Genomic DNA, 144,179 nt, shown 5'->3' on the forward strand with positions numbered 1-144,179 from the left:
ATGATGGTGCTTGAATCAGCACTGTTCACAAGGAAGGGTTCATTGATGGCTCAAGGACACTTTTCCAAACACCGCATACCACCATCTTTCATGATTTGTATAGCGTCACATACTTGACATTGCTATTCCTCAAAAATAATATGTCATACTTTCATCTCTGTTTTGGGTTTTTTTTTGCCCATTTTCCCCTATACCTTGAATGCCAATCCTCCTTTCTCCTGGCAAATCAAAAGTTTATATAGTATTTCCAGAGATAAATGAACAATTTCCATAAAAGCTATGTCTTTTGTGACTAGAATTCCCTAAATCCTAAAGCTAACATGATAATAAAATATTGATAACCCAGGTATTTTGTATTCCCCACTCTCCCAAGAACATCTCCAATAGTTAGTCTGCCCAGGTTAACGGGAAACTCTCAAGAATACAATTCTTAAGATACAAAAGCAAACATTCCCATTGAAGAGGAAAAAAGGAAGAGGGCTGTCTAAAATGACTGATGTTGGTGCACACAGAATGAACCAATCAATTTAGATTTCTTTAAGATATATACAGAAGAAGGAAGTAACAGGAAGATTGCAGTGATATTTGATAGTAATGTATGAATTATGTGAGGAATGCTAAATATCAGAATGAGCTGAAGCTAGAATGGATAGTAAGGGAATCCCAAGGGTTTTATATGTTTGTATGTTTGTTTGTTTTTAGTTTAATTGTGGGGGAGGGGTAGGAAGGCCAAATTAAAGATAGAAAAAAGTTTTCAATATGGATGAAACAGTGGTAATTAACAACAGAGGGAATGCAGGGCTGCTCCATTCCTGTTTTCTCTTTCAAAGGGAGACTAGAATGGACAGAACAAAACTGACCAAGAGGTAGCTGTTATTCAAAATAGGTAAGCAAATAGTAAAAGTGTATTTTCCTGTCCTTGATGAATTTAAGTCACCTAGCAAATTTGAACTGTGCCCTTGGATAATAAACTGGCAGCTGATTGTTGAAGAACATACATATTTATTCTAAAGATTGTGGGATATGAAGAGTACCATGGGATTATAAAAGGGCAAATGTTGAAATTAAGGGCAAAAGGAGGGGAGGAATAGAATGGAATCTGTAAACTATAGGCTGGTGAACTTTTCTTAGAATTCTGACAAAATTCTAAAGAACATTATTTAAGCTGACATCTAGAAAAGTAAGTGTTGAATGTGAAAATAGGCCATGTCTTTATGAGGACCAGTTCATGCCAGAAAAAAATATATATTATTTCCATTTTTGACAGTGTTACTAAAGTGTTGGATGTTATAGATATGATTGATTTAGATTTTAGCAAAGATAGAGAAAAATGGGCTGATAGCTACATGAATTAAATAGATTTAGGATGATTGGAGAATGGCTGGATTGAAAGAATAATCATAATGATTGAGAGTCATTGAGACAGAAGTTCTCTCTTACATTCCAAGCATCTGTACTTAGCCCTGGGTTGTTTAATATATCAGTGACTTCAGCATAAATTGCATGATCAAGAAATTTGCACATGTCTCAAAATTAGGATAGCTTCAATATTTCTATTTATTTTTTATAATATGATTGGATTTATTTTCAATAGAATTATGGTCTACTGTCAATGAAATATAGGGAAAGCAACATGATAAAGTTAAAAGAACATTATATTTACTCAAAGTGACAAAATGAATCTGTTTTGCTACTTAGTATTCACGTAATCTGAGGCAATTCACATAGTTTTTATGGGCCTCAGATTTTTCATCTGTAATGAAGGGATCAGACTAGATGCCTTTTAAGATCACTTTTAGTTAAAATCTATAACACTAATAATTTATTCACAGATCCAAAGTCACATGTAATTTTACTTATAAATGACAAATGTCTATGAGTATGTATGTATATGCCTAATATATAGAGACTTGTTTTAGGTGAGAAGAATGTGACTGTGCTCTGCTTTAAGAGCACTTACTCCCTCATGGTATTTCATGGTTCATGGTATTTGTAGCTTCATCAAAATGGGAACTCATTCAAACACCTAACTATGTCTTTGTAACCCTGGCAATTCTTGTCCCTGGAGTTCTATAAAGGAGGATAACCCTGAAACAAAACATCATTGAGGAAAGAGAGAAAAAAATCTAAAATTTTTTTCATGAAGTATTTTACTCACAAAATTGAAAGAACAAATATTGCAGATACAATGCATGATCAATTTAAACAAAAAGAACAACAACAAAACTCAATGGCATGCTTTGTTTCCTTTTTGCTTAAATGTGTTAGGATGTTTTAAGGAAATTAATATTGTTTGCAAAAGCCAAAATCTGGCAAATGAAATAAAATCAGCTCACTCCAACAGTAAAGCAAAACTCTCAGAATCAACTAACATCATTAAAGCAATGTTTGAATTAATCCACAGATACAAAGGCAGAAGAAGTTGATATCACCTGAGGATATATTTACTTGCACATAGGATGGGGAAAATATGCTAGCCCTAGCAATTTTTTTGTAAATATTTTTAAATGTTGCTTTAACCTTCTCTTTTCAACTTATTTTTTTTTTATTTTCTGAAGGAGATTGCAAAATATAACTATATCTTTTATTAATTAGGTAACAATTTCAGAAAGGGTAAATTACCTAGGGATTATTTACAGTGATTAATGATGCATTTTTAAACTATTTGTTTGATATTTATAGTGAACTACATAATGGTAATGGATACTAAAGAGAAAATAGAAAATGAACAGAAATAAGGACATTAAATTCTCTAAGTGATGAACAAGATGTTTTATTGGAATTAAATTCTTATACAAGATCTTCCCCCATAATTCATCAAATTCAATTAATGTTTTATTTTAAAACCAGCATGACAGTAATGAACCATTCTAAAGGATTGTGCAATCATTTTGATTATTAACTAATGCACTTAGAGTGATTTGGTTAACTCGTATACTTTGAAGGGTTCCTGCATTATTAATAAATGATAATCTAAATTCATTCTGTTGCTTCATTTTATCAGTATTGTAACTACAACTAATTATGCAGTAGTAAAAATCAAGATAATAACAGAAAACCTATTGTAGAGTACTTAACTGAATTTAGGAAATAAATCCTTTTTACTTTTTTTTTCCTTTTCCTTGTTAGAGATTTTACCAAAAAAAAAAATAGTCTTAGGGAGCAACGACAATTCCTTGAGGTACATTCTAGAATTTGCTCACCCAACCCCAAAAATGTCCTCACAAAACATATTTAACTATCACTGACAAAGATTAGAAACTAATTGCACTTAGGAGCTTCAAATTAACTGTTAAGCCTTAGGCTAAGTATTATAGGCAAACTTGTTAACTTAATTTTGTCCAAAGATAATGAGAAAGTATATAACTCTCCTCATCACTTTAGCAGAGCTAGACCATTAACTGTTGAACACTGGGGCTCTATGTACATATTCAGAAAAAAATGCAGAATTTTCCCAATGGTAAATTTCAGGTGAAGTAATACTATCTACCTTTTGTGGCCTAGATACAGTTATCTCTAAATTGTGACGGTTGGACTAGATAGCCTCCCATGTCTCCATGTGTATGAAATAGGCTGGTACAACCAGGAATTTATTAGTTCTTATATTACATAAAAAATGAATTACCTGCCAAATTACATGGTTAGTTCAATAGAAGGATATATTAGACATTTTCTCTAGTCTATTACAAATAAGATTTATTAAAGACCTTTGTAAAATGTGTAGTTAATAAGTTGCTCTAAGTTTAATGAATAGCTTTCCTGTCTATGTGTCCCACCCTATTTGCTTAAGGTAAGCTAGGTTGAGGTAGAAAACTTTAAAAAAATAATTTCTTAGATAATTTAAAGCAAAAGTAAATGTTTATAAAAGGTGAAAATGCTGTCATGAATTTTCGAAAATATTCTAGTTGATAATACTTGGACCCTTAAATTTGAAGCATGTCCTTTGAGAAAATTAAGGTTTTTTTAGGAAAATTAAAGAGTTTTTTAAAATTATTTATGGTTGTAGTGTTTAATTGCTAATATTAATGACTAATTTCCTTTAGTCAAAATTTATTCTCTAAATTATAATGTGCTTTTATCTATAGTAAGATATAAGAAAATTAAGGGAATGATAAAAGCACCTCATGGTTGAGACCTCAGGGTCTCTCAGGGTTTAGGGCAGGGGGGAGGGGCAAATCACACATTTGGAAAGTGCTTAACACAGTGTCTGGTACATGGTAGGCAATATATAAATGTCAACTATTGTTTATTTAAATGTAATTACTCTATATTATTTTTATTAGGATTAATGTACAATACCACATTGTTAAATTTGTAAATGTATTCAAATGCATGGATGTTATTTGACTGACCAACCCCCCCATGCAAAAACTCCCCACAAAGTTGCATTATGATCCAGAATATTATTTATGTTATATAGTCTGACTTTTAAAAAATTCTTATATTTTCATTACTGAATCAGAAATCCCATTCACTTACAAAATTGGTTGATAAAGGAAGTGTTAAAATGCTAACTTCTTATTTGAGTATATTTTCCTAAAGTAATCTGTGAAGTTCCTTGGGACTTGCTAGTTGGGCAAGATTATAAGATCTTGAAACTCTGTTGACCGTTTATTGTGAAATTCTGAAATTACTGAAGTTTGAGAAACTAAAACTAACTCCCAGCCAAAAACAGGAAGCTCATTCCTTGTTAAAAGTACACCTGAAAGAGTGTATGCATGAGAAAGTAGCTAGTTTGTTTATAGTAACAAGGAAGAGAGTTTTATCTGATTTGGCTATCATATGTTATGAAAGTGTCACTTAATAAATCTTATGTATTAAAGCTGCATTTTTGAGTCAACCTAGATCTTATATTCAAAGATTTTAATCTTTTCTTAGACTGATTGGAGGTTTACAATAGTCAGTATCTTTCTAGTATTAGGTTTCAATGTAAGATAATGGAAATAACCTTGTTGGTGTTCATTGTTGATTATTGTTGGAACATAAGAGAAATAATAACAACTTAGCCCTAAGTTGTGATTAGTGAAATGTCTCTAGTTAATGTGAAATCTCATGGGATTGTAATTTGATATTGTTGTCTGAATTTGATTTCAGATATGGTCATTTGAGATGTCATTAAGTCAATAGTCAAGGGAAACGCCAAGTGCTGCTGAAAGAGACTGAAATCAAAAGATTATTGTAGGTGGATATCTGTCCCAGCAAAAAGTTAATGGGATAACCTTACAAAGGTGAAAGTAAGATCTTCTTGACTCAGTTGCACATTGTGATGTTTTTCTTTTGGACAGGACATTAAGTTTTAGCCTCACTTAATACCCTATGATTATACTGGAGAACTTACCTATTGTCTGTAAACTACAGCTCTTATCTGTAAGCAAACAAAGCTAGGGATTTATTTCCCTCTGTTATAACTATGTCTTTCATTTTCCCTTTTGTAGCAATTTTTTATAATCAAAGCAAGTGAACAATAAAAGCTTCACAAGAGTATATCTATTACTTAATAGATTAACATGAAAGATCATAATTGAAGGCATATGAAGTTAGGTTTCTCATTCTTTCAGAGTTACGTGAGGATAATATCCTCCTAAGGGAAGAATTAGACAAGGAACATGAGAAAAGTTGGCAAGTATTAGGAAAAGTTTCCCAAGAGGTTTTCAAGTTTCCCAAGAAAGTTTTATAATTAAAGAGAGTAATCAATTTTGAAGAAAAAAAAAGGCAAAAGGATCAACCTTTTTTTTTCTAAGAATTGGGCAAAATATTTCTAATTGAGATGCACAGGCTTTGAGTATGTTATAATAAGTTCTCAAAATTAGATTAACAATTTTACATAAGAACTTGTCATGTGAATGATAGATTCCTAATTTGATGATTCTTCTTATAGCCCCATTTGGGAAAATGTAGTAAATTGTAAGATTTTTAGCAAAAGCAAGTGACTGGGAACCCGAGAACCATATCTACTACAAGAAGCTTCCGTGAGAACAAGATCTACTCCAGGACATTCAAGAGAAGATAATTCTAGAGACCAGATACTACATGGGACACCTGAGACTCAAGAGGCTGATTAAATGGATATTGAGAATGGGATATTAAGATGAAGAATAACTTAATGTAAAGTAATGGTCATTATCATATACTTTTTTTTGAAGAGGGAATTTTTTTGAAACTGTAATTTTTGCTTTACCTTTAAAGATTTTGATGGGATGATACAGGGTGCATTAGATATTGATAATTTTTACTATGCTTTGATTTATATCTTAAATGACTGCTTAGGTAAGTGATCCATTGAACAGGTATGCCTCCTCAAAGGATCAACTGGAGGGATTGTGATATTAAAATGTGATAAAGTATTATTTCATTTAGGCTTAATCAGGTTGCCATTCTCCCTCATTATGTGATTTTAAATTCTTTGAGCATTCACCTTTAGTTCCCTATTTCTCTCTTGTAAGTCACCTATCACCAAGTTTTAGAAGAAACTTACTTAAGATGAAGGTCAAATGTATTCCCTGAAGCATTGATGTCAGATATTTCAGAAAATATAAGTTGTTGCTACTGCTGCAGGCTGTGCAAAATCTCTATTCTCTGATTCTAGCCAACCTGATGATGCCCATGTTGCTACAGATTGTGCCACTTTCCTTTCTTTTTTTTTCTCTTTCAAGGTTTTTCCTTAATGGCTATAAAAGAACTTCCTTGATTTTGAGGGGCTGTGGTCCTTTGTTACTGCTGGTTCTTGGACCCTATTTGTTGGAAATTACTAGTTTTGCTAATAAATTGACCATGCTTAGAACTTTGTTGCCTCAGTTTCTCTCATTGGTAGAGTTGAATTATGACAGGGAATCATAGCTTACCTATGTTCTCTTCTGTCAAAAACTTTTCTGATCTTTCCTTTCCTTCCATCAAAAGTAATTTCTTCCACTTATGTAATCGCCAAACAAATTACCTTTCATAAGGGGCTTACATTTTTCTCAATACATAGTTGGGAGGTGGAGCTTTAAACAAATTCTAGAGCAGCAGAACCAACAAAAAGACAGAGAGAAACAAATTTCAAGCCCAAGATAACCTGGATGGTTGACTGGAAAGGTCAATTGCACCAGGCTAGGAGAGAAACACAGTTCAGTTTGATCACACAGGCAAAAAGCAAGGCTTCAGGGAATTGAAGCAGGCTTCAGGGGACTGAATCATGGGCAGCTGTGGCAGTTTCCAGACTTCTCAACCCACAAATGCCAAAGACAACTTAGAAAGTCAGTAGGAAAAATCTGTGACCCTGGTGAGAGAGGAGTTCAGTCCAGCCACAATCCTGGAACACCTTGGGGTGGCAGCAGCTTCAAGAGCTCTTAGCCTATAAATGGATGGGGGATCAAGCCTCTGATCAGACAGATATTGCAAGAGTCACTTTGCCAGTGCTGAGGCAGGATTCTCTTGCTTTGCCCATGCTTGGATCTGGGTCACAGTTTTGGGTGGTGGTCCTGGGGCAAGGAAGAGAACAGGCATAGTAGAGCTTGTGCTGGCAATGAAAAGTGAATCCTCCTCACAATTCCAAGGCAGAAAAGAGTGCTTGTGGTCATTCCTAGACCAGATCCCAGGTCAGGAAAGGAATAAACTCCTCACCCTTCATCATAGCACCTTGGAACAACTAAAAATTTGCAGGTCCCTAGAAGTATATCTGAAAACAGCTGCACAAAAACCCCAAGCTTGGGACAGCACATTCTCCATGCAGGAAGCAGAACTCTACCATAACAAAGAGTGTAAAACTCAGGTAATTGTGTGAGATCATGAGCAAGCTGCACAAAAAATGTCAGGCAATAAAATCTTACTTTGGTGATAAAGAAAATCAAAACATACAACCAGAAGAAGACAACAAAGACAAAGCTCCTACATCCAAAGCTTCCCAGAAAAATAGGAATCAGTCCCAGTCATGGAAGAGCTCAAAAAAGGATTTTGAGAAGCAAGTACAAGAAGTAGAGGAAAAACTGGGAATAGAAATGAGAGTGATACAAGAAAATCATGAAAAACAAGTGAGCAGCTTGCCAAAGGAGATTCAAAAAAACACTAAAGAAAATACCACCTTAAAAAATAGCCTAACCCAAATGCCAAAAGAAGTCTAAGAAGTCAATGAGGAGAAGAATGCCTTAAAAAGCAGAATTGGTCAAATGGAAAAAAGTCAAAAAACTCACTGGAGAAAATATTTCCTTAAAAATTAGAATGGAGCAAATGGAAGCTAATAACTTTTTGAGAAATCAAGACATTGTAAAACAAAACCAAAAGAATGAAATAAAAACCAATGTGAAATATCTCATTGGAAAAACAACTGACTTGGAAAATAGATCCAGGGAAATAATTTAAAAATTATTGGACTATCTGAAAGCCATGATTAAAAAAAGAGTCTAGACATCGCCTTTCAAGAATTGTCAAGGAAAACTGCCCTGATATTCTAGAACCACAGGGTAAAGTATAAATGTATCACCTCCTGAAAGACATCCCCAAACAAAAACTCCTACAAATTTTATAGCCATGTTCCAGAGTTCCCAGGTCAAGGAGAAAATATTACAATCAGGGAGAAAGAAACAATTTAAGTACTGTGGAGACAAAATCAGGATAACACAAGATTAACACTTTCTACAATAAATCACCAAAGGGCTTGGAATATGATATTCTGGATGTCAAAAGAGATGGGATTACAATCAAGAATCACCTATTCAGCTAAACTGAGTATAATCCTTTAGGGGATAAAATGAATATTTAGTGAAATAGAGGACTTTCAGGCATTCTTCATGAAAAGATCAGAGCTGAATAGAAAATTAGTCTTTTAAATACAAGACTCAAGAGAAACACTAAAAGGTAAACAGGAAAAAGAAAATATAAGGGACTTATTAAAGTTGAACTGTTTACATTCCTACATGGAAAGATGATATTTATAACTCATGAGATATTTGTCATTATTAGGGGAGTTGGAAGGGAAAAATTATATGGATAGATCGATAGATAGATAGATAGATAGATAGATAGATAGATAGATAGATAGATAGATGGATGGATGGATGGATGGATAGATAGATAGATAGATAGATAGATAGATAGATAGATAGATAGATAGATAGATAGATAGATAGATAGATAAGTAGATAGAGGGTGCAGGGTGAGTTGAAGATGAAGGGGTAATATCTAAAAAATAAAATTAAAGGGTGAGAGAGGATTATACTGGGAGAAGGAGAAAGGGAGAGGTAGAATTAGATAAATTGTCTCACACAAAACAGACAAGAAAAAGCTTTTACATTGGAGGGAAAGTGGGGGAAGGTGAGAGGGAATGAGTGAATCTTATTCTCATCGGATTTGCCTTATGGAGGGAGTAACATACACACTCAATTGGGTATGGAAATCTATCTAACCCTACAGGAAAATAGGGGGCAAGGGGATAAGAAAGTAGGGAGATGATAGAAGGGAAGGCAGATTGGGGGAGGGGGTAATCAGAAGCAAACACTTCTGAGGAGGGACAGAGTTAAAAGAGAGAATAGAATAAAAAAGGGGCAGGATAGGATGAAGGGGAATGTAGTTAGTTTTTCACAACATGACTACTATGGAAGTGTTTTGCATGACTACACATGTATAACCTGTATTGAGTTGCTTGCCTTCTCAGTGAGGGTGGATGGGGAGGGAGGAAGGGAGAAAATTTTGAACCCAAAATTTTTTGTTTTGTTTTGTTTTATTTTTAGGCAATTGGAATTAAGTGACTTGCTCAGGGTCACACAGCTAGTAAGTGTCAACAGTTTGGTCTGAGGCCAGATTAGAACTCAGGTCCTCATGACTTCAGGGTCAGAGATCTATCCACTGTGCCACCTAGCTGCCCCCTGGAACCTAAAGTTTTAAAAAACAAGTGTTAAAAAATTGTTTTCACATGCAACTGGGAAATTAGATATACAGGCAATGGGGCATAGAAATCTATCCTGCTCTACAGAAAAACAGAAGGAAAAGGGGATAACAGAAGAAGGGTGGGGGTGATAGAAGAGAGGGCAGATCAGAGGAAGGGATATTTAGAATGCACACCATGTTGGGGTGAGAGGAGGGGTGAGATGGGGAGAAAATTCAGAACTCAAAATCTTCTGGAAGTAAATGTTGAAAACTGAAAATAAATAAACAATAAAAAAAAACACATAGTTGGACCATCAGTGATGTTGCTACTCTGTCCAAGAGTACATATCCTATCCCATATAGGTCTTCTTATTTCGTCCAATTCTTGTCCATGTCTTTCTATCAATTCTCTATAACAGATCAACCCAATGAACTGAAGGATTTCATATGTTTCTTTTAATATTTTATGGGTAATCAAACATCACTAGTGCTCTCTATATTATCGCTTATTCCAACTGGTTCCTTGGAAATAGAAAAAGAAACGAAGGATAACAAAGACAATGTGCAGCAGGGACGTACTGGGACATAGTGTGCAGAAAAGAGCAGGCCTAGAGAAAGCAGTGAGATAACAAGACTGTAAGACATGAATGATCCTGACATGACAGAGGCATGAGTTGCCCTCCTCTGTATGCCTTGGCCACATATATTTCCTTCCATTCATGTTTGCTAGGTGTGTTCACTCTTTTTACCAGTGGTGGGTGTATTTGCAGAAGGGTGCAGCCTAAGTTTAAAAGAAAAACATTGAATCGCTATATTTTCTACTGCATGATCTAAATTCCTTTGTTTTGAACTATTTTCTGTATTTGACTAGTGAGAAGGAACTTATACCTCCCAAAGCAGCCCAGTTCACACATATGCCCTTACATACACAATCTGAATAGTATAAATTGTCTGTTAGTCTCTCTATCTACCTAAAGAAAGTTAGTCTAAATTTACTTCTTTGTGACCTCAACTCTTTCAATTGTCCTCTAGATTCTAATAGAAAAAATATAATCCATTGGGCATAAGACAGTCCTGATGTTTGAAAAAAATTAAATTGTGCCCCCTTGAAACTTCTTCTCCCTAAACTAAATATAAAATACATCAAATATTGCTCATATAGCATGAAAGATTTGCTCCGTTCTGGGTACCATTGCTTGGTTACTCCCTACTTTATCAATGGACCTTCTATCTGATAAAACTAAAACTTATCACAATACTACAGATATGGCCCTGATTAGGGCATAGTTTAGCAGCAATATTATGTTGCTCTTAAGGTAGTTGTTTTTTTTTTTCTTGGAGGCCATTTTATACTCCCAACTTACACTGAGTTCCCTCTCTCCTACAATAACCAGATACTTTTCATAGAAACTGGTCTCTAGCTATGCCTCTCTCATCTTATTCTATTGAAGTTTATTTTTTCTTACATTTTTCATTTATCTCCTTTAAATCCCATCTTATTCTTTTTAGCCCAATGTTCTATTCCGTTGTGATCTTTGCAGAAACTGACTTTGCCATCCAGCTTGTTTGCCACTTTTACTAAATCTGCATTTGCTATGATTCTGATGAATATGCCCTCTCTGTCTTTAATATTATTTTATTAAATAGTACACGACCAAGCACAGATCCCTATGGCATGTCACTGGAAACTTCCAAGTAGATGTCAACACATTAATTATGCTTTGGGGATCAGATTTTTAAATCATTTCTAAAAAAATATGTGTGTGCATGTGTTCTAATCCTAAATTGATCCCTGTTCTTTTGTCAAGAGATTTTGTTTTAAAATACAAGGTTTTTTGACCAGTTAGTGTATTTTTGTCATTTTTCTTGGCAATTTCCCAACAGCCTCAATGTGTTCCATTTATATAAAGATTATAAGACAAATCCCCTGAGACTGAGAACAGTTTTAGAATCACATGATACATTTATTACTGAAATATTGACTTTGCTTCTCATGGACTGATATTATATGTCTTGAAGAATACTTAAATAGAACAAAGTAGTAGTTCTCAAACTTTTTGGTTTTAAGACAGCTTACACACTTAAAAATATCATTGAGGACTCCCCAGCAAGAATTGGTTCATACAGGTTGTATTTCTCTCTCTTTCTCTGTCTCTGTCTCTCTCTCTCTCTAAGCAATTTGGGTTAAGTGACTTGCTCAGGATCACATGGCTAGTAAGTGTCAGGTGTCTGGTCTGAGGCTGGATTTGAACTCATGTCCTCCTGACTCCAGGCCCAGCACTTTATCCACTGTGCCACCTAGGTGCCCCTTACAGGTTATATTTATTGATATTTACCATATTATAAGTTAAAATATCTCAAGGTATTATTATTCTCATGAAAACAGTTTTGACTTTTGAGTACACCCTGAAAGCTTCTTTGGAAACAGAAAGGGTCCTCAGACCACATTTTGAAGAACATTGGTATGGAGTAGTCAAACATATTATAAGCTAGATATGAAAATAAAATATGTTAGTTCTAGCCTAGGTCAGACAATATTGATTTAACCTTGACCAAGGCCCTTAGTGTCTCTTGGACTAAGTTTTTTTTCATCTTTAAAATGAAATGGTTGAACTGGTTTATCTCCAAGGTATCACCCAGTACTAAAATTCTATTATCCTATCATCAATTGTATCAGCTTTTTTTTTTAATTCAGGGAAATAAAAACATCTAGGGAATGGAAGGTTTTGCTTTATTCATCATTTTGAATTCACTTCAGCCTCTTAGTTTGTATTTTCTGATATACATAAAATTCAACTAGTAGAAGCCAGAATATGATATTTAGCACATATGTGTTGTGCCATCTTAATCTTCACCTTTTTGTTTTGTTTTGTTTTTGTTTTTGTTTGAGGGTGAGATACTAAGAATTGGGGAGAATTCATTTTGATTGTTTAAATACAACTTTAAAGTCAATAACAATATGAAATCGTCTTTACTATGACTCTCTACAACCATTGGTTGCATTTATTTGGACAGAATGAAAAATGAATCCCAGTCTGGTAGTTTATACACACCCCCACACCCACACGCACACCCACACACACCACACCCACACACTCATACACACACATATACATATGTACACACATACATATCTATATATACATACGTGTGTGTGTGTGTGTGTGTGTGTGTGTGTGTGTGTGTGTGAAGAATCAATTCTATTTCAAGAGCATGACCAAAGGCAGGGGGTGGGAAGCTCAATACAACAAAGGACTTGATCTGACCTCTGTTTTAGTTAAAGCTCTGTCATCAGTTCACCTTGGAAAAAGAACAAGATAAAACAGAAGGAAACAACAAATAAGGACTTTTGTATGGAACATAAATATTAATTTAATTGTCTTATCTCTTTACTGTTTAGAAGGTACAGTTTTCTTCAAACAATTTAGTTGTTTTCAGCTTGACGTGCTGATAATCAAATAAGGTTGACATTCACAAATATGAACACACACAAGCTCAGTGGATGACTGACAGTTCAAAAGAGATGATAATTCTTCACGGCTTGCAATATCATAGAGACAGGGGTGACTTTCCTCAGTGAATCCCAAATATTATAAAAAATTTACTAATAGTTAAACTCAAGAGGATAAAGACTGTCTTTCATCAATGAAACTTTTTTCTTTCATGCAAAAGCCTGTTTTTTTTTTTAGAAGAGAGGAAAATAAAAACTTGGTGGCAAAAATGTGTCTTGGTAAAATCTTCCAAATCTATTTGGAACAGTACAGTGAAGCAGTGATGAATCATCAAACTTTGTACCTACTGGTATGTTAACATATTATGGTAAATATGAAAGCAAAAGTATATGAACTCTCATTCTGAAGTAAGATAATACTAATTTAAATAATTGAGAACTTTTCTGGGAAATAAAAAGATACAGAACAGAACTAGGAACCCCCCCCCAAAAAAAAGGATGATCTATAAATGATACTAGATGATACTAAAGTCCCTGGGGTTCTTTTTCCAGAGGCCAAGGGACTTTGGCAAAGTAATACTGAGATAAAGGAAAGTTCCCCCAACTCCCTTGTACAACAGATATGGTGCTGAGCCTGGAATCAGAAAGACCTAAGTTCAAATATGGGCTCAGATATTTACTAGCTTTGTGACCCTAGGCAAGGCACTTAAACATCTGTTTGCCTCAATTTTCTATAACTGTAAAATGGAGACAACAGTAGCACCTACCTCTCAGAATTGTGAGAATCAAGTGAGATAATATTTGTAAAGCATTTCATACAGTGTGGCAAATAGGAGGTACTATATTAATCAAGAAACATTTATTAAGTGCATACTATGTGCTGGAAACTTTGCTAAGTACTGCAGATACAAATAGGTACAAAAGACAGTCCCTGTTCTCAAGGAGCTTACAGTTTAATAGGGGAGACAACCTGCAAACAAATATATACAAAGCAAGATATATATATGTGTGTGTGTGTGTGTGTGTGTGTGTGTGTATATATACATATATATGTGTGTGTGTGTGTGTATATATACATACATATATATTTATATTTATATATATATATATATTATATATATATATATATATATATATATATATATATATATATATATATATATATGATAAATAGGAAATAATAGAAAGAACACACTGAAATTAAGAGGGATTGGGGAAGACTTCCTGAAGAAGATGGGATTCATCTTGGACTTAAAGTCAGGGAGGTCAGTAGTCAGAGCAGAGGAGGGAGAGCATTCTAAGCACAGAGTACAATCAGAGAAAATGGACAGAGCAAAGAGATAGAGTTTGTTATTTGTGGAATAGCAAGGAAACCAGTGTCATTAGATTGAAGAGTAGTACTTAACAGAGAATAGAGTTTAAGAAGAGTGGAATAGGGGTGGGGAGGGGAATTGCATATGAAGGGCTTTGAATCCCAAGCAGAGCATTTTCTATTTCATTGTGGAGGCAATAGGGAGCCACTGGAATTTAATGTGTAGGGGAGCCATGATTGGATCTGTGCTTGAGGAAAATCACTTTGGTGTCTGAATGGAGTATGATTGGAATAGGAATAGTCTTGAGGCAGGCAGACCCATCAAGAGGCTATTGTATTAATGAAGCTGCGAGGGGATGAGGGTCTGCAATACAGTGGTGGCAGTGTCAGAAGAGAAAAGGGGATGTATTCAAGAGACATTACAATGATGAAATTGATAGGCTTTGGCAACAGCTTGGAATGTGGGGATGCGGGGGGCGGTGCGGTGAAACATACTGAGGAATCCAGAATGATTGTGAAGTTACAAGCCTGAAGGCCTTGGAGGATGTTGTTGAACTTTATAGTAATATGGAAGGTAGGAATGAGGGAATGGTTTAGGAGGAAAGAAAATTAGTTCTGTTTTAGATAGATTGAGTTTAATTTCTGCTGGAATCCAGTTGGAGAGTATAGAGATAGCAATCAAATCCATGCAAGCTAAGATCATTAAGTGAAGTAATAGAAGAAGCAGGCTCAGGATTTGAGGACATGATCTGGAAAATAATTTAGTAAAGGAGAAAGAGAGAGAGAGAGAGAGAGAGAGAGAGAGAGAGAGAGAGAGAGAGAGAGAAGAGAGAGAGAGAGAGAGAGAGGAGGGGGAGTGGTCAGATAGGCAGGGGGGAACAAGAGAGAGTGGTGTCTCAAAACCTAGACAGAAGAGAATGATCAATAATGTCAAAAGTTGCAGTGAGGTCAAAGAGAATGAAGACTGATTAAAGGTGATTAGATTTTGCAAGTAATATATTATTCATAACTTTGGAGAGAGCAGTTTTGGTGGAACGATAAATTCAGAAGCCAAATTATAAGGGCTTAAGAAGAAACAGGGAGGAAAGAAAGTTGAAACACCACCCGTAGTTGGACTTTTTTGATTTCAGCTACAAGGAGCAAAACAGATAAAGGATAACAGCAGTGATGGAAGGATAAAGTGAAGGTTTTGTTATGATAGGGGAAATATGGGCATGTTTGTAGGCAGTAGAGAATGAATCAGTAGACGGAGAGATTGAAAACAAGCAAAAAATAAAGTGAGGGTAACAGAGGGGGCAATCTATTAGAGGAGATGGAATAGAAGGGGACTGACTGAACAAGTAGAAAGGTTAACTTTGGTAAGGAGCAAGGTCACTTCAACATGTGAGACAGAGGGCAAGGAGAAGACAGGGCAGAATGCATTTCAGTGATAGGAGAAGAGGAGATTACAGGGAGTTCATGGCAAAAAGCCTCATTTTTTTTCCTGAAAAATATGAGGCAAGGTTCTCAGCTGAGAAAGGAGGGATTAGGGGGAGTCATGGGAGGTTTGGGGAGGGAAAAAAGGGTTTGGAATAGCCACCCACTTTGGTGAGCAGAATAATGAGTTGATAGTGGCAGCATAGTCATATTGCCTAGAGGCAGTGAGGGCTCAGTTGAGGTTGTATAACATAAATTTTAGTGGACCCAGTTAGAACAGTTACATGATTTTTCACATCTTTGTTCAGTATCACATATATAAATATTAGCTGTTGTTGTTTATTGTTAATTACTTCAATTGATATAATCATAGAAAGCAAAGAAAAAAATAATAGTGGCAATGTGATATCAACAATGTTTTAAAACCTTTCATCTTTCTGCAACATGTGGACACCTTTTTTGGAATTGATGGAATCAAACATAGAAGAACAAATATATTGGTCAAGTCCATAGAGACTTTCCATTATTAAACCCTAAGGAGTTTAAGAAAGATAGTATAAACTACCAGTGGAGGAGGAACCTGTCCACTAAGGGGAAATTATAAGGTGGGGGAGGTAGATTTCTCCCTGCTTCTCTGTGGACTAGGTCATATTGAAAGGATGGGCAGGGTTGGAGCCCTTTGTAGAGGACATCCTTTCAAGAGATGGGGAGAAAGGGATTGTATCTGCCCTCTCACCCTACCACATCAGTGATGGCATTTAGCAAAGATTTGACCCCAGAAAAGCATCCTGACTGAATAGTTGAGTCAGTTTGAGAGAGTGGCACTCAGGAATGCTTCGTGGACAAGACTCATGAAGAGGGGTGGGGATTTCTCTCTCCTTCCTCTTTCATTGACTACAGCTTCTAGAAGGCAATGGATATTGACCATGGCATCTAGAAATGACTTGCCCACAGAAAGACACCCAGTCTAACAGTTTGAGAGTTCATTTAGTCCAGTTGGTTTGAGGCCCAGCTGAGCAATGAAATATACATACACTCCAAAAAAAAAAACACAGCTATATAAAAACAGTCACTGAAGAAGGAAACAGTTTTGAGAAATGAAACTCCTCTTAAATCAGAAGAGATCCAGTTATATGGAGAAAAGCAGTCTCTGAGACCTGTTCTAAGCAGAAGAGCACAGATGTTTCCTCCAAGAGGAACCACATGAGGACTGTAAGATGAGCAGAAAGGGCCTCCAGAACCTGCAGTAGCAGGAGATGTGTGTTTTGCCTTTGCAACTTGTGCCCTATACATTAGCCTCATAATCATGTATGCTAAATTTGAGCTCATTCTCTGTATAGACAATGTGTATTTTTCTGGGAGAAGGTGTTACAGTTATAATGTTTTTATGATATGACCATAATAAATGTATTTTATAAAAGATAATTATACATACTGTCTGACTCTTAACTGATAATTATATTGATGGAAATTTAAGAGGTTATAATGTTACAGAATTTACCCCATAGGCTGACCCTGGAACCTGAGACTCTTGGCCCTATGGGAACTCAGTGTGGAAGCTTGTTACTGAGAGGTGGAGATGTAACCCAAAGACAATATTAAACTGACATTCAATGAAAGATGGATCTCCTTCACCTATTACTTTAGAAGAGGTGAAAGAGGTAGTATATAGGCTGAAGAGAAAGTTTAGGAATTAGACTGCAACAGTTAAGCTATTGGTTCAGGCTATTCACATCACAGAACCTGTGATTTGCATAGGGCCCCACTTTTACCTGAACCTGATACCTTTTAAGGACAGCAGGAGCAGACCTTGGCCTTTCTTATCAAAGGTGAAGTAGCTAATAAAATGCAGCAAAGGTTGAATAGGTTACCTCTGGAAGGAGTAGATACCTGTCATAGGTTACTACATTCTAATGTACTACCAGAAATTTACACCTACTCATTTCCTATATTTCTTGTCCATTACCTGTGATTGCAGCATGGGCATGACTTTATTAGCTACATAGAAACATAGTTTTCTCTTTGGATCTTCTTCTTGACAATCACTATGGCAGAGTTCTCTGATTTCCAAAGACAAAAGTGAGCTCCTACTCTCACTGCACCATGCTTATATACCTGCTATGCTCTTATCATACTTGCCAACTCCCACCACTTTACAGTGAAAGATATGAGACAGCTGATGTTCAGTTTGATATCTTGTCCCTGGAGAAGTCAAGATCAATAAAAGCTGCACAATACCTGGGAACCACAAAAATGCAGGAGAGAAAAAGGGAAACTACATCTAAGGGAACAAATGGAACTAGATACTAAAATATGAGCCCAGTTAAATGGAGATAAATAAGATACTCCAGAGATTGATAAACGAAACAGTAAGAACTCGAATGGAGTCTACTAGTCAGTACACTAAGTGAGTTAGGAGTACATCAAGTTCAGTCAGTTTAAGATGAAGAATATGTGTTGCTTTATAATATTGTAGACTTCCCCTGTAGCTTCCTTTTCTCTTTGGGGCATAATTCTCATGTCCTCTTCAGTCCTAGGGTTATAGGAATAATTAATGATTTTCGCTCAGTGGAATACACACATACACATATACATACACACTTCATGATATGTTAGCTTATTTGTGAAAAGAGGTAAGAATTAAAAACATCTGGATAAAATGAACAATTTTAACTCCTTACACTAGGACAATAGACTATAGTAAGGGTGAAAGAAGGAAAATAAACTCAGAATCTGAAAAATGTTAAAGAGTCTAGGAGATAAAAATTACATATTAAGGATATAGCTAACTCTACATATGACTCAGCTTAATAGTTTTAATTGGCCTGACCAGTCAAAGCAACTCCCAAATGTAGCTTAATTGATTCATATACATAAGCAGCAAGAGTATTAAAACATCACTTGGTTTCTGAAGATTTTATGATTTTATAGATAAACAAAAATATGACTCTTTGGTCTTTATAATTTAGATATGTCTTTGCAGCAATTATCATCCAGTAAGTATTAGGATTTTTTTAAAGTGGGAAACGGTAAAAAATGATTATTTTAATATGAATTTTGAAAGTAATATTATGACAGAATCCTATCTTGTATATATTTGCAGTTAGATTTAAATATTTTTCAGAAACAGTGATTTTAATGAAAAATGTCACCTTGGAGGTAAAAAAATAAACATTAATCCCCGGGGAGTTAAGCAGATGTTGTACTTAATCCAAATTTATGTGAGACACAAAATGCCACATAGATGTTGATGAAACAGCTGGACTACATATAGATTCATCTGTGTCATTTTGATTATCAAAGAATAGAATAGGATCACAGTTGACTGTTTGGTGGTGGCATGTGTGGGGAGTGCTTGTGCATCAAGGAAACCCACATGGAGGGAATACACAGAGAATGTGTATAGCCAGAGAACTCTTATGATTGGGATGTACTAGGAACCCATGTGAACGTAGCACACACATGGATTGGACAATTCACACCTCTGGTGTGGCAGATTTATTAGTATCGTCTGGTTATGGCTGACACTTCTCTGATGTCTGATATTTTCTTCTTGTCTTCTCTGCTCTCTACTGGATGCATTGTCTCTGTTGGGAATGTCCTGTCTCCTGACTATGTTTTCTTTTTTCTGCTCTATTCTAGGAATGTTGTTTGCTTGTTTGTTCATTTCTCTACAGGTCTCACAGTCACAGAAGTTCTGGGCTGCAGCTCTCAAGGTACACTGGCTGAGCTTTGGACTTCCATCTGAGAAGATGGCCTCTAGTCACTAGACAACCTCTCTCTGTCAAGAGTGGTATGATAACTCTTTTAGTCAACAGTCAATGTGATAATCTACCTATAGGTTAAATCTACCTAAGGCAGCCAAGCAAAAGCCAGCCAATGTGCCCCATATGTTATGATTAATGAAGCCTAATCATTTTTGGCTGTCTTTGATGTTGAGTTAAATCCTGTGGTTCCAGATAACTATCTAACTTATAATTATAGAATTGTTTTTATAATTCCTATTCAAGCCCTAATGAGTACCTTGAAGCCTAGTGCCCATTTAGGATAGTCTGTCTCTTTACTTCCCTTCCCCAAACTGACATGAGCTACAATGGAGATTGGTGCTATGGAACCCATCTTCTTTTTACATCATCCTTGATTGATTTGTAAATTTAGTAATAATAAAACCTAAGTAAAGAAACAAGTCATTTGCTCATCACCTTCCTTATCTACTTTTCTGCCTTTTAAATACATATCTACCAGTAATAACGTGAATTAAAACTGAATTTGGACTGTAGTCTGGCCAGAGTAAACCCTTAACATGTCCCTACATCTTTCTGTGTCAAACCATAAAGGAGATGCAAAGTTCTAAAAGTAAAAGGACTTTTAATTAAAGAAGACTAGGAAGGAAAACAAGGATAGAATCAAATAGTAAACATTCTCTACACTTATGCACAAAATGGCTGGTCTCTCCCCTGCCTCTAAGGGTATAACAACCAATCTTCCCTTTAATTAATGGTTTTCCTCCCATGGCTGTAGGACAGAATCATTTCAAACTCACAGTTATGTCAATAAAGCATAGAACTTCACATCATTTGCCTTCTTAGTTTCTTTTCCTCTATTCTCAATTGAGTGTATTAGTGAGTGGATAATTCCAAGGAACTGGACAAATGCTGATGGACTCCTGCCGTGGTCTGGGAATCATCATGCCATATCAGGTCATGTCACAGACCTCCTGTGTAGGATGTGGTAGCTTTAGCAGCATTACTGCTGGCTTCTCTCAATCGTTTTTCTGCTCTCTTTCCATATGGCTTCAATCTTGCTCTTCTAAATCCAAACTCCCCCTTTGTAATAGCCGATTTGTATAGCTTCTCTACTTCTTCCAACTCCTCCTGGATGGTTCTCTCTCCAAACAACTATTATTTCTTTCCAAGTCCACACCAGCTACTTATTTCTCAAGTCCATGTGGCTGCTATCTCCTTACCTGTCTAAATACATTTTATATGATACCCTGCCATCAAGGCAAGGTATCCAGGGAGGCTCATCTTCCCAGAATTTCCTTCAGTGAGCAGTATTTCTGCATATGACTGGATTATAGAACAGCCAAAGTGCCTACACTTTGTGCTGTACTGGAAAAGCATAGGGAATGGATGTCATGAAATCATCAAACCAATATTGTTGTCTGGACTGTATGACTAGCTATGTGACCTTTCACCTCTTTGCAATTCAATTTCTCATCTTTTGAGTTAGTCCAGAAGAAACTTTTAAGCTTACTTATAGCTCTAAAATTCTATGACTCATGGAAGGAGTATTTATATTTGTGCGTGTAATATTTTGTTGCATTTTATATTAGATATACTACATATTATATTATACTGTGTCATATCATATATTACGCTATACTCTCATATCATATCATATTGTATTGTATTATATTGTATTAGTATGGATGTGTATGTGTTATACTCCCTCCCCGAGTCATAGAACTGAAAGTAAACTTAAAGAATCTCTAGACTAAGTGACTAACTCAAAATATGAGAAAATTAAACTGCAGAAAGGTGAATACATCAGTGAATCATTCCTTGATGTCACTGTCAGAGACAAAGAACTCACATGAATGAAGGAAGCACCTCAGCTCTACCATCTCTACTTGTTATTCTTTGCCTAATTTAAGCTCAAGGTCAGATGGCCTCCAGGTGTCCCTGCTTGCCTCAGGGAGAAGTGATTCCTTCCTCCTTGAATCTCTTAGGCCCCTCTATTTGCCTCCATTTTATGTGCTTAATCATTGTATATATCTTGTGTGTTTATAGTAATTTGCATGTGGTCTCCCCCTTTAGAACCAAAGTTCCATGAGATTATGTTTTTCTTTGTATCCCAGGGGCTTAGCAGAATGCCTGGCAAATAGTAAAGACTTAATGAATATTTTCTCATTGACACTGATAAATCATTTCTAATTTTTATTATATTTATTTGAATATATATCCCATTCTTCTATTAGACTGTCAAGTCTTTCATGGCAAGGAGACACTGTCATTTTTCATCTTTGTATGCCCAACCCATAGGGAGTATAGTCCCTTACAAATAATAGACAGTTTATAAATGTTTGTTAAATTGAATTGGTTAAACCCCAGGGTAAATAGTTTCCCCATTTCATCAAAGTTTATATTGATATTCAAATAAGCTTAGTCTCTTTCCTCAGTTTCAGTCATATGTCTGAAGCTACTTATTAAATGTGTCAAACTGGATATCCTATAAGCATTTATAAATCAACCTCAACATAATCAAAATAGCTGATTATCTTTTCTCCAAATATTCCCTTCTTATGAACTTCTCTTTTCCATCTAGGGCACCAGCATCCTTCCAATTTAACTGAGTCAACAACCAAAACATTATATCCTTGACTGCTCACTCTCATTCATCCCACGTCTAATCAGTTGCAAATTCTTGTTGTTTCTACTGTCATTCTATCTCTTATATATGTTCCCATTATTTCTACTCACACAGCTACCAGCTTAGTTCAGGCCCTAATTTCCTCTTGCATGGATTATTGCAGTACCCTGTAAATTGGTCTCTTTGCCTCAGGCCTTGTCCTACTCCAATCAATCCTCTGCACTACTGATTTTCCTAAAGGTCTGATCTGGTCAGACTCTATTCAGTAAACTCAAAATGGTCCCTGTCCCCTTTAGGATAAAATATAAATGCCTCTATTTTTTTTTTTGGTATTGAAAGCGTGTCACAAACTATCATTAAATTGCCTTCCTAATCTTATTCTATAGGTTACTCTCTTTCTTGCACTGTGTGGTCTAGTTATAATGAGCTTGCTATTCCTCACACATAACCTTTCATCTTTGCATCTTCGCTTTTGCATTGCTGCCCCACTACCCATCCCTGAAATTCACTCCCTTCTCTCTTTTATCTCTTTGAATTCCTTGTTCCCCCCAAACTGCTGACGTGCCACTTTTTACATAAAGTCTTTCCCCACCTTCCAACTGTTAGTGCAACTCCTCAAATTAACTTATATTTATTTTACATAGTTTATATATACTTTTACTATGTGTATAAATACATAAAATAGATATCACAAATGAAATGCAACTAAATCTATATAATACTTATAAATATTTATTTATAGTTATATATGACATGAGACTAGACATGTATTTTTAGATGTAATATATATTCATTCTATATAGATGTTACTATCCACTCCATCTATCATCTATCAATCACATATCTTAAGTTATCTTCCCTATCCTGTATCTCTGATAGAATGTTAGTCTCTTGAGGAAGATTGCTTCATTTCTTTTTTATCTTTGTATTCCCAGCACCTCTTAGAGTACCTGATGTACAACAGGTGCCTGCTGTTGTTGTTAAGTCATTTTCAGTAATAGTCACCTCTGTGAGACCCAATTTGTGGTTTTCTTAGCAAAGATACTGCAGTGGTTTTCCATTTCCTTTTCCAGTTCATTTTTACAGGTGAGGAAACTGAGGCAAACAGAGTTAAGTGGCTAGCCCAGGGTCACACAGCTAGTAAATGCCTAAGGCTGGATTTGAGTTCAGGTCTTCCTGATTCCAGGCCCTGCACTCTACCCACTGTGACACTTAGCTGCCCAATACTTCCAGTTGATTCACTTTTTTGATTACTAAATAATGAATTGAACTTTATTAAATAAGTAAATTAATAATTTATCGTATAAGCAACAGAATTATCTACTAAATACCTTGATGTTTACGCAGTTCTAGGCACAATGAACTCTCTGATAAAAAAGATTGGGTTCTTATCCTCCAGGTATTTATGTTAAAGTTGAGAAAATATTGCATATACATGAAAATATAACATATAGACGTGTATAAATAGATAATACATAAACATTAAGAGAGTTCCATTCTCCAGGGAAGAAGGAGAAGAAAACTGAAAGAATCCTTCTTTCTATTTCATAAATATACTTGCTAATAAATTTTGTTTAATGTTTCACTTATTCTGGTTTTGTTCCTGTAACAAAAAACACTAGGGAATTTTCATCAAGTATTAAGCTCTGACAGCTGGTATTTTTTAACAACTCATCTTCTATTCTAAGATTGCCTATTACAGAACTCAGTACAGTTTTCAGTGATTCGAAGAGACTTTTTTACTTTTCATCTTCTGATATTGACAATATGACAAGATTGTGATAAAGGTTTCACCTTACCTAAGGGGGAAAAAGCTTATTCTGCCCTGCAGTTGTTGGGCTGCATTCATGTAGTTAGCATTCCTTCAGGCATAAAGCATCCTTGCCCTGTGATTGGAGAAACACTAGTATTCTGCACGGAGAATGCTCTTGTGGGCAGGGATAATGGGTAAAGACACACAGAGCTTTAGTGGCAGTGAAGCATGGCAAGCAACTTTCTTCCCCCTTGTGATTATTTGATCCATGTGAAACAATGGGGTTTATCAAATGTAAAAGCCACGCTGAGGTTTGGCTGAGAACATTCTTTATTCATTGTAGAATTAAGAGCAATGGATGCATCTATTAAAGTGAATTTCAAATGTACTCTTTGAGGTAAATTAATGACTTTCCTCATGTTCTCACATAAAGAAGCATGGAGATTTTAAGAACCTTATCTATGCTAGCAAGTGGGGTATAAAATGTAGAATGCCCAGTTGGGAGTTAGAAGAACGAAGGTTCAAATATTGCTTGTGATACTTATTAGCAGGGTGGCCCCTGGACAGCTCACTTAACTTATAAGTATGTAAGTATGTCAGGTAACTTCCAAGAATCCACAAAGTGTTTATATATATATATATATATATATTTGTGTGTGTATGTATGTATGTGTATGTATGTGTATGTATGTATATATGTATATGTATGTATATATGTATATGTATATATATGTGTATATAGATATATATAGATATATAGATATAGGTATATCTATATATCTATATATATAGTGTGTATGTGCGTGTTTGTGCATGTGTGTGCGTGTGTGTGCATGTGTGTGCATGTGTGTGCTGAGTTCACATATCAGGAGTTTCCTCTGCTAAGGAAATCTCAGATCTTTAGCTTCTTCATACACTTATGAAAGAAAGAAGAAAACAGTAGTATAAATCCTTCATAATAATGTTAGTTTCCATAGATCATTCCTGACTTTGAAATATACTCATACTCATTCTCATGCTCATTCTCATGCTTATTAACAGGTCTTGTGTAAGTTTCCTAGAAAATTATTTACAAGTATGGAGGAAGGAATTCTGTGAATTAGAGCTGGAAATTAGTTATCATGAGCCACGTGTGAAATATTTAGAATATTTTTTTATTTCATACTAAAAAAAGCTCAACAACAGCTGATATTTAAATTTGCATAACAATACTAGCTTACATTAATCTATAGTTTCAAGGCTTCCAAAACACTTGATATATATCATTTGAGGATTGTTTCCTCCCAATCACCATATGGAATAAGTTCTAAAGATATTATATTCTCCATTTTATAGATGAGTGTATTCAGGCCCATGGTACTAAAGTGATATGCCTGGGGTCCTACAGCTCAAAGGAGGTAGTTGCATGATTCAAATTAATATCCTCCAACTCCCAGTAGAGTATTCATATCACTATACCATGTTGACATGTTTTACATCATAATCTTAGAGTAAATTTTACATTATTTCTTATGGTTCTGCTTGCTATATTTTCTCTCATTAGCAGGCATTTGAAAATTATTCCAACAATGAGTATCTTGATCACTGCCTTTCCCAGCAACTACCTAGAGTTTAATTGAATGCCTACTGAGATAGCTGGCAGAGGTAACCATTATAGTGCTCATAATGATGAAAACTATAAAGAATCTTTCCCCGGTCCTACCCTGGGGCAGCTAGGTGATACAGTGAATAGAGTGTCAGGTCTTGAGTCAGGAAGACAACTTCCTGAGTTCAAATCTGGCCTCAGATACTTAACATGTTTGTCTCAGTTTCTTCATCTGTAAAATGAACTATAGAAGGAAATGACAAACTACTTCAGTATCTTTGCCAAGAAAACACCAAACAGGGTCACAAAGAGTCAGACATACTGAAAACTAATTGAACAACAACAATAACCCCCCAACTAAGTTACAACTGTTAGGTGTCATTGGTTAATGTAGGCAGAAGCAGAAACTATATCTAAGAAATTATCTCTAGATTACCTTACCAGTCATGTCTAATGCCACCAATCATGCTATAGTCTTCTCAGGTTAATATGATTCTTTTTCCTATTTCAGGAACTCAGTTGTCACAGCTACTTGTATGTTTATCAAACAAGTGTGGACCTGAATCTAGGTCTGTATGCACCCAACCCTTTCTTTTTATAAATACAACCTTTTGTGCATCAACACTCTGTTGTTTGTGGCTGTGGATTGACACCTAAAGACCGTTCAGGGATAAGGGGAGTAGATAGACAGACAGACAGACAGACAGACAGATAGATAGACAGATCATAAGCATTTTTACAGTGTCTTGAAGTCTTCAAAACAATTTTTCATAGACTTAATATTTGATCCTTACAGCAACCCTGTGAGGTTGCTGTTGTTGTCATCATCCCCATTTCACACATGAGAAAATTGAAAGTCAGAGAAGTTATGTTTTGCTCATGGAAAGCCAAGGAAACAAAGCAACTTGAGTAGGCAAGGCCAAAAGTGTGGGAAAAAAAAGAAGAGAGTCAGCAGGATAAAAAGCCTTTATTTTCCTTTTCTTGGTTCCAAACAACTTGTACAGTCAATATTTTTTCTGTATCTTATATGTTTACTTTAAAAATTCAATCAAATGTATGATTAGGAAATTATAGTTTAGAGAATTATAATTAATCAATTTGCATTTATTAGACACCTACTAAATGCTAGGCACTAGAAATACAAAAAGAAAAATTAAGTAATAGCAAATGGCTGGTAGGAAAATGAAAACTGTAAATGAAATTAATTATATTAAATGATTTAATCAACAAAACATGGCAATTCAAGAACAGAAAATAATAATCGAACATACTAGTTCTCAATCATGTTTTAGGGTATAACCTATGTTCTCTCAATTGTATCTCTTTTTTGCATGAGTGAAACCTACCTATTTTTTACTCACTGCAGTGATGCTCAAGTATTGTTATTACAGGTAAGATGGAAACATGGCATTCAACATTAATTAAATCTACCAATCCGCAAATGCTCGCAGGGACTTGTGTGACACATGAAAAGGAAAGTGCAGATGTAAAATTGACGAGCAAGTGCCGACATGACTATATATCTCTGACATTTTTATATTCTTAATCAACCAAGCAAAAAAAAAAACTGTTATACATTCATCACAGTAAAATACTGTCAGCAGTCTTTTGATGAACATGTTAAAGAAAGTATGAGATTTGGAATCAGAAGAATATTCCGATTCTTTATCTTCATCCTTTCATGATCCTGAGACACTTCACAATCAAATCAAAAATCCCTTCACCAGAGAATTGAGGTTCCCTAATATAATAAATGGACTTAACTAGGTAATTTCTAAAGTCCTTTCCACAACTAAATCTGTGAAATCTGTGAAACCGGCACAGAATATTCTGCTTAAATGCACATTCAAATTTCTGTGTAGCTAAGAGAGCTGACCACAGTGCGATTTCTCCATCCAAATTTAAAAAAAAAAAAGATATTTAAATTAAAAAATGCAGGCTTATAGTGAGCATTTAAAAAATAAATTTCTGGCATATTTTTTGGTTTCGAAAAAATATGGAGTTCTGCTATATTTATTTTAGCATACATTTTTCAAAATTCTTTAGATAAATGGATAAACATTTTAATTCTTCTTATTCTGTGTAAAAACAAACAAACAAACAAACAAAAACACTGGCCTGGTTAAGAGTCTGCTAGTACTTTCCTAGAGGAAAAAAGAGTGACTTTACAAAACGATCCTTAAAACAACAACATATGAAGGTAATCCCAGATGCCACAGCCACAGAGTTAGAGTTCAAATGCAACCTAAAGCCCATTTTACCAAACACATTTTGCAAATGAAGAAACAAACTCTAAATAGTTCCATGACTAGACCAAGATCACACAGGTAGTAAGTGGCAGAGTTGGGATTGGGTACTAAGCCTTCCCATTCTAGCACTATTTCCACTGTACTTACTCAAATGTAACCAGATGTGATAAATAAATCCTCAGACTGCAATACAGCTTGTTCTACTCCAGTTTAATTTGGGGTACAATTTGCCATTTGTACTATCTGCTCTTGATATACAAATTGATCAGCAAAATCCAGTTTTTGTTTTTGCCTTGCGGTGTTGTTATTGTTGTTTTAACCTAATTGAATGGTATGTAGCAATGGAAAGACATTCTCCGTCCATTTTGTTTTATTTTTCTTGTGTGGATGGTCAGGCCAAATGTTTTGAGTGGATAATAGCTCTCTTTCAGGAGGCTTTGTAAGTCAGAGCTGTGGTGAAACTAGCACAATGGCCTCCCAAATCAGGGAAATCTGAGGACTCTATCATCCACGAAGATTCCTTATTTAACCTGGATCTGGTATTGTATCTCTTCCACCACAGTGATGTCACCTTTTGTGAGTAGCTAGATGGCACCATAGACAGAGTGCTGATCCTAAAATTAGGAAATCCTCAAGTCAAACCCAGACTCAGACACTTAATAGCTGTGACTCTGAGCAAGTCATTTAATTGCTCTCTGCCTCAATTTTCAACTGTAAAATAAAGATAATAATAGCACCTACTTTCCAGGGTTGTTGTGAGGATTAAATAATCAAATGCCTTTAGAACAATGTCTGGCACATAATAAGCACTTAGTAAATTCTTCTTGGTATTTATGATCAGAGAATTAATGCACAAGACTGTCACTTTAACGTAGTATTGAATGACTTTGACATAAGAATGGGAGACATTTTGAGATATGATTTTGTTCTATATAACTTTTTATTTAAAAAAGGCCATAACTAACCTGGGGTCTTTATTCTCTAAATTCAGTCAGTTTTGTGATGTTAAGATAATATGTATGTGTGTGTCCATGTGTGCAGGTGTGCATGTATATGTGTACACATATACATGTGGGTATATACCCATATAGACACATGTAGACATGCACACACACACATCCATACACACAGAGTGAGAGAGTCCATTATTGTACGGCACTTATAAAATTCTGCTATTTCTCTTCTAATACTCTCATCTACTAAGCCTTCATTTCACATGTAGATGGTTATAGATGAAAAATAAATGTATTGGTTGGTATTTTTAAATGCTGTCTCAGTTGAATTTTAGAGGGTTATTAATAAGATATAGTTTCCCATTTTAACCTTCTTCTCTTTGATATATTTTGTGAATTATTTCTGCAATACCCTAAAATTGCTACCTCTAGCATAAAGTTCTCCTATGTACACTAGTTCTAATCAGGTTACTTTTCAGGTCCTTGTTCTATAGATTTCATACTGAACAACTTATTGTTTAACCTGAAACCCAGAGAAAGTGTCCCTATGGGTGTAGGGTGAATTGATTATCCTTTTGAACAATAGAGGAAAATAAGGCACATAGATAAAAACAGTCAGTGACTAGTAAATACGGGCTCTAACTCTCAAAGAATTCTATCAATCTCTGTGTTTAGTCTTATTTGATCTAGCCAAGATTTGGCACATGTGCAAGGGATTCCAGATCCTCTTATTCTAACTGTATATAACTGCACTTCCATCAAGATTGTGAACCAACATAGGGTAAAGCCATGATTGGATAGTCTCCCTTCAAGGAGCTGCTAAACGTGTATGGCTTAATTTTCACAGGACAGACAAAAATTAGGATGCAGAAAATGCCAATGGAGTACATGTGTATTAAATATGCAAACAGATAAAAAATTAAATTTTCTTTCCTTTTTGTATGAATGACTGTCCATGTGAGTTATATACTATTCAATACACATTGCTGTTAACGTAAGTTAGCTTTAAAGTGAATGAGGTAATGCTTTTGTACCTTCTGTGCCTACTAAAGAGACTATTCTGAAGTCAATATTACCTAACTGCCTCAACTCGTTGCTGATAGGAATAGCAGACTCAAATTAGGAATACTGACCCAAAACAGTTTATACTTGGCAACACAAGAGAGTCAAACTTATTAGCAGCTGTCAGTATCAAATGACTTTATACCTAATCTACTTCTTTTATCTCATTTTACTTAGGGTCAAATATTGACATACTAATTATTATCATCTTTTTCTTAGAAATTCTTTGGATGATTAAAGATAGACAATATTTGATAAGTAACTTATCTATGTTTGGGTTTAAAATAACATGTAAAGTACTTTGAAACCTTAAAATGCTATATGAATGCTAGTTATCATCATCTTTTTATTCATTTGAAGAAGAAACACATTACTAAACTATAAGTGCATGTATTTTTTTTTTGCTTTATAAATAGAACATATAACAGAAAAAAAATTGTTAAAGGATACAGATTATGGGCAGGCCTATAAAGGCACTTCAGATGCCCTTGCTAAGTCAGACTGAAAGGTTTTCTCTGGGGAGTGAAACAATGGAGAAACTCCAGAAAATGACAATGGCAGATGGAAATAATTCAGTTCATAAAGTGAGTGTAGCAAGGAGACAGAAGAAAGATGCATGATGAACCACTACCTTTGGGAAACAATGAGAAAACATAATAGATGAGTGTAGAGCAACAGATGAAATCAGATCCAGAAAAGAAATCCCCAGTGAGATTATAAGATGGAACAATTTCCACTTATCAAAGGATATTATGTTGATGGAAACACAGTGTTGAAGTGGCAAGAAACTTGCATACTGGCTTTTGAACACTCATTATTCTAAGTGAACATAAAATAGCAGAGAATTATGATTTTTGTGATTTTTTGGAACAATTTGTACTTTTATGTCTTTTTGTTTTCTGAATAACACAATTCATCTAAACAGTGAGTTTTTTAATGAATCATGAGATAAAAAGTGACATGTACATACTATCAATATTAAATGGAGTGACTTGTAACCAATCTCCCTGAGATGTCTGTGTACCACTATTTTGAAGGCAGGAAATGGAAATCAAGGAAAGCAAATATGCTTTAATTTTCCGTAGAAATTTGCAAATCAAATACTAGATAATGCAGTGGATAGAATGTTGGGGTATATTCTGCATTATCTAAGTTCAAATCATCCCTCAGAAAATGGTGATATAAAATATGTTAAGTTCAGTTTTCTCATCTGAAAAAAATGACAGGTTGGACTTGATGTCCTCAGAATTCCCTTCTAGTTTTAAATGTCTAATTCCTCAACAATATACTGGCCTTTACCACTTCTTATGTGCTTGTTTCTTCATGGTTTGTCTCAATTATTGCCATTTTCATTTGAAAGAACAATATTTAGACAACTACAGTTTTGAAACTTAACTAGTAATAATCCCAATTTGTGATGAAATCTATTTGTGAAGACGCAAGGACTAAGATTTGTCTTGTTTTGGTTTTCGGCAATTGGGGTTAAGTGACTTGCCCATGGTCACACAGCTAGCAAGTGCCAAGTGTTTGGTCTGAGACCAGATTGGAACTCAGGCCAAGGACTCATATTTGAAAGTCCAATGTTCTTCCTTCCACAACCATCCAGTCAGGTCACTTGACTTCTGTTTGAACACTTCCATCACTGGTTAGTTCACAACTTAATAAAACAGAGTTTTAGAATTCTATTTGATAAATACTTTTTTTTTAACTTGAAGAAAGTCTGCCCCTCTTCCTCTTTTATAATGCCAATTCATTGATCTTAGTTCTAACTTTTTGGAATTATACAGAAAAATTCTAGTTCACACAATATTCCTTTGAGAAATTGATGGCACCTATCAAATTCAGTACCTTCAGGGCATATGTTCCTCACATGTAGTCTAAAATAGAATTCATTATTGTTGTTGCTGTTGTTGCTTTAGAATAGCCATATAACATACTGTTAGTTCATGGTAAACTTATTAGTTAACTCAAGATTAATGATAATAATAACACAGCATTTATATAGTGCTATGTGACAGACACTGTGCTAAGTGCTTTAAAAATAGTTCGTCATTTGATCATCACCACAACCCTATGTTATAGTAAAGGAAAGTGAGGCAAACAGAGGCAAAGTGACTTGCCCCAAACCATGCAACTAGGAAGTGTCTAAGGCTAGACTTGAACTCAGATCTTCCTGCCTACAGGTTCACTGCTCTATCCACTATACCACCTAGGAGCCTATTTCTTTCTCATAAATTTTTCATAAGCTAGGCTTCCACTGTCCCTGAGGCAGAGGTTCATTTGAATAATACATGCATTAAATGTCTATTATATCTAAAGCCTGGTGCTAGTTTCTGGTGATAAAATGGTGAAAATGAACTAGACTGTTCCTCATGAAGTTTGTATTCTACTAGAAAGACATAAAATATATATAGATAAGTAAACACAAAGCATGTACAAAGTAATACAGATTGTCCCAAAGGTCTCTGTGAAATTTTAAGCTATTATAGCTTTAGAAACCCTGTATAAAAGGAATTTCAAAAAGAGAGACAACTAATTAGGGAAATAAAGAAAGGCACTGCTTTGGAGCTGATGCCTGAGCTGACTTAAGCTAGGGATTCTATGAGGTAGCAGTTAGAACAGAGCTCATTCCAGACATTTAAAAAGGCATAAAGATCAGTGCTAAATTACTGTGTGAAAGGAAAAGATGGTAGGCCATTCTGACTAGAACACAGAGCAAGAAATGAGAAACTGACTGTCCCTTCTTGACTTGAGTATCTGAACCATCTTCCTACAGACACATCCCAGAATTCATCCCAGTCAAGTCAAAAGTATCTCAAACTATTGTTGAGTCCATTGAGGTGATATAACAGCTTCATTCTGGAATTCAGTGCGTTAGCTAAAATATGAGCTGGACATCTTCTGCAAATGTGATTAAGTATGGTAAATTAATGAATAATAAATCAATAAACATTTATTAAGCACCCAGTATGTGACAGGCATTAATCCAAGCATTGAGGATACAAAAAGAAGCAAAAGACTGCCCCTGAAATTAAGGATCTAGTAATCTAGTGGAAAGACTTGAACGGCTTCCTTTAAGTGATAGAAAACATTTTGAACCCAATAAAAAGCTACAGCTAGAGATGTTCCCCCTTTCTGATATAAATCTATTCATAAATCCTTATTGGACACATTTGTTCAACGAATTCCTTCCAAATCCGCATAATTTACTATGGTCTAGACTGCTATCTTTTGCCCACAAAGATACAAGAATAGTCTGCACGACTTCACGAAATACCTAGTTGCACTCAATATACACTAGTTCTATGATCCTCCTCTGTTGTATGACAGTGGTCATGAAAATTAGTGAGGTTGTGGAAAACATACTGGAATTTGCGTCTGAAGATATGAGTTGAAATCCAAGTTCTGACATCAGCTACACAATTTTAGGTAACACATTCACCTTTACCGAGCCTCATTGTCATAATCTGTAAAATGGGGGAAAACACATGAAGAACATACCTTATATTTATTTTTCCTTATATATGTTTAAAAAAAGAAAAAAAAAAGCTTGGTAATTATCTATCTGTATCTATAATCTATGCTCTTGGTAACTCCATCCAAGTAAGAAATTGGTTTGGCACGGCCAGTCACGGAATGTCAGAACCAAAACTTGAACTCAGATGTCCTGACTCATTCTGATGAAATGGAAAGCATGTTGCATTTGGTATCAGAGGGCATGGATTAAAACCCACACCCTGATATTTGCTGCTTATCTGACATTGGACAATTCATTAAACCTCTTTGGGGCTCAATTTCTTTGTCTAAAAATGGTTGAGGTAAAGAGATAACCACTAAATACCCTTCTCACTATTTTGAACAAATTCTCTATCAGCAATATCACAGTTTCTCATTTTTATTCACAATGATGTTCTAAGCATAGTATTTCTTTATTTTCTTAAGGTATTTGAAAATTCTCTCATATTATTCAGCTTCCTTAGTCAACCCATGCTGGTTTGTAGTGCTTACCATTTTCATTTATAAATGTTTTAAAAGTTTAGTAAGAGATAAAATTTTTCCAATAATCACTGTCAAGCTTTTTAATTTCTGGAATTTTTATTTTGGAAAATAGGATAAAATTGCCCATCCCTGGTCTTCTGGAACCTCCTAAGTCTCAGAAGAAATGATGAATATCATTTATGTTTAGACAAATCTAGTTACTTTATTGCATCCTTAGTTGTAGAGTAGCCTACTTTTCTCTTTTAATATTGCTTGATTCATTTTAATTTTGTGGAAGGGAGAATTAATAACCAAACAAAACCTCAAAAGACCATATCAGTGTATTTTTTTTTATTTTAAATGTAAAATTTGCACAATCAAATAAGTTAGTTAAAACTCAAATTCCATAGTTTTAAATAATCTTAAATTATCAAAATGAATTCATATGTTATATCTGATTGCAACCAAAATCTATTCTTTTCTTGATTGCCTAGTATTCCTCAGAATTGTCCAGAGAGAAAGATTAGCTCCCTCCATTGCATTAACATTTCCCACTCAAGACTGATTGCAACATTATGCAAAGTAGACCTCAGTGGAAATTGTTTCTAGGCTGTGGGAACACTAAATAATATGTCCCAAAATCTATCCAGATGGGTAAAACATCCTTTGAAATGCCAAATGCATGCTTGTCAATGCTCTTTTAATACAAATTTAGAGATTTGATGAGCTATATTATAATTTAAATTATAGATTGTTCAGGGGGTTCTTGATCTGCAATCCTAATTATAGTACAGTCAACTCTTGATTATCCATTATAAAGGGAGACAGAAATAACATGTATAATTGATATCCACAGATCATTCCAAACTTCCAATTAAAACAATGATTTTTTTATTCCTTTCCTACAATTTTTTTAAGAAATGATTTGGAATTCATCATAGTTTCCCTCTCTTGACCATTCTAGGATAGAAATGTTGATAAGCATGAAAATAAAACAAAAACATTACTAAGGATTTTTTTCAAAGTTTGAATAACTGAGGCATTTGATAAGGAGTTCCTGAAGAAAATAAAGTACCTATTATTTACCTTAGGTACCAAAATAAAAGGAAAAACAGAAAATATTGAATGCTTTATTATTCCAATCTGAATTTCTTCATATGTATATTTGCAAACATATAAGTAAACAGAAACATGTTTTACATATATATATATATATATATATATATATATATATACATACATACATATACAGTACATGCAAATATAGCTTGGAGATGGTCCCTCTGTTTCCCTGTAACTCTCTCTGTTTTTCTCTCTCTTTATTTTACAGGAATATAAGTAGAAAGCATTTCAAATGTGAGTCAAAACAACAAGAAGCAGAAGAAAGAGAATGAAGCAAATGAGATCAGGGAAGCAGAACTATCATTAAAGTGTGCATAATCTTTGTCCCAGTAATACCACTAATAGGCCTATATGCCAAGAAGGTAAAGAAAAGGACACATGTATACAAGTATTTTGGGGTTTTTTTTTGGGGGGGGAGCAGTACTTTTTGTAATAGAAAGGAACTGGAAATTAATGAAATGTCCATCAACTGGGAAATGAAGAAACAAATTATGAGATATGAATGTAGTAGTATATTACCTTTACCTTGGAATTGTCATTGGTGACCATACTTGGGATTTTCTTGGCAAGGATACTGAAGCAGTTTACCATTTCCTTCTCCAGCCCATTTTACAGATGAGCAACTGAGGCAACAGGATGTTAAGTGACTTGCCCAGGGTCACACAGCTAGTAAGTATCTGAGGCTGGATTTGAACTCATGAAGATAAATCTTCTACTGCATCACCTAGCTGCCTCCAAAGTAAACCTACATAATCTGATGCAGAATAAAGTAAGCAGAACTTGAGGAACAATTTATGCGATAAGAAAAACATAACAAATAAAAATACCTTTGAAGACTTGAGAACTCTAATCAATGTAATAATAGATTATGACTCTAGAAAACTAATAATGAATTTACTGCTTGACAGGGAGGTGATGTAAAGAAGATATAGAATAAGAAATATATTGTCATAAAAAGTCAATTTAGAAATTTGTTTTACTTGCCTAGTTGTTAAAAGGACTATGTGTTTCTTTTTCATTTTCTCTTGGGGTAGGAAAGGGAAAAAAGTGGGGTATGGAAAAGGTAGCAAAAAAGAAGATGGAAAGATAAAAGATGTCATCAAGGTATTCTTTTTTTTTAATTTAGAGAAGGAAACAAAAGGAACTATAGGAAAAAGCAAAAAGAAACATGAAAGCTTTGAATGCAATAGGTTGTACTTATATATTTAAAACAACAAGCTGTATGAATCTTCTTTTACTATTCTAATATGTGTATGGAAAGACTAATTTTATTTGGTATTTATTAAATTTAGGATACCAATAATTTTGAAAGGTTAAAAATGAAAAAATGTATGACTGGAAGAAATACACACATATGCACACACACAAACATATATACATATATATACATATACACACACACACACACATATATATATGTATATATATACATATATACATATATATGTATATATATATATATATATATATATATAATATCACATAAGGTTCACTAATTTAGGAATGTAAAAATTGACTACATTTCCTCCAAGGAGAGAGTCCAAGCTTAATACTACGTGATTAAGGACAATTGTCTGGAAAAGGCCAGATTCAAAAACTCCTGGAAAGGTCCCGCACTTCAAAGACCTGTACAGCTATAACATATTGTCTTCTGACTCAACTATTCACTTTTCTTAATGCTACTCATGCTGCCAGGAAGCAATAACAAGCATACACTGACTCTATGACTACTTACTTACACAGAACATTATGTCACTATGCTCCCACTGATACCAATATATAGAAAGACACTCTATATGGGGATTTGGATAAATCCATCACATCTGTGCCAACACATGGCAAGCTAATTAGTATATATGACAGCAATGGTAACAAAATATGGGCAAGGATAAACACATAGCAACTGTAATAATTTCAAGGCAACTCTTTATTTTTAAGCTGAATGTTTCAGAAGGGGAAAAAAACTATGCAAAAAAAAATTTGGTTTATAAAACCTTTCAGATAGCCCATTTTCAAGGGCCTATAAGAAGGTAATATTCCTTGGGAAGTAGCTAAAATAATGGCAAACCTTATTGTCATATTTATCATCTGCACTTTTGTTAATGACACCTATTGCAAAGGATTGAGATGAAAATAAAATTATTCTTTAGAATGAAGAAATACTATTTTCTGACATTTTTATACTAGTCTTATTTAGAATATTGAGGCTTTCAGATATTAAGCTTTGGCTTGTGCATGACAGGTGCTATTTTCAGATCATGATGAAGATATTCCTTACCCCAAGCAACAAGGGAAAGGTATGAGTGATACAGCAAAGAACTAGGAAAGATATCTGGAGAGGGTTCCATGAAATAGACAAGTAGCCATCAAAAGAAGAGGTATCAGAATAAGGTAAAGTTGACTCACTAGGCCACAAAAGAGGTTAGGAAAGAGCAAACCTAAGGAGCTAAGAGAGATCTGGAGTCAATAATGGAGAGAACAGACAAGGAAAGTACAGATATAAGAATATAGTGATAGTGGAGGCATATAAGAATGTTATTTAGCACAAATATCAGGGGTCAGAATAACTGAGTAACTCCATAATTCATTGATATATCACATTAAGGCTTACAAATACTGGGCTCACAAAATATCTGGGAAATTGTTAGTACAGAAATCATACCCATTTAAACGATAAGAAAACTAAACCTCATATAATGGAACTCACTGGCACAATATCATAAGTCATCAATAGAGTTAACAGGCAGTCACCAAGAGGTCATAAATTTAGAATTAAAAGAGGACCCAAGGGCCATCTAGTTTAAATCCTTCATTCTATAGATGAAGTAAATGATGTAATAACTAACTTGCTTAACATCACAAGTGTGATGGATATAAAAGTCAGCATTTGAAATTCATCTTGTTTGTTCCAAATTTAATATTCTTTCCATTGCAACCCCTGGTTCACATCAAGTAGTCTGCTATAAACAATTTGAGCCAGAAACTAGGCAGAGAATGAAGGTAACACAGATCCGAGTAACAGACCCAAGAAAGAATGAAATTGTTCTACAAACAATTGGTTTTTAAGGCAGGAATTTCTGTTTCCTCTCCAGGACCAGAAATAATATTGAAATATTGAAAGACCTAATACCTTTAGAGAAGATACACAGTCAAGGAAGAATACATAGTCAGAAAAAGGTCCTGAAAGAGAAAATATCTAGGTACTTAATAATTCATATTTGCCCTTACAGGCAGAACATTGGGTTTGGAGGCAGGAAGAGCTGAATTCAAATCTTACCTTAGATGCCTACTAACTCTGTAATCTAAGAAAGTCACTGAATTTCTTCATCTGTAAAATGAATGGTTTGGACATAATGGCCTCTAAAGTCTAAAGCTATGATTTTATTCCATCAGAAGGGGGTGACAAAGGAAAGTCATACTCCAGTTTGCTTCGGTTAAAAGTAGGTGATTTTGTCTTACTTTCCCACCATCTATTTAGCCTTACAGGTACAGTGAATGAAGGTTGAAGAAAGGACAGGCAAAGTAGTCTGACTCCTTTGTAGTCCCCAAACATATTAATGAAGGGATGAAAAAAGGATTCATTAAACACTCTCAGTGTGCCAAGCAAGTGCTAAATGCTAGGGATACAAATAGAAAAGTTCTCTCTGCCCTTACACTATTGTAGAGAGAAAACACATGAGGAAAAGAAAAGGTCAGAAAGGGATATTTCGATTCAGAAAATTACTGGAATATTGAGTGGCACTATCTAGGAATAGATTGACACACTTCTTTCCAGAATCAATGTCAAAGCTTGTTTAAGTATAATCACAGAATTGGAAAGAGAAATGGGAGAATAGGCAGGGTCTATGCACAGTGTAGAAAGGCAGATTGTGAAGAAGGTATGAGTAAAGTGAAGTTTGGATGGTGGCATTCTTAGGCATAGTGGGTGACAGAGAAAACTACCAATTAGCCTAGCAGGTCTCAAGTCAAGAGTTCTAGCCCCAGAAGAGTCAAATTTGCCAACTGGGCCTGGGCCTAGTGGCAGCTAATGAGAAGGCCCGGGAGTAAAAATGAAACACCATTTTAACAGTAACCTGGACCAACAAAAAAGCCTTCTTTTACCTGGCCTATGATAGGATGAATTGGTGGCACTGCTATATACCAAACATTGGACAGTCATATTTCTTGTTTTTCTTTGCAGTTGTGGTAAAGCTCCCTTGACAATAAGATAAGCTCCTTAATCCTAGGACGTTTTTATTAGATAAGGTAAAAATTAATGATGTCTTCTTTGCCCTTGCTGCCTATAAAAGACACTTTTAGTTGGGAAATGGGCATTATTTACTGTTTAGCTTCTTCTTCTTCTTCTTTTTTTTTTTAATTATGCACAGTCCAGCCTCAGAGATCTTAAAAGCCATGGGCAATGCTCATCAATGGAACTGGTGGGCCTGCCCTTAATATTTATTTCTTCTTTGTCTTTAATCCATGGCCCACTTTAAAAAATATATTCTTTCAGCAATTCATGGATTTATCAATTATTGTAAACTCTGAATAAAAAGAGCTTATTTCAATTTTAATGAACACATTAAAAAAGAATCTAGAATAAAGAACAAAACACTAGTGACAATCATAAGACCTACCATCATTTCTCACAGCGATTTTTTCCCCTTCTCTCTATGACATCTCATGGTAGTTGCACACAAAAAGCAGAATTAACTAGCTTGACTTTTTCTTTTCCTTTTTCTTTTCTTTCCTCTGTGACTGCCAGCTAAAACCTTGGAAAATAATTTGACAGGTTCTGCTGAGATGTTTACTTAAAGCTTGCAATTTAACTTTAAAATGAAATCACTGAGTGAGATTCCACTTTGAATCAGACCTATAGTTCTAAATTGAGATACCTATGATTCATTCTGATTTAAGGAGCTGCCAATGTGAGCAATAGTGCATGGAATGATCTAAACATTTAATTAAATAGTCCATATTCTACAAATGGCAGCTTTGAGTTCCTACTCAGCCATTCTTTCTATTTTGCTATGTGAAAATCCCAAGGTTTTCTCCAATTTAAGGTGAAAAAAATTTTTAGAGGGATGAGGAATACTTTGTGGCAAATATAACCAAGGAACATCCAATAAGTCAGTTGGGATGAATAGTTAGACCTCATTACCTCTTGCTTGCATAATTCTAGTGGCTTCTTAAATGGCAACCTTTCTTCTAGTTTCTCTCCTCTCTAGGCCAAACTAATCCTCTTAATAAGCAGGTCAAGTTAGGCCCCTTCTCTGCTCAAAAATCTTCCAACTGACTACATCTTTATTAGCCTGACATCTGAAACCTTACATAATCTAGTCCCACCTATTTCTCCAGACATTTCATTTTCTCACCTTCATTCATTCTTCATGGCTTTCATAATGAGATATTAGCTTTTCTTGAAAGCTGACATGCCTTCCCTTCACTTTATGTATTTTTGCAGTAAGGGTTTTTGTGGATTTTTTGGTCTTTTTTTTTTTTGGTTTTGGGTTTTTTTTGGGGGGGGTGGTTTTTTTTTTCATGCTTTGAATCTTTTCCCAATGTCCATGTGATGAACCCTGGTAGAATATATCAGAATGCAAGCTCTTTGAGGTCAGAGGTTCTTTTGTTTTTTGAGTCCCAGTAAGGGGTAGCATGTTGTGAGTGAGAAGCAACATGTTGCAATGTGCAGAAAGTTGATATTATTCTCAGAAATGCTTAGCTTCAGATTCTGCTTCTGGTGCATACTGAACATGTGATCATATGTAAATCATTGAACTTCTTAATATCCTAGGCTAAAGCTATAAAATGCAGTAGACATGCAGTTAGTGAAGGGAGTTATCAAACCTAGAGATCTTTCTGCTAATTAAATCAATTCTGGTCTAACAGAAAAAAAGGAAAAAAAAAACCTTACCACATTAAGGGGCTTAATTAACCTACCCAGTATCTTGAACATAGTAGATGCTTAACAAATATTTATTGAAATAAAATCTGGAACTGATGAATTCAACAAAATAAAGCACAGAAAAAGAAGAAAAGAAAGTCCCCAGACAGAATCTTGGTACATACTCACAATTAGGGGATGAGATGTAAACAATAATCCCAATTTCAAAAAATTGCCAAAAAAATTGTCAGGATCCCCATGCCAAGACCACCCCTCTCTTTTTATTCCTCTCTTTTTTATTAGTAGGAGACACTCTGTTTTCCAGAGCTAAGATCCAGCAAGCAAGCTGTGTCCTGAGCTTGGCATAACAACAATCCTTTGCACCTACCCTCTGGATGATCTCAGCCACAAAAAAATCCCAGAATTGTTTCACACCAGCATCAGGTGGTCCCTGAGCTTGAACAAGCACCTGTAGTACCCATGTTCTGGTCATAAAGTCCTGCTATGAATCAAATTTGTCTCTTTGTTGCTTTTACCCCTTCACTGTCGGAGCTACAGCTGTGTACCCATTGGTATAAGTTTTCAGATTTGTCCTCATTAAAGTGGGTTTTCTACTAGGGGAGGCAGGACATATACATCTAGTTTCCCCCATCCAAAAGAAGAAAGAAAACTTTATGCTTATAACCGTTGTTAGCTCTTTGGTTTTATTTTATTTTTAGAGTTAATTGTGTGTTTTGATAACCTGTGTGAGCTTTCTGTTGGTTTTTATTTTATTTTATTTTAGAGTTAATAGCAGTTGCCAAACTTCTGTGGCTCTTTGGCCATTTGGTCAGGGTTGACTGAATCTTCCTAATGTACAAGTAGTGACTTACCAAATTGGTTTAGCACAATATATAGCATGTAAATATTTGTCTTGTTTTAAAGTTTTAAAGCATTTTACAGACATTGTCTTTATGAATCCCTGCAACAGTCCTATGAGGGTTTTATTTTATTATAATTATTTTAGTTTTATCACTATTTTATTAATTTAGCATTATTATGATGTTTTTACATATGAGAAGATCAGAAGAATAGGTAGGGTATGTGGTTTCCCTAGGGTAACACAACTGGTAAGTGCTAGAGACAGGATTTGAATCTAGGGTTTACCTGACTCAAAGTTCAACACCACGCACTAAGACAAATTATCCCTCAGTAAATGAATGGATGGATAAATGATTGAATGAATGTCACATTATTTTTCATTTCTTGGTATTGCCAGCCCTGAGAACAGTGCCTTGTATGTAGTTGGTGCTTAATAAATATTTAGTGAATTGAATTGAATTAGCAAAAGGAAAACATTTATTATTTTATTATAAAGTCTTCCTCTAGAAGGTTTTGGATAATTAAGCTATATTTTTAGTACGGTACTTAGCTGCCAAGGAAAGGATATTTCTGAACTACAAAGTAAATGGTCCCAAAGACACAACTGTGTTTTACATCTCTCAGAGGCTTCAGAATGAAACAATTGGAACACTTTGATGAGATTTACATGGATTGAGAACAGTTGGAATGGAGAGTAGGGTACATTTACAACACATGTTTTAGAGGATACTGGGAAATGGCTAAGCTCTCAGATTCACACCCACTTCCTAGTGAAGACAAGAGAGGCATGTTGAAAGCAAGGGGGAAAGTCATCTTATTTGGAAAGCATAGCTAGTTGTTTCAAATGCCATGAAGGGCAAATTTTACATGATCAACAAAATTAACTAAAAGTGCAAACTGAATTGTTTTTAAGTGATAAAATTATTCACCTAAGTTGATGGATTTAATATCTTGGCTCCTCACTTCTTATTTATTTTGTTAAGGTATTGCTCTTCTGCCATGGAAATTCCATCCCTAAATTACTTCCTATAAACTCGAAAGAAAATGGTATGAGGAAAACCATAGGGGGCAGAGTCAAGGCGGCTGAGTAAAAGCAGTGACTTTCTCGAGCTCTCCCTCAAACCCCTCCAAACACCTATTAAAAATGGCTGTAAACAAATTCTAAAACAGCAGAACCCACAAAAAGACAAAGTGAAACAAATTTCCAGCCGAAGACAACCTGGATGGTTGATCAGAAAGGTTTATCTTGCCGGGCTGAGAGAGGAGTGCAGTTTGGCATGGCCACGCAGGCTGAGACAAACCTGGAGCAGGCCTCAGAGGACTTAATCACGGGCAGCTGTGGCTGTTTCCAGACTTCTCAACTCATGAACACCAAAGACAACTTAGAAGGTCAGTGGAGAAAGTCTGTTTCTGCGGTGAGAGAAAGAAGCATGAGGTACCAGTCCCATACCCCAAGCTCGGCCCCAGGGTGGTGGCTGCCTCCTGAGCTTCAGGACCACAGACTGAAGTGGAATCAAGTGGCTGATCAGAAGGGGACGGCAGGAATCTCTCTGATGGTTCAGGATTCTTTTGCTTTGCCCTTGCTTGGATCTGGGTCACAGTTCTGGGTGGCAGTCCTAGGCAAAGAGGAGCGCTGAGATGGTGGAACTTGTAGTGGCTGTGCAGAGAAAACCCTCTTCACAGTTCCAAGGCAGATAAGAGTTGTTGTGGTCACTCAGAGCAGAGCACAAGCCAGGAAAGGAGTAAATACCTAGCCCTTGATCACAACACCCTGGAAGAACTGAAAATTTACAGGTCCCTAGAAGCATCTCTGAAAATAGCTGCACAAAACCCCTGAAGCTTGGTACAGTACATTCTCCACACTGGAAACAGACCCATACCTTAACAAAGAGTTTATAACTCAAATAATTGGCTGGGATGATGAGCAAGCAATGCAAAAATAGTCAGGCTATATTATCTTACTTTGGTGACAAAGAAGATCAAAACATACAACCGGAAGAAGACAACAAAATTAAAGCTCCTACATCCTCCAAGCCTCCAAGAAAAATATAAATTGGTCCCAGGCCATGGAAGAGCTCAAAAATTTTTTAAGAAGCAAGTAAGAGAAGGAAAGGAAAAACTGAGGGTGATGCTAAAGGAGACCCAAAAAATTATTGAAGAAAATAACATCTTAAAAAATAGCCTAACTCAAAAGGCAAAGAGGTCCAAAAAGCCAGTGAGGAGAAGAATTCCCTAAAAGGCAGAATTGGCCAAATGGAAAAGGTAATCCAAAAGCTTACTGAAGAAAATACTTCCTTAAAAATTAGAATACAGCAATTGGAAGATAGTGACTTAATGAGAAATCAAGGTACTTACTGTAAAACTAATCCAAAAGAATGAAAAAATTGAAGAGAATGTGAAGTATCTCATTGGAAAAACAATTGACCTGGAAAATAGATCCAGGAGATAGAACTTAAAAATTATTGGACTATCTGAAAGCCATCATCAAAAAAAAGAGCCTAGACATCATCTTTCAAGAAATTATCAAGGAAAACCGCCCTGATATTTTAGAAAACAGAGGGCAAAATAGAAATTGAAAGAATCCACTGATCGCCTCCTGAAAGAGATCCAGGGAAGACTGTAGCCAAATTCCAGAATTCCCAGGTCAAGGAGAAAATATTACAGGCATCCAGAAAGAAACAATTCAAGTATCATAGAAATACAATCAGGATAACACAAGATTTAGCACATTCTACATTAAGGGACTGGAGGGCATGGAGTATGATATTCCAGAAGGCAAAGGAGATAGGATTACAACCAAGAATCACCTACCCAGCAAAACTGAGTATAATCCTTCAGGGGAAAAAATGGTCATTCAATGAAATAGGGGACTTTCAAGCATTCCTGATGAAAAGACCAGAGCTGAATAGAAAATTTGACTTTCAAATACAAGACTCAAGTGAAACATAGAAGCAGTAAATAAGAAAGAGAAATCATAAGAGACTTATTAAGGCTGAACTGTTTACATTCCTGCATGGAAAGGTGATATTTGTAACTCATGAGACCTTTGTCAGTATTAGGGTAGTTGGAGGGAAAAAAAATTGTATGTATGGATAGATAGATAGATAGATAGATAGATAGATAGATAGATAGATAGATTACATAGATAGAGGGCACAAGGTGAGTTGAGGGATGATATATGGAAAATAAAATTAATGGGTGAGAGAGGATTATACTGGGAGAAGGAGAAATGGAGAAGTAGAATGCGGTAAATTATCTCACATGAAACAGACAAGAAAAGCGTTTTACAGTGGAGGGGAAATGGGGGAAGGTAAGAGGGAATGAGTGAATCTTGTTCTCACAGTATTTGGCTTAAGTAGGGAATAACATACACAGTGGGGTATGGAAATTTATCTTACCCTACCAGAAACTAAGGGGGAAAGGGCAAGAGAGTAGGGGTTGATAGAGGAGAGGGCAGTTGGGGGAGAGGATAATCAGAAGTAAACAATTCTGAGGAGGGACAGGGTCAAAAGAGAGAATAGAATAAATGAGGGATAGGATAGGATGAAGAGAAATACACTTAGTTTTTCACAATATGATTACTATGGAAGTGTTTGTATAACTACACATCTATAACTTGCATTGAGATGCCTTCTCAATGAGGGTGGGTGGGGAAGGAGGAAGGGAGAAAATTTGTAACTCAAAGTTTTAAAAATATATGTTAAAATTTTTTAAAAAAATTTTAAAAAAGAAAATGATATTAGGATTATCTACCTATACTAGAACAGAAAGAGAGCATTTCATGAATCCTATTAGTTAGAGATACAAAAAATAACATTTAGGCAGAATGAAATTGTGTATAGAAATTGTGCTTAGCTTATTTTTTAAAAAGGATCTGGATTCTGATTCTGCCTCTGATAGTTAATAGCCATGTGACCATTGACAAGGTACTTAATCACTAAGTGTTTCACAAATTTAAGAATTTATGTCTAAATTCAGAGAGAGATTGTATTCTCTTTTTTAAGCTGCTCAACTAAAATTTTCTCATTAGACAGAATAAATTTCCTACCATGTTGAAACTAGAGCTCTAGGACATTAGCGGTCACATCCTAACCTCTTGATGTTACAGAAGGGGAAACTAAGGCTCAGAGAAATTCAATAATTTGCCCAAAGTCATGTTGGTATTTAATGGAAGAGTGAAAGACTTGGAACCCAGTTTGGATTCATAAGTTCAAGTATTCTCATATACTATGACATACTGGGAATGGTGAGGATCTATGGTGTGGCAGAAAGAACTCTGGATTAGGAATTACGAGAACTTAGTTTGAGTTCCAGCTCAGTAACTAAATATAAGCATGATCTTCAACATGACACTTCATCTCTATGGTCCTTAAAAGGATCCATGAACAGACAGGAGTTTTAGTGGGAGCTGTTCTTCTTGTTAGCGAAGGTAAAGTCTAATACTGGTAGTCAAGAAATACTCAAAGGGAAATTTAACTAAGGTCTCCTCTCCAGGATATTTCTCCTAGAGAAAGAAAGTGACAAAAACAATTTCCAGAATGGTTGGATGAGTTTGCAACTCCACCAACAGTACATTGGTGAACCTCTTTTTCCACATCCCTTTCAGCATTTTCTGCCATGTTATTTTCCTTTTTGATCATTTTCCTTTTCTGTCATGTTAGCCAATCTGATAGTTGTGAGGTGGTATCTCAAAATTGTTTCAATTTGAAATTTTCTAATCAATAGTGATTTAGAGGATTTTTTCATATGACTATGAATAGCTTTGATTTCTAGTGAAAACTGACTGTTCATATCCTTTGACAACTTGTCAATTGGGGAATGGCTCTTTTATAAATTTGGTTCTATATATGAGAAATAAGACCTTTATCAGAAACTTGTCATAAAAAATTCAGTTTCTTAGCAGGAAATTCTTGGCAAATAAATGTTTGTGCTTTTCTTTAAGACTTCCCTCTGTTCCCTGCCCCCACCCCAAAAGTGACCAACTTTCTGATATGGATCTTCTATTAACTCACCTACTCTGGTTCATGAAAATTAGACACACAATCTATGACCAGACCTATCTTGTAAAGCTTTCCTCTTGGTAAGTCCTGCCCTTGGTTTCCTTTTGTATAGCCTTTGGAAATGCAGGATTATTTTTATACCATATACAGGCATCATTGTAGGATTTACTGCCACTAAAGAAGACAACAGGAGAAGGCAAATAGGATTCAACAGCATGCAATGACTTCAAAAGAGGACAAGAATCTTTCCCCATGTGGATAGAATTTCAGAGGGTTATCCTAAGAGAAGACAAGCCAAAGATCTGTCCCTTCTGAACAATAATTCAGATGAAGGATTAGGGATGTATCCGTACAGACAAAAGAGCTTAATGAGGGGAATGTTGAGGGGGTACATTATGTTCTAATTAGAGTTTTGAAGGGTACTGATAATTGAACCAAAAAGTTCAATATATGTCAATTATCTAGAAAGATTCCAATTGGCCTATTTTTCCTATGCTGAATGAAAGGATAAGATTAGATGATCTCTACTATCCATGATATCTCTAAAACATACTATTTTGTGTTTAAAAATAGATTAACAGACATCTTTTTTGTCAAGATATCTGTGACTAACCCTAGACTGATTTTAGTTAACCATCCCATAATATGTTCTGCCTCCAAATAAATAATGTCATCAATTTTAAAATTTCTCAAATCCTGAATTAAATGATCATAACTAAATACTAGTTAACACACAAAAGATTTCCTTTTCTAAAATAAAATTTTTATGTTATTTTGTCTTCACATAAAAAAATGAACACTCGTTTTTATAATGTTTGAGTTACAAATTCCTTCCCTTCCCTCTCCCTCCTTGAGAAGGTCAAGTATTTGGCTATACATTATACATGTATAGTCGTTAAAAACATATAAGCTTATTAGCCATGTTGCGAAAGAGAACACAGAATTAAAAAAGAAAAATTAAAGAAAAATAAAGTAAAAACAGTATGCTTCAATCTTCTTTTAGACTCAATCAATTCTTTCAATGGAGGTGGGTAGCTTTTTTCATCATAAGCCCTTTAGCATTGTCTTGTATCATTGTATTGCTGAGAATAGCTAAGTCATTCCCAATTGATGATTGCACAGTATTGCTGTTACTGAGAACATGAGATTTAGACCTTTCTTCTATGCTAATAGGTGACAGGAAAATTAATTTTAACATTATTAATATCAAATGTAATATTATCTTCTCTGTCAAAAGACCATCTTAACAGTAAGAAAAACACCCCCCCAGAGAATCCTGGGAATGTCATTGAATTCCTGCTCTTACTCTCAACTAAATTAGACTAGATCCAGGCTGGGACTCTAAGCTCAGTTTATCTTGTAAAGAAAAACTAACTTGAGCTAGCCGTGGTTACTAAAAGTGATTGACCTTTCATTAAGGTTTGGGGCAAGCTGGATCATGAAGGGTAAAAACAAGTAGAATGAAGTGGGTTTTCTTACTCAAATTGCCAAAGATGGCTGGAACCTCATTAACAGGCCTTACTCCTCATATGATCCACTTCTCTTTTTTCCTTCTGAATGTATAAAAATCTTCCTGTAAGTTTACTACTGGACATCAATATACTCAGACACATGGGTGCCACAGGTCTGTGACCTTCTTTATCTTGATTAAAGACTCCTTTTCTTTTCTTTTAAAATTAATTTTGAGTTTGATTTATTTCAAACTGGATATAGGTAATGCAATAGGTACATCCAGAATTAGGAAGTTTACTTTTTTTTTTTCAATCCTTTGTAGCATACCCAGTACCGAGTACTAAGACCATAGCAAACAACAAATACTGAGGCAGGTTGGTGATTGTAAAAATATTTTTTATGAAGTTCCTTCCCCAGTGGTAGTTTCTAATCATGTAAAAGTATCTCTTAGGGGAGAAGTAGAAGTTGAAAACAACAGTTTTCTTCAAAGGTAATTTAAATGCTTTTCATGTGCTCTCAAAAATTTATGAATAGATTTTCTTTTTCTGTCATCAAATAATTTTGACTGTAGTAAGAAAAGCAGTGGAGTACAGTAGATAAGAGTGCTGGTAGCCTCAAAGTCCAGAAAACTTGGGTTTCGTTTTTGCTTCTGACATACATGTGACAATGGACAAGCCAGTCAGTACCCACCAGCATCCCCAATCAATTGTCCAAGACAGTAGTAGTTTACAGAGAAGTTGCTAATAAGCATGAGGGTTTCCAGGAAATTGCTGTTGAGTCATTTCAGTCATGCGTGATTCTTCACAACCCCATTTGGGGTTTTCTCAGCAAAGATACTGGAGTGGTTTGACATTTCCTTCTCTAGCTCATTTTACAGATGAGGAACAGAGGCAAACAAGGTTAAGTGATTTGGCCAAGGTCTCACGGCTAATAAGTTTCTGGGGCCAAATTTGAACTTAGGAAGATGAGTCTTCCTGACTCCATGCCCAGCACTCTACTGTTCCTCCTTGCTGCCCCTCCCTCTAACAGTGGTCACAAGTTTTGCTTCCCCCTTTCTCTTCCCAGCTACAACCCCCCCCCCAAAAAAAAAAGTGCTGTGATTACTTTTGTAAAACAAAGTATCTAGCTCTGGGAAGAGTGATCATATACTAAATAATACGCTTTGTAATTTCAGCTGTGGAAGAGGGCAATGGGTAGGGGAGAAACCTTAAAGAAAATTCCTCATTTGTGTGCAGAAAGTTGCCAGCTAGTGGGATGCCCTAATACTTCTTTGCTTTATATAGGTTTGTGAGAATGTGGCTAAAATGTTTTCCAGTGATACTATTCTATATTAAATTGCCATAGTTATTTGTTTACATCTGGGTGTGTATTGCCTGTCACTACAAAGCTTGAAGATATAGCAACAGAACAATTCGTACTGCCATAGAGGACAATTAATTATCAGTCCAGCAAAACGTTACAGAAGTGTTAAATGGTTCTATTGCTACTTCCTGGGTAAAATCTCAGCCTCAGAAAGTTTCTCACAGGAGAGGAGAGGGTACCTTGGTTTGTCTGGGAGCAACCATTCAATCATCACTTGAATTGAATTGTGGGGGATTTAAACAACTGTGACTTTTCTTTATAATTGTATTTGAAAGATAATTTACATGTATAGACACAGCTTCAGCCTGGGCTCTTGGTTAGAATAAACAAAACCCATTTCTTATTAGAAAGATTAATTGCTAACAGCATAATCACTAAGAAGATATGAGACGGAATATGGAATATAACAGTATTAACTTAATAAATAGAAATGCATAGCTAGCTTGTCAGGGAAGGGGTCAGCAGAAGCCTTTCATGCATTATTAATTGGTATGTAAAGTAGCAAGGGAGACATTTTCTTTCCTTTTGATTATCTTTGGCCTTTTTAATGAAAGGAGCACAATCAGGATCATTACCTGCTAAATTAAGTTAAGAAAAATCCAAAGGAAAAAACCACAGTGGGCAAGTTAAACAGTGCTATGACCCATCTTTTTAAAATGTAAGCTTTGTGTTGTACCTTACCTTGAAGCTTGTTAATGGAGAGCAAAGATCAATTCTGGTCCTTACTCTTTTTCTTCCCTGTGCAATTTCCAGAATGCACTCTACCTGTGCTGTCTGTAATCTGTAGGGCATACACTGACCCTATGTATGTATCTGGTGCCATAAATACAATCTGACAGCTAAAGAATATAAGTTAAGAATAATTGTATTTTCCCTTTATATTTAATTACTCACAGACTATCCTAGCTGATACTGAATGGTACCCTAATACCTCAGAGTATTAGGTGGGATAAAAACACCCAAAATTGTAATATAAAGCTTGTTTGAATAAATTCAGGTATTAACTCCATAGATCTACTCAAAAGTAATTGTGGGGGAGAGGAGGGAAGGATAGAGAAAACAGGTAAAAAACCATTTTTGATAGAGCAAATTTATTTCTGAATGTTTCTTATCTACTAAAGGAACTTTGGTGATCACTTAATGAGTTATCAGTGAGGTCCTATATAAAGGATTTTGTCAGGTTCTAAATATTATTCTTTTAAGAGACTCAGATTTTTAGAAGCTATAACTTTGACCCACTATTTCTCAAGCCCTTGATAAGAAACAAATGGGATGGATGTTCATTGTAGAATCCTCACTCTACACAAAATCATTTTAAAAAATGAGGTACAATATAAAGTTCATCTGATAAAGAACCCTTTCAAAGACAAACAGTCAAAAGGAAGATACATGTCAAATAAGTAGTGGATTCAACTATACAAGGCAGTGTTTGATTAACCCACACTGACAGACTGAGAAAGAAATAAAAACCCTCTCAAAGTCATAAAAAATGATATTTTCAGGCTAGTTAATTGAAAAGAATTTCCATATATATGTGTGTGTGTATGTGTGTGCATGTGTATATGTACATGCATATATATATACATATATATACATATATACATATATATGTGTATATATATATATATGTATATATATATATGTATATATATATATGTATATATATATATATAATATATATATATATATATATATAATATGTATAGTTTTCTTAACCAAAAAGCCATGCCATGTGGTTAAGTAGTTGTTTTATTACCCCATAATCAACTCTGAGCAATTCTAGTCATTACTGATTTCCTAGGCCTCTGCAATTGCACATCTATAAACAGAAGAATCTGATTCAACTTTTTCAAATGGGAAGATGAAATCTTCGTTTTGGCCTTAGAGAGTTTCATGAGAAATCTTCACCTACCCCAGTTAAGTCTTGGGACAGAGAATCACACATAGAACAGAACAGATACAAATGAAGGAAATGCTAGTGTCTCCATGCTAATATTTCTGAAGCTTAATCTAAGTTGGCAAACCCTCTGATCATTCTGGATGATCTAACCAGATTCCAGTTTGGCACAGCTACATAGGTATCTCCTGGGAAAGCAACCTGTATAAATCGGAAGCTTCTGTTAATAACAGCCAGCATTTCCTATCACCAACTATGTGCCAGGCGTTGGGGTTAAATTCTTTAAAAACATCTCATTTCATCCTTATAACAGCCCTAGTAATGAGGTACTATATTATACTAATTTTATAATTGAGCAACCTGAAGTAAGCAGGTATTTGGTGACTTTCCCAAGTTTAGGCTCAAAACTAGATATTTTAGAGTGTCCCTGAATCAGTATAACTAAGAATATTTGAAAAGCACCGTATCATGCATGCATTTGGTTTCTATGGGACATTTATAAAATGAACTACAAAAAAAGAGTCAGATTGTGGACATACACCTTAGAAATGATGTTCACAGGATCATAAATGTAGAGCTAAATGGGATCTTAGAGGACAAACAGTCTAACTCTCTTAATTTACAGATGAGAAAACTAAAGCAGAGAGAGGTTGAATGGCTTGTCCATGGTCACACAGCAAGTATCTGAGGCAGAATTTCTACCCAGGTCTCTGCTTGTTCCAAGTCTTGTGCCCTATCCATTAAGTTAATACTGGTTCTTATGGATCATAAGATATATTCTATGTGCCACTTTATAACCACAAATATTTGTAAAGACAAAAAAAAAGATTTGCTTTTCTTGCTTCTCCCCTTCCCTCAATTAAAAAAAAAATGGTAAAAACTTTAATAGCACTATTTGGCAAATGCAAATACAAGAGGAAAAAGACAGTTTGTCAAATACATAACTTTGGCACACAAATAAGTATAAAAACATGGCACAAGCAGGCAAAATATTCCTCTGCAGAATTTCACAAACAACATATGTTAACTAACCGGATCTAAATTCATGCCATTTCTTCACACCCACCACGTTTCCATTTTCAAGCTACTCGTGAACCCTTGGCCTATCTTGGTTCTCACTTCAGGTCATCATCTGCTTCCATTACTATTAAAGAATTTGAATAATAGCCTCTACCTAACTGTATTAAAAATCTGTCTTTGTGCATAGTGATGAAAGGACTATTATCTAGCCTTTATTATTTTTTTGTATGTGGGTTTAGTATTTTATTTTCACCAGTTACAAGTAAAAACAATTTTTAACATTTATTTTTAAATTTTTGAGTTCCAAATTCTCTCCCTTCCTCCTGCTTACCCTCCCTTATTGAAAAGGCAATTAATTCGATATGGGTTATACATGTGTAATCATGTAAAATATTCCCATAATAGTCTGTGATGAAAGAAAACAGACAAAAAAAAAAGAAAACCCTCAAGAAAAACAGAGAGAGAAGAAAAAAGGTGTGATTCAATCTGTATTCAGACATCATCAGTTCTTTTTTTGGGTATGGGTAGCATTTTTCATCATAAGACCTTCAGAGTGGATCATTGTATTGCTGAGAAGAGTTATGTCATTCACAGCTGATAATCTTACAATATTGCTGTTGCTTTGTATACAGTACAACTCACTTAGCATCAGCTCATGGCAGTTTTTCTGAGTTTTTCTGAGATCATGTTGCTCATCATTTCTTATAGCACAATGGAATTCCATTATAATCACATACCACAATTTGTTTAGCCATTCCTCAATTGATGGGCTTCCCCTCAGTTTCCAATTCTTTGCTACCAGAAAAGAGCTGCTATAAAAATTTTTTTAATACAGGTTCTTTTCCTTTTGTTTTTAATGTCCTTTGGAATACAATACCACTGGTATTGCTAAGTCAAAGGGTATACATGGTTTAATAGATTTTTCAGCATAGTTACAAGTTGCTCTAAGGAATGGTTCATGGGGGGCGGAGCCAAGATGGCAGTGTGAAAGCAGTGACTTGCTTGAGCTCTCCCTGAACCCCTCCAAATACCCATAAAAAATGGCTCTAAACAAATTCTAAAATATCAGAACCCACAAAAAGACAGAGTAAAACAAATTTCCAGCCCAAGACAGTCTGGATGGTTGATCAGAAAGGCATATTACACTGGGAGGGGAGAAGAGCTCAGTTTGGCATGGGTACACAGGCCACAGTGAACCTGGAACAGGCCTCAGAGGAATGACTCACAGGCAGGTGGGGCAGTTTCCAGACTCCTCAGTCCACTAATGCCTAAGACAACTTAGAAGGTCAGTGGGAAAAGTCTGTTTCTATGGTGCTTAGAGAGGAGCTAGGTCAGAGCCAGCTCAGAGCACAGAACGCAGAGAGCAGACGCAGGGGTGGTGGCTGCATTCTGAGCTTCTGGCCCACAGACTGAGGGGGAATCCAGTGGCTAATCAGAGGGGGACTGCAGCGATCTCTTTGCTGGTGCTCAGACAGGAATCTCTTGCTTTGGCCCTGCTTGGATCTGGGTCAGAGTTCTAGGTGGCGGTCCTGGGGTGAGGAGGAGTGCTAGTATGGTAGAACTTGTAGTGGTGATGGAGAGGAAACCCTCCTCACAATTCCAAGAGAGAAAAGACTGCTTGTGGCCAGTCACCCAAAGACCAGAGCACAGGCCAGGAAAAGAGTAAACACCTCGACCCTTATCATACCGCCTTGGAAGAACCGAAAATTTACAGGTCCCTAGAAGGATCTCTGAAAAAAGCTGTACAAACCCCTGAAGCTTGGACAGTACATTCTCCACACTGGAAGCAGACTCTTACCTTAAGAAAGAGTTTAAAACTCAAGTAGTTGTCTGGGATCATGAGCAAACATTGCAAAAAGAGTCAGACTATATTATCTTACTTTGGTGACAAAGAAGATGAAAACATACAACCAGAGGAAGACAATAAAGTCAAAGCTCCCACATCCAAAGCCTCCAAGAAAAATATGAATCCATTCCAGGCCTTGGAAGAGCTCAAAAGGGATTTTGAGAAGCAAGTAAGAAAGTAGAGGAAAAACTGGGAAGAGAAATGAAGTGATGCAAGAAAATCATGAAAAACAAGTCAACAGCTTGCTAAAGGAGACCCAAAAAATACTGAAGAAAATAACACCTTAAAAAATAGCCTAACCCAAATGGCAAAAGAGGTACAAAAAGCCAATGAGGAGAAGAAATGCCCTAAAAAGCAAAATTGGCCAAATGGAAAAGGAAGTCCAAAAGCTTACTGAAGAAAATACTTCCTTAAAAATTAGAATAGAGCAATTGGAAGATAGTGAGTTTATGAGTAATCAAGGCACTGTAAAAGAAATTCAAAAGAATGAAAAAATAAAAGACCATGTGAAATATCTCATTGGAAAAACAACTGACCTGGAAAATAGATCCAGGAGAGAGAATTTAAAAATTATTGGACTATCTGAAAGCCATGATCAAAAAAAGAGCCTAGACATCATCTTTCAAGAAATTATCAAGGAAAACTGCCCTGATATTTTAGAACCAGAGGGGCAAAATAGAAATTGAAAGAATCCACCGATCTCCTCCTGAAAGAGATCCCAAAGGAAAACTCCTAGGAATATTGTAGCCAAATTCCAGAGTTCCCAGGTCAAGGAGAAAATATTACAAGCTGCCAGAAAGAAACAATTCAAGTATGTGGAAACACAATCAGGATAACACAAGATTTAGCAGCTTCTACATTAAAGGCCACAGGCATGGAATATAATATTCTGGAGGCAAAGGAGATAGGATTACAACCAAGAATCACCTACCCAGCCAAACTGAGTATAATCCTTCAGGGGAAAAAATGGTAACTTAGTGAAATAGAGGACTTTCAAGCATTCTTGATGAAAAGACCAGAGCTGAATAGAAAATTTGACTTTCAAACACAAGACTCAAGTGGAACATGAAGAGGTAAACAGGAAAGAAAATCATAAGAGACTTATTAAGGCTGAACTGTTTACATTCCTGCATGGAAAGTGATATTTATAACTCATGAGACCTTTGCCAGTATTAGGGTAGTGGGAGGGGAAAAAATTATATTTATGTGTGGATAGATAGATAGATAAATAGAGGGCACAGGGTGATTTGAAGATGAAGGGGTGATATCTGGAGAATAAAATTAAGGGATGAGAGAGGATTATACTAGGAGAAGGAGAAAGGGAGAGCTAGAATGGGGTACATTATCTCGCACAATACAGGAAAGAAAAGGTTCTTACAGTGAAGGGGAAACAGGGAAGGTGAGAGGAAATGAGGGAATTTTATTCACATAGAATTTGGCTTAAGGAGGGAATAACATACACACTCAATTGGGTTTGGAAATCTGTCTTACCCTACAGGAAAATAGGGGAGGAAGGGAACAAGAGAGCAGGGGGATGATAGAGAGAGGGCAGATTGGGAAAGGGGTAATCAGAAGGAAGCATTTCTGAGGAGGGACAGGGTCAAAAGAAAGAATAGAATAGATGGGGGCAGGATAGGATTAAGGGAAATAGAGTTAGTTTTTCACAACATGTCTACTATGGAAGTGTTTTGCATAACTGCACATGTATGACCTGTATTGAGTTGCTTGCCTTTTCAGTGAGGGTGGTTGGGGTGGGAGGAAGGGAGAACGTTTGGAACCCAGAGTTTTAGAAACACATATTTAAAAAAAATGTTTCCACATGCGGGTGGGAAATAAGAAATACAGGAAATGAGGTACAGAAATCTTTCCTGCCCTACAGGAAAATAGAAGGGGAAGGGAATAAGAGAAGGGAGGGGGGAGAGATAGAAGGGGGGGCAGACTAGGGGAAGGGGTATTCAGAATGCATGCCATCTTGGGGTGGGGGAGGGGCAAGATGAGGTGAAAATATGGAATTCAAAATCTTGTGGAAGTAAATGTTGAAAACTAAAAATAAATAAATTTATATTAAAAAAATTAAAAATAAATAAATCCATGATTGCTATAAACACATAAAAAAATGGTTCAAAATCCCACCAACAGTGCACTAACCCCTCCAATATTTGTCATTTTCCTTTCCTGTCCTATTAGCCGATCTAATAGGTATGAGGTAGTACCTCAGAATTTTTTTAATTTGCATTTCTCCAATCAGTAGTTGCAGCATTTTTTTTTCATATGGCTAAAGTACCTTTGATAACTTCTGAAAACTGATCATATCTTTGATCATTTATCAATTGAGGAATGACTTTTTTTTTTATAAATTTGATGCAGTTCTCTATATGTTTGAGAAATGCAGGGTAAGGTAGACTAGCCATTCCAGATGTTAAATTGTATTATAAAGTAGTAGTCCTCAAAACTGCATGGTACTGGCTAAGAAATAGAGTGGTAGATCAGTGGGATGGGTTAAGTTTGCAAGACACAGTAGCCAATGACTATAGTAATCTACTAAAGACCACAGCTTCTGGGATAAGAACTCACTCTTTGACAAAAACTGCTGGAAAACTGGGAAAGAGCATGGCAGAAACTAGGCATAGACCAAAATCTCACACCATATACCAAAATAAAGTCAAAATGAGTTCATGATTTAGATATAAAGGCTGATACTGTAATCAAACTGGTATAGCAAGGAATAGTTTACCTATCAGAGTTACAGAGAACAGAAAAATTCATGACCAAACAGGAGATAGAGAACATTAAGAAATGCAGAATGGATAACTTTGATTACATTAAATTGAAAAGTTTTTGCACAAAGTCAATGCAACCAAGATTACAAGACAAGTAGAAAATTGGGAAAGAACTTTTACTAACAGTATCTCTGATAAGGGCCTCATTCCTAAAATATATAGAGAATTAAGTCAAATTTATGAGAATATAAGTCATTCCTGAATTGATAATGGTCAAAGGATATGAGCAGGCAGTTCTCAGATGAAGAAATGAAAGCCATCTATAGTCATATGAAAAAAAAAATGCTCTAAATCACTATTGATTACAGAAATGCAAATCAAAAAACTCTGAGGTACCACATCACACCTATCAATTTGGCCAACATGACATAATAGCAAATGATAAATGTTGGAGAAGATGTGGGAAAATTTGAACACTAATGCGTTGTTGGTGAAGTAGTGAACTGATTCTACCATTTTGGAGAGCAATTTGGAACTATGCCCACAGGGCTATAAAAATGTGCATACATTTGACCCAACAATAGCATTTCTAGGGCTATATCCCAAAGAGATCAAACAAATGTGAAAAGGACTCACACGTACAAAAACATTCATAGCAACTCTTTTTGTGGTGGCAAAGAATTGTAAGTTGAGAGGATGCCCATCAATTGGGGAATGGCTGAGCAAGTTGTGGTATATGAATGTAATGGAATACTATTGTGGTATAAGAAATAATGACCAGGCTGACTTCAAAAAAACCTGGAAAGACTTATATGAACTGATGCTGAGTGAAGTGAGCAGAACCAAGAGAATATTGTACACAACAACAGCCATGTTGTAAGATGAATAACATTGATAGACTTAGCCCTTCTCAGCAACGCAATCATCTAAGACATCTCCAAAGGTCTCATGATTAATATGTTATGCACATCCAAAGAAAGAACTACGGAGTTTGAATGCAAATCAAAGCATACTATTTGTTATATTTTTTCTTCTGTTTTGTTTTGTTTCTTCTTTCTTGTGGTCCCTCCTATTAGTTCTAATTCTTTCTTACAACATCACTAATGTGAAAATGTTTAATAGGATCCGTATATGTAGAGCCTATATAAGATTGCATGCATCTTGGGGAGGGAGAGGAAGAAAAATTGGAAACTCAAAAGCTTATGGTAGTGATTGTTGATAAATCAAAACAAATAAATAAATTTGACACAGTTCTCTATATGTTTGAGAAATGAGGTCTTTATCAGAGACACTTGCTTCAAAAGTCTTTTCCAAGTTACCATTGCTACCTGTATTTCCCTCAGCCTTACCCCCACATTTATTCTATTCTCTCTCCTTTCATCCTGTCCCTCCTCAAAAATGTTTTGCTTCTGACTACCCTCTCTCCCAATCTGCCCTCCTTTCTATCACTCCCTCTTCCCTTATCCCCTTCCCCTCCTACTTTGCTGGATGGTAAAATGAGTTTCTATACACAATTGAGTGAGCATGTTATTACATCTTTGAGCCAATTTTAACAAGAGTGAGGTTCACTCACTCCACCTCATCTACTCCCTCTTACACCCCATAGTAAAAATGTTTTCATGCCACTTGTATGTGACATAATTTACCCCACTCTACCTCTCCCTTTCCCTTTCTCCTAGAACATTCCTCTCTCACCCCTTAATTTTATTGTTTTAGATATCATCCTTTCATATTCAATTCACACCTGTACCCTCTGTCTATATATACACTGCTTCTAACTGCCATAATAATGAGAAAGGTCTTATGAGTTACAAGTATCTTCTTCCCACGCAGGAATGTAAAGAGTTTAATCTTATTAAGTACCTTATGATTTCCCTTTCCTATTTACCTTTTTATGCTTCTCTTGAGTCTTGTCTGAAAAACAAATTTTCTATTCAGCTCTAGTCTTTTCATAAAGAATACTTGAAAGGCCCCTATTTCATTGGATATCCATTTTTTCCCCATGAAGAATTACACTCAGTTTTGCTGGGTAGGTGATTTTTGGTTGCAATCCTAATTCTTTTGTCCTCCAGAATATCATATTCCAAGCCCTCAGATTCTTTAAGGTAGAAGCTGATAAATCTTGTGTTATCTTGACTCTGGCTCCATGATAACTGAATTATTTCTTTCTGTCTGCTTGCAATATTTCCACCTTGACCTGGGAGTTCTGGATTTTGACTACAATATTCTGGGTAATTTTCATTTTGGGATCTCTTTCAGGAGGCAATTGGTGGATTGTTTCAATTTCTATTTTACTTTCTGTTTCTACAATATCAAAGAAGTTTTCCTTGATAATTTCTTCTTTTTTCAATTTTTTTTAGTTTTCAATATTTAATTCCACAAGATTTTGAGTTACAAATTTTCTCCTTACCCTCCCTTCCCCCACCCTATGACAGCCTGCATTCTGATTCCCCCTTTACCCAATGTGTTCTCTCTTTTATTACAGCACCCCCCATCCCCTTCCCCTTCTATTTTCCTGTAGGGTAAGATAGATTTCAGTACCTCTTTGTCTGTGTATCTTATTTCCCACTTGCATACAGAAACACTTTCTAACATTCATTTCTAAAACTTTGAGATCCAAATTCTCTCCCCTTCTCTCTCCCCACCCACCCTCATTGAGAAGGCAAGCAATTTGACATGGCTATACATGTGCAGTTATACAAAATACTTCCATAATAATCATGTTGTGAAAGACTAGCTATATTTCCCTCCATCCTATCTTGGCCCCCATTTACTCTATTCTTTCCTTTGTTCCTGTCCCTCTGCAAAAGAGTTTGCTTCTGATTATCCCCTCCCCCAATCTGTCCTCCTTTCTATCACCCCTCCCTCTCTTATCCCCTTCCCCCCTGCTTCCTTGTAGGTTAAGATAAATTTTCATACCCAACTGGATGTATATTTTATTCCCTCCTTAAGTCAAATCTGATGAGAGTAAAGTTTAGTCATTCCTTCTCCCCTCCCCCCTTTTCCCCTTCAGTGTAAAAGTTTTTTCTTACCTCTTTTATGTGAGATGATTTACCCCATTCTATCTCTCCCTTTCTCTTTCTCCCAGGACATTCCTCTTTCACCCCACAATTTTATTTTTTGGATATCATCCCTTCATATTCAACTCACCTTGTGACTTCTTTCTATATGTATATACATATATATTCCCTCCAACTACCCTAATACCGAGAAAGGTCTCATGAGTTACAAATATCATCTTTCCATGTAAGAATGTAAACAGCTCAACTTTAATATGTCCCTTATTATTTCTCTTTCCTATTTACCTCTTCATGCATCTCTTGAGTCTTGTAATTCAAAGTCAGTTTTTCCATTTAGCTCTGGCTTCTCAAGAACTCATTAAATTCCTTTACATTATTGAATATCAATTTTTTCCCCTCACTGATTACACTCAGTTTTGCTGGGTAGGTGATTCTTGGTTGTAATCCTAGCACCAGAATATCATATTCCAAGCCCTCCAATCCCTTAATGTAGAAGCTGCTAAATCCTGTTTGATAATGATTGTGTTTTCATCATACTTGAATTGTTTCTTTATGGGTGCTTGCAATATTTTCTCCTTCATCTGGGAACTCTGGAATTTGGCTACAATATTCCTAGGAGTCTTCCTTTGGGGATCTCTTTAAAGAGGTGATCAGTGGATTCTTTCCATTTCTATTTCACTCTCTGGGTCAAGAATATCAGGGCAGTTTTCCCTGATATTTCTTGAAAGATGATTTCTAGGTTCTTTTTTTTTTTTATCATGGCTTTCAGGTAGTCCAACAATTATTAAATGATCTCTCCCGGATCTATTTTCCAGGTAAGTTGTTTCTCCACTGAAATATTTCACATTGTCTTCTTTTTTTTTAAATTCTTTTGTTTTGTTTTATAATGTCTTGATTATTTTAAAATTTTATTAATTTATTTTGATTTATCAACAATCACTTCCATATGCTTTTGAGTTGAAAATTTCCCCCCCCTCTTCCCCCCCACCTTCCCCAAGACGGTGCACAATCTGATATAGGCTTTACATTTACATACCCATTGAATATATTTTCACATTAGTGAAGTTGTAAGTAATAATTAAAACGAATAGAAGGAACCATCAGAAAGACTAAACAAAACTCAACAGAAGGTAAAAATAAGTGACAGCAATTTGACTTCCATAGTTCTTTCTTTGGATGTGGACAGCATTTTCCATCCCGAGGCCTCTGGAGATGTCTTAGATCCTCGTAATGCTGAGAAGGGTTCAGTTTAACAATCTTAGTCATTGCATAACGTGGCTGTTATTGTGTACAAAGTCCTCTTGGTTCTGCTCACTTCACTCAGCATCAGACCATATAAGTCTTTCCAGGTTTTTCTGAAGTCAGCCTGTTCATCATTTCTTATAGCACAATAGTATTCCATTACATTCATATACCACAACTTGCTCAGCCATTCCCCAATTGATGGGCATCCTCTCAATTTCCAATTCTTTGCCACCACAAAAAGAGCTGCTATGAATATTTTTGTACATGTGGGTCCTTTTCCCATTTGTTTGATCTCTTTGGGATATAGCCCTAGAAGTGCTATTGCTGGATCAAAGGGTATGCACATTTTTGTAGCCCTTTGGGCATAGTTCCAAATTGTTCTCCAAAATGGTTGGATCATTTCACAACTCCACCAACAATGTATTAGTGTTCCAATTTTCCCACATCTTCTCCAACATTTATCATTTTCCTGTTTTGTCATGTTGGCCAATCTGATAGGTGTGATGTGGTACCTCAGAGTTGTTTTGATTTGCATTTCTCTAATCAATAATGATTTAGAGCATTTTTTCATATGACTATAGATGGCTTTAATTTCTTCATCTGAGAACTGTCTGTTCATATCCTTTGACCATTTATCAATTGGGGAATGGCTTGTGTTCTTATAAATTTGTCTTAATTCTCTATATATTTTAGAAATGAGGCCTTTATCAGAGAGACTGGTTGTAAAAATTCTTTCCCAATTTTCTACCTTCCTTCTAATCTTAGTTGCATTGGCTTTGTTTGTGCAAAAACTTTTCAATTTAATGTAATCAAAATTATCCATTTTGCTTTTCATAATGTTCTCTATCTCCTGTTTGGTCATGAATTCTTCTGTTCTCCATAGATCTGATAGGTAAACTATTCCTTGTTCTCCCAGTTACTTATGGTATCAGCCTTTATATCTAAGTCATGAACCCATTTTGACTTTATTTTGGTATATGGTGTGAGATTTGGGTCTATGCCTAGTTTCTGCCATACTCTTTTCCAGTTTTCCCAGCAGTTTTTTTCAAAGAGTGGGTTCTTATCCCAGAAGCTGGGGTCTTTGGGTTTATCAAATAATAGATTACTATAGTCATTGACTACTGTGTCTTGCATATTTAACCTATTCCACTGATCCACCTCCCTATTTCTTAGCCAGTACCAAGCAGTTTTGATGATTGCTGCTTTATAATACAATTTAAGATCTGGAATTGCTAGGCCACCTTCCCCTGCATTTCTTTTCATTAGTTCCTTTGATATTCTGGACCTTTTGTTTTTCCAAATGAATCTTGTTATTATTTTTTCTAACTCTATAAAATAATTTTTGGTAGTTTGATTGGTATGGCACTGAATAAGTAAATTAGCTTAGGTAGGATTGTCATTTTTATTATATTAGCTCGGCCTACCCATGAGCAACTGATGTTTTTCCAATTATTTAGATCTGATTTTATTTGTGTGAAAAGTGTTTTGTAATTGTGTTCATAGAGTTCCTGGGTTTGTTTTGGGAGGTAGACTCCTAAATATTTTATAATGTCTACAGTAAGTTTAAATGGGATTTCTCTTTCTATCTCTTGCTGTTGGGCTTTGTTGGTAATATAAAGAAATGCTGATGATTTATGTGGGTTTATTTTATAGCCTGCAACTTTGCTAAAGTTGTTTATTATTTCAAGTAGTTTTTTACTTGATTCTCTAGGATTCTCTAAGTATATCATCATGTCATCTGCAAAGAGTGATAGCTTTGTTTCTTCTTTGCCTATTCTAATGCCTTCAATTTCTTTTTCTTCTCTTATTGCTAAAGCTAATTTCCAGTACAATATTGAATAACAGTGGTGATAATGGACATCCTTGTTTCACCCCCGATCTTATTGGAAATGCTTCTAGCCTCCCATTACATATACTGCTTGCTGAAGGTTTTAGATATATGCTATTTATTATTTTAAGGAAGACTCCATTTATACCTATGCTTTCTAGTGTTTTTAATAGGAATGGGTGTTGTATTTTATCAAAAGCTTTTTCTGCATCTATTGAGATGATCATGTGGTTTCTGTTGGTTTTGTTTTGATATGCTCAATGATGCTGATAGTTTTCCTAATATTGAACCAACCCTGCATTCCTGGTATAAATCCTACCTGGGTCATAGTGTATTATTCTTGTGATAAGTTGCTGCAATCTATTTGCTAGTATTTTGTTTAAAATTTTTGCATCTATATTCATTAGAGAAATTGGTCTACAATTTTTTCTCTCTTTTGACTCTTCCTGTTTAGGTATCACACCATATTTGTATCATAAAAAGAATTTGGTAAGACTCCTTCTTCACCTATTTTCCCAAATAGTCTATATAGTATTGGAATTAATTGTTCTTTAAATGTTTGATAGAATTCACATGTAAATCCATCTGGCCCTGGAGATTTTTTCCTAGGAGTTCATCAATGGCTTGTTCAATTTCTTTTTCTGAGATGGGGTTATTTAAATATTTTACTTCCTCTTTGGTTAATCTGGGCAATTTATATTTTTGTAAATATGTATCCATTTCACTAAGATTGTCAAATTTGTTGGCATATAGTTGGGCAAAATAATTCCTAATTATTGTTTTAATTTCCTCTTCCTTGGTGGTAGCTTCGCCCTTTTCATTCTTGATACTAGTAATTTGGTTTTCTTCTTTCTTTTTTTAATTAAATTAACCAAAGGCTTATCTATTTTATTGGTTTTTTCAAAACCAGCTCTTAGTTTTTTTTATTAGTTCAATAGTTTTCTTAATTTCAATTTTATTAATTTTTCCTTTGGTTTTCAATATTTCTAATTTGGTGTTTAGTTGAGGATTTTTAATTTGTTCTTTTTCTAGTTTTTTTAGTTGTATGCCCAATTCATTAATCTCCTCTTTTTCTATTTTATTTATGTAAGCATTTAGAGATATAAAACTTCCCCTAAGAACTGCTTTCACTGCATCCCATAGGTTTTGGTATGTTGTCTCATTATTGTCATTCTCTTGAATGAAATTATTGATTGTTTCTATGATTTGTTTGACCCAATCATTTTTTAGGATTAGATTATTTAGTTTCCAATTATTTTTTAGTCTATCTTTCCATGGCCCTTTATTACATATAATTTTTATTGCATCATGATCTGAAAAGGATGCATTTAATATTTCTGCCTTTCTGCATTGGATTGTGAGGTTTTTATGCCCTAGTACATGGTCAATTTTTGTGTATGTGCCATGCTGCGAGAAAAAGTATATTCCTTTCTATCCCCATTCAGTTTTCTCCAGAGGTCTATCATACCTAACTTTTCTAATGTTCTATTCACCTCCTTAACTTTTTCTTGTTTATTTTGTGGTTAGACTTATCTAGTTCAGAGAGGGGGAGGTTCAGGTCCCTCACTAGTATAGTTTTGCTTTCTATTTCTTCCTGTAACTCCCCGAACTTCTCCTGTATGAATTTGGATGCTATACCATTTGGTGCATATATGTTTAGTAATGATATTACTTCATTGTCTATGTTGCCTTTTAGCAATGTGTAGTTTCCTTCCTTATATCTTTTGATTAGATCGATTTTTGCTTTTTCTTTGTCTGAGATCAGAATTGCTACCTCTGCTTTTTTTACTTCAGCTGAGGCATAATATATCCTGCTCCATCCTTTTACCTTTACCTTGTATGTGTCACTCTTTTTCAAATGTGTTTCCTGTAAACAACATATCGTAGGATTGTGATTTTTAGTCCATTCTGCAATCTGTTTCTTGATTTACCATAAAGTCTCTAGCTTCCATTTGCTCTATTTTAATTTTTAAGGAAGTATTTTCTCCAGTGAGCTTTTGGACTTCCTTTTCCATCTGGCCAATTGTGCTTTAAAGACATTCTTCTCCACATTGGCTTTCAGGACTTCGTTTGCCATTTCAGTTAGGCTATTTTTTTAAGGTGTTATTTTCTTCAGTATTTTTTGGGGGGGGTCTCCTTTAGCAAGCTGTTGACTTGTTCTTCATGATTTTCTGGCATCACTGTCATTTCTCTTCCCAGTTTTTCCTCTATTTCTCTTACTTGCTTCCCAAAATCCTTTTTGAGCTCTGCCATAGCCTGGGACTGATTCATATTTTTCTTGAAGAAAGCACTTTGGATGTAGGAGTTTTGACTTTGTTGTCTTCTTCTGGTTGTATGTTTTGATCTTCTTTGTCAGCAAAGAAAAATTCAATGGTGTGACTTTTTTGTGCAGTTTTCTCGTGTTCCCAGCCAATTACTTGAGTTTAAACTCTTTGTTAAGGTAGGGGTCTATTTCCCATGTGGAGAATATACTGTCCCAAGCTTCCGGGTTTTGTGCAGCCGTTTTCGGAGATACTTCTAAGGACTTGTAAATTTTCAGTTCTTTCAAAGTAGTATGATCAAAGGTGAGGTGTTTACTACTTTCCTGGACTGTTCTCTTACCTATGAGAGACCACAAGTACTCTTTTCTGCCATGGAACTGTGAGGAGGATTCTCTCTCCACCTCTGTCATAAGCTCCACCATGCCAGCACTCCTCCTCACCCCAGCATCATCACCTACAACTGCGACTCAGATCCAAGCACAGGCAAAGAAAGAGAATCCTGCCTCAGCATCAGGAAAGACATCACTGCAATCCCCCTCTGATCAGCTGCTCAATCCCTGCTATGTATGTGGGCTGAGAACTCTGGAAGCAATCGCTACCACCGTGGCTGCCAAGCTAAGGCCATCATGCTAGGACTAGGGCTGGACTGTGCTCCTCTCTCACCCAGGTCCAACAGACCTTTCCCATTGACCTTCCAAGTTGTCTTTGGCATTTGTGGGTTGAGAAGTCTGAACAACTCCACAGCTCCCCTTTATTCAGTCTCCTGAGGCCTACTCTGGCTTTGTTAGGCCCTGGTTTTTGCTAGCATGCCCACATTGAATTGCATTCCTCTCCCAGTCTGGCACAATAGACCTTTCACATTGACCATCCAGGTTGTCTTGGGGTGGATATTTGTTTCATTCTGACTTTTTCTGGGTTCTGCTGCTATAGAATTTGTTTAGAGTCATTTTCACAAGTATTTGGAGGGGTTTGGGGGACAGCTCAAGCAAGTACCTGCTTTTACTCCACTATCTTGGTTCCACTACCTCAGATTTATCTCCTTGATAATTTCTTGAAAGATGTCTAGGATCTTCTTCTTCTTCTTCTTCTTCTTCTTCTTCTTCTTCTTCTTCTTCTCTTCTTCAATCATGGCTTTCAGGTAGTTCAATAATTTTCAAATTATCTCTCCTGGATTTCTTTTCCAGGTCTGCTGTTTTTTTGATGAAATATTTCACCTTGTCCTCTATATTTTCATTATTTTGGTTTTGTTGTTTTGTTTCTTGATTTCTCATAAAGCCATTAGCTTCCATTTGCTCCATTCTAATTTTTAAGAGATTTTTTTTTTTTCAGTGAGCTTTTGGACCTCCTTTTTGAGTTAGTCAATTCCACTCTTTAAGGTGTTCTTTTCTTCAGTGAATCTCTGTGCCTGTTTTTCTATTTGGATAATTCTGGTTTTTAAAGTATTCTTCTTCTCATTGGCTTTTTGAACTTCTTTCATCATTTGGCCTAGTATGTTTTTTAAGGTGTTATTTTCTTCAGTAATTTTTTGTGTCTCCTTTACCAAGATGTTGACTCATTTTTCATGATTTTCTTGCAACATTCATTTTTCTTCCTAATTTTTCCTTTACCTCTCTTACTTTATTTTCCGGGGGGGGGGGGGAATGAGCTATTCCATGGCCTGAGACCAATTCATATTTTTCTTAGAAGCTTTGGATGTAGGAGCTTTGACTTTCTTATTTTCTGAGTGTGTGTTTTGATATTCTTTGTCACCATAGTAACTTTCTATGGTCAGAATTTTTTTACTGTTATTTGCGCATTTTCCCCAGCCTATTATTATTTTACTTTTAACTCTTTGTTAAAAAAGGGCTTGGCCTCCAGGGTAGAAGGTGGGCTGTTCCAAGCTTTAAGGGTTTTGTACAGCTGTTTTCAGGGATACTTCCAGGGACCTGTAAGTTTTCCATTCTTCCAAAGTGGTATGATCTAAGGAGAGGTGTTTACTACTCTCCTGGCCTGTGCTCTGCTCTGTGAATGATCAAAAGCACTCTTTTTTTTCTTAGAACTGGGAAGAGGGTTCCCAATTCCCACCGTTGCCACAAGCTTTCCTTTTCCAGTGCTCCTCCTTGCCCTGGAACTGTCACCCAAGACTGGACTTGGATTCAAGTATGGTCAAAGCAACAGAGTTCTTCCTCAGTACTAGCAAAGAGATCCTTCTCCTTCTGATCTGCTGTATGCTCCTCTTACTGTCTGTGGGCTGAAAACTCCAGAAGCAGCTGCTGCTTCTGCTAATTCAGGGGCTCCCAAGTCCTGCTTCTGTTTTTCTGTGGCCCAGACTGTGCTGACGTGGCCTGTACTGGAATGAATTATACTCTCACTAAGGTGTGACAGATTTTTCCTTTTGGCTTTCTAAATTGTCTGTGTATGTAAAATTATTTGACTCCATCTTTTTTGTGGGTTCTGCTTCTCTAGAATTTGTTTAGAGCCATTATTTAATGGTATTTGGAGGGGTTTGGGGGAGAGCTTAGATGAGTTCCTGCCTTTACTCTGCCATGTTGACTCCATCCTTTAATATCTTTTCAGCCAAACTTGAGAACATGGTGAACAGTTATTGGTGTCATTTTTGACAGCCATGCACACAGTAGGCAGACAAGTTAATGAAGGAATAATTTTTTTCATCAGTACCAAGTTACTTTATTGGGGTGTAAATGGTGGTAGTTTTTTTGGTACAGATTATGAACAGGTCAGATAACCAAAATATGAATGCCCTGAAAGACAGTAGGAATCACTCCCACAGTTCCCAAGTAAGGGGGAAGCCAGGTATGGTTTAGCTCTCCTTGTCACTGTCTCCAAAGATGTGGTTATGAAAAAGATATTCTGCCATGCCAGAGTTGGGACCCCCCATTTTGCCCAGATTGGTTACATGATCACACAGTTTTTGATAGACTTTACCCGTTTGTCCAGGTAGTGGGCTTTGATGAAATTACATGAATGGGGTTGTTCTTGTCAATTGTCATCTTGTGCAATTCCAGTAAGGACTTACTGAAATTTTTTTTTCTAAGTGCAGAGCACACTCCATTGCATTCAGCCCACTCTCCCAGTCTTGTCTATCTGGTTTCTTGATGTCTTGCAGTAAGATCTGGTGGCCTCATTGGTTTTGGAGTTTCATCAGCTTCTCAGCATGATCGTTCTCCTTGTGGGATTGGTGTAGGAAATACTTGGCAAAGTTCTTCAATGCCACATCATCTCAGTGGAAGTAGTAAGATATGGACAGGTAGTCATAGAATGCATAGAGCTCCAGGTTGATCTGCCAGTTGATAGTGGCCTCTGAGTCCTGGTGGTAGTTCTGTCACACCTGAGAAGGGGACAATGTTATCATTGTGGTGGAAATGGTGGAGGCAGCAATGAGGAGGAGGAGGGGGAGGAGGCAGGAGAAGGCCAGAGGAGGTGGCTGCCCAGCAACTGAGGCTGAGGCTGGGGCAGCGATGCCTGATCGAATGGAAGGAGGAAAGAATTGTTGGTTAGTAGAGGTGAAGGTGAGAGGCAGCTAAGGGTGGCTCTGGCCTGGAATCGAGCAGTGGGTTCCGTTCAAGCACTGTTGCAGTAGGAAACAGCAGCAACTCCTCTTCCTCGTGCTTCTGGTCAATGAAGAAATGAATTAATGCATATACGTGCAAGTGATGTTCTGTGCTTTATTTGTAAAATAAATGTAACCATTTTGGCAGGAATTTATCTACATTACATTATTTTATAAAAGAATGGTAAATATATTGACTCTCTGCAAGGCATTTTTAGGTTGTACTTTGAAAGAGAAATGTTACATTGAACTAGTTCCCCATCTTTTCTTAAAAAAACAATTTTATAAACACCTGCATGATGGTAGTTGAATTATTAGTGTCTGATGACTGAGAAAATACAGGAGGCCAAAAAGGTACTTTGGATTCAGTTGCCTTTCAAATAAATTTGTATTTTTACTGATCTGCTAGGTGGTATAGGAGATAGAGCACTGGTTCTGGAGTCAGAAAGACCTGAATAGAAATCCTACCTCATATACTAACTAGTTGTATGACCTTGGGAAAGTAATTTAACTTCTCTTTGCCTCATTATCACATCTATAACATGGGGATAATAATAGCACCTAGCTTTCAGGGTTGTTGTGAGAATCAAGAGATGATATGTGTAAAGTACTTAGTACAGTGCCTGGCACATAGTAGGTATAATATAAATACTTATTCTCTTGCCTCTTTCCCATCAATTAACCAAGAAACTTTTATTAAGGACATCCTATTTATAAAACCTTGTCTTGGGCATTGGAGGGGAAAAAAAAGTGAATCACTTATTTACTTCAAAGAGCTTACATTATATGGGGAGTCAAGATTAAGTCATAAATCATACAAAAATGAGCAATTCCTAAACTATATAAACATATACACACACATACATACACATATACATATTCAACATGTATACATACACATATATACACACATACACACGGTTTTTCTCAAGCAGGCAATAGGTTTCTCATAGATCACCCACTGGCTCAAAAAGTCTCTGCCCCACAAATAAAACATCTTCAAGAGGCAATGGCTTTTGAACTATTTGACATAAATGTTGACAGTAATGACATTAGTGATTCATCACTGTTGTAGTGGTAGCGACAAATTTGCAGTTCATCTACATTCTTTTGTACAGTTTCTTTTTCCAAGCCCAGTGCCTAGCACTTAACAAGTATTTAATAAATAATTATTTATTTAGTAGTCAACAACCCTCTAAATCCCACCTCTCTCTTTTCATCTAGTGGAGGCTTCAAATCTAATCTACCTTTCCATTTTGAATCAGCCTACAACACCGTAGAGAAACTTAACAGGCAAACGATCCATGCTCCATTTCAGAACTAATGCTTTAATTGCATTATTTTCAGCATGTCCAAACTAATTTCTTTCATATAAAGGGTTAAGATGTGTTTTCCTTCATTTTTTAATCCTCCCTACCCTGCTACCTACCATGATTTCTAGACATCCAAAATCATATTTAAGAAGTCTTTCAAGGCAGTAACAAATTGCTGAGGAAATCACTTCCATCCATTAAACAAAACAAACAAAAACTCCTAAACCTAATTAACTATCTCTGATTTTACTTCATTAAAATAATGCAGGATACATAATTGCTGAAAGCCTAGAAAACAAATTGAGTTTTAGGTTTAGTTCTGTCCTATTCAAAACTTTAATATATTACAAAATGGATTATTCAACCTTTAATTAGAACAGAAATTCAAATACCTTGCCTTAATATAGAGTGAAAATCAGGCCTTAATAAGGTTTAGTCAGTTAAGATTTTTTAACTTTGAATTTTTTCTTCATGATGCTTTTGATGTCCCTTTTACAAAACTTACTCAGGTACCTTTTAACTTCCTGATAGGATGTTTAACTCATCTCAGTGACTAATGGCAGTGGCTCTGAATGCTACTCAGTCACACTCCAAAATGTTATCCCTGAAACAAGGGTATGCATCTTTTATTTATGCATTATGAATATGGCTTTTGTTTTTCAGAAATTCAAAAGAATATGTCATTTTGTGCCTTTTGATTCACATTTGGAAGGGAAAATCTTTCCTACGTTACATTTTCACAAAGATTGATTCTTTTTACTGAAAATCTGTTGTTTTGCCAAAGATTTTCCCCCCACAGGTCCATTAAATAGTCCATTAAATGGCAATAATTCATATGCATTTCAGCTAGGAATTAAATCTGCCAGATGGTTTATAGCACAGTTGACTTCAGCCATTTAGAATGTTATTCATAAACATTTGTCATCCTAAATCTTGTCATGAATCTCTTTCATGCAAACCTTATTATTTGCAAGGAATCTGTTATTTACATGGTCCTAATTCTATTCCAGATATTCTACCCTTCCATAATCTCACCATTAGCATTCCCTAAATATTCTTCCAGGACAAAGTCAAAGGTTATTATAAAAATAATACTACACAAGCCTTAATCTAATTTTGTTTCACATTTAGTAGAATAATTAACCCTAGCTTGAAGAAAACAGATTTAAGCGGTCTGAATTTGATTTTCATAAAGTATAATTCTAGACTTCAATAAAAAGAGAGGTGTATAACTAATATCAACCCCTTTAGGAGAAGATGTCATTAAGTCAGAGGCATTTATTTACATGTGAAACATCTAATGATAATATCCTCTGAACCAGTTAATTATAATCACAGAACGTGATTTTGCTCTGAGGTAGGGAAACAGGCAGAGCCTTATTACCTAAATTCTGATTCTGCACTGACACATACACTAAGTATTATAAATGAAGACCCTGTTTTAGAGATATTGATAGCATACCTGTTAGGAAACGATACTTGTTCAAGTAAGAAATAAAACACATTAATTTACACTGCAAGAGAGATGAAGCCAAGATAGTGGAGTAAAGTCAGGTACTCACCTGAACTCTCCTAAATTCCCATCCAAACAACTTTAAAGTAATGCTTCAGAATGAATTCTGGAGTAGCAGAACTGATAAAAGGTCAGAGTAAAAATTTTTCAGCCCAAGACAACTTAGAAGATTGTAAGGAAAGGACTGTCTCATCAAGGTGAGAGTGGAGTACAGTGCAAGCAGGTTGTGCCCCAGCAAGCCAGCAATATGCCTTGGGGCCAACTGAATCAGCAGCCACTGTCAGCCCCCAGATGATAAGGGGAACAAGTTAGTTGTCAGAATGAGATTGCAGGGGATCCTTTGCTGGTACTGGGTGCAAGACTTTGCCCATATGCGGGTCTGGATCACAGTCCCAGGGCGAGGAGGAGCACTAGCACACTAGACCATGTGATGTCAGGGGAACAGGGATCTCGGGCACAATCTCAGGCCAGAAAGCAGTCCACATCGTTGCTCATAAACCAGAGCACAAGCCAGGAGAACAGGGAATACAGCTCTCCTTAGAAAAAACCACATTGAAAGAACTGAAACTTTATAGTCCCCCAGAATTTCCCCTCAAAACAGCAGTATGAAAGACCTGAAGTTTCAGAAAATGCCCCCTCCATTCTAGGAGCAGAACCCAACATTAACATAAAGTTAAATGTCAAGAAGTAGGCTGAGCAAATAAGCTTACCAAAGTTACTATGGTGACCGGGAAGACTAAAAAACAAACTCAAAACACAATGAAGTCAAAATAGCTACATCCAAAGCCTCAAAGGAAAATGTGAACTTGTCTCAGGCTCCAAAATAATTCTTGAAGAACTCAAAAAGAATTTTGAAGATCAAATAAGAGAAGGAAATGAAAAATTTGGAAAAGAAATGAGAGTGATGCAGGAAAATCATGAAAGAAGATTCAACAGCTTGGTAAAGGAGGCAGAAAAATACTGAAAAAAAATTATACAATTAAAAAAAAAAGAATCGGCCAAATGGAAAAAAAAAGGCATGAAAAGCCGATGACGATAATGCCTTAAAAAGCAGAATTGGCCAAAGATGTACAAAAATTCACTGAAGGGAAGAACTCCTTAAAAAGCAGAATTCACCTAATGTAAAAGAAGTTACAAAGGCTCACTGAAGAAAATAATTCCTTAAAAATTAGAATTGGGGACATGGAAGCTGATTGCTCCATGAGACATCAAGAAACAACAAAACAAAATCAAAAGAATGAAAAAAATAGAAGAAAATGTGAAGTAACTCATTGGAAAAACAAATGACATGGAAAATGGATCTAGGAGAGATAATTTAAAAATTATTGGACAACCTGAAAGCTATAACAACAAAAAAAACCTAGACATCATATTTCAAGAATTTATTAAATAAAACTGCCCTGATATTCTAGAGCCAGAGGGTAAAATAGAAATGGAAAGAATCCACTGATCCTCTCCTGGAAAAAGATCTCAAAATAAAAACTCCCAGGGATATTATCACCAAATCCCAGAGTCCCCAGGTCAAGGAGAAAGTACTGCAAACAGCCAGGAAGAAATGATTCCAATATTGTGGATTCACTGGGAAGACATCACAAGCTTTTGCAGCTTCTACATTAAAGGATTAAGGGATTTAGAATATGGTATTCTGGAAAGGCAAAGGAGCTAGGCTTACAAACAAGAATCACCTACCTGGTGAAACAGAGTATAATCCTTCCAGGGGAACGGAGGAATGGACATTTAATGACACAGCAAAATTTCAAGCATTCTTCATAAAAAAACCAGAGCTGAATAGAAATTGGACTCTCAAAAACAAGACTCAAGAGAAGCATAAAAAAGCAAACAGGGAAGAGAAATCATAAGGAATTCAATAAGGTTAAACTGTTTACATTCATATATTGGGAAATGATATATGCAAATCTTAAAATCTTTATCATGATTAGAGAAGTTAGAAGGAGTTCTTTATTTTCAAGAAGGATCAATGACATCATGGGAGATGTCTTGACTTGCATGTGAATTTGATTTAAGTGAAAGAAAGTTGCATAAAGTCATTAGCCTTACTTTCTCTTCCTGAGTCACTGAAATCCAATGTCAGGAAAAAGTCAAGATGACTGGTGATGGCCCAGGATGCAGCAGTTGACTTTGGTGTCTTCAAATACTGATCAAGCTCTAAACAGTGCCTGCATTAGAAACCTTCATGACAGTTGAAACAAACTGTTTTCATCTGCCCATTATTCCAGGAAAAGTCTTCACATACTTTGAGTAGACATCCAACTAACTCACAAACAGGTCTGAGGCCTGTCAGTTGCCCTCAACTTGGTTTAGTCTACCAAGATGGTTAACCATGGTGTGGCTAATGTACATGCTATATCCTCTTGGAGCCATACGTAAGAGTTGGGTAAATCAGATGGACACTAAAGTTGCATGGGCAGCCCTAAGAGGGCTCAGCAAGCATTTACATCAGAGGTGCTTGTCTTCCCTGAACACCTCATGAACACCAGTTTAGAAGGAGTATACATAGAAGGTTTGGGTGGGAGTTAACTATGATGGGATGATATCTAAAAAAAAATAAATTAAGAGATTATAAAAAAAAAGGATGGACTGGGAGAACAGGGAAGGGAGAGGTAGAATGGGGTAAATTATTTCACAACAATGAAGCATGAAAGAGTTTTTCAGGTTGAGGGGGAAATTTTTTTGGGGGGTAGATAATGTTTTAACATTACTTTCATTGGAATTGGCTAAAAGAGGAAATAGCATACATATTCAGTTGGATATAGAAATCTATCTTACTAGACAGGGATATAGGAGGGGAAGGCAATATGAGAAAGGAGACTGAGGAAATTGAAGGAAGATCAAGGGAGGTGGTAGTCAGAAGCAAAACAATTTTGAAATGGGACAAGGTAAAAGAGGGGGGGGAGAAGAGGAAAATAGGATAGAGGGAAACATACAGTTAGTAATCACAATTGTGAAAAAAAATTGCACTGTTTCTCTGAGAAATGCCTCATTTCTCGGATATATAGAGAATTGAGTCAAATTTATAAGACTACAAGTCATTACACAAGTGATAAATGTTTAAAGGATATAAATAATCAATTTTCAGAAGAAGAAATCAAAGTTACCTATAGTCATATAAAAATGTGCTAAATCACTACTAATTAGATAAGTGCAAATTAAAACAACCCTGAGATATCACCTCATACCTATCAGATTGGCTAATATGAGGGAAATGATTAATGTTGGAAGGGATGTGGGAAAATTGGGACACTAAAGCACTATAGGCAGAGTTGTGAATTGATCCAACCATTCTGGTGAGCAATTTGGAGCTATACCCAAAGGGCTATAAAACTGTACATACTTTTTGATCCAGCAATACCATTACCAGATCTGTAACCCAAATAGACAAAAACAAAATATAAAAAAATGAAAAAAAGGATATCTTTTTGTGGTGACAAAGAGTTGGAAATTGAGAAGATGTCTATCAATTGGGGAATGACGAAACAAGTTGTAGTATATGACTGTGTTGGAATGCTACTTTGCTATACAAAGTAATGAGCAGGATGCTTTCAGAAAAACCTGAAAAGGTTTATATGAACTGATACAAAAGGAAGTGAGCAAACCCAGGAAACCACTGTACACAGTGATAGCAATCAATATAGATCAACTGTGAATGACTTAGCTATTCTCAGCAATGATCCAAGACAGTTCAGAAGGATTCATAATGAAAAATGCTGTCCACATCCAGAGTAAGAACTGATGGAGTCTAAATGAAGATTGAAGCGTTTTGTTTTGTTTTGTTTTTGTAACTCTCTTTTTTTCTTATCTGTCTTTTCTTTTACAACATGACTAATATGGAAATGTTTTGCATGACTGCACATGTCTAGCCTGTAAAGGTACTGGAAGGAGGGAAAGAATTTGGAATTCAAAAATTTTTAAAGTTTAAATTATTTTATATGTAATTAGAAAAATAAGATATTAATTTACAATGTGAATCTATAGTTTCATTGATCTTCAGCATAATTCTTCTTTTCTTAATTTTGGTACATGGAAATGTCATATTGTCAACATGACAATCCTTGTAAAAATGGAATTTAACTTAGTTCAACAAATGCTTTTACAGCACTTACCATGGGATAGACAGTATGGAAGGCACTGAAAAATGAAGTAAAAAATAAAGCAAGCTTGCCCTAAAAGAGTTTATATTTAGAGGTGGGAAATAGCATGTATACAATTAAGTAAATAATAAGTATGTACAAAGTAATAAAAAGTAATTTCAAAATATAGAGAATTCAGGTAATTAGAAGGATCAACAAAGACCTCTTGTAGGAAGTATCTATCACTTATACTCTGGTTTCAAGGAAGTAAGATATTTTATGAGGTGGATATTTATGAGGTGTAGGGAAGGAGAGTGCATTCCCAGATTGGGAATTCTCAAAGGCATAACATGAAGATAAAATGACATGTGAAAGGAACTTCTAGGAGTTAGTTTGGCTGGAATGGAGAACGACTCATGTAAGACATTGACTAAAATAACTTATAAAATAAAATAGTCTATATTGACAAAAAATTTTAATAGTTGTATTTTTTTTTTAACTTGGAGGAGGTTAGGAGAGCAGTGGTGATTGTTTGAACTCAGGATTTCATTTTTGTGATAGACTTACAATGTGGAAGTCAATCACTCTCCTGACTTAGATTGACAGGTGAAGAAGTCAAGTGACCTTTCAATAGTCACACAGGGGAGACGTTTCAGAGAGAGAACTTTAACTCAGGTGTTTCTGGCTCAAATGCTGTTCTTCTATCTACTCCCTCTTCCCCATTTCTTTCTCTTTTCCTTTTCCTTCCCCCTCTTTTCCCCTTTCCTCCTCTTTCTCCTTCTTCACCTTTTCCTTCTTGTTTCTTTAACATGATCTCTCTTTTTTATTAAATACAATTTTCCCAATTGCATGTAACATTTTTAAACATGTTTTTGGTTTTAGTTTTGAGTTCCAAATTCTCTTTCTCTCTCACTCCCATCCTACTTCTGATATTGTAAGCAATTTGATACAAGTTATACATGAGCAATCATGCAAAACATAGTTCCATATTAGTCATGTTGTGAAAGAAATATAACAAAAACAAAAACAAAAACAAAACAGAAAAAATAAGGTGGAAAAAAGTATGATTTTGATCTGCATTCAGATTCCATCAGTTCCTTCTCCGGAGGTGAATAGTATTTTTCATTATGATTGCTTTGGAATTGTTTTGGATCACTGTATTGCTGAGAATAGCTAAATCATTAACAGTTGATTATCATACTATGTTGTTGTTACTGTGTACAATGCTCTCATTTTGCTCACTTCGTTTTGCATCAGTTCGTATAATTCTTTCTAGGTTTTTCTGAAAGCATCCTGCTTATTATTTCTTATGAATAATAGTATTCCATCACAATCATCTACAACAACTTCTTCAGCCACTCCCCCGCTGCTGGGTATCCCTAAATTTCCAATTTTTTGCCACCACAAAAAAGCTGCTATAAATATTTTCTGTACAAGTAGGTCCTTCTCTTTTTTTCTTTCTCTTTTTCATTTCTTAGGGATATAGACTTAGGGGTAGCATTGCTGGATCAAAGGGTATACACAGTTTTATAGACCTTTTTTTAAAAGTATGACTATAGATAGCTTTGATTTCTTCTTCTGAAAACTGGCTGTTCATATCCTTTTATTATTTATCAGTTGAGGAATGATTTACATTTTTTTGTAAATTTTAATCATTCTCTACATATTTGAGAAATAATACCTTCATCAGAGAAACCTGGTGTAAAAAAAATCCCCAGATTACTGCTTTCCCTCTAATCTTGGCCGCCTTGCTTTTGTTTGTACAAAAACTTTTTTTTTCAATTTAATATAATCAAAATTGCCCATTTTACATCTAGTAATGCTTTTAATCTCTTGTTTAGTCTTAAAGTCTAATCTGATCCATAGATCTGACAGGTAAACTACTCCATGCTCCCCTAACATACCCATGGTATCATGCCTTATTTCTAAATCATGTACCCATTTTGACCTTATCTCAGTGTGTGATGCTGGTCAATGACTGGCTTCTTCCAGTTTTCCAAGCACTTTTTTTTCAAACAGTAAGTTCTTGTACCAAAATGTTGGGTTTTTTAGTTTATCAAATGCTAGATTGGTATGGTCATTTATTACTGTCTATTGTATATTTCATCTCTTCCACCGTTCTATCACTCTACTTCTTAGCTAATACAGGATTGTTTTGAAGATTATCACTTTAAAACACAGTTCAAGAACTGGTACAGCTAGACCACCTTCCTTCACCTTTTTTTTCTTAATTCCCTTTATCTTTTTAATCTCCTGTTCTTCAAGATGAAGATTTTTTTTTTTTTTTGCTTTTAGGCAATTGGGGTTAAGTGACTTGCCCAGGTTCACACAGCTAGTAAGTGTCAAGTGTTTGGTCTGAGGCCGGATTTGAACTCAGGTCCTCCTGACTTCAGGGCCGGTGCTCTATACACTGCGCCACCTAGCTGCCCCTGAGATGAAGATTTTGTTACTTTTTCTAGCTCTATAAAATAATTTTTTGGTAGTTTGACTGGCATAGAACTAAAAAAAAGTGAATTAAGTTAGGTAGACATAATTTAAACCCATGAGCAATTAATATTTTTTTCCAGTTGTTTAGATCTGACTTTATTTGTGTGAAGCATGTTTTGTAATTGTTTCCATATGGTTCCACATGATTTTCTTGCATCACTCTCATTTGTTTTCCCAATTTTTCCTTCTACTTCTCTTATTTGATTTTTAAAACCTTTTTTGAACTCTTCTAGAAGTTTTTGTTCATTTGTTTTTAGGTCTGACATCAAGTCACATTTTTTTTTTCCTTTGAGGCTTCACATATAGCTTTTTTACATTGCTGTCCTCTTCTAAGTTTGTGTTTTGATCTTTCATGTCACCATAGTACTTTTCTATTATTAGGTTCCTTTTGTTGTTTGCTCATATATTCTGCTCTGTTCCTGGGGTAATTGAGCCTCTGTCCCAAGCTTTAGGTTTTTCATGCTGCTGTTTTTAGAGCTAATTCTGGGGACCTGTAAATTTCTGACCTGGAACTGTGACCAGGATCTCCATTCTCCTGTGGCCACATGTTCTTATGTGCTAGTACTCCTCCTCACCATGGGATTATGACCCAGGTCTGTGAACTGGATCCCTACTTGGGCAATGCAACAGAGTTCTGCACTCAGTGCGAGCAAAGTGTCCCATCTTTTTCTGACCAGTTTTCTTGCCCACTTACTTTCTATGGGCTGAGTACAGGAATTGATGCAGCTAATCCAGTTGCCCCCAAGAGTACAATGGCTTCCACACTGCTTCTTAAAAGATGTGATAGGGGCAGCTAGGTGGTGCAGTGGATACAGCATTGGCCTTGAAGTCAGGAGTACTTGAGTTCAAATGTGGCCTCAGACCAAACATTTAACACGTACTAGCTGTATGACCCCACTGGGCAAGTCATTTAACCCCAATTGCCCCCCCAAAAAAAGAGATATGATGTATTCAAATACTTATTTTTCAGGATCCATATTCATATATCTGTTTCTTAGCTTTGTAAAATGCAATCTAGGAACATTTTGGGGTTGGTGGAACAAGCAAGGGGGTCTAAGAACTATGATTTCATCAGTGTAGGGAAATCCCAAGATGAAAACTCCTTAAATTTATTCATATCAGCAACTAATCTGTAAAAGCACTTTAGGGTATTCTCGAGGACATTGTGGTTGTACAACTTGCTGGTAGTCACATAGGTAAGAAGTATCAGAGGAAGCCCTTAAATCAAGGTCTTCCTAGAACCAAGGTCTGCCTTTTATTCACTATAAAATACTATCTTTCAGATACATTCTTGAGGAATACCAACTACTGATTCTCTCTGTGTGATTTCTAAATGTGAAACTAATCAGAACAGTTGGAATGTAGAATACTAAATGCAATAACTTAGAGCTTTACTTTTTATAGGATTCACCTATTAAATATAATTAAATTCAAAAGAATTCACTGTATTTTGGCTCAAAAGATCTGCTCTTGATGCTCCTAAACCTTTCCTAAAAGAGAAAGTCATACTCCAAAAGATAAATCAATCAACCAACCAAATTCAGGAGACAAATCCATGCAAAGTAAGGGAAGGGATCAGGTGAAAAAGGATGATGGAACTATATTTAATGCCATGTTGTGTAGATCTTCTTTTCTTCTGAAGTTATATTTTATTGGGGAGTTGGGAGAGGGAAGAGGGTAGGGTAGGTTTGTAAATGATTTCACAAATTCTTTGTATCTGTGGGTTGTTTTTATTTGTTTGTTTGTTTTTGCCTGGGAGAAGGAGATCAAGTAGTCATCTACATCTTGGAATCAGAACACTCTATCATATAATCTATCACTTTTCAAATTTTCTCATTATATACCTCTTTATGCCACCTCCCTCTCCTCTTTGTCTATATAACACCATTTCATTCCCCTCCCCACTTCCCCCAACACATAGTAACCTTTCTACTGAGATTATTTTATTCACCTTTTTTTGGAAAAGCATCAATGGTCAATGTAACTAGCAGCTGATAAAATAATAATGACAGAATCCAAACAGAATGTCAATAAATTGTTCACCTTTATAATTACTTGGATTCCTGTGGGAATAAATATGAAAATAACTGAGATAAATCCCACCATTTCCCCTAATACTGTGGTAATGAAAAAATTGTGTTAGCAAATCTTGACATTTTATTTCATTGGGAAGGTCTGGAATTAGTTTAACATAGTATTAAAACCAGTAATCTGATCAGCATCACTATTGTTTGCTACTATGAAATAATAATCCATTAATACACATACATTGATTTACAACTTTTGTTACTTTACATGGGTTTCAGTGTAACCACGTCAGGGATTTTTTACTCATATGACAGAACCACTGAAAACAAACACTATCACAGACTTTCAGATCAGGAAGGGGGCTCAGGATTCACCTATTATAACCTATACCTTAAGAGGATGATGAAGATGATGAAGATAATGATGATGATGATGATGATGATGACAACAATTTTTTATATTGTGCCTACTATATGGCAGGCACAATACTAAACATTTAACAAATATTATTTATTTAATTAATGATCATAGGAGGTAGATGCAATATTCTAATTTTACAGATGAGGAAATAGAGACAAATAAGTAAGTTGATTGAGCCATATTGCTAATAACTGTCTAAGGTCGTATTTGAATTCATGTCTTCCAAACTCTAAGTCCCCTGTGCCAACTGGATGCCACCACTATACCATATCTGAAAACACATAATTTAGTTTGTACTTGAAGACCTCAGATAAGGTAGAAGATACTACCTTCCGAGGTAGTCCATTTTACTTTTTGATAACTTCAATTGTTAGTGTGCTTTTCCTAACATTTAGTCTAAATTTGATCCTTTACAACTTCCACCCATTACTTCTGGTCTTACCCTCTGGAATTATGCAGATTAAGTAAAATCTGCCTTTCACATTTAATTGCTTAAAACACATTTAAATTCTGAAACCTAGCTACATAAATCTTCACTTCTCATAATAAGCTAAATATAATCAATTCCTTCAAATAATTCTCATACGAATTAATCAATAAACATATTAAGTACCCACGTCATGCAGGGCACTGTGCTAAGCCCTGGGAATATTAAAAAAAGGCAAAATACAGTCTCTGAGCTCAAAGGACTTACAATCTAATGGAGGAAAACAATATGCAAGCAAATATATACAAAACAATACTTCTCTCTCTCTCTCTCTCTCTCTCTCTCTCTGTATATACATATGTGTATATATATACATATATATACATATACACACATATACATACACATATGCACACATATGTGAATATGTATGCATATGTGTATATATGCATATACATACACACACATATGATTAATTAACAGAAGGAGGGACAGAGTGGTTGGGGAAGGCTTCCTGTAACAGACAGGATTTTAGTTGAGCCTTAAAGGAAGGAAAAGAAGTTAGTAGGCAGATTTTAGGAGGGAGAGCACTCTAGGAATGGGAGATAGCCAGAGAAAATGTCTAGTATTCTCATATGATAACATAAACAAGTTTCTTCACTATCCTAGTTGTTCTAACATGGACCGTTTCTTATATATTGATATCTTTTTTCAACTGCCATGTCTCAAACATACTTCAGGTGTAGTCAGTTCAGGGTAAAGCACAGAGGAAATGTCATATTCTTAGTAGTTAAATTTCTCTTAATGCAGCCCAAGATATGAATTATGTTTTATGCCTTTGCTTTATCTTGTCTATTCTTTCCTTCCTTCCTTCCTTTTTTCTTTCTTTCTTTCTTTCTTTCTTTCTTTCTTTCTTTCTTTCTTTCTTTCTTTCTTCTTACTTTCTTTCTTTCTTTCTTTCTTTCTTTCTTTCTTTCTTTCTTTCTTTCTTTTTCTGTTTCCTCATCTGTTCATTCATTTATTTATCTGTCTGTCTATCTATCAATCTATCTATCTATTTTTGGTCTCTAGTCTACTCTCCCTATCTTTTCTTCCTATCCTGTAAATTTTATTTAATGTTCATTAAATTAAAATTTAAAAATAAATGGACAAAATAAATCTAGGTAATCATTTTTTTTCACTACTAATATGATTTCCTCCTGATCTACTAGTTTAGTAACCCTTCAAAAAGCAAATAAGGTTAGTCAACCAGTCATTCACTAAATATTTATTATATACTATGTTCCAGGCACTGTGTTAAGAGTTATGGATATGGTTGGGTGGGGCCAAGATGGCTGAGTAAAAGCAGTGACTTGCTTGAGCTCTCCCCCAAACCCCTACAGATAGCTGTAAAAAATGGCTCTAAACAAATTCTAAAGCAGCAGAACCCACAAATTCTAAAGCAGAATGAAACAAATTTCCAGCCCAAGACAACCTGGATGGTTGATCAGAAAGGTATATTGCACCAGGCGAAGAGAGGAACATAGTTCAACGTGGGACCACGGGCCTCAGTGAACCAGGAGTAGAGCTCAGAGGACTGAATTGTGGGCAGCTGTAGCATGTTGTAGACTTCTCAACCCACGAACACCAAAGACAACTTAGAAGGCAAGTAGGAAAAGTCTGTGTCAATGGTTAGAGAGAAGCAGGATGGGGTCCCAGCCCCAGTCCCTGCACATGGCCCTGGGGCAGCAGCTACTTCCTGAGCTTCTGGCCCACAGACTGAGGGGGATTCTAGTAGCTGATCAGAGGTGGATTGATGGGATCTCTTTGCTGGTGCAGGACTCTCTTGCTTTGGCCGTGCTTGGATCTGGGTCACAGTTCTGGGTGGTGGTCCTGGGGTGAGGAGGAGAGCTTGCATGGTGGAGCTTGTATTGGATGGGGAGAGAGAATCTTCCTCACAGTTCCAAGACAGAAAAGAGTGCTTGTAGTCACTCACAGACCAACGCACAGGCCAAGAAAGGAGTAAACACCTCACCCTTGATCATACTACCTTGGAAGAACTGAAAATTTACAGGTCGCTAGAATTATCTCGGAAAACAGCTGTACAAACCCCTGAAGCTTGGGACACTACAATCTCTACACTGGAAGAAGACCTGTACCTTAACAAAGAGTTTATTAACTCAAGTAATTGGCTGGGATCATGGCCAAATCTCTCAAAAAGAATCAGATCATAGAATCTTTTTTTTTGGTAACAAAGATCAAAAGATGTAACCAGAAGAAGACAACAAAGTCAAAGCTCCTACAGCCAAAGCCTCCAAGAAAAATATGAATGAGTCCCAGGACTTGGAAGAGCTCAATAGAATTTTGAGAAGCAAGTAAAAGAAGTAGAGGAAAAACTGAGAAATGAGAGTGATGCAAGAAAATCATGAAAAACAAGTCAACAGTTTGCTAAAGGAGACCCAAAAAATAAACACTGAAGAAAATAACACCTTCAAATATAGCCCAACCCAAATGGCAAAAAAAGATCCAAAAAGCCAATGAGGAGAAGAATGCTCTAAAAATCAAAATTGGCCAAATGGAAAAGGAAGTCCAAAAACTTACTGAAGAAAATACTTCCTTAAAAAATTAGAATAGAGCAATTGGAAGCTAGTGACTTTATGAGAAATCAAGACACTGTAAAACAAATGCAAAAGAATGAAAAATTAGAAAACAATCTGAAATATCTCATTGGAAAAACAACTGGAAAATAGGTCCAGGAGAGAGAATTTAAAAATTATTGGACTATCTGAAAGCCATGATCAAAAAAAAGAGCCTAGACATCATCTTTCAAGAAATTATCAAGGAAAACTGCCCTGATATTTTAGAACCAGGGGGCAAAATAGAAATTGAAAGAATCTACTCATCACCTCCTGAAAGAGATCCCCAAAGGAAAACTCCTAGGAATATTGTAGCCAAATTCCAGAGTTCCCAGGTCAAGCAAGCAATGTTACAAGCTGACAGAAAAAAAAAACCCAACAACAATTCAAGTATGGGTGGAAACACAATCAGGATAACACAAGATTTAGCAGCTTCTACGTTAAGGCACCACAGGGCTTAGAATATAATATTCCAGAGGTCAAAGGATATAGGATTACAGCAAAACAGCATAATCCTTCAGGGGAATAAATGGATATTCAATGAAATAGAGGACTTTCTATCATTCTTGATAAAAAGAACAGAGCTGAATAGAAAATTTGACTTTCAGATACAAGACTCAAGAGAACCATGAAGAGGTAAACAGGAAAGAGACATCATAAGAAACTTATTAAGGTTGAACTGTTTACATTTCTGTATGGAAAGATGATATTTGTAACTCATGAGTCCTTTGTCAGTATTAGAGTAGTTGGAGAGAAAAAATATATGTATGTATGTAGACAGATAGATAGATAGACAGACAGACAGATAAACAGAAGGCACAGTGTGAGTTGAAAGATAAAGAGGTAATATCTGGAGAATAAAATTAAGGGGGGGAGAGAGGATTATATGGAGAGAAGGAGAAAGAGAGAGGTAGAATGGGGTAAATTATTTCACATAAAACCGACAAGAAAAGGCTTTTACAATGGACGGGAAATGGGGGAAGGTGAGAGGGAATGAGTGAAACTCATTCCCCTTGGATTGGGCTTACAGACAGAATAACATACACACTCAATTGGGTATGCAAATCTATCTTACCCTACAGGAAAATTGGGGGGTAAAGGGACAAGAAAGCAGGAAGATGATAGAGGGTAGGGCACATTGCCTGAGGGGATAATCAGAAGCAAACACTTCTAAAGAAGGACAGGGTCAAAAGAGAGAATAGAATAAATGGGGGGCAAGATAGGATTAAAGGAAATATACTTAGTTTTTCACAACATGACTACTATGGAAATGTTTTGCCTGACTACACATGTATAACTTGTATTGAATTGTTTGCCTTCTCAGAGAGGGTGAGTTGGGAGGGAGGAAGGCAGAAAATTTGGAACCCTGAGTTATAAAAGCAAAAGTTTAAAAAAAATTGTTTCTACATGCAAATGGGAAATAAGATATATAGGAAATAGGGTTTAGAAATCTATCCTGCCCTACAGGAAAATTGAAGGGGAAGGGTTAAGAGAAGGGGGTGAGAGATAGAAAGGAGGGAATATTAGGAGAAGGGGTATTCAGAATGCATGCCATCCTGGTGTGGGTGGAGGGAGAAGATGGGGAGAAAATTTGGAACTCAAATCTTGTGGAAGTGAATGTTGAAAACTAAAAATAAATAAATTAAATTTTAAAAAAGGAGCTATGGATACGAAGAAAGGCAAAAAGTGGTTTCTGCTCTAAAGGAGCTCACAGAGGAGATAATCGGGGAGATACCCAAACAATTACATACAAACAAGCTGTATATAGGATTAGATTTAAAAACTAATGAAAGAATGAGGAAGATAAAGGTGATATAATCTGTTGTATCAATTTCCTTGATCCAGTCAAGGCCTGGTTGAGATAAGATAATATAAATTTGTAGTGGATACAGATGGAGTTTCATCAGGAGGGATCCAGGTCTTAATGAGTGCTAAAAAATGGAAGGAATGAGAAAAGGAAATGGTTTAAGATGAAAGCAAATTTGTTAAGCATGGAGGACACATTCCAGAAAGCACAGCAGTTGGGTAAACCTGCAATTGCACATTGCAAAGTCAAGAGAACTGGGAGTTTATACTGTCAAGTGATTTTTCTCTAGCTCCATTTATGATACAATAGTAAGAATAAACCTAGTTGGTGGTGGGAATAATCCAAGGCCTGAGCTTGGCGAAGCATGATTGCCTTTAAACAAGAGAATCAAGGGATATGGGAATAGAGGAAGCTAAAACTAGTTTACTACAGTGTTGATATGGGGAAGGAAAAATAGTATAGGCAATATAGGCTTGATGGCCTGGGAAGGAATTGTGGAATGGAGGGATTGGATGTTACAATGAACAATTAGCAAAAGAAGAGGGAAAATAGAATGATAAAAGATTATCTTTACAATAAGGAATTTCATAGTTCATTAACAGGGAAGTGCAATTCTTATGCGTGATGGTAATATCAAGGCTAAGGCCACTTTTGTGTGTAGCTGAGATAGGGTGGAGGAGTAATTCATGGGGAAATGAATAAATAGGAGAAACTGGAAAGGTAAGGTGTTTGAATGATCTTCAATATGAGAGAAAAACCATGATCTAGACACTGAAATTATTGAATTACGGAGGAAAACATACTATGTGTTAGAAGATGCCAGATATCTTGACTGGGTGAAAAATATGGTTTGGATGAACTTGAAATGTGAAGAAATTATTTAGCAGTAATGGTAGAGGGAGAGTCTAGAAATAACAATGGGGAAAAATAAGTATACCAGCTCGCTTAACACTACTAATTAGGCCAGTGGTATCAAATCAAAATACAACCAATACTAAGAGGCGCGGGCAGTTGAAATTTAATTAAGAGGGTATCAGATCTCAGTGCATGCCAGCAGATGGAAGGGATGAGTACTCTTGGCCTACAATTTAAATGAATTCATACTATATTAATCACATTTGAAAATCATTTTATTATTTACTAACTATATAATGCTTTAATATTTTCAAAAAGACTGTACACATTATCTCATTTAATTGTCATGAAAATATAGTGAAGCAGGTGCTGCTGTCCTTATTCCCATTTTACAGCAAAAGAAATTGAGATTCAGAGAGATTAATTAGCTTCCCTATGCTCACAGATATATCAAGTTTCTAAGTCATGATGTGAACCCAAGTCTTCCTGACTACAACTCCACACTTCTCTCTACTATGTTTCATTTCCTAGGTGTAGACAGTATTTTTGTTTTGTATTATACTGAGCTGGTGCTCATTTAATAAGATGGCAGGTGAACATAGAGGTATCATGGAACTACAATAGTGCCAAGATTAACATGGATACAAGATAAGGATGTTGAAATACAATAGAGTAAAATCAAATCAATTTAAATTTAATTGAATAGCAAAAAGATGAAAACATAAGATAGTAAATACATTTAATTGATCTATTTAACTATAAAAATGCTCTTGTTTGATTTACAGTTGAGGTTATTTTTGTAAATAATGGTGGGACTAGTGAATGAGGAAAAGGTTCTTAGATCATGTACAATATTTATTCTTCATACAAATTTTGACCAGTTCTCAGTGTATTTTTCTTGGTATACTATTAACTCTAGATAGATGGGGGGAGGGGGGGATATACAGACCTTGCTCAGTAAATTTCCTGGTACTTGCCATCTTAATATAATTTGGTTACTTTGGGGAGTGGGGAAGGGTAATATTGTGCTTGGTCTGTAGACTTCATGTGCCAGGCCCACTTCTCAACCCTAAACTGCAAAGAAACCTTCAAATGGAATTTCTAGCAGAAACTTTTAAATAATTTTGCTATGGGTAGTAGGGGCTTTCTTCTATTTACAATTCAACCTGTCTATTGCCTTTGGTTAGTTTTCTTAGATAATAACCCTGAGATATTTTCCTGTAACTTGCCAAATAACATCTCTTTCCTTCCAAGGTTGAGGACTAAAAACAAAACAAAACAAAACAAAACAAAAGCATTTTCTTCCTCAGTTGGGATTAGCTTTCCCTTCTATGTTCAAAGATACTAACTTCTAGGTTTCTCCTTTCCAACTCCTCTCCCCTCCGCTTCTATGCTATGGCACTTAACCACCCATCAGGATTAGATTGCCAAAGTGACCAAAGCATACATACATATATATATGTGTGTGTATATATATGTGTGTATATATACATGTACATATATATCTATATATCTATATATCTATATCTATATATCTTTGGGGCACTGTATTTATTTTCTAGTTTCATTATATTGAGTATTCTGATATGTCCTTCTTAATATTTAATTATGTCAAAATGAGGGTCTTAACCAGGAGGATTTATTTTTCTTCTTCTTTTAGAAAAACCTTTTAAAATGTTCTTTTTATTTTGGTAAACTTTTAAATCCTAGCTAAATAGAGAACTTTAATATACAATGGCATAGGTTCTTTACTGGAATACACATTTGGGTTTTTTGCCATACAGATCAAAAATTTCCTTTTAATGATTTGGGCATTTGGGGAATGTTTAAAGGGATGATAACACTACAGGGCCATTAATGTAAGATATTTGTTTTGTGGAGCATGACCAAAAGCCATTTATTTGTCTCTGTTTTGTACTTCTATGAAAAAAAAATTGAAATTTTACTTTTCATTGTTTTTGTTCATATCTGTGATTTTTTCTTCATATGAAGCTCTTGGTGAGGAAATTTCCTTTACCAATGATAATCACCAACTTCTCTGAAACTTCAAATCTTAGAGATGCACCTGTGGTACTGAGAAAGTAAGGTGCTTGACTATTGTGGCCTAGAAAGTGTTTTAGAGACAGGACTTGAATCTTGAAATTGCTGATGCTGAGCTCAGTTCTTTATCTACTATGCCCTGTTACTTTTTTTTTTTTTTTTTTAGGCAATTAGGGTTAAGTGACTTGCCAAGGTTCACACAGCCAGTTAAGTGTCAAGTGTTTGGTCTGAGGCCAGATTTGAACTCAGGTACTCCTGACTTCAGGGCCAGTGCTCTATCCACTGTGCCACCTAGCTGCCCCCCCATTACTTCTCAAAATTTGATTTTGAAAATAATTCTTGGGGATGGAGAGCCTCATAAAGAGATTTGAATACTGACTTACCGATCCTCTCCTTTACTAAAATATTAAACCACTGAGAATTCAAGGAGAAGGAAAGGATGGCAGTAATGTGAGGCTACTCTTAAGAAAATGAAAGGAGCAAATAACCCCTTTCTATTATACAATGAAGATATTTTCTGTGCAAAGAGTTAAAAAAAATCCTTCCAAGTAATATAAAATTATATCCATTTGTTTGTACTACAAATAATTTTTCTCATTCCCATATCTAAGATATGGAACACCCAATGAATTTTGTAATTCTACTTTTCCTTAATACCTAGACATTCATGTAAAACTGTAATTTTTTTTCTCTTCTTTCTATATTGACTCATCTCATTTAAGAAGGCAAGGGTAATTTCTAACATATAGAAATACTTTAATTTGTATTTTTATGACCTCTACATATTTGCTTTTTAAAAGCCTCTAAATTGAACATAATTGCATGAAATTTAAAATCTCATAACATTTTTCTAGAATTAATATATCATTTGGCATATCAGTATCTTGAAAACTTCTGTACATTATGGACACATGCTGTTGTCTATATCAATAGATTTCTGAAACACCAGGTGTATGTCTGGGTTCAAATATTATACATGTAATAAATTATTTCAGAGAAAAAATATCTCATTTAAAATGATTGATTCTTATTTGTTCCAAATTAAGTTATTGATTAATATATATCTAAAGATAGAGTGGATGTCATTTCTGCTACCAACCATACAGAATCAGTTCAAATTTCTATTTTGTCTCTTTTCTCACTTAGCGAGTCAATGTTATGCATGGCTCAGTAGACTTGCTTTTTCATAACAGTTCAGCCCCTGAATTAAATGGAATATGTTGAACTAAAGTACTTTTAATTAATTGACTTCAACAGTGATCCCTTCTGGAAAATTATTATGAAGTTGGCTTATGGTTTTGGGGAGCTTTTTATGTCCAATATCATTTTCACATTTGAAACAAATGCTGCTTAGGTTCCAAGAGTCCATTCAAGAAGGAGGAGAAGAAAAATAACTAACAAGAACAAGAACACATTAGCAGATTTCATGTTTTGTGTGTATGACATAGATTCCTATAACAAACTATTCCAATTTTAAAAGCATTCTAAGCATTCATTCAGTACTTATAATAGCTAGCATTTATTATAATAATTGGCATTTATATAACACTTAAAAGTTTGCAAAATGCTTTATAAATATTATCTCATTTTATTCTCACTACAACTCTAGAAATTAAGTGATACTAGCATCCTCATTTTACAGATGAGAAAACTGAGACAGAGGTTAAGTGACTTACTCAGGGTCACATGGGTAGAATGTTTAAGGGCAAATGTGAACTCTTGTTTTACTGATTTCATGTCCAGTACTCTCTTTTCACCATGCCAGCTAGCTGCCATGTGAGATCAGAACACACACACACACACACACACACACACACACACACACACACACACACACACACTCATTAGTTCATTTAGAATGCATTACCCTAGAAACATTCTGCTTTCTCCAATATCTTCAAAACTAACATAAAAGCTTAATTTCATATCTAGCAAAATATGAAATCTTGCCATTTAAGAATACTTATTTGCACATTTCCCACTAGAAATTTCATTGCTATGATTTCTAGAAAAAAATAAAGATGAAACTCATGAAGTTTAGTCATCCATTTACCATATCAGTCTTTCTTCACCTTGGGTAGGTCACTTAACCTATGTCTACCTCAGTTCTCTCATCCATAAATTAATAATAGCACCTACCTCCCTGGGTTATTCAGAGACTCAAAAGAGATAACACTTTTATACCCTTTAAAAATTTAATGTTCTATATAAATGTTAGTTATTAGTGATTTCTGATAGTAACCCACTGAAACCTCTAGCAAACATTGACTTAATTTATCATGTTGAAAATAGAACATTACATGAATTTAATTATGTAATTATCACACCACCCAAGACAGAACTCAAATCAATCTATCAATCAATAAACATTTATTAAGCATATCCTATGTGCCAAGAACTCTGCTAAATTCTATATATACAAAAAGAGGCAAAAAATAGTTCCTGCCATCAAAGATCCCACAATATAATGGACTAAATAATGGTGATTACTAAATCTTGGTGATTACCATTGCACTACTTCTTTTTTTTTATTTCAAGAGAAATCAAAATATCAAACACAAAAAGAAAAAAAAATGTTAAAAATGTTTCTAGTGAGAGTCCATTCTTGGCAGACATCAAAGTGTATTACGGGTTAGATGTGACTCTGATGAACAGATGGAACATTTTGATTCTCAGCTGATCCTCTAAAAATGTTTTTATAATGGAACAATCATTACTATAGCTACTGCTGCTGCTGCTGCTGTTACTACTACTACTACTATTACTACTACTACTACTCACTAACATTTATATCACAATTACTATGTGCCAGATGCTTTGCTAAATGTTTTACAAATATTATCTCATTTAATCTTCAAAATAATCCTGGGAGGTAGTTGTTATTATTATTCTTGTTTTATAGATTAGAAAACTAAGGCAAGCAGAGGGAAAGGAAGGAAAGTGAAGGGAATGGATTAGGAAGGAAAAATGTTCTCTTTTATGATTATAGACTAATGAGCAAGGCTGGATCATTAAAAATGGTTATGAGATCACAAAGGGCCAAGCCACACCATTGCATCATCAAGATCAGGACATGAAACTGAATAAATGTTAAGTTCCAAGTTGTTGCAGGGGTGCAGGATATTGCAGTCATGGCTAGACAGTAGTTCCTGTAAAAAGAAAACAAACAAATAAAAACAACCAGGGATTTTTTCATCAGCAATCTCAATATGAGCATCAATGTCTACTGGCTGATTTCTTTTTGCCTAGAAACATGCACCTGTTTCCTTCATCTTTAAAATACCCTCACTTGGGGCAGATAGGTTGCATAGTGGATGGAGCACCAGCCTTGGAGTCAGGAGGACGTGAGTTCAAATCAGGCCTTAGACAATTGACACTAGCTATGTGACCCTAGGCAAGTCACTTAACACCAATTGCCTCACCAAAAAAAAAAAAGGAACTGCCATTAAAAAAAAATAGTCAATATGTGGCCCTCAGAGATGCTTTGCAATTTGGAATTATGCCCAAAGGGCTATAAAAATGTACATACCTTTTGACCAGCAATAGCACTTCTAGGGCTGTATCCCAAAGAGATCATACAAATGGGAAAAGGACCCACATGTACAAAAATATTTGTAGCAACTCTTTTTGTGGTGGCAAAGAATTGAAAATTGAGAGGATGCTCATCAATTGGGGAATGGCTGAACAAGTTGTAGTATATGAATGTAATGGAATACTACTGTGCTATAAGAAATGATGAGCAGGCAGACTTCAAAAAAACCTGGAAAGACTTGTATGGTCTGATATTGAGTGAAGCGAGCAGAATCAAGAGAACATTGTACATAGTAACAGCCATACTGTACTATTACTAATACTGAAAGACTTAGCCCTTCTCAGCAATGCAAGGATCTATGACATCTTCAAAGGCCTTATGGTGAAAAATGCTATTCACATCCAGAGAAAGAACTATAGAGTTTGAATGCGGATTGAAGCATACTATTTGCTATTTTTTTCTTCTGTTGTGTTTTGTTTTCTCTTTCTAGTGGTTCCTCCTATTGGTTCTAATTCTTATTTACAACATCAGTAATGTGAAAATATGTTTAATAGGAATGTATATGTATAGCCTATATCAGATTGCACACCATCTTGAGGGGGGAGGTAGGGAAGGAGGGGGAGAAAAATTTAAAACTCAAAAGCTTATGGAAGTGATTGTTGATAAATCAAAATAAATTAATAAAAAAATAAAATACCTTCATTTGATCTAACCATTCCCACTTGCTATCATCCTACATCTCTTCTCTCTCCTGTTGCTAATCTTGAGAAAACTGTCGCTAAGCCATTTCTCTATTTCTATTTTCACTCTTTTCTAAATTTTCTTCAGTCTGATTCTTGACTTAATCATTTAACTAAAATTATTCTTTCCAATATTAGCAATAATCAGAAAATTTCCAAATCCCATGGCTTTTATTATTCTTCATCCTTCCTGATCTCTCTGCAGCCTTTGTACCATCACTTACACTCTTCTGTTTGATACTCTCTTTGGTCTAGCTCTTTGGGACACTGTCCTTTCTCACTCTCCTCCTTCCTGCCTGACTTTTTCCTTTCATTCTTCTTGCTGGATCTTCATCCAGGTCACATATACTTACATAATTTTTTCCTGGATTCCATTCTTGTCTTCTGATATATTATCTTTCTCAGTGACCTCATCCATTTTCATGCATTTAATTATTATCTCTATTCAAAAGATTCTCAGATCTCTTCATCTACCCTTATCTTCTGTCCTGACTTCTAGTCTCACAATTCTAATTGCAGATGGACAATCCTATATAGTTTGAATTTCTTCTTCTAGGACTTCATAAGCTTTTCATTCCACATAGTCTAGAGATAATTAATATTTGAAATGGCATTACCTATTAAAAATGTTAATTTTAATAGATTAATAGGTTGTCTTGCAAGGTAGGTTGCATTTTAAGTTTTTGCAACCTATAGTGATGTATTATAGATTTTCTACCATTTCAACATGTCAAATAAAACTGAACTCATTATCTTTTCCTCCAAATCCTCCCGTATTCTGAATTTCCCTATTGTTTTGATTTATATGCAGTCTTGGTCACCACATTAAAAAAAAATAAAGATGTGAAAAAGGTGCAGTGGCTTCAGAAAAAGAATGATATATCATGAAAGAGAAATAGATCCTTTAAGGTACAATAGGTTTGTCAAATGTAACAAATAACTGGCTTACCTCCAGATAGTGTTAATAAAATGGACGGAGTTCAAGAGGAGCAATATGCCAAGAATAAACTGACAATTAAGAAATGAATGAATAGCTGGGTCTTGGTGATTTGTTTATAGAAGTGGAGGGATTTATGATAGCATTTTGAGACCAGTTTTTGTCACCAGAAAATACAGAGAAACTATTCTTAATGGTATTAGATTTATTGATCAAGGTAGAATATGTGAAGAAATGGTAGAAAACATATAATACATTACTACAGGTTGCAAAACCTTAAAACCCTTTCCATATACCTTGGCAGATATAACCTATTGATCCATTAAAATTAACATTTTAAATAGGTAATGCCATATCAAATATTAATTATTCCCAGGTTAAGTGGAATGAAAAGCTTATAAAATATAAAGTCCTAGCAGAAGAAATAAAAACCATATGGGAACAGGATGGGATGAATATCATCCCGGATGCTATGGCTAATGCTTAGTCTAAGACAAAGGTATTTAACACCAGCCCAAAATACTCCTAAATGCAGCCTGAACCAAATTCAAATGTAATTTAGAAATATTTCATATGTTTAGTGTTTAGTCATTTTTTCAGTTGTATCTGTCTTTGTGACTGCTTTTGGCTTTTTATTGAAAAAGGTATTGAAGCAATTTGCCATTTCCTTTTCCAGCTCATTTTATAGATGAGGAAATTGAGGCAAAAAAGGTAAATGATTTGCCCAGGGTCATACCTCTAGTGTCTGAGGTCAGATTCAAACTCAAGTTTTCTTCACTATAGGCCTTGCACCATGCCACCTAGTTGCCCAAATATTTTGCAAGATTAATAAAAATATAATTTATCATAGTGTTAATTTCTAGTTTTCTAAGTAAATATGTGACCCTCAGGGACACTTTCCAATCTGAGTTTGACCCCACTGTTCTAAGATATTCCAATAGAACCTACCGGAGTTTTTATTGGAGTTATTCTGAAAATGCTTTCAATGAAATCTATAGAAAATAAGCTTACATTCCAATATTTTTATTTATTTTTTAAAATAATAATTTTATCCAGCAATGAAACAGTTGGCAGAACATTTGACACAAAAGAATAATAGTAGGACAGTAACCAGTCAACAGGACCAGTTCTATCAGCACTCAATCACATAGTTAAGAGTCAGAACCAGTTCTTCTTGAAATCAAGTATAGAACTCTCCACTTTATGTCACATTGCCCTACAATCTATGATAATCTCTATGATTTTGTATCAGTAATAAAATATGCATGAAGATGTAAGCCAATTTTGGTAGATTAGAAATGTCAATACAACTAACAGCAAAATGCAATTAGCTAAATAGTTTATTAATATAATCATTGCTATGGGCACTAATTAACATGAAAATTAATTTAATAACCTAGTGTAAGGAAACTTCTAATTACATAAATTATCACTAGTACAGGAAACAATTGCCTTAGGATATTGTTTCTTGAAGATTATGTTAATAAACTACATTAAAAGTTTCCTGTTTATTATATCTACCTGGTTATTTTATTGGAATACAGATTACATGGAATGATGCCAAACTTGGAAGAAACCTTGATAATTTTCTATTCCAATGCCTTAATTTTTAGCTTAAAGAATTAAGGTCTAGAATTGTCCCAGGTCATACAAGTAGTTGATGACATAGTTGGTTCTATAATACAGGTCTCCTGATTCTCAGTAGAGTATTTTATCTACGCTAGTCTTCCTTCTGGTCAGTAAAATCAAACTGTGGCTTTATTTTCATAGATACAGATGAAACAAGATATTTACTTAAACTGTGTATTCTTTAATATATTTTTCTGGCAATTACATTTTAAAATATTAAGAATTTCATAAACATGGGTGAAAATATATCCATTGAAATATAATCCTTACTTCCTTCCCACCTTCAAATCTGACTTATTTAAAGCCATAATGCAACCTACACTTATTTCAGTCAAAGAGCTCTAATTTCATATGTGCAAGTTTTTCTCCACTGATGCAGATTACAACTCTTCAAAACTTTGAAAAGCAACATGAATTGATGTAGCCAAAACATTCAACACCTTGTGACTAATTTGGTGATAACCCTTTCTGATTTTAGTGAGATAGGTCTTCTTACCAAAAACATATTAACACAGGCCCATAGTCTATATTTCAATAGGACCTGCCAGAGCGTGAATATTATCGACCTAGCCTTCAAGGAGAAATGATCATTTCCTTGACATAAGTAGGCAGAGGAATGGGGTTTATTGGAAGTCTTTAACTTCTGACTTTAAATGTAGTATATGATTGGTATTATTTGGTCACTGAGTACAATGGTATGTCTAATTTGTCATACATGTAAAGTTGTCAAAGTGGTCATACTAAAGCATAAGTTTGACCATGACATCCTACACCACTATCCACAAAACACACATACACATAGACACATAATCAAAACTCTCCAGTGGCTCTCTATTATGTTTATAATTTAATATGAAGTCCTTTGGCATTCAAAACTTATCACAATCAGGCCCCTTTCTACATTTCCAGTTTTCTAATACCTTACCCCCATCCACATAGTCTATGCACTACAATCCAGTTATACTGGTCTATTTGCTGTACATCAAATACATACTCCATTTCCCATATGTGTGCCTTTTCACTGTCTGTTCCCTACACAACTAGGACGGTCAGTGGCTGCTAGACCTGGGGTCAGTAATACCAGAGTTCAAATCCTACCTCAGACCCTTAGTATCTCTGTGACCTGGACAAGTCATTTATTTTCCGTCTGCCTCAGTCTCCTTAACTGAAAAATGAGGATAAAAATAGCACCTAACTCCTAGGGCTGTTGTGAGGATTAAATGAAATACTTGTAAAGTTCTTAGCATGATATCTGGCACATAGTAGACACTTAATAAATTCTTGTTTCTTTCTTGTCTTCCTTTCTATTTCTGAAATGCTTGCAGTCTTCATCTCTACTATTTAGAAGCCCTGGATTCCTTTAAAACTCAGTTCAAAAGTCACCTTTGGTAGGCCTTTCATACTTCTTTAACTTCTAAAGTTGAGGGAGGTTTCCTCTAAGGTTTTCTGTGATCTACAATGTGTGTATCTTGCATACAACTATTTATATACATGTTGTCTCCCACATTAGAATGCATGCTTTAGGATGCATTAGAATGTATGCTCCTTGAGGACAGGGACTTTTCCCTGCTTCCTTCCTTTGTTCCTTCCTTCCTTCCTTTTTTCCTTTTATACCCCTAGCCATTGGCACAATGCCTGGCATATGTAAGTTCTAAATATGTGATCATTGATTGATATGTACATGCATACATGTGTACATGCATATATACATATTAATTGATGATTATGAAATTATAAAATGGGGGCAGGTATGCTCAATTCTTTGGGTACTCACTGTGAAAGACCATGATGACAGCAAGAAACAGTGCTATAATCACCCTTTAATAAGGCACAGAGTATGTAAAAGCAAATAGCAGAGAAAGTAAAGGGACAAGAGGCAATGAGACATATAGAAGTAAACAGAATGGGAGTAGTGGATGGGGTGATAAAGGAAGGCAGGCAGAGGTGGGGAAGGGGATGAACAGAGGTGAAGGTTATTCATGTAACCATGAATTAGAGTTGGGAGTACTCTGTATCATAGATCCAAGGGAGATGAAAGAGTGCTTGGGGGGGAAGGAATTTGAGGTCTCATTTTTATAGATTTTTTTTTGGGTGGGACACCAATTCTTATCTGTGCTGCACTGGGGTTGGTTCATTAACATATTCAAATCTTTAAAGTTAACATTTCCATGTCATCTAAAAGTTAACACCATTTGGTGTTCTACTGGTTTTACTTTGGTATCTGAAACTTGTCTGAGGTTTACCTAGGACTAAAAGGCCTCCACAGTAAAGACTAAATGGCTTCCCTGATTTAGTATGTATTATCAGGATGTGATTTTTGGTTAATATATGACACAAATTGTAAATTATGCATGGCTTCCCTGATTTAGTACGTATTATCAGGATGTGATTTTTGGTTAATATACGACACAAATTGTAAATTATGCTCCTTTGATCTTTGGGATGATCTGTACATGACTTCCAGGTTCCCTTTTGCAAACTTATTTCCTGCTATTGCCACTTTATGCTGGCTACTAATAAATTTACTATACTGATTAGAAGAGACTGTGGGTCAGGGGACCAGAATAAGACACAATTTTAACACACATTAATACATACATGCATGTGGATATGTATTTCATATCTAGTGAATGAAGGTTTGTTTAGGATTCAAAACCAAGGTATTCTGATTCAAATCTTATCTCTCTGTACTACATCACACTGTCATTTCCTCTTTTATACTACCCTAAATCACAATAGAATAGTAAATTACAACAAAATATCATAAATATATTTATATATAAGTTTATATATTTTATAGCAAAATAAAATAAAATATAAAACAAATATCAACAGCTAATATTTATATAGCCCTTACTATATCCAGGCACTGTGCTGAGCACTTTATAATTATTATCTCATTTGATTCTCAAGACAATCCTATGAGGTAGGAGCTACAATTATCCCCATTTTACAGTTCAGCCAACTGACACAAACAGAGATTAAGTGACTCACCTAGGTCCATCCACCTAGTAAAAGTTTGAGATTGGACTTGAACTCATCTTCCTGAATCCAGGCTAAGCACTGGGTCACCTAGCTGCCTCCCCAGTAAAAGAGATAGGAAAATCAGCAACAGAATAATGAAGTTATTTAGTCTGAAATTATCTTCAGATGCTTTAGTTAGAAAACCTAAAGTTGAAATTTTACTGAAATCTATGCAAAATGCTTTAATTTTTTGTGTATGAATTTTAGCTTTTGGTACATTGTAAAATCTCATTCCCTCATAAGAGTCCTCAATTTCCAAAGGTTCCTAAATCAAATGCAGGTATTAGCTTAAATGTTGAAAGAGTCTGGCTTAATTAGCAATATGCTGACATTCAAATTGTTTCAGCAATAGCAATTGCAAATGCAGAAACTAAAAAAGGATTCAAAATAGCTTCAAGGGCAAAATTTTAATATATGGAAATGCAGAATTATTTTTGGTTGTATAAAGTATAATACTATAAATACTAAAACATTAATTCAGATGTCACAGATTTGGAAGTTTTGATAATCAAGAAAAAAAGACCGGTGTCTTTTAACCTGTCTGATGAAAGGTTGTCCAAGAAATATAATAATGTAAAAAAGTTGCCTGGAGAATACACAGCTTTTCTTTTCTTTTTGGGGTGGTTGGAAAGACTTAATAGCTACTCAAGGGGGATTTCTTTGCCATCTTATTTGGAACCATCCTTTTACAGTAACTTACAGAAAGTGGTGTGTCATCCATTACTGTAACAAATAATTTTTAAAATAGAAGAAATGCAATTCAGCAAAACTAATCAACACATTAAATGAACCTGACAGTATATGCAATGTCAATCTCTAATCATCACCACCCTCTCTCCCTATCACTTCTGCAAAGAGAGCAAGCTAAATTTTCTCATACCTGCTTTGAAGATCAGGCATGGCTATTTTAATAATATATTGTTCATTTCTGTTTTTTTTCCAATGTACAGTTCTATGTTTTGCTTTGTTGTAGTTTTTGTGAATATTGTTTTCTGGATCTGCTTAATTCACTTTGCATTAGTTCATACAGTATTTGCCTCCTCATGCTTCCACATATTCTTATCCGTCATTTTATATGACATAATGACATTCCCTTGCATGGAGGTAAAGCAATTTGTTAAACCATTCCTCACTCAGTGGACATTTACTTTATTTCCAATTCCTTGCTGTTAAAACAAATGGTGTGATAAATAATTTGTTATATATTTTGTGGGACCTTTTTATTTCCTACCCCTTGGAATAGTTTTCATCAAGGCTCAAGTACCATTTTCTACAAGAAGCCTTTCCTGAATCTAGTGCCCAAACATCAAAAATTTTTCACTTGTATACGTGTATCTTCCATAAATCTATGTACATGAGAGAGATGCTGTCTCCTGTGGTTAGATCACATGCTAATTGAGTAGTGGTTGATTTTAATCTTTTTGCCAATGCCAAGCAGTGGCAAATGTGTAACAGGTGCTTAAAAATGCTCTTTGAATGATTGATTGATTGATTGATTGATCAAATAAGCTATATGCCTACAGCAGTAAGACTGTTCTTTCCACAACACCGAATTGCTTTCCAGAATGGGTTAGAACAATTCATTGCTGTCCCACAATGCATTAGTTACTTAGCTGTATCAGTCAATAAACATTTATCAGGTGTTTACTTGGTAGGTGTTAGGCATTGAGTTAAATGCTGAAGATAAAGGTAGGCAAGGTCACAAAGGAGCTCACATTCTAATGGGAAAGATAATATGCAAATGAATCTACATGCAAAATACATACAGCCTAGACGGAAGGTATTCTCGAGGGGAAAGCACTAAGCGCCATCTGGAGTAAAAAAGATCTGCAGAAATCGGCAATCATTTGAGTTGACTCTTCCAGAAAACCAAGGAAATTGAAAAGCAGACTTGAGGAAGGAGAGTATTCTCAGAATGGGGTCAGGATTAGCAAAGTCACAGAGACCAAGAAAGAATTTCAATTGTGAAGAACAGCAATTAGATTAGTTGTAGTTGGATTGTGCGATATAGAGGGCAAATTTCTTTCCCTTCCTTCTTCCCTGACTTCCTTTCTTGTTTATTTTCTTCCTTTCCTTTTCCCCTTCCTTTCCCTTCCTTTCCTTTTCCTTAGCCTCAGATACAATATCTCTCTTTCCCAAAATTAGTATAATAATCATTATATATTAAATATGAAAAATACATCAAAATTACAATGTAAGAAAGGGAAATCAATTTCATTTGGAACATTTTTATTGTTAATAAAAACTTCTAACAATATTTTCATATTAAAAGTTATACTCCACCTTTTTTTGTACTACATTATTTTTATTACAGTTTAAACATATAACTATAAGTAGAAAATTAATGTATTTCAGTCTATGTACAAATTATTCAGTCTCTAACATATTGTTACATAATAGGAGACACTATGCCACATGATATGATGAACTAGTATGTATGCATGCCCACGTTGATGAAAACTATTAGTCTTCTAGTTTGGAAAGGATGACTTTTAAATTTAAGTTTATTATAGTTACAGTCATAACTTTAAAGATTACAATATATTAAGAAAAACAAATTTAAAGAATAGTGGCTTCTTTTGTGAATTATTAAGAATGTAGATGAAACGTAGAATTTTTAAGAAGCCAAGACAAAACACAATCAGAAATTCTAAGAAGCAGATTCAAGGTATCCAAAGTTATTCGACACTCAGAACATGAAGAGTATGATATGAATTTCAATATTTAAAGATCAATATTCTAAAACTGCAATGTAATAGATAATATCTCATCTCTTTTCCTCTGTGTCTCTGCACAGATTATCCCCCGTGCCTGGAATTCTCTCCCTCCTTACTTCCTCTTCACTCCCTCATGACAGGCAGTGGTGCATGGTAAATAGCATAATAAATAGACTGGCTTTAGAGTCAGGATGATCTACCTGCCTCTGATACATACAGATTATATGACTCTGAGCAAGTTAAAACCTCTTAGTGAACTAGGTAACTCTCTAAGTCAAAAATTGCATAAATAATGCTGGCTATCTTAATAGAGAGAATTTCCTCACTTTGGAGCTCCCAATACCCATGAACTAAATGGTTCAGTCCACATCTTAAAAGTCAACATTTGGATTAATAGAAAGAAAAAAAAAACAATTCACCGACTTACGACTTTTTATCATTTTTGTCTTGTGTATTTTTGAACAAACATGCTGGGCTAATTGCATAAATAAAAAAAAGTAATAATTAATTTATAAAACATTATCTCTGCCCTATCTGCAAGGACAAATACATTTTTATTAATAAAGCATATTTGGTCCCACCAATCTCATTAAAAAATTAACATTCTTAGGGCATGTGTCAGTGAAGCATTCTGCTCTAGGTCGTTACCTCTTAACAACAATAGCTTCTTACATTGAGTTGAAACTTGCCTTCTCACAGATAATATCCACTTCTTCTAGTTTCCCTGTCAAAGCAACAGAGAATGGAAAATTGTTTTCAAATACTGTTTCTGAGGTTCCAAAGGTAGATAGTACAGTGGAATGAGCACTGGACTTAGAGTCAGGAAGATGCAAGTTTGAATCTTGGCCCAGATACTGACTTACCTGTGTGACTACAGCCAAGCCATTTAACTTTTCTCATCTTCAGTTTCTTCATCAGCAAAACAAAAATAATAAAGTATCTATTTCACTGAGTTGTTTTGAGGATTAATTGAGATAAGCTACATAAAGTGTTTTGCAAACCTTCAAGTTCTTTGTAAATGAAAGCAGTTGTTGTTGAAATCATTATTATTTTGACTCAACTATATACTTAGTTTGAGGAAGAGAGGCATTCACAGCAGGAACATGACTTGACTAGGCCATTCCTATACTTCGACATTTCATCCTGTTGTTGGAGAGAGGATTTACAATGCCTCTGGCCTCATGTTTCTGTCTTATGCAGATGACTTTTTTAATCCCTTGAAAAGCCATCTCCATTGAGTCTGTGGAGCAGGTTTCATGGTGGGTTCTGGGAAAGGTGGGAAAAATTATGCTATGACACTGGGTTTATGACCTCATCAGTCCTCAGTACATGGCCCCATTCCTTTTTCAGGAAGCCCTAAGAGGGTTTCCTCTGCAGACTTCCAACCTTCACCTCAAGACTCAGTGACATCTGTTGAGAGGGATGAATTAAATTCTCTGAGACAATCCTCAAACACTCATCCTGAAGGATCTGGGAGTAAAGACTTTCTCTTGCAAGCATAGACTATGCAACCAGCTGCATCAAATCCAAATTGGGAGCTTTTCCCTTGTGGCTTATTCCATTAACCCTCTTATTGCACTTTAAACCACCTTCAAACCATGTAATCCAGGACAAATGACTGGCTTAATTTAGGTGTATTCAGATTTTCTGATATTACCACGTAATATGCAAAGAAGACAACATTGCTTGGTTGTGTAGGTCATTCATAATTATTTTGTTTTATTCTGCATAGTTCATTTCTATCTTAACAATTTTTGTTCCTACAATGAATGAGATCATCCAAGGAGCAAGAAAAGCAAGTGTAGACAGTTGTTTCTCTCCTGCCACCTACCCTAGAAGTTTGGTTGAGGAAAGGAGGAGAGATATAGGATAATGACATGAGAGGATATAAAGATATAATGAATGTGTGACTGCTGGAATAGGCTTTTCTTCTATTCTTCAGTTCATTGTGTCTCCAATCCAGGGTAAAACTCTTAAAGAAATCTCTTAAAAATAACATGTTTGTTTGTTTGTTTTGTGGCTGTCATTGTTTTGTTTTAGAGGGCATAGGAAGGGTTACATCTAGGGTCTCTCCTCAAGGAATTAAGGAGGTCAGGTGAAAAAGATAAAAGGGCAGTTTATTATCAACACCACAAAAGAAATGCTTAAAAAAGACTCATTGGTGTGTTTCAACCACATTTAAATCATTACATAACAAAGCATCTACTGCTACACTCACTTGGAGGTAGAGCCAATTTTCTAAGTCCAACACTCTCCACTACCACATAAGGTCCCAGCATAATGATTTATCCTACATGTACAAACTCTGGGGAAGTCTACTAGATTTAGAAATGATAAAATGGTAAACTAGACTTCTTTATGTTCCAGAACACCTTGGGGTGTATAGAAATAAAAGAGGTGTTCTTTTTATAGTGTTCTACAGGTAAGGGATTTAACAGGTGGTGATAAATTCCCTCTGATTCTACCTGAGTTGAAAGGCTTCATATCCTACCTCACAATGGTATCACAGCACAAGACAATTAATTTGACCTTGAGAAAAGTCATTCCTTCCATTCATATAACTAGATTGAAAAAATAGCTTAGTACGAAGAAAGGTAAAAGTATAAAGAGAGGTAGAGGAGTACAATAATATTGCCTCATGCTTAGGAAAATGCTGTTGCCAGGATACACATTCATCACTATACACAAGATCTTGTTCAAATTATAACCAAACTCCACTTCAGAATATTCTCTACAGCTGTTTTCTGCCATCATAAAGCTTTGACTTAATTGAGCACTCAGAAAAGAATGGATCTCTTGGGTTTACAAAATAGAGCTAAAGAATTGATAACAAGAGGCACTTCTAACACATTGCTATTGCCTTCTGTTTCTGAGCAAAGCAGAAAACAGCAGGTCAGGTTTTCAATCAATTAGTGAAAATTTCTTCGTAAAAGAAACAGCTGAGAAATCGGTCTAAATTTAAAATGCTTGTTGTAAAATGTCAGACACTCATAGCTTAGTTGTGTATCATATGATTTAGAGCTAGAAAGGAAATTTGAAATCATTAAACCCTTTGCCTTTATTTTACAGATGAAGAAATGGGGGTTCAGAGAAATGCAGTCATTTGCCAAAGCTCATACAGTCAATCAATACCAGAATAAGGATTAGAACTCAATTCCTCTGACTATAAATCCTATGCTTGTTCCTATGTGATAATCTCAACCACCACCACTACAACAATAAAAACTTGGGAAATTAAACAAAATTTCAACAAATATTAAGTTCTTCTTTAGAGTAATCTTAAGGTATTTTTTTTCTTTTCTGACTTTTCATTTTATGTGAACTAATTCACAAAGTTATATCATAAAGTATGACCTACATGCTATTCAAACAATATGTTGAATATATGACTGGACATTTTGGTTAAAAAAATCAATAAATATTCACTAGGACAAAATAAATTATGTAATGCATGATTCAATAAGCAATCGAACTGGTGTCACATGAAAAATCTGTATATTCAACTCAAAAATGATCTGTTCTTTAATTATGAAAATGTATTTTAAATTTGATGTGAAAAAATTGCTGAGTAGAGTGAGCAGGAGAGAGAGCCCAACTAAGTCAGAAAGGAAGAACACTGGCATCCAGGTGAGGCAATTGTGTTCCCCTAGAAGTCACTTGGGCAAGAGGGAAAAAAAAGTCATGTTTTCTTTGATTAAGTACTCTCGAATGCTCTGGGGATTTAGAAATGAAAAGGGTCTTCTCTGCCTTATAATTTCTGCTAGAGGGGAAATGTTGTGTACATACAGAAATAATTGAAAGTGTGATGGGACAAAAGGAATACCTACATAAATTATTCTGGACAAATTTTATTAAGGAAAGAACACTTTCCTATGAAAAACCAGGCAAGGCTCTATAGAAGAGGTAGAAAATTTTGACTTCATTATTATTTGTTGGTTTATCATTATAATTTTCTTTCACATATTTATTACATATTTCTATTATTTGTTAATCTCATTATTTAGGATTTCGTTGTTAATTCTCCACTTGAATCTATGGGGTTTTTTTGGCCCCTGAAACTATAGGAATTTATTCACTATTTCCTCCTTTTTACATTTATCTTTGTGTCCAAATACACAGTCAGTTTTTTTGTAAAATTTCCATGTGGTGCTGAGAAATACATATATTCTTTAGCAGTCTCATTTAGTAGATCTGTCATTTAGATCTAGTTTTTCTAGCAATATTTTTTCAATTCTGCATTTTCCCTTCTGCTTATTTTTCTATTTGATTTGTCCACACTCTGATAGGTACATTGCAAATGTGACATTATGGATTCAAGCTTATCTCTTATGACAATTATTATTAATATCCTTCTTACTAGTTTATTTACTTGTGATCAGAATTTTTAAATTAGTCTTCTCCTGTCTGAAACTTACGTTAATTTCAGTCTTTATTCCCTCATATTCTCCTGTAACTCAATTTCTGACTCCTTATGCTTTGATGATGGATCCCCCAAAGCTGAACCTAAAACTGTCTTAGACTCCTCTCAAACCAGGGAATTCACTTTTCCCTGGCCTCAGTCTCTGACCCAAGTGATTTCTGGGGAATAGAATTGCCTCAGCTTGGTGCCAATCTCCTTCTCTTCTGACCTAGTAGGGCTCCTTCTCCTCCTCACTCTACCCACCCTGTAGCCAATCCCCATTTCTTTTTATTGCTTACTTCTTTGACTGACCATTGATGCTAAACAATTAAATACCACCCCCAAGGAGAGCACACATTCCACTTATTCATTGCACAATGTATCTGAGTGGGGGAGGAAAAAGGTTTGAGGTGAATTCTGCTACTCATTCCTATATAATGATGAGTTGAGGGCACAAGCAGGGCATTATGCTGGCATAGACTATAGCAACAGTGAGGTAACTGTGACCCCAGAGTATAAGCCCATATCCCTTTCAGAATGTGGTGGTTGTAGTTGATGGAGGCATTGCTGAGTGAGCACATCAAGGATTAGGTATTAGATATTTTCTGATCCTAATTCTTCAGGTTGTCACCTCCATAGAGTTCCTGGTGCTTTAGCCTGTGAAGGTAGTTGTAATTGCTTAAGATGTCATGCGAATCAGAGAAACTATCTAGTCCTCTATTTTGTTGGTTATATAGCCTGAGAATAAAGGCTTAAGCATATTAAAAGACCAGACCCAGGTAGAATCTGGGGGGGAAAAAAGAATACAAGAGAAACCTAGAAAGGTAAATACATTAGAATATTTGAGTTTAAATAATGAAACACTAATAGTCTAACAGGGGAAGGGGAAATAGGTCTCCCTTAAGAGTTCTATTGTCTACAAACATCACTGAGACAAGTGCATGATTTGCGTATGGATTGGCTGTACTTATTGTTGTGTTTTAAAGAGAAGAAAGAAAAGGACAAGAAAAAAGTTATTCACTAGTTTAAAAAGAAGTGAGGAAGAAGGAGGAGGAGATAATATTTATCTGAATTGGGTAAAAGAAAGTTAAATATGCATAGTCTTCTGTTTAAATTCATTAAATAGAATGGAGAAATTCCCATTGTCAAGAAGAGAGTTAAGATGGAAGGTGGAGTTTATGACAACCCAAATATATTTTAACAACAGAGAGAAAATTTTAAAAGAGGCATTAAAAGAAAGAAATCATTAGAACCAATAATTAAGGTGTGGGTTGGGTAAAGAGAGGAGAAGCAGATGAGGAGCATCAGACCTCTTCAGTTATAGAGTGAGACTATTAACATTTTCTTTCCACACATTCTTTTCTTTGGAAAATGTTATTTGACCAAGCAAGAAATAGAGAGATGAACACAAAAGGAAAAAAAGTGCAAGCTTGATAACATAAAACTGAAAGCTTTTGCAAACAAAAGAAATGAAGTTAAATTTAGGAAAGTTAACTAAGAAAAAAAATGAAAAAAAAACTTTGAAGCAAGTTTTCCTGATAAAGTTTTCATTTCTAAGATATAAGAATATGATTCACTCTTCTAAAGTTAAATAACCAAAGAATTTGAAATGGCAGGGTTTTTTTTTTTATTGTCACATCAGTCATGTTGTAAGGAAGAAATAGAACCAACAGAAGGAACCACAAGAAAGAGGAAACAAAACAAAACAGAAGAAAAATAAAAAGAGCAAATAGTATGCTTCAATCAGCATTCAAACTCCATAGTTCTTTCTCTGGAGGTGGATAGCATTTTCCACCATGAAACCTTTGGCAATGTCTTAGATCATTGCATTGCTGAGAAGGGCTAAGTCTATCAACATTAGTCATCACACAACGTGGCTGTTACTGTGTACAATGTTCTGGTTCTGCTCACTTTAAACAGCATCAGTCCATACAAGTCTTTTCGTTTTTTCTGAAGTCCACTTGTTCATCATTTCTTACACCACAAGAGTATTTCATTACATTCATATACCAAAAGTCTCATGATGGAAAATGCTACCCTCATCCAGAGAAAGAACTATGGAATTTCAATGCAGATTGAAGCATATTATTTGCTTTTTTTTTCTCTTTTGTTTTTTTTTTCTTTCTTGTGGTTCCTCCTATTGGTTCTAATTCTTCTTTACAACATGACTAATGTGAAAATATGTTTAATAGGAATTTATATGTAGGGCCTATATCAGATTGCATGCCATCTTGGGGAGGGTGGGGGAAAAATTTAAACTCAAAAGCTTATGGAAGTGAATGTTGAAAAACCAAAAATAAATAAATTAATTTTAAGAGTATTTGAAAATAATATCACAGATGTGTTTATAAAAAAAAGGAAAGGAAAGGAAAGGAAAGGAAAGGAAAGGAAAGGAAAGGAAAGGAAAGGAAAGGAAAGGAAAGGAAAGGAAAGGAAAGGGAAGGGAAGGGAAGGGAAGGGAAGGGAAGGGAAGGGAAGGGAAGGGAAGGGAAGGGAAGGGAAGGGAAGGGAAGGGAAGGGAAGGAAAGGAGTTCCTTGAGAGCAAGGATTATCTTTTATGTTTATATCTTCAGTGCCTTAACACAGGGCATGACACATAGAAAGCATTTAATAAATGTTTTTTAATCATTCATTCAAAAAAAAAGAATTTGGATACTATACCATTTGGTACATACATGTGTAGTACTGATTCACTGTGGTGCCTTTCAGCATTTCATTTCTCTGCTTTTTTTTTCTTTAATTACTTCTATTTTTGTTTTTGCTTTGCCTAAAATCATGATTTCTATCCCTGCCTTTTTCTCCTACTTCAGCTGAAGTGTAATAGATTCTGTTATATGCCTTTATTTTTACTCTGTGTGTATTTCTCTGTTTCAATTGTGTTTCCTGTACACAATATTGTCAGACTCTTTTTTAATGCATCTTCTATCCTCTTTTCTTTAACTGGTAGTTCATACCACTGAGATTGACTTTATGATTATTAACTATATTTCTCTCTATCCTTTTTTTCCCATGTGTATCCTTCTTGCTCTCTCTTTTTTCCCTCTTTTCTCAAGTCTGTTTTGCTTCTGAATGCTGCCTCTCTTGATCTGCCCTCTTTTTTATCAGCCCCCTCAACTTCTTATCTTCTCCTCATCCTACTTCCCTGCAAGGTAAAATAGACTTCTACACCTAATTCAGTGTGTTATTTCTTCTTTGAGTCAGTTCCAACTAGAGTAAGGTTCAAGTGTTGCCTGCCACTCCATCCACAATGAAAGCTTCTCCTTTCACATATCTTTCATGCAAAATATTATTTTTTGCCATTTTTCTTCTCTTTTCCCCCTTCTCCCAGTGCATCCCTCTTTTTCATCCTTTATTTTTTTTTAAATCATCCCATCATAGTCAATTCACACCCATGCCCTCTTTCTATGTATATTCTTTTTAGGTGCCTTAATAATCATGAAGTTCCTAGGAGTTAAAAGTATCATCTTTCCATATATGAATGTAAACAGTTTATTGATTCCCTTATGATTTCTCTTTCATGTATACCTTTGTATGCTTCTCTTGAGTCTTGAATTTGAAAGCCTAATATTCTATTTAGCTCTTCTACTCTTTCATCAGAAGTACTTGGAAATCCTCTATTTCATTGAATATCCATTTTTTCCCTGAAGGATTATGCTCAGTTTAGCTGAGCAGAGTATGCTTGCTTATAATTCTAGCCCCTTTGTCTTCCAGAACATATATTTTTCTGAGTTGTTTTGTGAGTTTGTATCTTGATCTTCCCCATTACCATATAAACTTTCATGGTCAGATTCTGTTATTTTTTCTTGTTGTTTGCTCAATTTCCCAGTCTATTTCTTGACATTTAACTTTACTTTAAAGTTTGGTTCTGCTACTGGAGTGAAGGGGCTACGGTGCCAGGTTTCAAGTTTTTGTGCTTTTGTTTTCAAAGCTAGTTGTAGGGGGTCTGCAAGTTTTAGGTCCTTTCAAATTGGTATGATCTAAGGAGAACAGTATTCATAGCTCTCCTATCCTTTGCTCTTGTTTGTGCATGACTGCAAATATTCTTCTCTGCTCTCAACCTATGATGTGGCCCCTGCTCCACTGCAGCCACAAGTGCTCTTGGCTCTTTATGGCCCTCCAAATTTAACTCTCCTGCACCTTCAAGTGTTAATGCTTCTTTCTGCCTTGGACCTGAGACCAGGACTCCTGCTCCCTTATGATCAACTGTAAGCACTATTTTCTACTCTGGTCACAATTCCAAGTGTGCTAGCGCTCCTCCACCTGGGGAATGTGACCCAGAACTATGTATAGGCAGTATAAAAGGTTCTTGCACCCACTGCCAGCAAATGGTCCCCCGTAATCTCCATCTGACCAGTTGTCTGACCCCTCCACCCCATACTGCCTACAATCTAAGAGCTCTGGAAACCGCCACCACCAAGGCCTGCTGCTGGTGTGCTATGGTGAGGCCTTGTGCTGCATTGCACTCCAGGCCAGACTACCACCCTGGTGAGATAGAAAACTTTTCTGCCAACCTTCTAAGTTATCTCAGGATGGAAAATTGTTTCACCCCATCCTTTTACTGGTTCTGCTGTTCCATAATTTGATTTGAGTTGCTATTTTAAAGTTGTTAGGAGGGGAATTTAGGAGAACTCAATTGAGTTCCTGCCTTTACTCTGTGATCTTGGATCTGTTCCCTCAACACATTTTAAATGAAGGGCTTAAACTAGATTGTTTCTGAGGTTCTCTCTAGCTTTAGACCTATGACATATGGATACCTTAAAGGAAAATAACTTTGAAATGCTTAAGAACTCCGATCAATGCCATGAATTATTATGACTCCAAAAGATTCTGATGATGAAAAATGCTTCTCATCTATTGACAGAGAAGTAACAAACTAGAATTACAAGGTGATACATCCATATTCAGATGTGAGAAATTTTAAAATTTCTTTTACTTGACTATACTTATTTGATACAAGGATCAACTTACATGTATATTGGAGGGAGTCATAGAGATGGCTTTATAGTGATAGTAGTGGGGGAAAAGAATAGGAAAAAAAGAAAAGAAAAAGAAAAGGAAAAATATCATGATAACATTTTTAGAAAGAAAGAGTCACTAACTTGAAGAAATTTACAGATCACAAGAGACTCTTATCTCCTCATTAGTTTGACAATAACATTGGATTTGATGTATTATTTTGGCACCACTCAATATCAATAACAAAGTATACTCTGACTTTTTTGTCATGTCACATGGCAGTACAATTTTATTTCACAAGTCAAAAGATTAAAGGAAAACCTGCATTACAAGCATCCAACTAAATGAAAATAATGACCTCCATTTGTTTTGGGTTTATCATTTGAATTTAAAAGAGAAAGAGAAAGATTTCTAGCCCTACCAAAAAAAAAGTTTACCTGCTTTCATTTGAGACTTAAAAGGATTTTTAGATTTGTTCAAAAATACATAAAGCAAACTGTGTACTTGAAAGAACCACACCTGCATAAATATAATTTTTGCGAATTTGTCTTTAGAATGATGGCAGGTTCCTATGGGGAGAAAGTTAATGTGTTTACTTATTTTAGCTTGCACTTTGGCTCACAGATATGATTGGTGGGGGGGGGGATGAAGCTTGAGGCTCTTAGAGTTAGGAACCCATGAACATAAAAGTCCTTAATACAAAGGAAAAAAAATATCCAAGTATTTACTATATGTGTGGCACCATGCTAAGTTTTGGGGTCTCAACAAAACAAATAAATAAAAGAATCATCTTCCCCCCCCCATTTCCATCAAAATTACATTTTAACTCATTCAGTGATTTGGGAGACTCACTGAAAAGAAGATAATTTGTTACAAATGGTGGGATGATTTCATGTTTTTTTTTTTCCTTTTATCTAATTGCTTTGTCATTAGCTTTTCAATTAGTGACAAGTGTATGATTTCATTATCAAGAGATGTGGCAGTGGATAAAGGTCAGGCTTTACAGTAAGAAAGATGTAAGTTCAAATTCTGCATCTGATATATGTGGGATCGTGGGTTCAATCACTTAGCAGCACAGTGTCCCAAGCAACTATCTATGGTTATATTGTGTAGATGTGTTGTCTATCTGCATCCATTGAGGGGGTTTCCACCAGGAGAATTCCTCACATCAAAGAAGTCATAGGTCCAGATACCTCCCTTCTTCAAGAGGAAAGTGTGTGTAGGGGAGGGAGTGGTAGAGAAATGTCAAAACCAAATTCTAAGATACAGTAAAGCCAATACCCTTTGAATCCATGTACTCAAATGGAAAAGAACTCAATATTGGTTGATATTTCTCAATATTTTCTTACTTAATTGCAATTATAAAAAACTCAAATTCATATATTTTTACATTGTGAATTTCTTCACTTAGAAATCAATACTATGATTTTAAGTTATTTCATACTGAAAATATTCATCTGTAGCAGTTGTAACTACACAAATATTCACATTTTAAATGCAATTGGAAATACTTTTAAATGGCATTAAAAACAAACAATATGCAAACATAATTTAGAATAATGACATGTAAAAATAGTATGGTCAGTTTTTTGAGAAAATTTTGAGACTTCCTTAAATTGGAAAAAAAAGTCATAGTAATTTCTTTTTAATGCAGATAATGAAAAATTTCATTTATACTTTTTGTACCAAAGAAAAAGATGACAAATTTATATCATTTATAATGTCAATGCCTATAATGTCTTTTTTTCTCTTTGTTTATCCATTTCAATTAGTCTTATGGCCTCAGCCCAGCAATGTTAGTCTAAATCTATGTCTAAGGAGGCAGGCAAATCAGGCACAAACAATGCATTAATTTTATCTTCTTAAGATTGACCCTAATTATGATATACAAATCAATCAGGCAGAGAGTTTCACTCACCACTATGAGGTTTGACACCAACAGGGTTGCCATATCATGATGTAACCAGCTTTCCTCCTTTTGGTTTCATTATGATGTCAGCAGCCATTTAAATGTCTAGTATATTCCAGGCATTGTGTTAAGCTCTTACCGTCATACTAAAGATGAAGGGGGTTGAGTTAGGGTGTAGTTCGCAGCTTTAGAGAACCTAGCCTTGGAACTGTTGCCCAACTTCTTATTTTAAGCTTTTTGAATACCCAAGGCCATTACCTACCTATGTTAGCCCAAGTTTTTCTTTTGTTTGTTTGTTTGTTTGTTTGTTTGTTTGTTTTTTTCTGGGTTTCTTTTAAAATCAGGCCACTCTAGACATAAACATTAGAGTTTCATTCAAACTTATGCTTCCAGTGAACACCAGAAATTTTCAAGCCAGTTTCACTTTGTTTCTTGGATTCTATAAAAAAAAAAATACCTTGAACTCCTGTTTTTTTAATTCAGTAGTTTACTAGATGCCTACTGTGTGCAGAGAGCACTGTTGAAGGCTCTGGGAGAGATAACAAGACTCAGTTACAATCACTCCATGTCTTTATGAAGCTTATAATATAATTGGAAGATATGTTAAGTTAAAAAAGGCAAGTGTAAGCAAAATTCTGTGTGATGTAAGGGGGTGGGGCAGAAGTGGGAAGTTCATTAATAAAGAAACAAGGAAGATTTTCTTGGGGAAATTATATTCAGAGTAGGGCTTAAAGGAATGGGTAGATCTTAAGCAGTCAGAGGCTGAGAGCTTGCATTCAAATAATGAAGAACAGCATGAAGGAAGATGTTGCTGAAGAATAAAGTTCCCCTAAACTTCACTACAGGAAATGTAAGTATTGATCTATTTGAACACATTAAGAAAATGCTGTGTTAATGATGAAATTAGTGACCTGTAAAATGGGTATAATGTTATGGTATATTGGGTAAAATGTTCCTTACCATGACCTTAAATTATATGTAACCCTGAAGAAGTACAAAACAAATACCAATTTGTTGTATGTAATTAAAAAGTAATTATTGCTACATTTCAAGATCAAGTATGTAAATACCTATGTATGCACGTATGTCTGTGTTTACCAGAACTGACTACTAGATGTCGCTCTTGTCTTAGACACAATGCCACATAGAGAACTATTATTAAGTAATGAAGGATCACCATTTTGAATTTGTAAAATGAGATATCAATAGCCATACTTCTTACTATTATATGAATTCAGTGATATATCATTTAAAAAGTTTTGTTGCCATCACACATATTTTTAATTTAAACTTAAATTTGTATCTTAGTAATAAATAGTACACTATTTTTAAAAAGTTCTGAAATACCAAAGTCCTGCTCTGTTAATTTTTAAAAATGAAGTTTTAAAAAAGTATGACTAGATTTTTCTTAAAGGATTGAAAATACATTGTGACTCGTTAACTATTTGATCCGCACAAGGTGCATTCCTCCAGAGAAAGAATAAACAATGATTTTTTTTTATTTTAACTCTTCATAAATATGGAAAGAACATAGAATTTGGAGTCAGGAACATGTAGTTTTTGAATCTTGCCTCTGACACTAGTTGTGTGATCTTGGTCAAGTTACTGACCATTTCTGACCATCAGTTTCCTCTCTAAAATACAGCAAATAATAACCCCATTATCTACTTCATTAGGGTCATGGTGACTCTTAAATACAATAAAGTAAATAAAATGCTACACAAACATTTTAGCATTACATAAATGACCATTATCAAAATGCTAATAAGACTTCCAATAAGTCACAAAGACTTTTTTCATACAGAAAATTAAAAATCTCCCAAATGAAATTTCAATTCTTTGCAAGTTGGAAATACTTCCATTATTTAATGCCCTTTCATTGTAAACTTAGAAGAAAATTTTCCTCATAGTTTTTATTTCAGGATTTCTGGTCATTAAAAATGATTAATTTTCAATGGCTTTTTTATAGATTGCAGATGGAGGTAGGAGAGGAATCTGACACTTACAGCCTGCCCAACTTTGGGAAAGTTATTTAACTTATCCGTCCTTATTTCCTTCTCTGCAAGATGAAAGGGTGGACTTAGATGATCACTAACGCTCTTTCCAGATATATGGTCCTATAACACCATGACTCTTAGGATCCAGAATTAGTACTGGACAGCAATTTTATTTCCATTTAAAAGAGTTTCCCTGAGTCCCTTCTTTTTACCTCCTTTCTATTGCTCCTTCATATATCATTGCAGTCACACTTAATACAGCAACAGCACTACTGTCATTGTCACTGGTTTAATTAAGAATGAATAAATGAAAAAAAATTGTCTTCATCATATACCAAGCATAGTGCTAAGTATTGTGAATACAAATGTAAATGCATCCTCTGCCTGCCAGAACTTTATATTGTAATGGGAAAATAGCAAACATATGACAGAGGTGATTAGGGAAGTTATATTAGTATATGAAGTCAAAAGGATGTGAGTGGAACAATACACCTGTCCATTGACATATTCTTTTCAGAGGCAGTGCCACTTATTTTATCCCTATCCAAATATCCATATCCATATTTTCTTTTTTTAAAATGTTTTTATTATTTTGTAAAAATAGAAACACATGCTTTTCTTGCAGCAGCATGATATACAGATATCAATGTTTGTTCAAGAGAATCATTTTAAATTAGCTGAAATAAATTCTATATAACATTTTTTTTTCTATTTGTATCTAACACCCTGCTGTGGCTAGCACTCAAGAAAAGATGGAGTTCAATATAGTGAACCCATGCATTTGGAAAACTTCCCATTACCATTTCCTATAAAAGGTAGTTCCTAAAAGTGTAGTTGAGTGATTTCAGTTAATTCTTTCACCTTCGTATATGCTGACAGCTCTGTAAATAGTTGTATTGATGTGTTAGCATTCTCAGTTTTCTATATATAAGAAGATAGGAAAATAGATAGATAAAGACTATGGGACTAGAATGTTTAAAAGTAAAATACTAACAAAGTTTATTTCAGATTTCTGTGAGCATTTTCTAGTATTCCAGGATTGTAACTGATTACTTCTTAAGTTCAAAGAAATCGGCATACATTTTATGTAAATAACAGGCCTATGAATTATAGTGTCTTGCTAGCTCCTTTTTGGTATGCAACTCAGCTCACATGTATAAAACAGTGGCATTGAAACTAAGAGTAACAATAGTAACTCAGCTGAATGATTTTCTATTAATCAGTCCAAGAGAAAGTTACATGAATTGGGAAGTCATAGAATCAAAGAATATTTGATGAGTTTTGACAGAAGTCCTATTCTCAACTAAGTATTTTTTTTTCACCCCGACTCAGATTCTGGGGAAGCAAGTACTTATCTTGCAGATCAAATATTACAGATCTTATTACTAGAAAGAATAATGAATTTATGCAATGCTTTACTGCTTCAGAACATTTGTTAAAATTAATCTAGTATATGGGAAAATGCTGTGAGAGAAATAGTAATGATATCAAACTTGCAGATGCATTTATTAAGAATACATCATAAGACATAGAAAGTCCATTTCATCCCTGTCTGATGGTTGCAATATTCTCTAACACTATCTTTTATTTCTGCTGTCTTATAATATTTGCCATCATAGTTTGGGTCATGTAAAACAGTCAGCATTATATAATCCATAGATGTTCCTTGGGTCCTGAGAAGCTCTTTATGGTGAGACACAAATGTATGTGGAGCTTTAAAAGAAATGCAATGGCAGAAGTGGCATCAGAATGGAATTTCTCCTTATACAGTCACAATAATAACTAGCTAGCATATACATGGAACCTTAAGTTGTACAAAGCACTTTACAAATATAATTTCATTTTATATTTACAATAATTAACTGTTATCACTCCTGTTCCACAGATAAGGGAAGTAAGATAGACAAAGTTTGGGAGATTTGCCCAGAATCACACAGCTATTAATTGTCTTGGGCCACATTTGAACTCAAATCTTCCTGACTCCAGGTCACTGCATGACACTGTGCCACCTATAATCTTTTAACAATTCTTATTCCACTTATTAGGAAAATGATGTACTACAAATGAACGTCAAATGTTGGGACTGGGCCCTACGAGTTTTGTCATTGAGATACATAGATAGATGATAGATAAATAGACAGATAGATAGAGATAGATAAATATAGATTTGTATCTCCAGTATCTGCTATTTGAACATTGTAGTTAATAAATGTTTATTATACTGAATATATTTGTTCTACATTTTTTTTCAAAAAATATCTTCAATGAAATCAGCTAATAGCTGGTTCTTCATTAGTTTACCATGAGGAATCTCCCTCTGTCAATTCAGATCAGCCCTTTTTCTGTAGCTTATATTCTTAGGAGATTGCCTAGAGCAGTGGGTCCAAACTCAAATAGAAATAGGTGCCACTACATCATATATAAGCATACCCATGGGCCACATATTGACTAGAAAACCATGCATGTTTATATGTTTCTTTTTTAATGTATCAATGTAATAAAAGCATACAGGAACTACATTTTAATCTGGTTCAGACTACACTCAGGAGTGTGTAGATCACATGTTGAACATCTCTGGCCTAGAGTACTGTGAGATTAAGTGCCTTACTCAAGATCACACAATCAGTACTTTTCTGAGGCAGGAATTGAACTTGGGTGTTTTACTTCCATTGTAGTATAAAGTTTCTACGTAAAGCAGTTAGTATCCAATAGTCCCAGAGAGCCTCCCATCCAGATGCTAACCAGGCCAGGGTGATAGGGAAATTTGTTTACTTGTCGCCAAATAACCAGCTTGATATTTTAATGACATATTTTGTTTAAATCAATGATCAAAATAATTCTTTGCATGGGGATTGTTCAAAAAGAGTGATCGATTGCCGGTGTAAAATGAGTGACATTTGACCCCTTAACTGCATCTTTCACTTTCACATACTGCCAAAATAATCTTCCTACTGCACAAGTCTGATCATGTCACTCCCTGTTCAAAATCTTTCATTGGCTCCATGTTGCCTCTAGAATAAAAGAAAAAAACTCCTCCACTTACCTTTTAAATGCTTCCATAAGCTGGTTCCAGCTTCTCTTCTAAGCATTTAATATAGTCCCTCTTCTAAATTCTAGCCAAATTGGACAGCTAGATCTTCCCTGATGCAGTCACACGCTTTCTTTTTTTGTTGTTGTTTTTGTTTACTCTTTTTTTAAATTTTATTAATTTATTTTGATTTATCAATAACCATTTCCATATGCTTTTGAGTTTAAAATTTTTCTTCCCCTTCCTCTCTACCACCCTCTCCAAGATGATGCACAATCTGATATAGGCTATACATTTACATTCCTATTAAACATATTTTCACATTGGTGGTATTGTAAGTAAAAATTAAAACCAATAGGAGGATTCATTAGAAAGAGGAAACAAAACTCAACAGAAGAGAAAAAAAAATTCAATTTTCATAGTTCTTTCTTTGGATGTGGATAGCATTTTCCATCACGAGGCCTCTGCAGATGTCTTAGAACCTTGTATTGCTGGGAAGGGTTAAGTTTATAAATATTAGTCATCACACAACGTGGCTGTTATTGTGTACAATGTTCTCTTGGTTCTGCTCATTTCACACAGCATGAGACCATACCAGTCCTTCCAGGTTTTTCTGAAGTCAGCCCATTAATCATTTCTTATAGCACAATAGTATTCCATTACATTCATATACCACAACTTGGTCAGCCATTCCCCAATTGATGGGCATCCTCTCAATTTCCAATTCTTTGCTACCACAAAAAGAGATGCTATGAATATTTTTGTACATGTCGGTCCTTTTCCCATTTGTATGATGTCTTTGGGATATAGCCCTAGAAGTGCTATTGCTGGGTCAAAGGGTATGCACATTTTTATAACCCTTTGGGCATAGTTCCCAATTGTTCTCCAAAATGGTTGGATCATTTCACAACTCCACCAACAATGCATTAGTGTTCCAATTTTCCCACATCTTCTCCAACATTTATCATTTTCTTGTTTTGTCATGTTGGCCAATCTGATAGGTGTTATGTGGTACCTCAGAGTTGTTTGATTTGCATTTCTCTAATCAATAATGATTTAGAGCATTTTTTTTTCATATGACTACAGATGGCTTTAATTTCTTCATCTGAGAACTGCCTGTTCATATTCTTTGACCATTTATCAATTGGGGAATGGAGTAGTCACACACTATTGCACATTGTCATTACTTAACCTTTTATCAGCTGGCACCTGAGAGTGCTTAGGTTAACAGAGAAGTAAGTGAAGAACATGGAGGGAGGAGCCCAGATTGGCATACTACTAGAGTTCTTTGGAGCACCAAATTCTTAGGGCCTGAGATAAGCTGAGGAAAATTGAGCATTCAAGTAGTGATTCAAGTCAGAAGACAAACCCCAGTCCATGAAACAAGATGGAAGTCATGTCAGAGTTGATCATTCTCCAAAACTCGTCCCTTTTGGTGACAGCTTATATGTCCCTGCATTTTTACTGTGCTTATTTGCCACAGGGGTTGTAGAATATTTCATGTCTCAGGTAATCCTGAGTAAGTAGAAGCATTGGCACAGATAGTCAGCCATTCCCTAGTCCTGACATGTACTCCCTCCTTTTGAAATCAGTTATTTCCTTAAAGACTTGGCCTAGGTGTCACCTCCTCAATGAAGACTTTCTTAATTTCTTTAGCAGGAAGGAATTCTCCTTCTCAAATTTTCCTATAATACTTTTAGAGCTGTCCTTGGCTTCTATTGTTATTCTTATTGTTTAGTTGTTTTCAGTTCTGTCTGACTCTTTGTGACTTCATTTGGGGTTTTCTTGGCAAAGCTACTGAAGTTGTTTGCCATTTCCTTCTCCAGCTCATTTTACAGATGAGGAATGGAGGCAAACATGATTAAGTGACTTGCCCAGAGTCACACAGCTAGTGAGTATCTGAGACTGGATTTGAACTATGAACATGAGTCTTCCTGATTCCAAGCCCAGTACTCACTATTGTGATGGGGGAGGGGGGGAAGAGATTTCATAATTCAGGTACATAGAAATGAAATATTTGTTGTTCATTCATTTTAATTGTGTCTGGTTCTTCCTGACCTCGTTTGCAGGTTTTTTGGTTTTGTTTTGTTGTTGTTGTTGTTGTTAGCAAAAATCTATGGTAATTAACCATTTCTTTCTCCAGCTCATTTAATAGAGGAGAAAATTCAGATAAACAGGGTGAGTGAAGTGACTTGTGGAGGGTCATATGGCTAATAAGTGTCTGAGGCCAGATTTGGACTCAGGTTTTCCTTGCTTCAGGCCTGGAGCTCTATATCCATTGCACCACCTAGCTGCCCTTGGTTCCTATTAGTTTTCTTTAAATTATACTTATTCATCTCCATATTTTATCTGCTTCCCTTCATCATTGGGTACTTAGCCTATAAACTTCTTGAAGGTAAGAATTGTGTTGCCCTGGTTCCTAGTGTAATGCTATGAATGTAGCATACTCCAAATTAATGTTAGTTACTGAATAAAGCAGAATTGAATTAATTTTCTTACCTCCATTTACTACCATTTATACTGAACATAAATCAAGAACAATATGACATCCAATCAATCAGTCAACAAGCATTTAGTAAATACTTACTAATGGCCAGGCACTATACTAAGTGCTGGGAATACAAAGAAAGGGGAAAAGACAAAGGAAATGAAAGAAAAAAATACGCCCTCCTTTCCAGGAGCTTATACTCTTAAAAGGATTGCGAGATGTATACAAACTAGATGGTAGGTAATCTCATAAAGGAAGGAGTTGGGGGACTAGGAAAGGCCTTTTACAGAGGGGAGAATTGGAATTGGAGCCTGAAAGAAGGTAATCTAGGAGATGGACTTGGGGCACAGGCACTGCAAATGTCTTACGTGAGGAGCAAGAAGTAGAGCAGTGTAAGTACATCCTAGAGTAGGTGCAAGGGTATAACGTATAAGAAGACTAGAAATGTAGGAAACAGGCAAAATAAGAATTTGAAATGCCAGTTAGAGGATTTTGCATTTCATCCTGCAGGTAATAGGGAGCCACTGGAATTTAAAGAGCAGAGGAGTGACATTTTAAAAGCCAAGTGAAGAAGGGATTGGAGTAGGGGAGGTAGGGGGAAAGACTTGGAGAGAACAGTTAAAAGGCTATTAAAATACTCCAGATAAGAGGTAATGAAAGCCTGAACCAGAGTGACAAATACATAAGTGGGTATAGTTCTACAACAATGGATATAACATTGGAAAAAAGTAAGAATTTTGCAAAGGATTTGATACGTGGTCCAAGTGAAAATAAGAAGTGTCAGATGTCAATGCGAATACAAGTCTGAGTGGGTTAACCTGGTCACGTACTTAAGACTAATAGGGGAATTTGAAAGTGTTTGAAGGTGACTACTACATTTTAGGATGGATATTTAAAAGCTAAGAGCATCCACAGAATGGCAACCAGAATAGTGAAGGGAATTTAATTCATGCCAGAAAAGGATTGTTTAAAGGAAGAAAGAGTGTTTAACCAGAAGAGAACACTTAAGAGGAGCATGACACAGCAGCTGTCATCAAATGTTGGAAGGGCTGACCTTTGAAATAGTTACTGTACGTAGCCTGCTTGCACATAGAAGACAGAATTAAAATGTGCAGACAAACAAGTTCGGTCTGTACCCAAGAAAAAACAAAACAAAACAAACAAAAATTTCATATCAAAACTGTCCCAAAATGGAACAGTGGATACTGGTGGCATAGCGGTCAGCATCCTGGGTCTAGAGTCAGGCTGACGTAAGTTCAATTCAGACCTCAGACAATTAGTACCTCTGTGTCCCTGGGCAAGTCACATAAGCTCTGCATGCCTTGATTTCCTCAGCTGCAAAAGGGGGATAATAATAGCACCTACCTCTCAGAGTTGCCGTGAGGATCAAGTGAGATAATATTTACAAAAAGGCATTTAGCACAGTGGCTCGCACGTAGTAGGTGTGATTTAAGTGCTTGTTCCTTTCCCTTTATTTCCCTCTATAGAAAACTTAAAGCAAAGAATGGAGGACCATTTGTTGGGGATAAGATTGAGGGGATTGTCATATAGTTTGTTCTTGTTCATGACTTAAACTTGATAAGTTCTGAGGCATCTTCCCCTATGAGAGCTATTTGTGAAGTAAGAATATACTGCATATATCACATAGACTGGCTCATCTCTTTTCATGAACCAGAAGGATGAATTTCATCCACCCCTTTTGGACAGCAAGGGAAAAAAAATGAAACTCAAGTCCATATGTGGAAAAATTACTTAACAAGATTTCTGCTTTTATTTTTTGTTTCCAAAACAAATTGTTTTCTCCCAAATACAAAGTTTAGTCAGATTATAAATGAGGAAAAGAAAAGAACAAAAACTTTCCTTAAATAGTTTAATATTCAATGTACTCTGTCTGAGTCAGTTAACAAGATCTATGGTGATTTATTCATCTCTTGTTACTTTTAGTAGAGTTATTATCCGGGATTTAAATGGTCTTGAAATGACTTTGTTTCTTTTTCCCTCTTGGAGAGTATTTTCTTCTTCTTTGGAAAGTGATCTTTCAAAGTGAGATGTCAATATTATGACTTTTTCTTTGTGTTGTTCTTACATTTCATGATTTTATAGCTTTATTCTATGTGAACACACCATTGTCTAAGTAAAGCTGCCAAACTTATGTTCTGAGGATATCTTGGTGAATGAACTTTGTGTGAATATGTGTGCATGTGTGTGCACATTAACTTTATAAACCATCTTTTTTTTTTCAGGGTAGGCAATATGACAAGAAAAAAAAAGTCCCCTTTAGTTTTTTATTTGAGTTCATTTGATTCAACTAAAAATTAATAAGTGCAATTCCTTGCACAAGGAATTATGCAAAAGACAGTGAATGCAAAGGCAAAAACAATCTTTTAAATTCCTGATTTCATTTTTTTGGAGGGCAGAAGTTAAGGTGGGGGTGATAGTTGAAAAGCACATGTGGTTTATCTATTTAATTTTATTGTTTAATGCAACAAAACTTTATTTAAAATGTAAAATTCATTCCTTGTTCACAGGTCATGTAAAAACAAGACTGCCTTTGGCCATGTGGCTGTAGTTTGCTCACCCCTGAAATAAGTAAATGCAAAGTATATACAAAATCGGACACAATCATTTCTACAATGAGTGACAATACCTAGGGAAATGAGCGGAGATCTTACGCAAGATGTGGTAACTGAACTGGGTTTTTGAAAGAAGTCAGAGGTTGTAGGACACAGAAATGAGGAAGGAGCCCATCCTAGACACAGAAGCACAGAATCTCAGAACCACTTGATCAAAGGCCGGGAAGTGGGAGTTGGAATATCATACAGAGAATATATAGTTAGCAAGCTAATTTAACTGGAACTGAGTGTGTGTAATTGGAGAAATATGAAATTAGACTTGAAAGGTACATGGAAACTGGATAGTAGAGCTCATTAAATGCCAGTCTATAGAGTCTGTATTTTAAAAAAATAGCATGGGACAGTGAGGGGGGAAAAAAAACATCACCAACAAGAACAATACAGATTTGGAATCAGAGGATTTGTGTACAAATCACAGCTCTACCAAATATAGCCTATATGAACTTAGACGAATGTTTTTTTTTTCTTTCTGATCCTCAATTTCTTCATCTGCAAAATGAGGGGATAGAATTAGATGTTCTTTGATGTCCCTTCCAGATTTCAATCGATGATTCCATGAACACCTATTTGGTAGCTATGCAGCTAGGTGGCACAGTGGATAGAGCACCAGCCTGAAGTCAAGAAATATTCATATTCCTGAGATTAAATCTGGCCTCAGACACTTACTAGCTAGTGACCCTGAAAGTACCCTGGTATGGTGCTGGTATATACTGTCCAGGTTTCATAAGCATTGCAGCAGTGAGGTCAGAAAAATTAGCCCTTCAGTTTGATAAGCAGTTTAATTAATACCTCTTCTCTCCCACATTTTCCTTTGGATCCTCCCAAACACTGAGCTAGCTCTGGCAATGTATGTGTTAACCTTATTATAAATGTGTACAAACTAAATCATTTCCATTTGAATTTTCTTAGAAAGATTCTGAAGATCGTCTGGCCAGATAAGGTACTGGACACTGAGGTCCTTTCTTGAACTAACCTGCTAAGCATTCAACCCTACGGCAGAAAACACAACTCAAGATGGGCTGGACACATTGTTCAAATGCCAAATGTACACTTGCCTAAAAGACCATTTTTCAGAGAACTCACAAAATACAAGCGCTCACATGGCAGAAGGAGAAGTGACACAAGGACGCTCTCAAGATCTCTCTGAAGAGCTTTTGGATTGATTGCATGACGCAGGGAACACTAGCCAAGGACCACCCAGCATGGCATAACCACGTAGAAGAAGGCCCTGCGCTCTATGAGGAAAACAGAATTGAAGTAGCTCCAAAGAAACATGAGATGTGCAAATTTAGAGAATTCACCGCAAATGTTCACATAGATTATTTGTGCCCGACCTGTGGTAGGGCATTCTGAGCTCGTACTGGTCTGGTCAGCTACGGTTGGACACACTGTAATTTGATTCTAACACAGTGATGTCACTTTGGTCCTCTTCAGGAACAAAGGGCAATAAACAAACAACCCTGGGCAAGGAACTGAACAGTGTTTGCCTCAGTTTCTCATCTGCAAAATAAGTTGAAGGAAATGACAAACCACTCCAGTATCTTTGCCAAGAAAACCCCAAATGGAATCACGAAGAATCAGATATGACTGAAATGACTCAACAAACACAACAAAGCTATGCAGAGTATGGAATTGAAAGGGAAGAGACAGGATGTAGAAAAAATAATTAGGAGCTACTGAAATTGTATAGAAAAACAAAAAAAGCAAAACAGGCCTAGACCAGGAGAAAAGCTTTATAAGTCAAACAATGGTATGGTTGTAAGAAATCTTGGAGAGTGGAGTTAATAAACCTTGGCAACTAATTAGATTTAGGGGTTAAGACAGAATAAAGAGTCAAGGAAGTCTCCTACGTTGGACACATGAGTAGAAACTTGGTAATGCCACTTTAGAGAATCAATCAATCAATAAGCATTTATTAAGAGCTTGGTATTTGTCAGACACTGTCTTAAGTGCTGGGGATTAAAAAAAAGCAAAAAGGCTCAGATTCTTAAAATCTGGCCAAGGCTGAGATTCAATGTGACCCATGGCTCAGATTCAATCTAGACTGATTGTCCATATGACCTTTACAAATGTTCAGATTCCTTAAGAATCTGGCCAATATGACATATCTTTAATCTGAAAGAAGGCTTGAGTCAAATTCATTTGGGCAGGACCTGAGTGTAGCTATTTCGAGGTGGCACAACCCTAATACCCCTAAACCTCAACACTACCAATACACACAGTGTTTGAGAGAGAGAGTAGAACACACTTAAAGGAATCCAGGAGGAAAATACATATACTTGGGGCAATTCACAACTCTGGCAGCATGCTTGGATGTTGGTGGTCTCTTTTAGGCCATATTATATACCATGAGTCTTCTTTTCCAAGCCTTTATCCTCTCTTGCTAGACAAAGTTTCTATTTGCCACTCTCAGGCCACTGAAGCAATGTTAAGCTCTCCTTTAGTAAAGCAGCAGTGTTACACTCTTTCAATGAGACAATAGCTCTAAATGCAGGGTCTGAAGCTTTCCAGGTCTTTCCTTGGCCAGCATTAAAGTAGTGTGAAGCTATTTCAGTATCAGATAGTTTTTAAGCTGAACAACCGAAAAGCTCCTCCATTCTGTTTTCTGGGTTTTGAGAAGTTTCTCCCTTTCAAGGCAGAGAAGTTAGTAGAAGGAAACAAAATCAAGCTTTTGAGGATCTCCCTTTCTTCATGTTATAGATGGTGCTAAAGAGCCAAAGAGCTAGAGTTCAGCCAGCATTTCATATAACCAGAGGATTCTGCTTTCTCCCATCAGCCTTCAGCAGCTATGATACTGTTTTCCTATCAAACAGCTCCCTAAATAATAATAATAGCTAACATTTGTGTAGTATGTGAATTATTATTTATCATTTATTAATATAGTTTAAACCTAATTTTTTTGTGGATAAAAAAATTGTCTAACCCAAAAAACCTTACTGTAAAGGTCAGGTTGACCTCAGAGACACTCCAGGATGGTTGCAAGGAAAGCTTAGATTGCACCCGGTGCTTCTTCTGGGTCCCACAGATTTTGCTTTGGATCTACCCAAAGCTAGCGTCACGGGTTTCCCAAAGTAAATGGACTTACCTGTTGATATACATTTCCACCTGCCTTATCTTGGACACTACCTATTATCTATGTGAGGCCAATCAGGCAAATGTCTTTATGCCCTTCTTTGAATGTTATGCAATGTAACCTCACAAAGACTTGTAGAGGGTGCTGCTCCTTCTTATGTCCTCTCTTTATCAAAAGACCTAATAAATTTCTTTCTAAAACTAAAAAAAAAAAAAGTAAAGCTATGGCCTGGCTTTCAGGAAACTTACATTTCATTGAGGAAGATATTATCTAAAAAAAAAAAGACATACAAGATGTATCACAGAATATATGTAAGGTAAGACTCAAGTGGCTCAGGATAAGGAAGGGTCTATTGTAATAGATGTCTTCAAGGAATCTAGATATGTTAAGAGGTAGAAGTAGAGAAAGAAAGCATTCTGTGGTTGGGGTCAGCCAGGAAAAACACAGAGAGAAGTAATGGAATATTATGTTCAAGGGGCATGAATTTCAGAATTACTGGATATTAGAATATAAGTAATCAAATACCATATAAGAAAAATGGAGAGGGAATAAGAATTAAAATGTGAGGAGCCTTAAATGACAAAGGAATTTATATTTTATCTGCAGTTAATAGAGAATGACTGGAGTTTGCTGACAAGATCAGACCTACACCTTAGAAAAATCACTTTGGCAACTGAATGGAGAAAGGATTGCAGTGAGGAGATACTGTAGAGAAGGAGAATGGTTTAACACTACTGAAATAATCCAGGTAAAATGTGACAAATTCAGAAAATGGATGAATTTGGGACTGAAATGAGATCTATTTAGGCTATATTTAATTTGAGTTTCCAGTCAGATAACATATTAAAATATTATAGTAAATAACACACTGAATTTGGAGTTAGGAAGACCTGGCTCCAAAACCCATAACAGAAAGTTGTGACTCTTGTCAAGTCACTTAACTTTTCGGTGCCTCTGTTCCCTATATTATAAAAGGAAAGGGTTGAATCTGATGTTCTCTAATGTCCCTTTCAGCTCTAAATTTGTGAACCTATTACTACCCTGAAACTTTATGATTTCATAAAAATAGATCATAAGCCCACAAATTTGGAAATAGAATGGCCTAAGGTGTCCCTCTTGTCCAATATCTTCATTCTATAGATAAGGAAACAGAGGTCTGGGTATAGGGAGGCTATGCAACCTAAGACAGTCAGCATGAGCATTGGAGTTTGACCTCATGTCACATACCTCCAGAGTCAGTACCATATATACTATGATTACATTCTTTTTTTTTAAGCCAGTATAGGCTTAAAAGAGTTGACTTCAAAGCCAAGATGACCTGAATACAAGTCACATCATTGATACTGACTGTGTGACCATGGAAATCACTCATTTATTGATATCCTTCTCTCCTGTCTCCCCTACCTCCCCATTCTCTATGATAATAATTTACAGAATTTGTCAATTTGAATTGGTAGAGAAAGTTTTTTCTCTGAGTAATTCCGTTCATGGATGAAATCATAGGACTAAACTAAGCCAAATATAACTTAATATCATGTGAATTATGATAAAAAGTAGCATTCTAAAAGTATAACTATATAAATATTTGATATTCTCATGTATTATATTTTATGCCCCATAATAATTTATGTTGCTTAAATAATAAAGACAATATTTTAAGAGGTTTTGGAGCTTTTATCTGTAGTCTACAATGGGAAGAAATGCAAAAATATTTTAAAATGACATATTCCAAAAAATTCAACTTACCTCCCTTAATTAAATCTCTTTGTTCTTTCTTCCCTAAACTCATTTTAGTTTTATTGTGTCCATTGAAATTGTGGTTACTTAAGAAAGGCCTTCTTGATTTATGTCAACAAAATTTGTTTTTTTTTCCTTTTCTAAAATTATTAGATATCTTTTAAATTGATAGTAGAATTGTTTTGGAATGTAGAATTTAGAAGATGAAGTTCACTGAGGTCATCCAATCAGATGTTATGCAAATCAGAAATCTGATCTATAACGAAGCACGTTGAGAAGAATGCTTTGGAAACAAGATGACTAGTGTAAAACAACAATAGCAACAACAAAATCCACCATCCCTTTTTCTATCCTAAAGAAAAATCTTTGCTAAAGGGTAGGCATCTTCATGCTATTGAAAACCCTTCCACATATCCCTGTGGCCTTTTTCAGATCTGTGAACACATACACATATACACACACACACTCAATTAAGACTTGAGAACTCATACAATGTCAACAACATTTTGTCCCTGTAATTTCCCACCTCTTTGACAAGTAGATGGAAATATTATTTTGTTATGTTTTCTCCAGAAACAAGAATACTCATTGCAGTTACTCTGAGTTACGTTATTGTAGTCATTGTCTCTATTGCTTTTCTGGATCTGCTTATTTTAGTCTCTCTCAGTTTATAAAATTATTCTTTTGTTTCTCTTGTATTCCTCATGTTCATTCTTCAACTATACCACTTTTCCAGCCATTCCTCTCAAAATATGTACCCACTTTGTTTCCAGTTTTTTACTTTATCTAATTCTGAGATGTACATAGACCCAAGTGTAGGAAAGAATGCGCTACAGTGACAACAACATAAGACTTGTAGTCTAAAACATTGGAATTCCAGCTCTTCCATTTTGTAACTCGGTTGTTGCTGTTGTTGTTGCCAAGTCCTATCTGACTCTTTGTGACTCCATGGACAATATCGTATGTGGGATTTTCTTGGCAAAGATAATTTCCTTCTCCAGTGGATTAAGGAAAACAGATTTGCCTAGTCAGATAGCTAGTGAGTTTCTGAGCCTAGATGTATGCTCAGCTATTCTTGACTCTTAAGTGGATTCTCTATCCACTGGGTCACCTAACTGACTCCTAGGCAAACAAAGGTTAAGTGACTTCACCAAGGTTATACAGCTATTACATGTCTGAGGTTAGATTTGAATTGGTAGCTGCATTACCTCAAATGAGCCATTTGTCTCCTCTGAATCTGTTTCTTCACTTGTAAAATTGTGATGCACCTCCCAGGGCTCTCTGCAAGGAAGTCAGTCAATATTTATTAAGTACCTAGTATGTGTCAGGGGCAGCTAGGTGGTACAACGCATAGTGTGCTAGGCCTGGATTCAGGAAGACTCCTTTTTGTGAATTCAAATTTGGCACAGAAACTTACTAGCTTGTGACCCTGGGCTAGTCGCTTAATTCTATTTGCCTCAGCTCCTCATCTGTAAAAAATGAACTGGAGAAGGAAATGGCAAACTATCCCAGTATCTCTGCCAAGAAAATCCCAAATGGGGACATAGAGAGGCAAACACAACCGAAAAATGACTAAACATACTATACTAGGTGTTGTGGATGCACAAAAAAATGTAAAAGACAACGAACTCATTATCTAATATGGGAGCCAACATATAAACAGCTATGCACAAACAAGCTCTATACAGGATAAATTGGTGAGTCCCAAACAACAAAGCACTAAATAAATGAGAGCCATTATTGCTACAAGTAAATTTAAAACATCCTGGCATGCATTGCCTTTAAGAGATCAAAACAGAATGATTAATATTTCTCAAGTCATAAGGAACTTGTTAAATATTTACACTTTACTTCATTTGTTATTCCCTTTTAAAGTCTTCCTGAGTCTGTGTACCTGAGCTTTGTTAGAAGCAAATATCCAGCTTACTTAACAAGTTCCCAACCAAAGTTTTGATATGAGACTTTACTAATATATTTTCATTTCATCTCCTTCAAGTGGAACATAAAAAGCACCTCTGATGACTTAAGCTAGAATTATTGGGAAGGGTTTTCAAGTTTATGTCAAAAAAGATCCATACATCTGTGGACTATACACTGACTTTCAAAGTGGCTTATGAAGATCCATTTTCTAGATTAATTTCCCAAACCTTCTTCATTTACATTTTCACCACTAATGCCAATCTCTTCTGAAAATCTCAGCTAGAGCAGATCTCTACTCTCCCCACCTCCCCTGCCCAGGAAACAATGGCACTTAGTATTGAGCTTAAAGGTAAATAATTCCTGTTACTTTCAGGACTTACAAAAACAAAAGTGAAAGAACTAACATGACTCAAGTGGCAGTATCCTTCTGAGAAATACATAACAATTCCACAAGCCTGATGAATATTTCAAATACCTACACAGGGCCAGTGCACAAAAGTGAAAGTTAAAAAATACTTTAAAAAATGCATTATGAAGCAGCACTAGAAATGTTGATGGTTTTAGGAAGGTAGATATTGAGGAATTGTTGAGAAATACAAAACTGCATGTCCTCGGAATGAAAGGCATTATGGTGCTAGCATGGTAGCTCTTCTAAAATGACAGGGAGGAAAGATTTATGGCTGTAACTCCTGATGGCTTCACACCGACAGAAGTCTAGATTCCTTTGAATAGAGAGATTGATTTTCTTATCCAGCAGAAGGGAAAATACTTAGAACTCAGGCAAAGAGGAATTTCCCTTAAGAGTCAGTATCATCTAGTCTGGAGAGTATTTGAAGTAGCGACATGTCTCTATCTGACCTTAAGGAATCCATTTACCTTAGGACATCTCCCTGTACTCCCATGACCTAGAATTTCTTCCTATAAAATGTCAGTACATCACTTTCCCTCACTTTATTTTCTCTAAAGTATTCTAAACATAAATGCAATGACTGACATGGTCATAGGCAAGATACTATGTCTCATTATTATTTAAATAGAAGAACTTGAATTTCTTAATATTATAAAGTTAAATGATTGTTTTACAGAGGGCCATAAAGGAGGTAGGGGAGAAAAAAGGAACAAACAAAGAATTCAGTAGTAATTTAGATGCAACAAACATTTCTAAAGCATCTACTATGCACAAGTGAGTAAGTGAGCCAGGCACTAGTGATTCAAAGACAAAACAGAATGGTCTCTGCCTTTAAGGACCTTACATTCTCCAGGTGGGGATAGAAAATGTACACATATAAATACAAAGTAATTTGAGCAGAGACAACTAGGGAATACTTTCTCATCTGAATTTTTAAAATGAATCACAATTTTAAGACTTTCTTTAGATTTTCAATACCTAATATCTTGAAAAATTTCACTTTGACCCTCTTGTAATGGGGATAAGTAATATTTGTGGCTATGTTCAATATATCAGGACATATTCTTTTACATAAGTCTTAATTGAGTCCTCTCCTTAGATGTAGCAGAGAAATAATAGATATAATAACAATAATAACATGCATCTGTGATTCACTTAAGATTTGCCCCAAAGATCTTTTTGTAACTCAAGAAAATCTTTATGAAGGCCCATACACAGAAACAAGAAAATAGGAGATGTTTTCTGACCCATTTTCTTGAAATGAGGTGTCTTTAAAAGCCAGAATAGTCATATACTGTGCTTTCCAAGAATGGCAAAGGGTTAGGGGTGGATAAAGGATTAAATATGTAGCTTTTTTGTAAGCTTTATATTTTTTAAATGCCATAAAGAGTTACCAGTAATTCTAGAACTTTGGGTAAACAAAAAAAGACACTGTAGCATAAGGTTCTGAATCAATCAAAACTTGGCATGGTTCTGAATGAACCAAAAAAAAGCTATTTGTTGAGTACCTATGAGATACCCAGCACTTTGTCTGCATTGAACAAGGATATAAAAGAAATAATAATAATAAAAAAAATCCTTGCTTGAAGGAAATTAATACCATATCTCTATACGCAATCACATCATATATGTTTTAAAGATATTTTTGAGATGGTGTGTAATCCTTTAGAAAATTTCCTTCTGATCCAATGCCAGATGTACATCAGTTTTTCATGTTTTTAATATACAGCTAATTAGAGGTAGCCCCAGAATAGCTGATTGAATGCTGGACTGGAAGTCAGGATGACAGGGATTCAAATTCTCTCTCACACAACTACCTGTGTGACTCTAAGTGAGTCAACGATGAAGTCACAGGACTTCACTTTTTGGTGTAGAGAGAATGTCTTCATACATCTTTACGAAGCTCTAAGAGCTGAAAGCTTGCATTTATTGTCCTTTTCAGTACTATGAACGCCCCCAGAAGGGAAAAAAAAAGTATAACATCCACACATGAGAAGCCAACTTGACCTTTATATTAATAGTTCTATCCATTGCCACCATGAGAATTTTTGAATTCTACTCTGTTTCCTCTGAATGTTTCTTAGCCACCCAGCCACTTTGTGTACCTGAGAGAACTACAGAAAATATGTTGAAACTTTTTTTTTACCTTTGTTGACCTCTATATAGTATACTTTTTTTTTTAGCAGAATTAATGGTCACTAAGAGTTAACAATCCTTGGCATCACCTCAGGGTATAACTCTCACAGCTGGTCATTAATCCTTAGGAAATGCCCTTTGCTCCTATGTCACTGACAAAATGAATGCAGTACATATGACAATCAGCATGTCTTTTTCATTGTTACTGTAGAAATCACCTTTCTTTCTGAGCACCAGTCACCTTGAAAGCAGCTCCAAAATTTGAACATCTAGGTGAGAGAAACACATATTTATGTCAGAAGTTCCCATTCCTTATTAGTGCAAAAAAAAAATCAAATCTCTTGATTCGTTAGAGTGTGAAATTATCTCTTCAAATGAGCCAAATGAAGGAAATCATTGATGTATTTTTGACTTTTTAGAATTCTTCAAATTTTATTATCTGTGATTTTAAAGTATGGTTGCACGCTCAGAGACCACATGACTCTACAGGCATTATTCTTTCCTCTAAAGTTTAAGATATTTTAAAAATAACTTTTAGTTATATAGTTCTCAAACAATACAGTACACTATATTGTTTCAAGGTAAATTTTTAATGGATATAGTTAGATTATTTGGGATTAGGTAAGATCAAGTTATAGCAAAAATTCCATATGATCTTTTTTATCATTCTTTTAATTAAATTTTATTTCATGTTATGCTGTCCTCCTGCATGCCCATTGAGAAAGCAATAAAAACAAAACCCCTGTTATAAATATGTATAGTCTATGCAAAACAAATTCTCTCACAGGTCATGTCCAAACATATTATATCTCTGAATCTATCCCTTGAATCTATCACCTCTCTCAGGAAGTGAGTGTCATAAGCATTTTTCATGACTCTTCTACAATTCTGGCTAATCCTTGTGTTGATCAGAGTTATTATATTTTAAAGTATTTTGTCTTAGCAATATTGTTGAAAGTACAAATTGTTCTACTGGTTCTGCTCATTTTGTTCTGTATCAGTTCATATAAGTCTTCCCAGGTTTCTCTGAAACTATCCCTTTCATGCTTTCTTGTATTACAATAGTATATCTCATTACTATATCATAACTGGTTCAGCTATTCCCTCAACTGATGGGCATCCTCCACATTTTTGTTATTTAATTCTTTGGCATCATAGAAAGACTTGCTGTAAATGTTTGTGTGCATATGGGTAGTTACCCTCTATCTTTGAAAATCTTTGAAATATAGATTCAGTAATGGTGTCAATGGGTCAATGGTTGTGCATAGATTAATAGTTTTGGGGCTATATTTCCAAATTATTTTCCAAAATATCTGGACTATTCCAGCTATCAGTAGATGTTACACCAAGAGTGCATTTATATAACTGTATTTTCATATCCTCACCCCCCAGCATTTGTCATTTTCTTTTTTATCAACTTTATCTATTTGATGTACGTGAAGTAGAAACGCAGAGTTGTTTTAATGTGCACTTCTCTAATTGATAGTGATTTATAGCATTTTTTTTTCAGATGGCTCATGATAACTTAGACTTCTTCATCTAAAACCCGCCTATTTATATCCTTTAAGCATTCATCAGTTGGGGAATTGCTCTTATTCTCATAAATTTGAATAATAGTAACCTACATATCATAGAAATGAGATGTTTACCAGAGACATCAGCTGCATGTTCCCCCTATTCATGTGCTCTTCTAATTTTAACTACCTAGTTTTTCATTTAATTTTTTTTTCACTTTTTAAAAATTAAATGAATGTCATGGATAAATTTTGTTTTTGTATCACCTACATTTCCCAATGTAGTCTTTCTCCTATCCCTTCCTATACAGCCTTCCCTCAAAACAGAGAATTTTTAAAAGGAAGGGGGGATGAGAAGTTTAGCAAAACTAACCAACAAATTGAAAAAATAATCTGTTGTGAAAAACAGATATACTCCATCACCTCTGCAGAGAAGAAAGGAGAGGTCTTCTCATATTTATTCTTTGGATTCAAGCTGTTCATTATAAAAAAAAATCACAATATTTTGTTTGACCAGTTTTATAATTGATATTCTTTCCATTTATATCATCTCTTCCTGTAAGTTAAAGGTAGTGAGACATATTTCATAAACTGCTACCATAGGACTCTATTTATGGATGAGGGTCATGAGAGATATTGCTGTCAAAGGAACACTTCTGCACATCAGTGGCCATATCCACTAAAGAGCCAGATAAACAAAGACTAGATTGACAGGGTTGCATTGTAAGGTATTATGAGACCTATATAAGGACATTAGATTGAAATGTGTATGATACATTGCCTATATTCAAAAGTGGCATGATCAAGATTCTTAGTATGTATATGAAGACCAATGAGAATTGGTGCTGAGACAGAGTATAATATCATATTTTGTTTTGCTTTTTTTTTCCCTTGGGAAGTACATAAATAAGTTGTTGATACAGATCCATGTGTTACACCTGTGACTTCTAGTCCTTTCCTCACCAATTTCCATTTCCTCTATCTCCTGTTTTTGAATTGAACTAATTTCAAGGACAATTGATACATAGCCATACAATCTGTGGCCAAAAAAAAAAAGTCTACATAGTTTTTTAGGATTTTTTAACAAATAGAAGTCTATTAAAAGTCATTGAAGCATTTGCCCATTACCCTTTGGGTTGTTTGTCATTATAATTCTTCTGAATCATGATCAATGACAATTTGTGTCATCAGGAGATAAAAAAGATGAGATGTGTTAGATGTATTAGAGAGAGAGAGAGAGAAAGAGAGAGAGAGAGAGAGATGTGAGTGATGAGAAGAGACCAAGAGACTTGGTGATGACACATTGCTTCTCATAATGAAGCAAAGGTTAATCTGAGACTTGGATGCAGTTTTCAATGGATCTGTAACCTCATGTGTTTTCAAAAAAAATTATCTGTGTAGAGAAGATAATGTGTTGTTTTGCTATGTTCATTATTTTTTCTTACAGTAATAAAGATGTGAATGATTTGTATAAAGTACATGAACACATAATTGGAACATTTTTGGAGGTTCCACTGGTATTTTCACCTCTTGACAACATAAATTTATTTTTTTTCAAAGAAATATGGAATGAGGCACGGCTCAGAGAGCTAAATCCACATTCACTCTTTTTGTTGATTTTCATGACACTGATATCTCCTGGTTCTTCTACCTTGTATGACCACTTCTCAGACTCCACTGATGACTCAATAGCCATATTATCTCCCCTAATTATGACGGCACCCAAGGTTTTGTCCTAGGCCCTCTTCTCTTACTACTCTCTCTCTCAATTCTCATGGATTTGCAATCATCTCTGTGAAGATTACTCCCATATCAGTATATACAGCCTAAATCTTTCTCCCATTCTTCAGTTCTAAATCATCAATTGCCTACTGAACGTTTAAAACCAGATATGTTATCTCAAAGTCATCTCAAACTTATCGTGTCTAAAGCAAAACTCATTATCTTTCCTTACCAAGCCCACTTCTCTACCAAACTTTCCTTTTTTTTTTTTGTAAAGCATACACCATTACCCAGGTGTGTGACCTTAATATTCTTGACTCCTCACTCTCCCTTATCCACATACCTAATCAGTTGCCTAATCTTGCCATTTACCTCCACAACATCTCTTATATCCAAATCCTTTTCTCTATTCATAGCTACCACCTTAGTTCACAAATGGGCCACTTCTCTTTTAGACTATTGCAATTGACTCCTTTAATCCTCTCTCTAATCTGATCCATTCTCTACAGAGCTAGCAATAAGATTTTTAGTAAACACAGGTATTACAGTGTCACTGTCCTACTCAATAAATTCCAGTGGTAGCCTCATACATCGAGGACAAAATATAAACTCATCAATTCAACTATTAAAGCCCTTCAAAAGCTTGTTCCAAGCTATCTTTCTATGGATCACCTTTCTCAAACTCTACAATCCAGCCAAAACCAACTGTTTTTGTTTTGTTTTTTCAAACATGGCACACAACCTTTTATCTCCATGGTTTTGAAATGGCCATTCTACATTCATAGAATATTTTCTCTCTTCATAGAATTCATTCTAACCCCATCCCTCCCTCCCACCCAACCACAACTCATAGAATCCTCACTTCTTATAGGAGGTTGTGCAAGTACAATCTTCAACTTGAAATCTCTGCTTATCCTTTCATTTTCTAGCACCCTCTTTAACTACCATATTTTCACTATCTTGTATTTGTATGTATGTATTCATTCCTTATATGTACATAGTACGTCCCTTATAGAGTGTAAGGTACTTTGTCTTTGTATCCCCAATGTCCTGTTTAGAGTTTGGCATGCAGTAGGCAAGGAAGAAATATGTCAGCATTAATTAAGAGTGAGTAGAACAATGAAAATAGGGTGAGGAAGACCAGGGTTCTAACTGTATCTTAGCCATGTACTATCTGACTCTGCACAAATCACTTTCCTTCTTTCATTCATTTTCCCCATCTGAAAAATATCTCATAGGGTTATAAGGACCATACGAAATAATGGATGTGAAAAGCACTTTACAAACATTAAATTATTGTATAAAGGTCAATTATAGTTCTTATTATGATCCTACTGTGGTCACAATTTTCAACATTTCCATGAAGTAATCAAAATATATAAAATGAAGTAAGAATTGGTATTCTTAAATTACATATTTAAATTAGTAAAGAAAAATCAATATTTGGCTGGAGATGACAACATTTTCTTCTCATTGTCCACTATTAGTAAGTCCTTCACTGATCAGTGTTTAAAATTTCTAGGTCTTTAAATGTAAGGAGAGAACTTCTGTTTTTCTTTAAAGAGCTATTTAAATCATTATAACATTCCTGCTCAATTTACAGGGCTGAAAAGATTAAATTAGCAGGAATATAGTGTAAAATTAGCTGCCCTAAAATCCTAATTGAAAGAAAAGATTGTAAGGTTTTTTTTGTATTTCATATTTTATTTGTAGGGAGGGCTGCTTTTGCCTCATTCTATAACTGAGTCAGCAACCTCATTACTGATGTAATATCCGTAGCAGAGGAATTTCCTATAACCTCTTTGCTTGAATATTTCAAGTTAGAATGAAACTCCAATCGTTTGGTACTTATGTTTTCTGGTGGACTATCATTTGTTAAAAAAATAATGTGAGTGGTTAGAGAAAACAGTGTATTCACATCTTGATTTATTAAGTGACTTGGAAAATTAGCATATTCACTTAATTCAACCTTATAAGCAGCATTTATTGAATATCTAATAGGTAAAAGGGATTGTGCTTAATACTGGGAATGTGGACTTCTGCTTCCAGGAGCCAAGACGGTGGAGTAAAAAGGTAGTCGCTCTCACTCTCCCCTATCAACCTCTGAAAACTCAGAAAATATCACCCCAGAAAAAAACCCTGCAACAGCTGAACTAGAAGAAAGACAGGGAGCAGCAGTGCAGCAGCCCAGCAAATGGGTCTTACAGTACCTCAGCAAAAATAAGGGAGGCAGAACTACAAGGGGCCCCAGGAGGATAAGTACCTGTGGCATTCATCTGAAAGGAGCTGAAGAAAGCAACCTAAAGTCTTCCTAAAGTCCTGGCCTTTCTGGTTCCAGGCCAACACCAGGTGAGCTGTTGGTGCCCTGCTGCCTCCAAATGTCAGCCAGGAAGAAATCCTGAAGTCCAGGTGGTAAAGCAGGCAAACACCAACACCTGGTCCTCCAAGTGACTTGGTGAGAGTGGGGAACCTGAGGAGGCCAGCTCAGAAAACTACTAGGTGCCTCAGCACTCTACCTCAAAGGAATCTCCCAGTGCATTAGCAGAAACTAGGGAGGCAGTACTGCAAGGGGCCCCAGGCAGATAAATATCCTGCACCACCCATCTAAAAGGAGATGAAGAAAGCTAAAGGAAAGGAAAAGCACACAACCTAGAATTGCCTGAAAGTTCCAGCCTTGCTGATTCTAGCCCAACATGAGGTAAGCTGCCAGAATCCTACAGCCCCTAATTATCAACCTAAGAGGCCCCAGCACACAAAGCCAGTGACCAAGACCTAAGCTCCCAAAACAAGAACTTGGGTCAGTGCTCTCTGTTCCCCAGCAGGAGAGCTCAATCTCTTTAAAGGCCAGGGAATAAATAAACACCGTGAGTAAAAACAAATGTAGCATAGATTCATATTATGAGAAGAGTGAAGATCAAGACAGAAATTCTGAAGAGGACAACATTGTCAACAAGCCCACATCTGCAATGTCAAAAGGAAATATAAACTGGTCTGAAGCCAAAAAAGCCTTCTTAGAAGAGCTTGAGAAGGATTTTAAAAGTTAAATGAGAGAGGTGGAAGAGTCCCTAAAAAACACAATTGCTCAATTGAAGAAGGAAGTACAAAAACTAATAGAAGAAAAAAGCCTATTAAAAACTGGGATTGGACAAATGGAAACTGATGACTCTATGAGAGAGCAACAATCAGTCAAACAGAAACAAAAAAATGAAAAAATAGATGAAAATGTAAAATACCTCATCAGTAAAACAACGACCTGGAAAATCGACTCAGGAGAGACAATTTAAAAATTATTGGACTACCTGAAAATCATGATGAAAAAAAGAGCCTGGACAGTATCTTTCAGGAAATCATAAAGGAAAACTGCCCAGAAGTCCTAGAACCAGAAGGGAAAATAACCATAGAAAGAATCACGATCACCACCTGAAAGAGATCCCAAATTGACAAGCCAAGGAATATAATAGCAAAATTCCAAAATTACCAGATGAAAGAGAAGGTGCTGCAAGCAGCCAGAAAGAAACAATTTAAATATCATGGAACCACAGTCAGGATTACACAGGACCTTGCAGCTTCTACATTAAAAGACGCAGGGTGGAACATGATATTCCTAAGGCAAAGGAGCTTGGAATGCCAAGGCAAAAATGAGCATCATTTTTCAAGGGAGATGGATATTCAATGAAATAGGAGACTTCCAAACTTTCCTGATAAAAAGACCAGAGCTCAACAAAAAATTTGATCTTCAAGTACAGGACTCAAGAAGGACTTAAAAAGGTAAATGGGACAGAAAGATACAATATGTTGTTAATAAGGGGGCTGTTTAAACCCCTACAAGGGAATATGACACTTGCAACCCTTGAGAACTGTATTGTTATTACACCATGTTAAAGGAGTATACATAAAGGGGTGGATATTAGTTGACTTTGATGTAATGAAAAAAAAATCTAATCAAGTGGGTTAAATGGATCCAAATAAGTGGATCAATCTGATCTTAGAAAATGTACTGAGAAAGGAGGAGGCAGACAAGGGTAAATTACATTACAGGAAAAGACACAAAATCCTATTACAGCAGAGGGAAAGAAGGGAGGGGGGAGCATTGTTTGAACCTTACTCTCATCAGATTTGGCTCAAGAAGGGCATAACATAATCAGGTATAGAAATCTAACTTGCCCTATAGGCAGTAGGAGGGAAAAGGGGAAAGAAAAGGGAGGGAAAGAAGGGAGGGAAGAAGCAGTAAGTAAAGGGAAGAAAAGGGAAAGGGATAATAAAAGGGAGGAGGGACTGAAGGAGGTGGTCAAAAGCAAAACACTAGTTGGGGGGAAAGGAAAAAGGAGAAAGAAAAGCATAAAAGGGGGAAAAGGATGGAGAAAAAGACACAGATAGTAATCATAACTGTGAATGTGAATGGGATGAACTCTCCCATAAAACAGAAATGGATTGCAGAATGGATTAAAAACCATAATCCTACAATATGTTGTTTACAGGAAACACATTTGAAAAAGAGTGACACATACAGGGTAAAGGTAAAAGGCTGGAGCAGAATATATTATGCTTCAGCTGAAGTAAAAAAAGCAGGGGTAGCAATCCTGATCTCAGACAAAGCAAAAGCAAAAATAGATCTAATCAAAAGAGATAAGGAAGGAAACTACATCCTGCTAAAAGGCACCATAGACAATGAAGTAATATCATTACTAAACATATATGCACCAAATGGTATAGCATCCAAATTCTTAGAAGTTCAGGGAGTTACAGGAAGAAATAGACAGCAAAACTATACTAGTGGGGGACCTGAACCTCCCCCTCTGGCACTAGATAATCTAACCACAAAATAAACAAGAAAGAAGTTAAGGAGGTGAATAGAACATTAGAAAAGTTAGGTATGATAGACCTCTGGAGAAAACTGAATGGGGATAGAAAGGAATATATATTTTTCTCGTCAGTACATGGCACATACACAAAAATTGACCATGTACTAGGGCATAAAAACCTCACAATCCAATGCAGAAAGGCAGAAATATTAAATGCATCCTTTTCAGATCATGATGCAATAAAAATTATATGTAATAAAGGGCCATGGAAAGATAGACTAAAAAATAATTGGAAACTAAATAATCTAATCCTAAAAAATGATTGAGTCAAACAACAAATCATAGAAACAATCAATAATTTCATTCAAGAGAATAACAATAATGAGACAACATACCAAAACCTATGGGATGCAGCAAAGCAGTTCTTAGGGGAAGTTTTATATCTCTAAATGCTTACATAAATAAAATAGAAAAAGAGGAGATTAATGAATTGGGCATACAACTAAAAAAACTAGAAAAAGAACAAATTAAAAATCCTCAACTAAACACCAAATTAGAAATATTGAAAACCAAAGGAAAAATTAAAAAATTGAAATTAAGAAAACTATTGAACTAATAAATAAAACTAAGAGCTGGTTTTATGAAAAAACAATAAAATAGATAACCTTTGGTTAATTTAATTAAAAAAAGAAAGAAGAAAACCAAATTACTAGTATCAAGAATGAAAAGGGTGAAGCTACCACCAAGGAAGAGGAAATTAAAACAATAATTAGGAATTATTTTGCCCAACTATATGCCAACAAATTTGACAATCTTAGTGAAATGGATACATATTTACAAAAATATAAATTGCCCAGATTAACGAAGAGGAAGTAAAATACTTAAATAACCCCATCTCAGAAAAAGAAATTGAACAAGCCATTGATGAACTCCCTAGGAAAAAATCTCCAGGGCCAGATGGATTTACATGCGAATTCTATCAAACATTTAAAGAACAATTAATTCCAATACTATATAGACTATTTGGGAAAATAGGTGAAGAAGGAGTCTTACCAAATTCTTTTTATGATACAAATATGGTGTTGATACCTAAATCAGGAAGAATCAAAATGGAGTAAGAAAATTATAGACCAATTTCTCTAATGAATGTAGATGTAAATTTTTTTAAACAAAATAATAGCAAATAGATTACGGCAACTTCTCACAAGAATAATACACTATGACCAGGTAGGATTTATACCAGGAATGCAGGGTTGTTTCAATATTAGGACAACTATCACATAATTGAGTGTATCAAAACCAAAACCGCCAGAAACTACATGATCATCTCAATAGATGCAGAAAAAGCTTTTTGATAAAATATGACACCCATTCCTATTAAAAACACTAGAAAGCATAGGTATAAATGGAGTCTTCCTTAAAATAATAAATAGCATCTATCTAAAACCTTCAGCAAGCATTATATGTAATGGGGACAGGCTAGAAGCATTTCCAATAAGATTGGGGGTGAAACAAGGATGTCCATTATCACCACTGTTATTCAATATTGTACTGGAAACCTTAGCTTTAGCAATAAAGAAGAAAAAGAAATTGAAGGCATTAGAATAGGCAAAGAAGAAACAAAGCTATCACTCTTTGCAGATGACATGATGATATACTTAGAGAATCCTAGAGAATCAAGTAAAAAACTACTTGAAATAATAAACAACTTTAGCAAAGTTGCAGGCTATAAAATAAACCCACAAAATCATCAGCATTTCTATATATTACCAACAAAGCCCAACAGCAAGAGATAGAAAGAGAAATCCCATTTAAACTTACTGTAGACATTATAAAATATTTAGGAGTCTACCTCCCAAAACAAACCCAGGAACTCTATGAACACAATTACAAAACACTTTTCACACAAATAAAATCAGATCTAAATAATTGGAAAAACATCAGTTGCTCATGGGTAGGCCAGCTAATATAATAAAAATGACAATCCTACCTAAGCTAATTTACTTATTCAGTGCCATACCAATCAAACTACCAAAAAATTATTTTATAGAGTTAGAAAAAATAATAACAAGATTCATTTGGAAAAACAAAAGGTCCAGAATATCAAAGGAACTAATGAAAAGAAATGCAGGGGAAGGTGGCCTAGCAATTCCAGATCTTAAATTGTATTATAAAGCAGCAATCATCAAAACTGCTTGGTACTGGCTAAGAAATAGAATGGTGAATCAGTGGAATAGGTTAAATATGCAAGACACAGTAGTCAATGACTATAGTAATCTATTATTTGATAAACCCAAAGACCCCAGCTTCTGGGAAGAACCCACTCTTTGAAAAAAACTGCTGGGAAAACTGGAAAAGAGTATGGCAGAAACTAGGCATAGACCCAAATCTCACACCATATACCAAAATAAAGTCAAAATGGGTTCATGACTTAGATATAAAGGCTGATACCATAAGTAAACTGGGAGAACAAGGAATAGTTTACCTATCAGATCTATGGAGAACAGAAGAATTCATGACCAAACAGGAGATAGAGAACATTATGAAAAGCAAAATGGATAATTTTGATTACATTAAATTGAAAAGTTTTTGCACAAACAAAGCCAATGCAACTAAGATTAGAAGGAAGGTAGAAGATCGGGAAAGAATTGTATAACCAGTCTCTCTGATAAAGGCCTCATTTCTAAAATATATAGAGAATTAAGACAAATTTATAAGACTACAAGCCATTCCCCAATTGATAAATGGTCAAAGGATATGAACAGACAGTTCTCAGATGAAGAAATTAAAGCCATCTATAGTCATATGAAAAAATGCTCTAAATGATCATTGATTAGAGAAATGCAAATCAAACAACTCTGAGGTACCACATCGCACCTATGAGATTGGCCAACATGACCAAAAGGGAAAATGATAAATATTGGAGAAGATGTAGGAAAATTGGAACACTAATGCATTGTAGGTGGAGTTGTGAAATGATCCAACCATTTTGGAGAACAATTTTGAAATATGCCCAAAGGACTATAAAAATGTGCATACCCTTTGATCCAGCAATAGCACTTCTAGGGCTATATCCGAAAGAGATTATACAAACGGGAAAAGGACCGACATGTACAAAAATATTCATAACAGCTTTTTTTGTGGTGGCAAAGAATTGGAAATTGAGAGGATGCCCATCAATTGGGGAATGGCTAAGTAAGTTGTGATATATGAATGTAATAGAATACTATTGTGATATAAGAAATGATGAACAGGCTGACTTCGGAAATACATGGAAAGACTTGTATGGTCTGATACTTAGTGAAGTGAGCAGAACCAAGAGAACGTTGTACAAAACAACAGCCACATTGTGCAGTGACTAGTATTGATAAACTTAACCCTTCTCAGCAATACAAGGATTGAAGACATCTCCAGAGGCCTCATGATGGAAAATGCTATCCACATCCAAAGAAAGAACAATGGAAGCTGAATCACTATCATTTTTTTTTCTCTTCTGTTGAATTTTGTTTCTCTTTCTAATGGTTCCTCTAACTGGTTTTAATTTGTACTTACAACTTCACTAATGTCAAAATATGTTCAATAGGAATGTAAATGTATAGTCTATATGAGATTGTGTGCCGTCTTGGGGAGGTTGGTGGGGAGGAATGGGGAGAAAAATTTTAAGCTCAAATGCATATGGAAGTGATTGTTCATAAACCAAAATAAATTAATAAAATTTAAAAAAAATACTGGGAATGCAAAGCCAAATGAAAAAAAAAAAAGGCCCTGCCTTCAAGGAGATAACATTCTTTTTTAATGGAGATATATAATATGTACACAGAGAAGTAAATACAAGACATATACAAAATAATTTCTAGATGTTCAGGACACTAACAACTGCAGGAATAAGAAACATACTCATAGTTTTATAATACATTAATGAAACAATAGTAGATTTTTGCAGTATAAATTTTTTATCACCTCTGTTACTATTATTCATCCAACAAAAATAATTTCATTCATATTGTAGGGTCTGGGCCTCAGTTTTATTACCTATAAAATGAAGGGTTTGGAAATGATGATCTACAATATCTCGTCTGCTATTTCAGGATTCCATGTAATACAGTCATTGGTATAAAAAAAAAAGTTGACTAAACAGAAAAACAATGTTGTACACAAGCTTTTGGGAGATGTAGGAACTAAATGTCTTTTAACGGTATGGCATTATCTTGCCTTTGCCCTGGAAGACTATTCTCAAATAGGCGAGAAGTGTAGAGGGAAAATGAG

The sequence above is a fragment of the Phascolarctos cinereus genome, unplaced genomic scaffold (genome assembly GCF_003287225.1).
Source record: "Phascolarctos cinereus isolate Bilbo 61053 unplaced genomic scaffold, phaCin_HiC Scaffold_5;HRSCAF=322, whole genome shotgun sequence".
NCBI classification, from domain to species: Eukaryota; Metazoa; Chordata; class Mammalia; order Diprotodontia; family Phascolarctidae; genus Phascolarctos; species Phascolarctos cinereus.